The following is a 115,367-nucleotide window of genomic DNA, read 5'->3' as shown; positions in this document are numbered from 1 at the left end:
GTCATTTTCATGCACTTTGAATTTGCGTTGTATCGTATTTTGAAGGCATTAAACATTGCCATAGCGATCGGAGTGTTGCGGCCAGATTAGACGCTCCTTGTGTTTTTGATTATATTTCGAAAACGCCACAGTTTTCATGCAGCTCATACCATATTATTTTGTTGTATTATTTCCGCCACACCTTAAATGCCGGTCCCTGAAAATATTGTCTGACATAAACCGGTCCGTGGGGCAAAAAAGGTTGGGGGCCCCTGTGTTACACGAACAAAATGTAGTGTTGACAGCGCAGTGACTGAGTGTTTAGATTGACACGCCTGACTGCTCATGCTAACGTTATACAGTGTTTAAGCTTCAGCTGCACAGATGCCAAATGTGTTAAACCGTGACAACTGTTCATAGTTACAGACATTTCGTGGTATTAAATTTTTTTGTGGGGGGGGGGGGAGGAAGCGCCTATTTGAGGTTGTTTTCTAATAATTAATGGGGAACAGTGTGAATTGGAGCAAAGGCCATTTTGAAGAAACTCCAGTACTTTTTCATGAAACGTGATGTGACTGTAAAGAGACGTGACAGTGAAATGCTACCAAACTGATTAGACTCCACTAATGCTGCCCCGCTCCAACTCATTCTCATTTTCCAGATCTCTTCCCACCTGCGACAGCTCGTCTTTCATGTGCAGCCCAATCTCTTCGCGACAATTAGAAGAGTGCAGTCGGCGCAAGACGCGCAACGAATCGGCTGAAGCTTCGACGCGATCGGGAGCTCAAGGTGCGCTACGCCTCCACATCGCTTTCGATGAAAAAGCCCAACAATTATTCAATCCCCGCTGAATTTGGTGTCTCGTGACAATGGACTGTGCCAGCTTTTTTGTCGAGGCATGGCTTGGCAAGAGACAGTAAGCAGCCAAGTGACAGGGAGCACTTTGGTCCATTAACACTTAGCGCTCCCATTTCTTTCAAATAGCTCAAATTACCCACCGTTTCTGAATTACACGGTCACCACCAGCCGTAATTCACTTCTCCAATTTGGATCTGATAATCCACCACATCTTGAAGAACAACTGAGTAATTGGTCTTCTATCCTGATGCTGAACTTGGTGACTTAAATTTACTCTTAAATGTAATTTTCACAACTTGCAACTGTTTAAGTAGAGCCTAATGTAGTCACAAGAACTTTGTTGGAAATATCATTTGAACGCCTGTAGGACACATTTTCATGCGCAATATCCAGCCAATTTTCTATCCCTCTTAAGGGTTACCGGTTGCGCCGGAGCCTATCGTCGCGTCCTTTGGCCAAGAGGCAGGCTACTCCCTGGATTGGTTCCCAAAGAAAAGTTACTTGTTTGCAATGAGTATCTCCAAATGAGATGTGGAAAATGTGGCTTTTGTGTTAGGAAAAAAAATGTGGCAGCACCGTGGACTACTGGTTAGCATGTCTATCTCCCAGGTGTGAGGCTCTGGGTTTGAATCTCAGTTCAGACCTTCTAGTGTACAGTTTGCATGTTATCTTGGTGCGTGCAATTTTTTTTTCTTCCGGTACTCTGGCTTCCTCCCACTTCCCAAAAATATTTTGGTTGATTAGACTAAAGTAGGTAGGTATGAATGTGAATAGTGTCTTTTGTGCCCTGCAGTTGAGAGGTGAGCAGTCTGTGACCAGATGTACCACACTTCTCGCCAAAAATCAGTTGGGAGACAACTCACCCGCAAACCTTGAAAAGGGCAGGCGGTATATGAAAACAAATGAATGGAAAGCTTTTGGATTTGTAAAATAGACACTCACACAGTGCCACAACTCTTTAAATATACAGACGGCTAAAAACTGGGATCATGATTAAAAAAAATCTATTATTTTTTGTAGGGTTGAATTATGCATGGTTTATCTATATCTAACCTCCCTCCCCTTAAAAAAAAACAAAAAAAAAACACCTACAACCTTTTACCTGTTAAAATAAGCAGAGAAAATGACCGAAATGCATTAGTGTCTTTAAACAAAAATAAAAGTGCCTCATTACACATCTTTAATCATTTCAGCAGGACCTTTTTGCGCTTTGTTTTTTAGAATGTTGGCGCAAGCTGCCAGCCCAAACTCATCTATACACTCTCTTTGTCAAACACTTTTTGTTGCTGCTTTGCATAATTGCAGTGTGTGGTGTCACGTTTGAGGAGTGCAAACTGGAAAAGGGGGAAGTTAAATAGCAGACTAATGGAAATACAATTTGTGCTTTTGCACCACAGTCTTATAAATAATATCACCTTCACACTCTCGATTTATATTATTATTATTATTATTATTATTATTATTATTATAACCTACAATTAACAACAATGCAATTAATGCTTTAAAATAAACAATGTGATTAATCAGTGGGCATACACTATTTTTCATCACACTTAGGTGAGAAAATACCTTCTAGATATGAATACGTTCTTACCTATTGTAAGCATTAGACTTCTTTACACGGGTCGCCCTGCTGTCTGTGATAACCAATATTCTCATCTGAATCTGTTTCACTCAGCAGAGCCATCAGTTTGAATGATGAGAACGAATGTTCCTCACTTTAATCCCATAGTAATGAAGGGACAAGGCTGAAAAGCATGCAACTATTTGTCGTTAATGGAACCCCCACCCCCACCTCCCAAAAAAATCTAATTTTCTGGGGGTGATTCTACAAAAGCAGGGCGTTTTGAACAAGTGAGTGGAAAAGACATGAGCCAGCAAGAAACTGGTGTGATAATGCGTCAATTGAATTTGATACTTTACTCATTGAAGACGAGATCAGGCGCAAAGTACAGCATCCTCGCGTTGGCGTTCTTGTAAGACCGCCACCCCAAGGCAAACACCATCACAGTCATCCACGAATTCTGGATGACAGTCATTTGGTCATCCACATGTAGAGTCCTAAAACCTACGGTGATAACATCAGCAATTTTAAACTGCCTGAACATGTTTAAAAGTTAAAATTCAAAAACATTGTTTATCTTGGGGAGGCCCGGTGGTCCAGTGGTTAGCGCGTCGACCTCACAGTGCAGAGGTACCGGGTTCGATTCCAGCTCCGGCCTCCCTGTGTGGAGTTTGCATGTTCTCCCCGGGCCTGCGTGGGTTTTCTCCGGGTACTCCGGTTTCCTCCCACATTCCAAACACATGCATGGCAAGCTGATTGAACACTCTAAATTGTCCCTCGGTGTGAGTGTGTGCGTGGATGGTTGTTCGTCTGTGTGTGTGCCCTGCGATTGGCTGGCAACCGGTTCAGGGTGGTCCCAAGCCTACTGCCCGAAGACGGCTGGGATAGGCTGCACCACCCCCCGCGACCGTTGTGAGGATAAGCGGATCAAAAAATGGATGGATGGATGTTTATTTTGGATGATCTAGAAAAAAGAAATTAATTCAATGTGTCGGCATTTCCTTCAAATACCCTGTAGGATTCCCCATAGATCAATTTTAGGGTCACTACTTTTTCATTGTTTTTGTTTTGCCATGTGGTTTTGAAATTCTGTCAGAACCAATAGACAATGTTTTAATTTTTTATTTTTTTCGTGATAATTTTTAACTGTTCATGCTTTCATGCCCAAAAAATGTAAAAGCATTTCTCCATCCAAATATTATCTTGTGGACCACAGAGCATTCTTTCTTTCATTCATTTCTAACAATTGTAGTGAGATTAATGCCAACACGGACTAGCCAGAAAAAAATATGAATTATTTTCAACTCACAGGCGTCATATGCAGGTCCACAAAGTTAAAAAAAAAAAAAAAAAGCCTTGCCTCATTTGGCTTTAGCCACAGGTGCTTCCACTCAACCAGCGGCTAAACGAGCTCCTCGGGAGCACCTGTGACTCCAGCCCAACTGTGGCAGTGTTGTGACTATCTGGTCCTGGATTTGACACCATTGCTAATATCTTCAAAAACTCGATTTGAAAAGACTTGAAACCAAATTTCTTACCTGGGAGTCCTTTTGCCCATTTGACCACTTTGACCAGTTGTCTTTCTCCAAGCTCGTTGAGGCTGGTGAGCAGAGTGGCTGCTGTGTCAGGCTGGCCATAATCGTAGCCGGCATTCACCATCTCCGGCTCGATGGACTCCAAGATGTTCAGGAAGACCAATTGGGAGTTGGCATTCAGGATCGGCATAGGGGTGAGATTTTGGATAATCTCTGTTTTATTATTCACAGGACGATCCTCTGTGGCATTTTTGGGTTGTCCAATTTTTTTCAGTTTGCGTGCTATCAAAGGGGGGAAAAAAACAAATGCAGTGTCAGTTTTATGTTGGCTCAATTGTGGTTTACATACAGGATAAAGAGATAGTGCTTGAAATGATGGATTAGACAGCCTTTCAAATTTAAAAAAAAAAAGATTCATCCCAATTGGACAATAATTTTTGTTTCTATTCCATTATTCTAAAAAGCTTTGAGTGATGACTGCAGTTCTGTTAATTCAAGTCATCCCACTTTTGAAATCAATTTAAACATGCTTAATGCATCCAGTGTGTGTATTTTTTTAAACCCTATTAAAAGAAACTATTTTAGCGAACAATACCAAGACTAATCTTCTAATCTCTTAAACTTTTGAGTCATATTGAACAGATGAGTCTCATCTGGTGGAAAGGTCCGCAGTCATCTTGTATGAGGGATAGCTTTTTTTTTCCTCTCTCTCTCTCTCTCTCTGGCTTCTTTTTTTTAATTCTTTCCTACCGAGAAGGTATTGCACGGTTGGAAAGACATGTTTGAAGCACACAACTCGGTAAATCATGGCCATTTGCATTACATTTGGTATTCATCCTCCACTAAAAGGCACAGTGAAATTGAGAGATGTGGAATGGAAAAAGTGCATTGGGGAAATTGAGAAAGGGCGAGGAGGAAAAAGGTGCACTCGCCGACCTGTGACAGATGTTGTATCTGACAATCTACACTGATAGACCAAGTGACACGTGCTTTGGTGAAGTAGAATCCACTAATGTTTTTGTTGCTCTTAACTTTTAAGGTTTATGGCTGTTCAAGAAAGTCCCTTGGTCATACCAAACAAAGAGCAAAGGGTTCTCCTCAAAGAATGGTCTCTTAAAATAGTGGATTTTTTTTCCCCTTAACAACAGAGGGTACCAGTAATTTATTTGAAATAGGGCTGTAGTTTGGTTATGTTACTGTTTGATGAACAGCGATATTATTTCAGATGATTAGTATTAGAACATTTTATATTCTCCAGAAGCGCTGCCCGATGAGAATCATGCCTTGTACAAAAGAGTTCTCAAAATACCATACAAAACGTTAACTTGTCAGTGTGATGGGGCCACAAACGTATCTTCAAGAGGCTTGCGGTTCATCAGTCCAAGGTAAAATGCTGACTAGGTCTGATAGTAAAGTTAGCACTCTTAAATCCTGGAGCGGTGATGCTAACGGACCGCTTTACTGCTTCAGGGCCTGGACGTAAATCACCAAGGGTATGGCGCCAACAGAATATGCGCTTTCCGGTGTGGTCCAGTCCTGACCTTAACTCACTGGTGGCATGAACCCGCATAAATATTGATGAACTGAAACAGTCGTGTAAAATGAAATGGTCCAAAATTCCTCCTGACCAATGTGCAGTTCTGATCTGCAAGTACACAAAATGCTCGGTTGCGGTTCTTGCCACCAAAGGAAGCCTAACCAGTTATTAAATCCAAAGGTTCAAATTCTGTTTTCACCATGCACTGTTGCTGTGACATGATGTGTGTTGTGTTGAGTCCAAACATGGAAACATAATTGTGCGGCGTTTGTCTATTGTTGGGACTTAGCTGGTGATCAGACCACATTTTCTGACCGATTTATGCAAAAATCCGGGAAATTCCAAAGACTTAAACTTTTTTTTTCACGGTGGGATTGCTCATGTGTTTAATTATTTCTTTTCGCAAATGATCACAGTACAAGCTCAAACACTTTGCTGCAGTTCTTAAATTAATTCAAGATGTATCTCTCAAAAGTGAGAAGAATCGCACAAGGTATTTTTAAGATGCATCATATTCATGAGAGACTGTCGACAGACAAAAAAAATAAAAATAACCGAAGCTTTCTGGCTTTACGTGCTTATTGTGGACGTTAAAAGAATGGGAGGAAAACAGCCGCATCAAAAATGTATGTTTGCGTTTCCTTCCTTGTGGCGTTCTCGAAGCATTCCGCCAGAATGGAAGTTCCTGTTTGAGGACATTGAATAGTCGTATACGGGTCAAAATCATTTCGGTGGTGAATTTTCCTGCCTTGCTGACTGACGGTGAACGTTAATTGTCTCGCGGTTGCCTCTCGCAGCTTCTGTGGAGAGACTCTTATTAAAACTGCCACTTCGCTTTGCGGCTCACTTAGCTCAATATTGAATTGCCGATTTTAGACACACCGTAAGCTAGCCTCAAACGAGGTGGAGGTGAGAGCAAATTGCAGATTATATAGGAGTGTCATTTGCGAGGCTAAGCTATCTAAATTTTGATCCCATGACAAACATCAAATAAAAATGCTTAATTAAAAGTTACCGCTGGGGATTGTCAGGCGTGGCCTTGATCCTTTCGTTGTACATGTAAACAGGTTCTGTTGAACTAACCTTAGTGTCCCCCCCGAATCCCCCCCCCCCTTCAACTTGAAGCCAACATAAACACAAGACATCCAATGAGTGGATTCAGCAATGTTTCAAGCGCCAATAAAGCCTTCAATCGGGTTGTTTTCAAATTTTGTAGTGTACAAAAGCATTGGGCCCGTGACCAGCTCCGAGCTTTGCTCGTGATGTGAATAGCCAAATTTTTACATTTGAAAAGCTAGTGGCAGGACTCATGATGCCTCCTATGCCATGCTGATACATTGACAGATAAATTCGCTCGAACTTGGTTCGAAGCCATACAAGGAGATGAGCTGTCTTGTGTGCACCTTCATTAAATTTTTTTTTTTTCCCCCTATTCATCCGTCAGATGAAGAGCTCTAAATATCACCGCGGGACGGTCGGTGAATGACGACAGCTTGCAAGAGCTGCATCCTGCTCTTGCACTATTAAAAAAAAAAAAAAAAAGCTGCTTCGGTCTTATTTGAGGAAATAATTAACATTCCAGGAATAATAAGGAATTCATTTCATCAAAAATGGAACCTTTGAAATGATACTTGAGCAGATGCCAAACTGAACAAAATTCATAAAATTAACTGCCGTTTTCCTCCCTTTAAAGACTTTCCAGAACTGAAAGAAATAAAATTGTGTCTTAAAAATGAAACAACTACATGTACTACATGTACTATTCCACGATGAACTAGTAACAGGCACTCAAGTAGAGTGCTGACCTTCACCATGCCCGAACAATGCTAATTTGCACCAGAATGATGAAACAAGTCCAAATCTGGATCACAGTCAAAAATTAATCACTTTATCCTGTTATCCTTTCGCAGCTGCACATCAAAATTTATTCTGTTTTGTTCTCATTGAGCCGCACTGTTAAGTGCAAATTATTTGTTCAAAAGAAAATATGCATTACCGAAGAGTTGTTTCTTTTAGTGCAAAATGAAAAAATATTGCATCTCCTAATTTCCTTTTTCTTTGTTTCTGGAAAATACAACCGTTACTTTTGCATTAAAAGGAAAAAAAAAATCTGTTTTTCAGATAGAGAAACCAAATCTTCCCATCTTAATTTTTTTTTTGTTACATTTTAGATGACAAAAATAAATGTAACGACTAACACGTACATACTTTTTAGGAGGATAATAAAAATGGGAAAATGTCTTATATTTTGGCCTCTGAATCTCCACAAAATGTGTCTAAATGGTGCTGTGACATGCCGCAAGTGAATGACACATTTATGATGAGAACATGCGCAAAAAAGGAGCCTTTTTCCAGCCCCAACTAGAAAAGGTGTGCCTTTTTATGACCAATCACTGCATTAGGAGGCATTTTTGCTCCGCGGGTTAGTCACTGACTAGTGGCCAAATTACCGGCATGTCTGCTGCTTTAATTCGCATGTCTCATGTCAGCTTTGTGCCTGGCGTACCATTTTCACCGTAAACAGAATGAGGAAATGGAGGGGAGTGGAAATTGAACACAAGGCCAAAATTAGTCCACTACTTGTCAATTCTTACAGCCTAATATGACAAGCAGATGTAGCTGACGGTAAGGGGAAGTGAATGAAATAGGTCTAAATTGCACGGCGGCTCAGTCAGGGGGCTTGATTATCAATAACATCCCCTATTGTGATGATGCCGCAATTGAAGAGTTGTCGAGGATGTGCCGTGGGCAAAGACTAAAGTGCTCGGTCTTTCTTGGCAAAGCACTCGTACTTTTACAACTTCGCCTTACCCGTAATGTGTTTTGTTCAGGCAGTGCACCGAAGCTTATTACCATTCATTAAAACGGCAACTGAATTCAGAACATGCTTGTGATTACTAATAGAAGAGTTAAGAATTAATGAGCATTTTTACATTAAATAACATGATCATTTGCATTTGGGTCATTTTCCTATCATTTGATCGACAATTACGACACTCGTAAAACGGATGAATTATTGAGCATTTTTTGCTTTGATGCCACCTTGGTTTTTATGTGGGTAAATTGTCTCCTCGTGGTGAAACGGCCACACTTGAAAGTGCTAGTTTCAAAAAGTTATTGATGATTTCAAATTTTAGGCTTTGAAAGTAAGGGCAATCCTGACTGACAGAGCAAATTATGTACCCTGACACTTCAGCTCCCAGACTGACCCCCTCTGGTGTATTGCAACATCATAACGAGTCTCGCTCCAGTGGCAGTAACAGTATAGAAAGCCTCAGTGTCAAACGGAGACCATTTGTAAAAAGAAAAAAATAAAATAAAATTTCTGCAGTAGTAGCAAAATGCCATGTATACAAACATGTTTGGAAATCTAACGGTAAAGACAATTGGCATCAACAGTCTTTTATATAAATAGATAATCAATTTTCATCTTTTGGCCGATGACTGCCAATAAATCAAATACTCCAGTCAAATTAATTGATTTTCAAAAGGAAATGAAGTGGGCCATGTCTTTTTGTTATTGATAAAACGATGTAAAAATGACCCATATATTTGTTTGTGTGTTAAAAGTAGTATTCACGATAAACTGAACCAGTTTCTGCATCTTTCAAGGCCCACACACGGGGCTGTGGATCCGGCATATTGTTTATCATTGTGAAAGCCGGTCTGTCGCCCTCTTACGAAGAGAACAGTTTTACTTACGTACAGTGTAACGCTGAGGACTAGAAGGATCCAATCCACCACTATCTGGCAGTTTTCTTTGAAAGTTTTTTTTTTTTTTTTTTAAGATAGTATTTTCGTCTACCCTACCTCCAAGAGTCATCCCAGCTTCAAAGCACTTCTTCAGCCGACAAGATGGACAGTTTTTTCTCCTCAGTTTGTCAATGGTGCAGTCATTCTTGCTCGCGCACAAGTATTTCTGCTTGCCTTCGGATAAAGAGGAGAGCAGATATCACGTTTAGGTCAGCAATGAAAGCAAGGGGCAATATCGAATGTGTCATTTGAGTTAAAGTAAAAGGTGTGTGTGAATGTGTGTTCAACCCGCCGGGACTCATTTCTAACTCTTGTTTACCTTCTGCTGCTCTTTTGAAGAAAACCTTGCAGCTGCCGCAGGTGAGTGCGCCATAATGGCACCCGGATGCCTCGTCCGAACAGATCAGACAAGCTCTCTGTGGCGGGTAGAAGAACTCCATGGGGATCATATGCTCTCTGCCAGTCTCAAACCTTCGGTCCGCCACAGAAGAAAAAAAACGTATGTACACTCATTAATATCACAACACTGGGTAACCCAATATAATCAAATGGATCTAACTACTGCATATTCAGAACTCTTTCCAAGCTAACGTGTTCATTGATGACTACATTGTATCCTCTTGCCACTCTTCAATTTATTAGGATACCGCCATGTCTCTGTATGGCTTTTAACATAATTTGAGATGTTGGCTTTTATTGCTTCACTTTTTGTTTGACTATTTCTATTTGGTGTTTTTTTTTTTTTTTTTTTTTTTAAATACACAGTTAACTTTACATGCCTGGATTATGTTGATTTGTTGTTTTTACCTCAATGCTGTGTATGACGCTTGCAGTTTTTTTTTAAATATACAAACGTTAATCCCACAAAATTTATTATAATGTACATTGACTGGCCTGCATAATCATACGTATCAAAAAGTTGTAAATGCCTTTTTAAAATTATTTAGTTTCCACTTGGAGGTACAATTCATCTCACTTGGGCACCGTTTGGTATTCAGTCTTTACCAGAGCGTTTGTTGAAATTAAGGCCTCCAGTCAAAATACTGTAGCTTTCTGCTTCAAATAAATGTCTGGGACACAGTTATCTACCGTAGCTATCTTAAATTTAAGAGAAGTAAAGCTGGACTTTAAACCTGTAATACAAAGCATGTGCAAGCACTGAGGATGTTATAACCGGTTGAGTTATAGGTGTTCACGTCGTGTAATAAATCGACAGCCCCTAGCTGTGTGCTTTTGCGACTGGGGACGGTGTGGGAAATATTTGTGCAGCCACGGAGCTGACGGGATGGGTGGGGGTGGTGGAGGGGGGAAAGGCGTGGCAGGATGCGACCAGCGTCAGCCTTTGCGCAGACAGAGATGGGGAAAAATACCCAGACATGACGACGACTCGGACACAAGGTTCAAAGTAAAAGACAAGGGCAGAGTGAGCGGGGGCGGGGGGACATTTACACAAGACATCAGTTTGACTCCGGCGAATAAAATGGGGAACGAGTGAAGGTGTAAAGCCTGCAAATAGTGGAAGCGCCATTCAGGTTAAAAGTGCCAGCTAAAATCACTGTGGCAGATCGTAAGAGGGCATACATTAACAAAGGCAGCTGCACGTAATTGCAAATGATACAGGAAACCGTTCCAACCCATTTGTGATAATTGTGCTTATCTTAAAATACAATACATTAGTACAAACACCAACTTAACATCAACGTCAACAGAAATTAAAGCCATGTGGCACCAGGAAGCTGCTACTTTGTTTATTTTGGCTGGGATTGTGTTTGTAATTGTGAGTGAAGACCTGGATGGACAGTTTACCACAGATGCAGTACGAAGGCTTCAAAGTTGACAACTGACAGTGAGGTTCCTGGGTAGTTGGTGTCGCTTTAATATGATCGCAAAAAATACAGTCGCCTCACATTTGGAGTGTCGGAGTGCTTTGATAATGTCCTGTATTGGGGGTCAGGGTCATTGTCCATCAGAGTTTATTTTACTATCATTCCCCTAACCGCCCACCACATGCACTGACTTGAGGGACACTTGAGAATAGAGCCGGCCTTCTTAATCAGCCTGCCAATGTGTCTATTGCCAGGAGGTGAGAGCTTGCTTCCCCAGCAGAGCACTCTCTGAAAGATGGCTGCTGTGATGGAGTCATAAAAGTAGATCTCATGAGGTCCTCCTTTGTGCTGAGCCTCCTCCCATGAGAGTCTGCTCTGGCCATTTTTTTTTTTTTTTTTGGTACAGCGGTGTTACGGTTTTGTAGCCTAGTCTCCTTTTCGAAAACATCTACAAGTGACAGTGGGGAGAGGTGTACATCAGTTGTACAGGGTGAAAAGGAAAGGTGCCCTGAACTGTTTCCTGCAGGGCTCCCATTCACCGCCATGTCTTTAAACTCAGCTCTATGACCTCACCAATGAGGTCATCTATGCTTTCTACTGTTGTGTTGTTGGTTCATCCCTCCAGCGCGGTGTGTTACATCCCAGAACACCCCCACCACAATTGAAATCTGCGATTGCAGAAATGCACCCTAGGCTTTTACAGCACTTAAAAAAAAAGAAAAAAGAAAAACAGTTGAAGATCTTTAAATGTCATGTTTTTGTCGATTTGGTTCTGGCTGGATTTTATTTTTTTTTTCCCCATGTCTCTCTCGTTAGGTTTTTGTGTGTCCACCCGTTGTGGTCAGTCCTTATTTCTACCTATCAGCTGCCTCAGCCACTCGTGTCTTGCCCAGGTATTCCTTTAGTTCCCTTTTGGGTTTTTTCAGTCATTGACGGTTCGTTGTTTGGGTTTGCTGCTTCAGCTCCTGTTTTTGTGAGTCCTGTTTTCCCATTTCCCACAGTCATGACCTATTTCTTTTTGTAGTTAATAGATTCTGAGTTTTGGTTATTTTGAATCTCATAAGCAAACGTAGTTAATTTAGTTTTGATTGCTGAGAGTACCTTGTTTGCCTTTTTATTCTTTTGAAATTAAATTCTTTTTTGGAGAGCACTCTTGCCCTGCTCGTCCTCGCAATTTGGTCTTCAACTCTGCCAAGCTGTGCCGTTAAACACTCTTACAACCACCTTTAAACGTGTATAACATTAAAAGAAAAGGAATAAAAATCACAAATTTGTCTTGAAGTTGACAGGTGAAAATGTAATTCAACCAAAGGCACGTCAAGATCCCAATCCGCTGACCGTACATCACGTACAGCATGAAAGAAAGGCGAACAGCGCGCTATGCGTCTACGGACAGAACACATCCTCCGATCATCTGCTGACAAAACGATCGCGACGCTCCGATTGCCTGAATCAGCACGTACAAGTACTTTCTCGTGACACGTTTAGTCTCCAAATGCCGGGAAACGGTAATAGTTTTACTGGACCTGCTGTTGATGAGAAGTGCAGTTTGATTAATGTACGGACATGAAAATAGGCATTTATTTATTTACAATTCCTTCCATTTCGTTGGGCTGCAGCATGAGACAGTGACATCATTGTACACAGTATTTAGAGAAATGAGAATGTAAATCCTTGATCATTTAAAAAAAAGTATATTTGTGTCAAATCATTTTGGATTATTGTACCGAAGAAAATGAGTAAACTGGGATCAAGGAGAGCTGGTGTGGGGTTTCTCATCGTCAGAGGACATTCCTGGGAGTCATGCATGAGGTATTTTGAACAAATGAGGGCTTGGGTTAAGTTATTAATCGTAATTAATTTTAATAAATTATTAAAATTAGTCCACTTGCCGTGATGCTGCCTTTTAAAATGGAATAATTAATGTATGGTACTCAAGTTGAAACGCATGCAACACCCAATACTAAAAACATATTCCATGAAAACAGTCAACAACATTGCCCATATACTTCCAACAAATTTGAGAAAGGTGAGACAGTATACCCTCTCAGTGTTGACTGACACTTTAAGTGAGGTGTTGATTCAACAATACGTTCATGGGTGCAGTCGGGGGTTTTCGGCATGCGGGGCTGCACTGCATCAGGCTGTTTCTACTATTTTGGGTTCTCATGTAGCTACAGGGAGTGACAAAATAGAAGCAACTTGCACTGTGGCACCAAACTGCAACATAGTAACAGTTTCAAACAAAAGTGCCACTTTTTGGATACACCTGTTGTATTGTCTTTGCTAAGTGGAAGTGCTTTGATGATGTTGCCCATCTGAACAGCATTTCACTAAAACAGAACCAGTCATGTCTAATCGGTCACCAACCTGTCAAACCTCCGAGCACAAATTCTCAACAGCAGTTACACACAAAAAAAAGTGAAAAGGAAAAAAAAAAATCTTGGGGAAAAAAATTAATTTAAATCCACGTCAGGAGTCAGGCACCTGCACAGTGACAATTTTCAGTATCAACGCAAACAAAAGCTGGACAAGATGAGTGAGAGCAGACCTAATGTCATCGTGTTAAATTTCTACTCAACACAGATGAATAAAATGTGGTTGTAGCTGAACCTGTTTCCCCTCATGGGGCCTCACTTCTGATTTGGCCGCTGCAGACTTCACTGCCATGGACGCGGTTCAGTAATTTGCTCTGGGTATAATTTGGATGGTCTCAAACTACTGCGCTGCGTTAGAACAGGGCCACCACTACCAGACAGTGCTCACAGGCATGAGGGCTGACATCTACGGGATGTCGCCTCTGTCTGCTGTCCACTAAGCTCTGTTGACAGTTTGTGTTTGTTCTTCATAATTCTCGAGATTTACATTAGTCTTTTCTGGTATTCAGTTAAAAACACAGTGGACTTCAATTAAGATTAGATCCACATGCTGTAATTTCATGTGCGATACAGATTACATCATTTATCACTTGCTGTATGCTGAACAAGTTCCTGTAGTATAAACCTGAATTTTACATTTCTTATTTATGAAAGAGAAAAAAAATGCACCGTGCTGTTTAATATATTTTGAGTTATTGTTTTGTTTAGAAATGTGGCCATAAATATTAATGTACTTTTTACCCCTCGCGCTGCGAGCTCGAGCCTATCCCAGCTTGTTTTGAGTAAGCAAGCCCGGTACACAATCACAGGGCACATAGAGAGAAACAACCATTAACACTCACAATTTTACAAAGTCGTCGATCCAAATATGCACATTTTTGGAATCTGAGAGTAAAATGGAGACCCTGAAGAAAATAAAACCTGTCACGGAGAAAGATCTGAGCCAAGATGCTAACGCAGAGCCCCCCCCCCAAACCAGACATGCACGCCACATGCAGCACTTTCATGTCAAGCCAAAAAAATAACTGTCACTTAGGGCAAGTTCAAAAGCTTGACACTAACTTAAAAAGTATGCTTAGATAATGAGGAATAGGTTCTGTCATAAAGCAGTTTTGCCAAAATGCACAATTCAGTTCAATTGAGGCACCTGTTTTGGGGGAAACAGTCAAAATTAATATTTGTACACAGAGCAGAAAGTGGTTAAAAATAAGCATGTCATTCTATTTAAGTTTGAGAGACAGTTTATTGCGATTGGTTAAGTGCAAGGGGAGATCACAGCTAATACTTGAGCCCTGCCACGATCCTGGGTCAGTTCGTCACTAATCTGACAATTTAAAAAAAAAAATTGTTTTTTAGGGGGCAAAGAGCTTTTCATGTCATGCAATATTAAATTAATGCCCGTTTGCGCTGTGCTGTGGGTGTACTGTACATCAAAAAGTTGAGCAAATGTCATCCCAGGAAGAAAATCTTATTTGGCACACAACTCATTCTAGCAACATAAGTGCAAGTTATTCTCCAAGCCAGTCAATAACGGTGATTTAAATTTAATCAAATGAGTGACTTGCCCGAGGTGACATTTTTATTCAAACTTTGACCGATATTGTTTCATTAATTAAAGTCACATGGGTCACATTAGTCGTGTTTAGGCTCATTGTAGATACCACTTTTTTGTTGTTTCTTTAAAGTCTACTTTTAAGTGCAATTTCAGATGTTTACCTTGAGTCGTTGTAGGCGACGTCTACCCACTGTCCAACTTCGGGCTTGGTGTAGTTGGCGTAAGGCGGCATCAACATCCCACTCGGGGGGTACCACTGCTCGGTGCGTCCGGTGTTCCTCTCGTATGGCTCGCATATGAACGCCGCATTCACCCCACTCGGATGCGCCGTCGCCACGAACTGCCTCGTCCCCCAAAGCTGAGCGTTGTATCTGTCCCCGTGGGTGTAATTGGTGCCCCACTGCTCCTCCTCAGACGCTTCGTTGGGCTCCTCTGACTTGACACTGACGCCGTATTGCTCCAGCTGGTATCCACCGGCTTCTTGTCGGTAATCTGGAGACACCTCCATGTGCTTGTAGGCTCGGCACGATGGTTCCACGGCGCAGTCGTGGTCGTGCGGCATGGATGGCGTGAAAACGGTCGCCATGTGCTCAAGTTGTTTAGAAGTTAGGTCAGGGGGGCTTCCGAGCGTGAACTCCAAAGAGGAGGTCGGAGTGAGGTGCTGATGAGGCAGCGTCGTCTCGGGACTTTGAAACATCGCGTTCCGCTCCTCTTGCACCGAGGAGCGCCTGTACTTGGTGACGGGGACGGGGATGGTCGCTCCCGCTTGGTATAAACAGCCGGTGGCCTGGAGGTGGTCCTTGGGGGCGCACTGCGGGGCTGCGTGCTCCGCGTCACCGGCGTCGGCAGAGTCGACGGGGAGCCCCAGAGACACGGACACGGCTTTGCAGAGTTCACGGGCTGTCTCCGATATGGTGGCGCCGGCAGGAATGGAGCGGGGGTCGTCCCGACAGCTCTGTTTGCCCCTGTCATACGCTCCGTAAATGTTCTCATTGTCAGCTTCCATCAGCCGACTCGTCTCACCTCCTGTGGAGTTTTGGGCCAAAAAGCGACTTTCTTCCGGCACATCTTCGCCAGTCGCTAGTTTGTCCCCGGCTGGCCATAATGTGCTACAAGATGACTGTCTGCTACTTTGGCTCATTTCCCAAAGAGACTGTGGGGGTTTTTTTTTGGTTGCTGTTATTTTGGGCCACTCAAGAAGTCCGAAGAGCGAACTTTTTTCGGTGCTCGGCGGGACTGTGGAAGCGTCCGAAGAAGTGTGCGAGGATCCTAGAAACCTCCTAAAAAATTGTGAGTCAGAATTCTCTCACTGGACGAAAGCAGTAAAGTCTTTGCTGTTGTCTACTACTAATGGCACACACAAACACGACGACCAGTTGCGTGGAATTAACGACAGTCCTTATTCAATTCAATGTTGATGATGCGCGCAACTCACGCTAAAGCCACAAAGCAATCCTTTGGATCAAATGCGCTCCTCTGAGCGTTCTTGCGTAATTCCAAAGTGGCACGAGTGGGCAGGGCAGTTAGCGTGTTCTTGTCTCCATGGCTGCTATTAGGGGAGGGGAACTTTTATTCTGCATTTTCGGGTGTCCTGGATTTTCTACCTGTTATTGACACTTGACCAAATACCCACACAAACATGTAGTACAAGCTTTGTTTTTCTGAGCGAATTGGTTTGAACACAATAAGAAGTGGCGTTACTAGTGTTTAGTTAACTTTATATTCAGTGTGACATGAAAGTGTAACGAATCCACGATAGAATATTCATTTTTTTTTCCCACAGTTCGCCTTTGATCTGTTGTTTGCCTCTTCTGGGAATTAGTTTCGGGTTTGTACTGACAGTTGATAGATTGGCAAGTGCTTGACAGCCTGAAAATGTGTGTTGTTTAAAAATGATTTGTTTGCATGAGGTTTATTGTGAAGCAGAAATTGGAAGAATTTGTGAGCATTTATTTTGGGAAAATCCCTGAAACCATGTGACTCTAATTAGTCAGATAGTGTCACCAGTCCTTTGTAGACTTTGTTGTCTTTGACTTTGGTAATTTAACAAGCATTTCTGCAGCTGCCCATGTTTGGCACAATGAAGTATGCCATTCTCAAACTTCTTATTCAGAGTCTGCTCCCCCTGAGACCCTTTGAAAAAGTACGAGGGTAGCTTATACCTCAAGGGACAAAAAAAGGACTTGTACTATACTCCTATTTACGAAAAAAAAAAAAACTACGCATTGCAAAAATAAGTCAGTTACACCCGGTAACATGAGCCGTGGAAAAGTATATTTAGGGAGAGTTCCGTGCACAGCAGTGGAAAAACTTCTAGGGCCGATGAGCAGGCAAATGTGCATGAGCTCCATGCAAAGCCTGCATATTACTATCAGGCATTACTGTTGAGCTCCTTCATTTGCATTTTTTGAAACTGTTAGCTACCTGACTCCGTAACAATGTACTCTCTGCTCCTTCACCAGCACAATCGAATGAGGTGGGGAGAAAAAAAAAACCTCCTTAGTTATTTTTCCTTCCTTAGAACAATGACTACATTAACTATATTCTTCTTGATTTAATTTGCAATAAATTACGTGGATTCCTTCTCAACTGTATTTTTAATTGCTAACCATCCACACATCCGTCTCCTGTTCAGGGTCACGGGTAGCTGGACCTGAGCTGACTTGGTGAAGAGAAGACTACATCCCGACTGGTCGTCAGTCAATGAAAGGTAAATGACGAGAACGACCGTTCGCGTTCACACAGTCATTCACTCCGTCACTAAAAGAGAACTGAACCCAAGCTGTCAGCACCAAAGTCAGACAAGTGTACCACTACACCAACAATGACCCAGTTCCTGAGCAAATTATGCTGAGAAATTCTGTAATGTGACTTTTTTGTTGTTGTTTTTTTTACCTGAAGTTTACTTTTTCTTGTAGTCTGTGGTCTGGTCAGGATTGCAAATGAATTTGCCTTACCTGGATAAATACAAGTTAAATAAGTAAATACTAAAATGGAATTTTTGCCCCAAAGCACATCCTGTGCCCTAATCCCAATCAAGAATAACTTCAAAGCAACCTGAATTTGTATATGCTTTGAGACGATGCTATGGCATCATTTTGACATCATTGTTTTATTTAGTTTTTGTCCATGATCTCCTCTTTAATCTTTTTCTAGAAACAAAAGGTCAACTGTAAATTGACCTTGCTAATATGAACTTAACTGATGATCACTCCAATGGTTGCTCTCTCCCCCACAAAATCTGCATGATTTCCTTGTGTAAGTTATCATATGCTCAATTGTCAAAATTAGTCTAAAAAACACCATGAACACCAGAAAGGATTTCCTTGGAAGATTTGATGACTGTTCATGGAATGGAGCGAGTACCATCGTACTCTCCTTTCCTCCAACCGATTGACCCCGCTTGGAGGTGGAGAGTGTATGAACATTGCGTTCATGATGTTGTAGTTAAAAAAAGAAAAAAGTCAATTCTGTTTCAAGAAATGAGCTGACCCAATGGAGAAAAACAGTCAACGGGAGTCAGCACACGCCTGCCACTATTTTAAAGTGTCTGCTGTTCTAATGCAGGCTTCATACAAATAAAGGAAAATCTTAATTTTGGTCCTTACAGAAGGTTGTGTACAACCCCACAGCGTGATGTTGCCTGTGTGTAAAACGTCTGGCTTCATGGCTAAAAAGTTTCATCGGCCCCTAACACATTGTCCCGCGTTCGTTTAGGAGATTGCAAGTGTGTTTTTGCAAAATGTAGCCAGACTTGGATGTTTCTCTTTTAAAACAACGCTTCCATCTTGCCACCATACCCTACGGCCCAGACATAAGAACAAGATGGGAGATGGTTGTCATATGTGCTGAACAGCCAATAGTTGCCAGAACTTCCTGTATCTCCTTCACTTTTGCTGTGGGCCTCTTGGCAGCCCCCGCTCACCAACTTTCTTTTTGTCTTTTCATCAATTGCTCTTCCGGAAATGGCTTTGCAAAAAGCTTTTCCACATTTTTGTTGTTGTCTGGGACTACGAGGTGGTAATGGGGATGGTGTTTATGCTCTGATACAAAAACAAAAAAATCCCCCTCTGTCTGTGCGGCCTGGTACCCATGGTCGGGAACCACAGTTTTAAAGCATACCTGTTTAAAAATGTTAACGTTTAAACTGTGACATGATGACGAAGCAAATTTGTATTCGTCTTTTGGTACCAGGGCCACAGGGAAAGCATAAGACAAACATTATTTCATTTACATGCAGTTTAAATGCAGACTGTTTTAGTTATTCTTTCTTTCTTTTTTTTTTTTAAATGGCAACTTGGCAACTTTCCAACACTTCACACATCTCATTTTTGTTTCACGTCTCAGTTAGCCGACAAGCTCAACACGCCGCTCAGATGACCACAAACAAACATCGCGAGTGCGCTTCTTTGAAAAGAGGGAAAGTACGCGCCGTGACTTCCAACAAATAGAATGCCTCATTAAATAAGAAAATAGCAGGAGTCTTCATCACAACACCTTATTCACATGTTCAGTCTGCTCTGGATGATTTAGCGACTGGCCTCAGGTGTCAACATCGTCTCCCCTCGCCCCCAAATGTGTCTGTCATTAACCACTGTAAATGTCGTTTACAATGGCTGTTGAATTATTTTGAGTCGAAGGGAATATGAATTGCACATTAGCTCAGTCCTGTGTGGTCGGTTCCGTGCTGCGCCGTGCATTTATGTTTCTTGTCGTTCAGCTCAGTAGCACTGGCTGCCTGTTGCTCCTGGCAGCCGCACAAGTCCAACCGAGCATGAAACAAGTGAGCACTCGTGCCAAAACCACATATGGGCACTGTGACTGCTTGATGTCGCACGAACACCGAGTAAGTCTTGCTTGTGTAGAACATCAAGGCTGATTTTGTTTGGATCGCCCGATGCGATTGATCGATGGTCTGTCCATGTTTTGCGACAATATAAACGCCTTCAAAAAAATCCCTCCTGTTGAAAGCCAACCTTTAAATCATTCTTTATGTATGCATACTTGCCAAGTCTATGGACAAACAAAAATGGTGATCAGCCATTTTCACTTTTATGAGTTGGAACTAATTTCCTGTTTTTTTTTTTTTTGTTCCTTTAACTTGAGTTTTAATGATGCGTTGCATGTTCAAGCATACAGATCCTTGGATTTTGCTTGCATGGCTTTACGTTAACGGTCATTCATTGCCACGTTATGTCTGGATCTAAGAAGGGCACATCGGGTTGATGACAGAATCTGCTGCTTGCCGCGATGCGGTTAGACAAACAGACCCAAATTTGATGCGCCACAATTTGTTATATACTTGTTGACAAATACCCGTAGATCACCGTGACAGAGGTCTCCACTCTGTTGAGTGCAATTCTAGTTGGAAGAACTTGTTGGAAGAAAGATTTTTGCCTAACCAGGCGTACAGTTAGTTTTTCCTGCCCCAAACTTTTTTTATTTTTTTTTTTTGGCAACTAAACAGGAAGCAGGCATGAAACTCGGTGTGATTTTTATCTGCATATCATTACACAACCAATCCCAGAGGATTCGTGAATTGGAGAAAAAGACATTTTACTGCAGAACGGTTATGCCTACCATGCCGACTCAATCCTATACTTTATAGACCACATCATATTATTCCCGATTCTGTAGAATTAATCAAACGCGTGTCAAGATGCACGTAAGTGAACTAAGTGTTGCTCATCTGTGGAATGACAATCAGGAGCACTTGTTGGGACTTGTTGGTTATGTGCGGCACCCCTGAAAGCCCCCCCCCACACACACACACACCGCTACACACTGCATACGAAGTGCCGCCTTTGTAATTGAAAGGTTGTGGCTTGCATTCGAATCTGAGGATAGCTGGGGCCTGCTGGACCTCGCACAGACGCCACAAGTGCTCGTGGACACACTGCACTCCCTGTACTTTGCTTCACTTTTCAAGTGACCTGAGTTTCAGAAGTAGAATTTCTGCTCAGGCGTATCAAATGTTTAATTTACATCATGTACCTTTTCGTTTTTATAGCTTTGCGTAAGAGTGAGATTGCATGTTGTCGCACTGTTTTGCGTCGCACGATTCGGCGTTCTCACGAGGATCCCAAATTCTTGAAAATGCCCGACTTGATTTTTTTATGTTGCATTTTCACAGTTTGTGCTTGAAATTGAATTTCTTTCGGAAACAAAAGCGTCTCTGCGGCTGATATAATGGGAAAATAAATGATGCGCTTAAGCCTTCTGATAAAAAGTGCTTTCATTTTACTCCATCTCCTGAACTGAATTTGTTTGTTTATGCCATTCTCTATTTTCAGTTGACAATTAAATAATGTGTGTGATTAATTATCAAATGTAATAACACAAATAAGTAAAAGTTTGCTGTCAGATTATTGTTCTGGTCACACGATGCGTAGAAAGGTCTGCTTGCAGAACAATTTCCACTGACGCGACGTTAATTTAGTGTTCGTCCTTTTTGTGGTTAGAAAAGTTTTTACTTTTCGAAGACTGGGGAGATTATTCCACAACACCTTAACTGAACGTGGAAAGTGCTGTGTGTGTATCGAGTCAATCGCGCTGCCAGTTGTTGCTCCGTATAATTCTTCAGGCAATATTATTGGGGGGGGGGTGGAGACAAGGAGTTGGCACAGTCAGGCACATGGGCAAGACAGTAAATCACTCCGAAAAGATTCGCTATATCAATAATGAAAATAGTTTTCATGCATTATTGTTGCAAATGCATCAGTACTCTGTATTAACTATAAAATAAACATTGCTTAATACAATGTAAGTATTTTCAGCACAGTGCTAGATCTTCTATTTACTCTCTGCTAGATCGACTACGGTACCCCATTATGCTAACGCTTCGATTTGGCGAAATGAAATCATACGTAACTCAGAAAAAGTTCAATGTTTCAGCATTTCCCGTGCAACTTGCTGAAGCCAAACGGCAAAATTCACAACAGGCGCTTTGACCACTTCCAAGGACTGACACATCTATATCTTTCTGTGACTCTTCCTGTCACTCTTTCTTTGTTGCAACGTGCTGAAAAAAAAATCGGTGGTACTCTCAACTCAGTGTTCATTTCCCTTTGACAAAATCTTGTTGGAAGCCTCGCGATGGTGGGCCACTCTTGATAAATGCTTCGGTGTTGTCATGATGTCAAAATGTGAACAGAAAGAGGCAGAGTATTTTGTGCGAATCGCAATTCTAATTGAATCGGGAAATCATGAGCCACTTGTCAATGTTGTCATTCAGCTCCTTTTGAGAGAACAGCAAATTGGGCGGAAAGTATTGAAACGTGAACAGTTGGAAAGGTGCATTCAAAAGTTTTGCAAAGTTCAAATTAAGTTCAACTTGGAAGACTGTGGCGCATTTTACTCCAAATTCAAACAAAAGCCGACGAGTGTATGGGATAATGGTATACACATGACCTTAGATCAGTTGTAGTGTAAACCCCAAATAATTCTGCTGTATGTGCGGTCGGCCGACTGCGGAGAAGGAAATCCGGTCGGTGTAGTTGATCTCTGTGTCCAGATTTCTTGTTGCAGGTGGAAACATTCAATTAGCCAAGTAAGGAGAGTCCAGTGGGCTCGTCTAGACTGCGTGTCACATTTAGGCACCAGACAAATGGCAGTTTGAACGGTGTAAGGGGGCGTGTGCTGGTTGTCTCCAAATGCAGTCTTTTGTGACAATTCCAATGCCAGGAAAACCGAGCTCAGTAGTCGCACAATCTCATCAGAAAACATTTTCAAACTATTTTCACAAATGATACAAGAGAGAACAAAAATCAGTCAGTTGGATAAAAATGCAAATGTCTTCTGGTGCGGTGTCTTGCGTTGCTCTCTCGTGCTCATTTTGGAGCTATGCAAAGAAGCCAACACATTTAAAATTTGCTTCATGAAAATCTAAACTATTGTCTTCCCTATAACAGACTTGTGTCATGTCACTTGTCTTGGCAGCCAAGCTAAAAGCTTTTTTTATCACTGGCAGCATAATAGCCAGTCAAAGAACAAGACGTTTGATGTATATCCAGTCCCCTCCAAAAGTATTGGAACAACAATGTCAGTTCCTTTTTTTTTTTTGTTGTCGTATCCTGGAGACATTTGGGTTTCCGACCAAAAGAGCTCCAACGTTATTTCATCATAACCTCACACACACATCCAAGTCTAAACCTTGAATGGCGACCATCACGGTCATTGTAGGCAGAGGATCTTTCTCTTTGATTCAATTTCACCTTGATTGTGTCCATCCTTCCAGATAGGAGGCATCAGAGGTGAAAAATCTTGAGTTCATTTCGTCTCTGAGGGAGTCTAACAATTTTACGCTTTTTTTTTTTTTTTTTTTTAAATATATATAAACGGTTGCAGGTCAGTGTCACAAATGCCCCCCATAGCTTCAAAGGAAATCAAGGATTTAAAGCATGATTAGTCACAACAGCGCATAAAGCAGGATTGAATATTTTGTTTTTTTGTTGTTTTTTTTGGGAATAGGGGTTGTTTTAATTATTATTCACCCATTATCACTTATCCTCGTTATGGGATCACCATCCCAGCTAGCTTTCGGTAAGAGGTAATGTTCACCCTGGACTGGTTGCCATGTATAACTCTCAGCAGAAATGTTAAAAAATGATTCAAGGGGTAGTCAAGTATGTAGTAGTAGTAAAATATGTCCCCTACTAGTCTAAATCTGATATTCTTATTAATAATGTATTTTTGGAATATGAATAATGCAAAAAAATCATTAATTTTTTCTTTTTTTTTTTTTTAAATTAATGGAGCTGAGGAAGCTGCCATTTTGCTTTGGATTGCCACTTGATGTCGACTGAAAATGATATCACAGGATAGGGGTCCTCAAGGACCGGAGTTAGTGATCCCTGCTCCAACCAATTATTACAACATTTAACAGTGATTAAAATAGTTGTCGATTCATTTGATAATTGATTAGTTGTCAATCAATTGATTTCATTTGACACCTCCAGTGAGTTCAAATATGTTGACAATGTGTCTAAAAAGTTGGTGTGTTTCGGGAACCTCTTGAGATCACAAATTTGTAGTTATGGCAAGGGAGCCTGAAATCATAGCACCTTCAATTTTATTTTATTCTGTGACTTTAACAATAAACATTTCCTTTTTTGTTGTTGTGTGTGTGGAAAAGTGAGAATGTTCAATGGAAAGGAGCTGTATTAAATCGGTTATTTTTGGCTTTGATGTCTTGATCAAGGTCAGTGATGGCTTCAGGTTAAATGTCAAATCATTCCTCCAATGTTTTGGTGAGCGTGACTCAAAAGCAATGGCAATAATGTATTAGTTATTATATTTGACCCATCTGTGTATAATACATGATTAAAGAGGGTGATCTATGGTCGCCTTGGCAATAGCAGAGAAACGTTTCTCCTTTTCACCTGCCAACTTAGCAAATGATTTAGGGGCCATTATTTTTTTTTCATATAAACTGATAACATATTGTTGCTTGAACTTTCTGCTAAGGAACTCGCCCCCCCTGCCCCCCACCCCAGTTAGAGCCGCTTTCCCAAACTTACACTTGAGTTTGCGTAACCTTGAAGCTTCATGTTCACAGATTCCCCACTTTTTTCAGGGGAAGGTCTGATGTCTCAGCCTTGGCATTTTGCCGCTCCGAAATCCTTGCTTTTTTGTCTCGGCTCTCCCACACATTCCCCTCCGTTATCTCCACCCCTCTTTCAGCTCCGCAGTGGAGTGGAATATCAGGCTTCATATAGTACGCGCCGGCAATAAAAAGTCAAGAGTGAGGACATGGTGATTGGGAATTCCTGCCAAGTTGTAATGCTCCAAACTGCAATTAGCGCTTGGTATTTACTCGCTATGAGGTCAAAGCCAGGTGTCGCTCGAAGTTACCATCATGACGATCAAAACTTTTATCATCAAACCTTAAATGCTTGACATCAGCCATGAATTCACATAACAATGAAGCCATCAATTCGATGAAGTTGCGGGTTGCCGTATTTAAAGCAACTGCAGCGCTGCGTGCTTATTTAAACGACTATTACGAAACCATTCCAGCAAGGCTACTTTAAGGCCCTTCCAAAAGAGCAAAATGCAGGTGTTAAGTGTTGCAGCTAGTGTTCTTATCTGGGACATTTTAGTCTGGCAGTCATTCACGGCCTTCATAGTGCCCCCTCCTGCTGCAAAATAATGAAGTCCTTCAAAAGGACGGACACAAAAAAAAAAAACCAGGATGACCTAAAAAGAAGTAGGGGACCTTGTAACATCCGAATTGCAAAATGATATTATACAGTATCTGTTTAGTGATGCGCTACATTACATCAATGTACTCCTCAAACTCTCCCACGCCTCTACTTTTGTTACGCATTTAGTTTTGTCCAAAGCGGCCCGCCACGTGATGTAGTCGGTCTGTAATGCTTTCATCGCAGACAGCTCCGCAATATCTCAAATCAATTTATGATGGGGAAAGGAATGTACAAACTGTCTTTTGATTTGTTGAATGAGAAATCTGACGGCGCTGGCAACTAACTGACATGTGGTTGTGTTCCAAACTAGCTGTAATTCATGTTTATTTTATTTTATTTTTTTTCTCCATCATGGTGAGCATCCAACATTTTCCCTCTAAAGCAAACATGGTCATTTCCAAGACCTGCTTCGGAAGCAACACTCTCTGTTTGTCATGAGAGCAACATTAGACTGACACACAACATCAGAGTGAATGTAACGTGGCAAGTGCCCGTCGTTAATCGTACTACTTGTTCCTCCGCCCAACCTCACAGTGAAACACCCGTGAGACAGTCAAAACACCGGAAATAAGTACTACGACAGGTTTATGTGTCAAAGTTCCAATATCCATATCACTGTTGTCGTTCCATAAGCTTATTTGAAAGAGAGAGGAAAAAAAAAGCAGACTCTGCAGGGTGCTTATCTTCACTCAACATTATTCAGATTTAGTCACAATTCGATGCGGGTGATGATAGTCAATAACGTGCTGTTATGTCTCCATTGAGTTTTTGCACAAGGAGCAAAAGAAAGTCGTTGCCAGTTCGTTCAAAGCGCGCCTTGGGTGTACTTCTGAATAGATTTCAACAGATCCATCAGAATAATGTAGCAGAATGTTGCACACACTTGGAAAAAAGATGATTTGTTTTACCTTAGCTTGACTCTTTTCCTAAACTGGGCTGTTTCTTCATGTTTTAACACTCTATGACTTCGAAATGTTTTTTTTTTCTTCCCCCAATGCATAATGGCGCTTCAAATGTCACCGAATGATTGTTTCTCCACTATTGACATTTTCCACAACGCAACCTCACGTGGTCTGCCATTAGAACCTGGAAGAGTCTCTTTGCATATCCCAAAGAGGCTGGCGGTAAAAAGGGATCGATAGGCATGATTATGTTAGGATTGCTCATGCCGATGATGGCTCTCCTGGTGAATTGCTGTGCCGTTTCTTGAAATCTGGGTTTGGATGCGTGTATGTGAGACTGATGGATAAAAACCGCAGGGAAAGTTTCCAGGGGAACTGCAAAAATTTAAATCCCTGGTGGAGAGCTTTTGTTTTTCCTAAAAACAGAACAAATATTTTTGGCATGGCAAGAGAAGCTCAGATGTTAAAAAGCCGGGCATATTCCTTTTCTGGTCTTTTATTTATATCGCCAATCATGTCGTTCCACTTTGGCTTGCTTGACTTGCTTTCACTTTTCAATACCGTGAACACGAGTAAGAATACCTCCGCATGAGCGCCACCGTTTTCAACAACCCCGAGCCGCCTTGCGGCGCAGGCCGCTCCGACGTTAGGCAGCATTGGGGGCATACGCTTGGTTTTTGCTGTAGCCTCACAAAAACAAAACAACAAAAAAAAGTCACAAGGTGTGAAGTCAGGGGAGCGGGGAACCCATTCGAGCACATGAGTCGAGTTTTTGTGGCTACCGAGTTCCAATTCAGCCCTCGGGATTGGCCTCCCCTGGTTTTAGACTAACACCTGCCCTCGGAATTTGGTGTTTTCATCAGTGGTGGTAAGAGCAGGCCTTCCGCTGCATAGTTTGACAAGGAGAGATCCAGAGACATCGCACTACGGGTTGGAGCAGACTGACGTAAAAAAAAAAAATCTGCTTAATCTTGTGCTGAACTGCAGATGGGGGACAGAAAAAAAACTCCTCCAATACCGAAGTGACTGAATGCTGATGGCCTCACATCTGTCTAAATGATACCTAAATGAAATACAAAAAAAGTAAGATTAGAACTGTAGTGACTTTTGGGACGCCCTATATTGCAGTTGGAAGTCTGCCATTAAGTGACAGTCTGAATGTGTGAATGGTTTTCTGGCATCGGTTTTTGGACAGCTAGCTCGATGCCCTCTACCATGCGACAGTTGTGGTGTACTCATCTGTCTCCGGGTACCTCAGGCCTTCTGTGTTCCATAGACATCACTTCATCCTACCAGTCGTGTCGAGGGCTCCGAGTGGGGGGAAAAAATGCAAAAACTAGTCTGGAATTAGAAAGGATGAGGAAAAGGTCTTCCTGCAAAATCATTCTTTAATTTGGAATTGTTATTGCTTCTCAACTGGTTGAGATGATTGACTTCTAGTTCCGCTGATGATGATGTCTTCGCCTTTTCTTTTAGCAGTACAGTACTTGTATGTCCCCAGTAAGACTTCGGGGAAGGACCTCTATGATTTTGAGTGCTCACTGCAACAAATGAAAGATGATGTCTTAAGTCCTCCATTTGGTCACGGTAGTTGAAAAGCATCCAGGCGGGAGATCGTGGGTGGATAAACCAAATGCAGGGCACTTTTTTAAATCCATGTTGTGCAATTGTTTAACTGTAAAAGAAGTCACGGTACCCGAAACCATCGTTTCATCAACCCTCATGCCCAGGCTCCAGATTTTCCCTCTGTTGTTGCATTATTTGCCCAATGTTTACCTCTTTGAGTATGAATCATGAAGCATTTGCGGAATTCATTTGAGAGTGTGAAAATGATTTGGCATTGTCTCTCTGCATTTGGAAGCTCTTGATGATGACAGGTTACGCAATTTCTGTTGTATTAAAAATTGACATAAAAAAAAAGGTAGCCACCTGTTGTGTGATGTACAATAACATTTGTCAGCTTAGTTCATGCGGTTGTTTTTTTTGTTTGTTTGTTTCTTTGTGGGGGCATGCCCCTACACTTGGAGATTTTTATTCAATGAGAAACAAAAGAAAGTCGTCATGTTTTCTTTCTTGGTGCAACCCGCACAGAAAGTGAGACTGTAATTAATTGTAGTCATGCGAAATAATTCTGACCAAAGAGAAATCCTACGTCGAGGCTGCAAAAAAAAATTTGTGTGTAGCATACTTGCAACTCCAGTTACCCCGAGCAACCAATTTGTCTGTTGTCTGTTATTTCAGACCTGCAAGTTTGCGCCCCCCCCACCACACCCTCCGAAACCTCTTCATACAATCAAACAAAAATCTCTTCCTCAATTAAATAGCATTGCATGAGCTATGACTGCACATAATAAAGATGCGCAGTCAATCAATGCGAAAGTAATTATGTGAGCTTGCCGATGTTTCTATTTGAGTGACTTTTTTAGTAGCGGGCTGGGAACATGTAATCCTCCTTCAAGTAAGTTTCTGCCTCAATTAACCATGTCTTCCAAAAGGATGCTTGGCTCCTCTCAGCACAAGTCAGAGTGACATTGAGAATGCAACATCCACAATAAACGGGGTCACGCTGCACCTTAGAGCGGGAAAAGCACCGCTCGGCCCATTCTCATCCCTGCATCGTGCACTTATAAGGCGACACATTTGAATTTCGTGCGGCCTCACTTGAATGAAGAGGAAAACGGTCGTTCTGTGACGGAGTGACGAGCGGGAGTCGGTCTTTGGTCACAAGCGCGACCTCGCGCTTTAAATTTGGCCTTCAGGTTTTCCAAGCAAGAAAAGATTTACAATACCGTCATGATGTAGCCGGTGAAGCGTTGCTTCCCCTCGTTGCATACACCCTAGTTATCTTGTCAACAAGCTCCAGGAAAGTAGCAATTACCTTATCTGATAATGTCCTCGCAGCCACATCTTAATAGCTTATTTCTCGGCTCTATTACACTCATTGTTGTCCAGAAATGTGTAAGTGAGGCACCAAAGTAGTCCATTGCAATGATGTGTTCCGGAGTTCATCATGATAATGAGCACTTCGGTTTGTTTTGAGTGAAGCCGAGAACTCCTATTTAATCTACTGTGCCACTTTGCGTATTCCATTCAATTCATCAATACTCGTGTCTGTGGAACGTATGCTAATATAAACGCTTGTAGGGCTAATCATTGACTCTCGTGATAGCTGTTTTTAGCTTTTCCTAGGCCACGTTAGGAAGATACAAAAGTTTGTGGAGGGTAACAACCCAAACACTAACGAGCCATTTTAACTCGTTACATTTTTTTTTTTTTTTAAACATTACTTTTTTTTAAAACTTTTTTTTTGTTTGGTTTTTTTTTTTTTGAGCGGCCTCTAGGCAGTATCCACGTGGCCAGTTGGCCCCCTAGTCCACTCCAGGGTGGTCACAGGCAAACAAGCAGCCACAGTTACATAACTCCTATGACGGGGGGGAAATGCCAAATGCTGGAGGAATTGACTCCAAGGAGCAGCATATGCTTTATGTTTACATCCCTTTCTGCCGTAGGAAGGCACTGGAGCACTAGATTTCTGGAAAATGCTTCCCCACATGTCTTACCTAGTTTCTTGGCACCATGATGGCACCAAGGGACTACTTTTCTTTTAAACGGGGCTTTGGTACCATCTTGTGGCGTCTTAGGGCGGTTTAAGAAGAGTTTTTCAGCAAATAATGGAGGATACATTTCTTTCATGCGTGAGTAGTGAATCACAATTATGTTGCGATGTTGGATAGGCTACAACTGGCAGCGTCCCTGAACTGGATAACAGTAGAAAAGGGATGGATGGTTTCATTGTTTTCCAGATGCACAAGTCTCAAAGACTGAACAACTAAAGGTTTGGTTGAGTCTTGTAAAGGTGAGAGGGCCACATGCGGCTGAGCATACAGGAGACAGAGCACAGCTTGATTGGCTCATGCCGTCTTCAGAGACATCAACACACCAATGCGCGATGAGCCTGAGGATCAATGACAACGTGGATTCTTCCTGATCTCTTTTTGCCAGGCTTCATTGGGCCCGTACGTTTTCTTTTCTACTGCAATACATGTGAGACTGTTTTTCGCGCTATCCAGAAGGGAAACGAATCATTAGTGTCACATTTAAATTTCAAACAGCGTCCAGAATGCCATACCGTGGTACAGTCAAGTATTTAATTGTATTCTTCTTCCTTTCTATTAAGATTCAAAGAAAAAGTAAAGAACAATTATGACCTGAGTGTTTCTGATGTGATTTAATTGTCAAACAGGACTGAAGGCAAGATCTTAGATCCCTTTCCTGATACGTCAATTTAAATCGGTGTGTTGTTTTAGTTAATACACGGAAAAAACATTTTTTTAAAAGCCACATCAAAATTAAAGAAATACATACAATTAATGACAACGATGTGCCGTCGAGGAGATTTTGAATGCCATATTGTTTTAACACTCACTGCTTGTTTGTACCCCTTTTCTGTGTGTGTGTGTGGGGGGGGGGGGGACAATGCTCACATCTTGTTCAGTTGGTGACATGAAATATATTAGACCAATATCACCACTTAGTGGACAAACTACTACATAGCAGCAATGAAAGGTGGACTGTATCAGCAAAGTTCCAGGACTGGCATTTCAAGCTGCGAGTTTTCCCTCTTCAAAATAATAAAGCTTGAGTCTTATGCACCTTCCCTGCCAATTCCTTCATGCGCTTTTGGAAGGATTCTGACAGGATCCTCCGCCGCAGCTCCATCATCAGACAGCATCTTGATGACTCACTGAAACTTTGGAAAGATAGTCGTGGGGGGTGGGGGCGGTGATCACACTGGTGAGTCAGGCGGTTGCTCCAACACAGTGATGTTCTTCTTGTCCAGGAACAGTTGGATGCTCAGGACACTGTGAGCGAGTGCGTTGCCATGGCGAAGCAGCCACGAGTTGTCCTGTCATAACTTTCTCGCCTCTTCTTGCACACTGAATGAAGCATTGCAGGATCTCTTTGTGGACTTGCCGGTTGATTGTCTGGTGCCAGGGGAAGAACTCAAAGCAAACGCTACCTCTCACGCAGAAGATTACAGTTTCGACTTTGAACTTACATTCTCTCACTTTCTTTGCCCATGGCAACATCAAACCCTTTATTTGGAGTTGGATATATTATTAGGTTAATTGAAGACTCTAACTACATTGTCTATAGGTGTGAATGGTTGTTTTTCCATACTGTATGTTCTTTGTGATTGACTGGCGACCAGTCCAGGGTGTATCCCACGTCTCATCCCACAACAGTTGTGATAGGCTCCAGCTCACCACCTCATTGGCTAAATTGCACCGATGTACCTAATGAAGATGCTAAGTGTTTGTTCGTTTATCTGTGGCAGCCTTGCTGAATTGGCCCATACCGTCGACCAAAAGGTGTCAGTTTATGTATGTTTTATTAACTTTCCAACTAATGTTGCAGTTTGGCAATGTGATAAACCGAAGTGGGATTATCCATCCTTGCAAAGTGTCATTATTTAGAAAAAAAAAACCTAAAACTATCAGTCAAATGTTTATAAAACGAGCTTGAATGATTGCACAAATGCCCTTTATTTTCTTCTTTGTCAATTCATATCATACATGAGCTTTCGGGGTTCATTATAAATCTATTTTATTTCACCATTGCTGTACATTTGTAAAGGAGGAAGCCAAACAGTATGAGAATTATAGATTGTTTTATTACACAATGCTGAGTGACGTTGTTTTCAAGTTTTTACTCTCTATATAAAAAAACCTAAAACTAATAATAAAACTAACAAAAAACGTAAAAGAAGGATTTTTGAATCATAAAAACTTAATTAAAAAAATAAAACTAACTGAAGATAAAACACTGAAGTCAAATGAAATAAAAAGTAATCATAATTTAAAAAAAATTAAAAATCCAAAACAATTATAACCCGGCTTGTCCACAAGAACAGGAAGCGCGCAAAAGGCTGATAAGCGTTTTGTGTCTTTGAGAAGTGTGTCATGATGAACCTGAGCGCAACCCCCTTTGACCTCAGCAGAAAACCTATATTCGTGTATTTTTATTTGCATGGTACCAAAGTGGTTCAGATAGGATTTCATAATGGTGAAAAGAAATCAATAACAGCGGTAATGATTTCACAGTATTTGTTTCCAGTAACACACACACACACGCACGCGCACACACACAAAGTTCAGCAATAATAATTGAGCAGAATTTCTTCCATTGTGTATTATTCACATATTTTGACATTCAGTCGTACCACACGACATATTCTTTCATAAACCACCTCAAATAATTTGTTCACATGGACACAAGCTTTTGGCCGATTTCCTTCGTGATTCATCAATAAGATACAAATGGAACAGATCGGTAGAGAAGAGGTTCCCTCCTGGCTCGTTGACTTGGCTTCTCGGTTGAGGTCGGCGTCGTCTGGTAGGCCAGTGACGCCTCACTTCGGGTATTTGACAAACTGACACTCACAGAATCAGAGTGTCCGACTCAGCTTGTCAAATACACTAAGTGGGGGGCCGGATCTCCCCGAATCAGACTTGACTCCTTCGAAGAAATGAACATTCACCGCATGCCCACCCCTCGAAAGCAATCGTTTCTCGGTTATTCAACAACGAGCTGAATGAGTTACCTGCGGCGTGTGGGTGTTGCTGCTGAGGGCCGAGGACTCTCGCCGCTCCCGTCCTTTGACTGCGACGAGCTGACACTGACAATCGGTCGGAGCATTTCGGCTGCATTGCCGCAAAGGGGAAGTCAAAACGAGGAAGATAAGTTGAGCGGCTCGCTCGCAGGAAATGTGTGGAAATAAAGTGTCAACATGTCACGGTTGTGAAATGCTCTTGAAGGCTTTCTCGGACAGACGTTGTCCACGCCTTTCGTTTTGCGGCATTTCAGAGTTCTTATCGATGCATTCAGAAGGCACTTGCGGCACTGATGATTGAGAGTCTGTCAGTTTATGAGTTCATTCAAGCTCACAAACACCCCCTGAAAAGACGGACCACTTTATTTGAACCCAAGAATAACTTCCTCCATCGTTCACCAGCTACACATACTGTAATTGTTTCATGATCCTGGTCACATTCACTTTTTCACGGCCAGTCTTTGAACTAACTGAAGTACTGATGTCTTTCTTCTGAGACACCGGAGTTCAAATTCCTGCCCGCGGGTCATTTCCTGGTTGACAGCCAGTCGCTAGGCACATCGAAAACGATTTACACACATCCATACCAATGGAGTCTTCTCTAAAACTAGCATGCAAACGTGTTTTTGCAATCTGGGAAGAAACCCGGAATGAAATCCCACTCAAGCACGGGGAGAACACCAAAAACTGCACGCAGAAAGGTCACAACCGAGACTCGAACACACCACCTTTGGCTGACGTGCCACCCAGAAGCTGTCCAACTGCGTTGTGCACTGGAACAGAAAAGCTCAAAATTGGAAAAGATAAATGTGAGGAAACAAGCACACTCTGGGATTAATTTATTGCTTTGTTCCAAGATTTTCTGTCTGCTACTACAACAGCGCCGATACAGTACATGACAATGTAGAAGAGAGGTTCTTGATTAAGATGTCAAATTCGAGTACTTGCATTTCTTGGCATAAATAAAATGGCTAGTTTTAGTGGTTTCATGTTATGCTTGATGAAATTCTGACTTAACAGAGAAACCCAGTTAACCAGTTTAAATTTGGTTGCAGTACTAATAGGCAGTGTCAGGATAGAAATCACTTTTTTTTATTGTTGTTTTGTTTGAAATTCCTCATTCCTGCTAACTGAAAAATGAAAGCGGCTGCATTTGAAGCATTACACGACGCAAGATGGTTTCTGAGACATATTGGTGCTGGTGGTCTTCACAAACGTTAAGCGCTACAACGGTCATTCATGACTGCATTGAGGCCGCAAGTCACATAAGCGGTTGAACCAACTTCTGCGAGCAGCAGCAGGCCAAGATAGAGGAAGTAGGAGGTGAAGAGATGCCTCCCAAGTGTGCTCTTGAGAAAGAGTAGAGTGAACTTTCATCAAGTTGTTCCCCAACAATTAACTGAAGAAACAGGCCGCAGTTCAGTGGCAGCCACATTTCTAAATTCAAGAACTCACACAGTAGTAAAATTGTTGGCGGGATTTCTGGTGACAGGAGCTTGCGGCAATGTGATGCGTCCTATTTTATCTATTTATTTATTTTTTCCACCAGACTGAAGCTGAACTGCGAGCTTCTTATTCGCTCACCTGTCACCCACCTGCTCTATTATTTGTATTTAGTCTCAAAACGGTGAGTGAGATTTGAGTGAGGAGTGAGATTTCTTTTTTTGAGTGAGGAATTTGTGTATCACTAAACGCAAGACGTTGTGCTCCTACTAACTGTTAAACTGAGTTGAAAACATGTATAGCAAATAGCACAGTACAAATGGATTAATAATAATACAGTGTGATGCACAATGAAGAAACGTTTTTCGAATGTATTTGTTATACAGCAATAAACGTTATCATATCTTATCTTATCTTATTTTGGACGAACACTCCCAGAAAATTCTCTTCTTGCCAAATCGCCGACACTCGTGAGCTAAAGACGCCATCATGTGGCTCATCGCAAAATTACAAGCACGGTGGTTGCAAAAAACTGCCGGAGGCGATTGTGCGGTGGTTGCTCGTTCTTCGGCCCCTACAGAGATTAAAGGTTAAGTACGAACGCTGTGCGGCTTTCGTACTTTTTTTAAAAATGTACAGTTATCATACCGTTTTATAAGAGTATTTACCGGCGCGTTCCGATTTAGCGTACACGTTTGAACGTCGTCGTAACTCGAGGACTCTTTCAAGAGGCGAGTTGCAAACAGAAAAGACAAGACCAAGCACGTTTTTTTCTGGCTTTTATTCACTAGTGAAAGGAAGACGAAGCAAAAATTGGGCAAGGCACTGTCTGTCAGATGGAAAAAGATCATTATGATTCAATCCTTCATATTTCCTCTTTTAAAGAACTCCTGGAGGCAAACATGAGTGAGGTCACCTCATCACACGATGATTTGCCTAAACTTAAAAGGATTGTTTTTCAGGTAAAACATACAGTACAGCTTCGTTTCAGTTGTCAAAGGCATCTAAAGGTATTCAAAATAGCAAATGCATTCTTTTGTTTGACGGCAATTGTTTAAAGAAAAATACTGTATTGCAATTGCATCTAAGTAAAAAAATCATTTAGACACATTAAAATAGAAAGCAACACCTACTGCTATAATACTTTTATTTTGACCTTTGAAAATAATGTCAATACATCTTTCAGAGACGAATCTATGAAACAAGCAAAACCCTTCTTGTGCCTTGATGCCAAAATGAGGCTAAAAACGATGGCAATTACATGTTTAATTGAAAAAGAATGTTGCTGTCAAGAACTGGAATGTGGATTTTTCTTTCATCGGTGCAATGACACGGTGTGCACGGGGGGTGTTGCTTGTTCCTTCAACTTACTAGAAGAGCCACCAGCCACTTCATTAGTTTACAACTAATAGCGTGCTGCGGATGCTGGAAGTTGTATCATACAAAAATATCCTCGGTGTTTTCTTTTTCTCTCTATTTTAACACCGTACATGATTTGATCACATCAGAATAATCCAAATCCCAAAATACAAAAGTCATTAATTAAATACATACAGCATATTAAAATGTAAGAACTAGAGATACTACTCATTGTTGTTTTGGTTAATATTGAATACTGTGATGTTCCAGTGCATGTTAAGGGAATTATGCAAAAAAAAAAAAAAAAAAAGGTCTTTCAGATGTGATTTAAAAAAAAAAAGATTAAATTACAACATACCAACTTTAGAAAGACATACTGGAGGATGTTGAATTGAACAAAATAAATGGTCATGCCTTGACAACAGAACTATTTGATTAAAAGCTTATATATTAAGCCTAAACCCAAGAGTCAAAAATATAAGTCTGATGTACGTTGTGTACGTGCAAGAGCTACAATCTGACCAAAATCATCCAATCAGATATGAACGCTTCAGGGTCACTTTTTTTTTCCTTCCATTTTGAAAGCTTCCCCTTTACAGACAAACATGATGAGCATCATCATAGCTCATCACGCAGATTCAAATTTAACACTACAAACTAAAAGTGTTTCTTATGGCACAAGTTTATTCAGTCTGGATCCCAAAAGAAAAGTAATTCATTGTCTAATTCTGCACTTTAGATGCAACACCACCACCGAAATCAATTCATACGACTGTTTACATTGTACAGTATTTAAATGCTGTGCATCATGAGATCATTAATACGAACAGAAAACTCAGTTTGAATGTGTACAGCAGAAACATTAAATTTATAGCTAACAGCCACAGAGTTAGACTGGCCATCAGGTTTTTAATATTGGATACAAGGAAGTGACAGAAATATGAGATGAAATTATAATTGGTTTGCTTGATGTGTCAGGAAATGTGGTCCATTAACGAAATGCTACAAACCCCCCCTAAGTGAGGAATGCACTGTAAAAAAATACATGTCCCTTATTAAGCAGTGACTTGCCTAAATTCAGTTAGGAATGGTAGCAATTGCAATTTTACAGATCCATATTTGTACATTGTGCTGTGTTTGTGCAGCCATGTCATGATTTGCAGCTGATCATTTTATTTGGGGGGGGGGAGAAAGAGCTTGAGCGACGCAGGACAGCAGTCCAGCAGTCCAGTCAAGTGGGCTTGGCGACTTCCGCATCACATACATTCAAACTCATCGATGCGCTGCTTGGTGTTTCCTGACCGGATCTGCCGGAGGGTCTTGTACTTGTCTCGTCCTGCCCGCATGTTCTCTGCGTGGATCATGTCGTTGACCGTCTTCTTGGTCTCGTCTCGGGCGTTGGCCAACTCTGAACTTAAAGCCTGGAACGACAGTTGGCGCACATTTCTCAGTGAGGCGTCTTAAAACAACTTCCCTCTTCCTTTCATTCTGGTGAAAACTAGGCCTCGAGGGTCACAAAGGACAGCCAAGCTTTTCCAGTCTCTTGTTATTTGCTGAAAAATGTGTACTTAGGCCAAAGCACTGTGAAATATTGCTTTGGTCCCAAGGAAAAATGTTCAGATGAGTTGAGGAGCTTCATGTAGGGCTTCGCCATCGTCTTGAAGCATCAAGTTCTGTTTTCATGGTGTAGCCAAAAAATACTCAACTGTCATAGCCCAACCAAACGACTTTTTTTCCTGGCATTTTGGGAGTCACGGGAGTGTTTAGGGAGATGCGTTGACATACCGCTGTCTGAGGGTTGGTCGACATATAATTATTACTTACAATGGAAGATGAGAGTGGAATGGGAAAATATTTTGGCTCATTGAGTTTCGAAGGAGGACGGGGATAGCAGGTCTGCCTCAGATTTGTGATACTCGGCTGCGACCTTCCTTTGTGGATGCTCATGAGTGCTATAGAGGATGGATGGTCGGATGAGTGATAGGAGGGGACAAGAATGTGCTTCTTATTTTAAGATGGTCTCAGCACACTGCAGTATGCGGTGACCTTTGCTAAATCCATCGGTGATTTAGTACTCTTGCTCGAATGTTCTGCCTACACGCTCCACGGTGGACGCCGAGGCCAGCTGAAGGGTCAGTACGCGGCGTTCTGAACTGTGCCACTTGAATACGTTTAGAGCGCAGTGCAGACAGTCGGTTCTTACCGTCGACTGCGCTAATATATTCGGGTCCGCTAAAAACAACATTTAGATTCCACGTGCATAACATAGCCCAAACATTCAACCCTTTGCTGACTCCAGCATACAAGATGATAAAACAGCTGGGTGTAAAACTGTGTGAAAATGTTACCAGAACAGCCCGCCCCACTGCATCGGAGCTGAAATATCGCCCCCGCCCGACGCTTCAGAGAGAGGCAGAACAATTAAATGTTGTACCATTACATGGCAGAAGGTACAATTAACCTTTTGCCACTCATACAACAGAAACAACAGCCTTGTTTTCAACTAAACAGGCCCAGCTTTCACCTTGACTAAGTCAATTTGTGAAACAGGATCATCACAATTTCAGTCTACTCTGTACTTTTAGTGATTTTTTTTTTTTTTTTTTGGGCGGGGATTTTCCTCATGTAAAATGTGTGCCTTGGCTCAATGAGGTCGTGAGACTTACGAGTAAGTGTTTCTGCAAACGTTCGTTCTTCTCCGCCTCGGTCATGCGCTCCTCCTCGCTGCGGTCCTTGTACGTGGCGGCAGATGTAAACTCGGCGCTGGCTTCGGCGCTGCTTTCGTCATTCTCGTCGTGCTCGTTCTCGGTGTTGAGGGGCTCCTGAACATGGGCCACCATCACTTTGTTTTTGAGCTCTTCTTTGGTCTTCTCCAGGTCCTCCTGCACCATGGTGGCCTGAAGTCAGAGAGTGCTCGTTAAGGGTGGATGGAATTACATTGCAACGTATTGTGAAAGTGACTTGTTTTTCAACCGCTGTAATAAGAACAAAGATTTATCGACACTCTGCATGTAGCAAGATAAATCCACGGGTTGCACACCTTCTCTTGCCACAGCATTGCCTCCTCTTCTTTCTTCTTCTTGGAATCCTCCAGGAGGGAAATCTTTGAGGTCAGCTCAGCCAACTCGGTGGCCTAAAACAACATCGTCATCCTTGTCTGAGTCGCTGATCATCAAAAGCGCCAAACCAATGTAATCTGTACGTCGTGTAACGGACCAGGTGCTCTTGGTTCTTCATCTGGTTTTCTGACTGTTGCAAGAGAGCCATCTTGGCATCCTCTGCGCCTTTCAGGTCCGACTCAAGGCGCTCAGCCTCCTCCTGGGCTCGTTTCCTCTCCATCTCCAACTCAAGGGCCCTCAGTGTTTGCTCCTCCAGCTCTGCGCAAAATCACGTCGCATGAAGATCACTCCGGAACAATAATCTTAGCCGACATACTGGCCGGTCACCCACCTTGCTGGGCTTTTTTAGTCTGCTCCTCGATCTGCTTTAATCGCTCCATTAAGTCCTCTTTTTCCTTTTCTATCTTCTCCTTTTCCTTTTCCACGGCTTCCCTTTTCCTCTTTTCGTTATCCAGCATAGCTCTAATAAAGCATTGAGAAAATATTTAACAGTGTACTGTGAATGATGCAGCGAACTTTGTTGAGCTGAAGACAATACAGTACTTCTAACAGTGACTGTTAGAGCTTAGTGAGATTTATTAAGTGATGAAGCAGATGATTAACGCAGTGTTGATGCACATAATGTTCGGAGATTTGGATTCTGTTCCTTCGTAGCCAATCCATTTTAATTTTTTTAAATTTAATATATGTTCCGTGAAAAAAGTGACTGTTACCGTTCCATCTTCTTGAGATTCTTATCCTCCCGAGCTTGCGCCTTCATCTGCTGTACTTCGATGGTGTCGGGCTTGCGGCGGCGCATGTACAGCTCGTGGTTTCCCATGCAGAGAGACAAAATGCGCTTGTTGATGCGCAGCCTTGGAGCATAAAATACAAAGTCCTAAAAAAAAAAGGATGGAAAGATAAGTGCCGGGTATCGCTAAATGAATGGGTGAAGAAGCAAAAGTTTAACCTACTGGTGCTTTCTTATCAATTGGTTTGATGACGAATTTCTTGTCATTGAAGGAAATGTTCCTGATTTCACTCCAAGGAAAACCAATTTTGGGTGTCATTCTGTGAAATAAACACACAGACTTCAGTATTGATGACGAGCCCCAAAAACTACAAAACGGGTGGCAGTATGACACACCAAAGTCGCGTAGACGCTTACTTGTCATTCTGCTCATATATGTTCAGTCCCAAAGCGTCCACTCCCAGCCATAACTCCGTTCCTTTCTTATTTTTGATGCTGAAGTAGTTGACTCCATACATCTCCAGGTCTTGGGCGATCTTCAAATACTCCATCATGGATTCCTCTCTGCGCACACAAGCGATAGCTTTGAAATACCGGATTGGTCATGCGTTTGACTTTTAAACTAGACTGGGAAATAAAAATCTCTCATCACTTTGCCCAACTTAAAACTTTCGGATCCCAGCAAACCGCAGACACTTCCGGAGTTCCTCAAGGCAGTTTTAAGACTTTTGTACAGTAGTTCTCGAATAGGATCTCACGGAAGACCATCATCCCAAAGATAGCGGACTTTAGGTGTCAAAAATGCCTCAGGCAAGAATCGAATGGCCTAACTCCATAAATGTTGGCCGCTGTCATAAATAGCCGTCTGTCTGTGCCATTTGTTGTTTGAAATAGCTTGTGATTTATTTCTGATTTCAGATCTATGCTAGGTTATGACAACTCAAAGAAAACACTAGCCATGAAAAGTGTTATCGTGACCTCTGGGTCCTGGCCAGTGTTATTATTTGAAAAGTCACGCCAAGCCACTGGAAGAAGCATACAAAGGAGAAAAGGCAGAGTCAGATAAAGTTTGGCCGAACAGTACAAACAGAACTAGTAACCCGTATAATGAGCTGGGAACTTCTTATCTAATGAGACCGAGAAGGAGGAGGATCGGGGATTACCTCATCATTCCCTTGTGTTCTTCATGCCAAACTTGAATCCTCTCCTCCCACTGGTCCTTGCTGAGTTTGTGCTGGTCCAGAACTCTGCCGACATAAGTGGGTCAGAGGTCACGCGGAGGTCTAAAGAGGCTGATCCGAACCTCAGATGACCATGGCTCGTCTCGTCGATCAACGAATTCGTGCGGTCGGAATTACCTCTGAGGGAGCAGATGCTCGTTGGATAGATAGCCTGGTGTGTGGACTTCCTTGTTGTAGTCAGCGTACTTGGCCTGCACAGCATAGGAAGCCAGCAGGACGGCTGTCTCCGGGGGGCAGTAGATATCGTCATTTAGAATTCCCTCCTTCACCTGCAGGAAAAAAAGCCGCTGGGTGGCATCCTGGATTAACTCCTCTGAGACGTCCTCGGGAAAGAACTTGGCACGGAACTTAAATAGTAGCGGGCTCTCCTTCCTCACATCTTGGGCGGTCACCTGAAACGATAAAAGTCGAATGTAATGTTGGTGCAATATTTCACTCCGTCGTTCGATAGCGACAAAGACAGGAAAATCAATCAAGCGCTCACCTTCTTATTGAGCTTGAGCCACGTAGATAAACCCTTGGTATCCTGGTACTGGAGTCCAAAGTACCAAACCTCCCGCAGCCCAATTGTTTTAACAACCTGAAAAAAATATACATACAGTATATTTTAAAAAAATAAATAAATAACCCCTAGACTGTTAGCACATTCTCTAACAGGTATTTTAAAAGTCGACAGTAGGCATGTATTGTTTTGGGAGACAGTCTATGATGCTGTTCTCTGCCATGCATGTCAACTACAACCACAAATTTGTATATGTAAGGTATAAATCTAATATCATTCAGTAGAGGTGAAACATGTGACATTTGTATCGTTATTGCCAATGTTATGAATTATGACCGGAGGCAAAACTAAATGACTATTTTAATGTGTGTCCTACCTGGTCAAAGAGTTGCTTTCCTGTTGTTGTGGGCTGAATGGCAAACTCCAGTTCCGCATCCATTGTGGTGACTCTTACACTGATCTAGGGTCAAGAACAAATGAGATGAATGAACAATGGAAAGTGACAATAACATAACATGGACATGAACATTCATTTAGAAACCACTGCATCAATGTTGTGTGTGTGAACAATGCATTTAAAAAATAAAAGTAAAAAAAAAAAATGCAGTCACGGACAGGTACAATCAGGCTTCAATAATAAGAGCATACTTTTGTTAATTTCATATTCACGTTGGTCAGGTCAAATGAAACAATTGAATGTCTTTGGAATTGGAATCAATAGAAAATCATCAACAGTGATGAGACAGACACAACATTTACTTAATCCTTCACTGAACACTCAACGTGGACAAGCCCCCCCCCCCAAAAAAATCTGACTGTGTAATGAATAATTCAATTTTTCCTGCGACTTGACTCCATGAAAGCCCATGCGCCCGTCTAGCGGGTCTCAATATGGAACTTATCTCCAGGAAGTAACCACATCCTCTGGTGGTGAGACCTTATGAGGCCTTTGGCCGCTGCACCCTCATGAGAGCGGCCGACTTCCTGTCATGTACCAAGCAGTCGAGCAGTCAGCTCGCTGCTCTGTGGTCTGCCAAGAACATACTCGTACACCTATTTGCAGAGAGTTTGTCACCACTGGGGAACTTCCTGTTCAAGTCAAGAATCCACTGAACTCACAAAAGATATTGAAACAGGAATGCGGAATGTATCGTAAGAACCGCCCTAATCAAGTCAGACCTTTTTTTCCCGTGCTTTTGCAGCAGTGATGTGACGTTGAACTTGTAATAGTTAGGGAGCGAGGAAAAAAAAAAAATCAATAACGTGCGTCTCCTGCATTAATTCCAACTTGCCGAGGTCATACAAATATTATATTTAGCCTGGAATCAGCAAACCGATTGTCTGGCAGTTTCTCATTTCTCTGCCCACTTGGAGATGATGAAAAAGGCAGCACACACGCCTGTTGGGAAATAACTGTGCAGGCTGAGGCCCACGCCTGCCTTCAACAACAATGGTGCGCATTATTTCCCACTAGTAGGGGCTGACGAGAGTGTTGCGTTCTTTCCCATTCATGTCAGCAGAACCCCATTTACAGCTCAGGACACTTGCCCCTCTGTCACTTCCTGTCATCGCCAGCAGTTAAGTTTGTCGGTCAATCTGGGTCGACGCCAAGGAGCGACAGAAGCGTCTCGAATCAGATCGGGGAGTACCGCCAGTGGTGCGCAGGATTCCTCGAGTGGGAGACAAAATCATCACGGAATGAAATGCTCAAACTGTGCATAATGTTCGAGCGCGTTAAAACTTTTTCTTTTTTTTCAAACTAGGACCGTACTTTTGTTAAGTACAGTACATTTGCATTGAATCTTTTAGTACCGTTTGTCTTCAAACGTTGACTGAGGTACAATTTAACATTTATGTGCAAAGCTCGTTCATTGATTAATTTAAGTTTTAGTTTTTTTTTAATTCAAGCACAGCATTATGTTAGGGGCTTACAATGAATGAATTATACTTGACAGGAAATAAAACGGCCTACTACGCTTACTGTATTTTTAATGTTGGTCTTTTTTTCAAGTTGTACTTGCCGTTACAAGTTTGAGAACAATTCCAAGTCTAAAGAACCAAGACGTCGGGAAGAAAACCATTTTAAAAACCTCATTTGATCTCGCGATGACTCGGCTGGACTTTCAGCCACTTCATTTCCTGAGCCCGAATGACTAACGTTGCATGAAAAAAAGGAAGCACACGGCTACATTCTCTGCTTCTGTTAGGGTGTGCCGCCTACACTATTCTTAGCGCACGCTCACCCGCGCCCTCTCGACTCACGTGCCATGTTTCCATGCGTTCGACCTCATCATTTTCCCACCATGGCAACTGCACAACATACACTGCCAAAATAACACTTTTCACCATCACCATCATACGACAGTGTCCGATGATACTGAAACGTTTGTGATGTTGGCATTTTTAATGGCGGCGTTTGCTTTACTCTGACTTAACATGTCTAAGAGAGCCACGCAGCTCAAATCTCATTTTCCTATTGATGTGTCATCCCAAAAACAGTGATCGCTCCATAAGTCACCATAAACATGATGTAGACGGCCACAATATCCCAAAGTACAAATGATATTTTGAGAAAACGTTGTAGCCGCCTTCTAATTACCCATATTAAACCTATGCTACATATCTTCACAATGATGTCAACTCTAACACAGTGAACATCCAAAAAGTAATTGATACATAGAACTGGTTTATGGGTTGTCTGCGAGGTAGAGTGCCAAAAAAAAAAAACAAAAAAAAAAACACACAATTTGAATGCAGTTCATACTGTCTGTTTCCATGCCTTGATCTAGATTCTCATCGATATACTATGAGTTTTTTTTTCTTGGTCAATCAGCTGTCCCTCAACAAACTTCCGTGGCGTAAGCCTGCTGACTAACAAACCAGCCAACAATGTATTTACAAGACATTTAACTACACGGTGGAGATACTGTAATATTTTTTTTGCTCAGGCTCATGGCACTTGTAAATGATCTCAGAGTTGGGAAGATGAGTTAAAAAAAAAAAAAAAAGTTTGTGACATACTATGTAAGCTGTCGGAACGGTTGTACAGAAAAAGGCTGTTAAACCTCCCACCTCGGTTCAAACGCCCTGTGGCTGTGTGTACTGTTGTGTGTCTGCAGTCCAGATGTGTTTACAGCTGAGGGGCTGGATGCAGCCGAGCATTACGTTTCGAGAAACCCTCGAGTGTAAACTGGCAGACAGGAAGAGGGAGGGATGAAGGAGAGAGGATGAGCTTTCTTTACAAAAGTGAGGAGGGGTCTTTCCCATGACCATTGTTCCTAAAATATACATACTTGTGCACATTCATCTGCTCATACATCTCTTAGCGCCAGAGCCAAGTCCCTTTTGTTGGCGAGGTAGTTAACATCGGTAATCCTTCTCTACCCTCCGTCCAAACTGGTACTTTGCTCAATCAACTCATGAAGGCCTGTTCACTCTACCTTCATACCGTTCACTAATACTTGTGCGTGAAACGTGTCATTGAGTCCGGGGCAGAACTTAAAATACAAACGTTTGGCAAAACCTCAAGCTTGTTCTTATCTTTCGACAACCTTGATTTGATGTGAGCTATAAACAACGGGAAAAAAAAAATGGACAACGGGTAGAGCGAATTAGCACACAAGTATTAGAAATATGAACATAAAACGACTTACTTTCCGAAATGTAATTGCCACACCAGATCCGAGGTGAAAATATCCCACTATTTGTGTAAAAAAATTAAAACATTCACTTTTTCTACCACCTCTACTCCTACAAACTGCTAATCTCCTCCGCTATGCGCACTACGGCCTCCTTAAATCCCCTGCTAGCATACCTCCACGTCTTTCCATTGACCAAATCACCATAGCCACACACACTCAATGTTTGTCCCTTTCGCAAGAAAACCACCAATGTTGTTCACCTACGACTCAAATGGTAAGTCATACCCTCGCTTTTTTTCCATCATGGATATTTGAGTGACAAAGTACCGGTATGTTGAAAATGTTGACGATACCGAATGACCGTTTAATACTAATGTCCAATGAAAATGTGTCACGATGACTTTATTTGGGAGTGTTTTAAACCCGACACAGTAAAGGAATCACAGCAACTCGTGATAAAATGGCACTTGGCTGATAGAGTGCTCCGGTGCAATCTTGAGTGGTGCACGGCATGTGAGGAGCAGGCTAGGGGAAGCTGGGAGGAGAGAGTAGCTGGACCGTGATGTGAAAGTCCATATAAGGCTGCAGGCGAGGAAATTACCAGAAAGGAACTGATGTAAGAGCAGAACATTTGAGTCACACCGTGACTCTCTTGAGAAACTTAAGAACTTGAGTGAAGATGGCAGAGAGGCGCAACTTTTGGAATCATTGCGATTCATCAAGACTGAGACAATTGACTAAAACGTGTTTTTTTTTTTTTTTTTTTTACTGCCGCTACAGTTCTCCAAATACAACTTTCACTTGGCAAAAACTGAACTTTGTTGCCAAGTCAGATTATCTCGCTTCCGTCTTTTCTGTATTTTGCCTCCCCTGGTTTCCAAATAACCTTACCGAGGCACAAGTTAACAGCAATCTCTGATCATGGGACGTACTAAACTTTTCATCGCGAAAGCAGAAAGCATTGTTCCTCAGTTATTCCTGCCATCATTTATGGCCAGTGACCTTCCTCTCGATCAGATATTTGTCCCCTTTCAGTTTCCGTTTTTTTTTCCTAACACTAAAGCAGAACATCGAAACAATAAAGCAGCATTGAACCACGTATTGTCTTATTGCTTGTAAACACATTGTAAAAGCGTCTTTTGAGCTTCTCCTGGCCTGTGAAGCCTGTGCAAACAGGGGACCACGCCACCGTTGTTGAGGCTAACCGTATTCGAGCTGCACTACTCAGACAATTGGCACATAGACGGTCACCTAAGTAACAGACTAAATATATTTCTAAAAAGCAGTTAACACATTCTGGGCTTTGAACAAGCCTCATATTTAAATTCAATGTACATACCTATATATTGGGCATTCTAAAATAATAATTATTAAGTTCTGGTTGTTCCTCTCACAAACCCAACAGAGTTTATTTCAATTCACGTCGTTATTTCTTCAGACTTTGCCATATTAAATCGCTCAATGTGACAGTGGTGTTGATGTCGCGATACATTTTGTTTCCTTGTTTGTGGTGTTGATGTCGCGATACATTTTGTTTCCTTGTAATGTAATGACTTGAAATCTCATATCTTTCCAAATTTTTTCTCCTGATATTGTAACTTTATCTTAGTAATAATATTAAATTGTATTTGTCATAATATTTCAAGTTGTTTTGTAGTTTTATGGCCCTACTTATTCATACCGGTGCATCTTATGTCCCGCTGCTTTTAATAGCTGAAATCCTCACTTATAGAAGTGATGATAACCGTTAAGCGCAAACGCCAATTGAAACAAATTAACTTAAAAAGGCAGAGCCCATCAAAAGTGTACTCTATTTATATTGGGTGCAAGATAAAATATATTGAGTGCAGCTGACACCATTCCGTGTGGATGACAAAGCACCAGTTCCAGTTTTATGTCTTTGAAAACGACTCGTGTGAATGCATTTTACTTTTTGCCTTCATTAATGCTGTTGATATCAAAGAGGGCGGGGCTGCTTAATCACTTTGCAGTTATTTTTTTTCCAAGGAACCTGCTTAAAACTCCAATTAAACCTTGCATCTACAAAACCATTATTTTTCTGAAAATTAAGGTCATATTTTTGAGTTATTCAAAACTGTATTGTTGAAGTTCTTTCGTGAACTTCAACTTCCAAAAAATGACAGAGCCAAGTGGGGAGTGACACTGACAAAATTTGTGATTTGTGAAAAAAAAAAGTTACATTTTCCAATAGGGGGCTTCCGCCCGACAGTTACAAAGCGCACCGCTAACTGCCATAAAACTTTTTTTTAATGTTTCTGCCTAAATATTTATGGCCTGTTTAATAGAAAGGTCCTTCACCAAATGAAAAGTAATTAGATTTAAATATTTATCCATCGCCTCAAGCTAGGAATGCTACATGCATGCAGGCATGTCAGATTTATCTGATGAGACAGTATGTCACAATCATCAGAGCTTTTAATTGGCCCAAAGGGAGGAGTAATTGCTTTATGTTGTTGCTTTATTGGCACTCAGGGCCCTACGTGTACATCTGACATATCCGTTTACTGCAGATTTTATGGACCCCTGTTTAAAGTGAATTGTCTGTTTCAACTTAAAGTTGGTAACCAAAACGCCATTGATAAACAAAGATGAGCATTTAAACATTTATAATGTAGAATCAGCAACACAAGTCATGGGTAACAATTTTACTGTCCCACCAGTGTGCAAGATTTTTATTTCATGTTTTAGCTCATATACATCAAAACGTGCCAACAGCTCAGAAACATGAGCTTTATGCGGTTTGAATTAAACAAAGAGTGTGTGTGCTACCCCCCCATTCCCCCAACAATGAGAGGAGGGGTCCTCTTCATTGTTCCCAGGTATGCCAAGCTAAAACGGTTGTTAAAGTTAATAAAATATGACGTCACCCCAAAAACTTATAAAAACATCTATTCATGCAGTAAGAGCCCGGGGCTGAAGGACACACAGCTGGGCCGGCTTGACAGCTCCAATCTCGGTTTCTTAACCCGCTAGCTAGCTCTGGCTGGATGTGGAGGCCTCCGGAAACACGAACTCTATGGCGACCGGGGAGGGGTTGGGGGAACTGGAGGGCACTCTCCCAGGACAAAGCCACACTGGGACGGGATCCTCAAACGTGCCTCTCGTTGGGAGACGTAGGAAGCGGGGTTGTGATATAAAGTAGCTTCAAGGCCGCCATGAAAGATGTGATTTAAGGCGCACATTTGAAGAGGCACTGGGGCGGGAGCGCGCACGCGCACTCTCCTAACGGAAAGTATTGTGTCGTCGCGTTAATATAAAAAGACTACAATTAACCAGCCGAAGCACTTAATAAGTAATACACACAACAAAACAGCAATCACATACCGGCGTTGGTCATATATCTTCGTAGGATTCTGTTAAATGTGAGCAATAACGAGATGTTTGCGAGATAAAGATAGTTACGTTCATTCAAGCTTACCGTCTTCGGCATCTTGTCTTTTGTTGGTCCGGTTCGGGTTAGAAGAAAGCAAACACGCAGAAAAAAACAAACAAGGACTAAAAGAACAGACGAGCGGTTGTCGAAACCACCAGAAAACTTTTTCCCATCAGAACAACGGCGCCAGTGAAACGCCTTCCTGTCCAAAACGAGTCCAACCGATTACTTGTTAGCTCGATTTAAACACACAAAAAATAACAAGTATCTCTTGAACTTTGGAGGGGAATATTATTCTTTGTGTCGCCCTCGTCAAAAGAAACGGATTCGAAAGCTCGATTTCCTGCTAACGGTACCCGGACTCTCTAACCACACCCAGGCCGATGACAGGACAGAAGCCAGACAGAAAGAAGGAGAAGCTCGGTTTGGTTTGGGTTGATTTAGTTGGAGCCCGCAGACTCCGCCTGCTGCCTCTGCATCATCATGGCCGCACACATTCACTCTCTCGGATTTTTTTTTTTTTTTGTCAGGCAGGCTACTGTCTGTACTTTTATTCCTTCTACCTCTGCGTTTTACTCGTTTTTTAGGGGGTCAAAAGCCTATTTTGACAAAAATAAAGCTAGAGTGATGAATACCACCTGGGGGTCCCAAGTAAGAACTTTTAAGCACATCCTGTCCTAAAGCACCCCCACCCCCGAAAAAACCTGCGTGATGGATCACCAAATATATCTTGTATTAAGTGTTGTCTCACAAATAAAATTAATTACAGTAATCTCGTCCATCGTGGGCTTTATGTTCCAGCCCAGCCCATCTATAAATGACATCCATGATATAGAAATACACAATTTAAATACTCTCTTGGCATGTTTTTTACACTACCCTACAGTGTTTATACTAAAAAGACGTACAGAACATTATGAAATAAAACTTAAAGGGGGAATTTGCAGTATTAAAACTGCTAGCAAAGGTTTTGATGTATAGTTTCATTTTACACATTCACAGATCGTAGTTGTTTCTGTATTTCTGCACATACCATCTACACTATAAATTTTTCGTCTGGACAAAATGGTAGGCTGAGCCCAGTAGCGACAGAGATAAAACATCAGCTAAAAGAGAAATAACAATTACCTTCAGTAAGAAGTACTTTTTTTCTAATGTTTTATACAGGCAGTGGAAAAAGAGGGGAGTCATTTGCCTTCCCCACATTACCAACAGTACTGGAATAACGGAAAACACGCCAGCAGACGCCACAGTCGAAATGTTCATGTGGGCCCACAATGTGGTGAGCGGGAGCATGCAGCAGTGGAAGGAGGTAAAATCATTAAACTTGTGCTTTTCTGGCTTCACTTGACTTATCATATTTTTGGGGTAACCTGGAAAAGGCAAGCCTGATCCATCCAGATTGCTTCCAAGTCAGATATCCTATAGAAAGGGCTAAACAGTCAGAAGATGTTTCACCGATTTCAAAAATATGCTTCATCATAGAAGACAATGGCCTCTGGCTTTTTGACTTGTTCTCTTTGAGGATACAGAGGGATGATTCATGACACGATTTCCTCAGAGCTCGAGAAGCTAAATGATGTCTTTGTACTGATTTCTTAACATGCAGCTCACATTGGGCTATCACACTTCCTCACCACATCGAAAATATTGGATTTTGCAAGAACATAAGCGTTTCACAACTCCTTTTGCATTTAATCGGACGAAACATTTCTGGAATGAACAAATAGAAAGTGATGGGCAGGGCGTGTAATCTAAAAATGTGTGTCGTATAGTCATCCAAACTATCCAATGCCAACACTGCAATTAATCTCCCATACTCAACTCAGCTTCATTTATAGAGCAGAGGTTTACATATGCAGTACTGTACATACATTTTCAATGAATGATTGATTTAAAATTTGTTTAACTCATTTATACTACATCCATTTGGGAAAAAAAAACTAATCTAGGAATGACCTGGCCCATTTGTACGTTTTAAAAAGCACACGTAGCCCTTGAGCACCCCCCACCTCCTTTTCAGATACTATACAGTACAAGAAGTCTTGTTCACTTCCCATTGTCTGCCTTGTGATTGACAGGCCGTCCAGGGTTGCTCAACGGCAGCTGGGATGGGCTCCACATCTCCGTAACGTCCACAATCCATTTGCTGCTGATAAGGGATGAAAGGTGAATAACACAATGCCCGAGGTGAAATTCTGCCAGCATAAAAATGTTCCTTCCTTTAAAAAGTAACCAACTCAAATAGCTTCGTGTTGACTTCGCTAAGTTACATTGCCACGAGTTACACTTCTAGGGTATGATGACTTCATGTGGAGTGTTCGCACAAAATGAGAAACTTACTCAAGTTCACATTCTTTAGCATCCAACAGTAAGCCAAAGAAAGCAGGGAATGCTCAGTGTGATTGCGCCAGTCTACTGCCCATCTATCCCCCATATTCCATGCACAAATTTTGCCAGCAGAGGGTGCTCGAACTCAAATATTGACCTAGCTGGAAGTTTAGCGTCTCGAAATGAGGGTCCGTTTTTACTTGTTTTTATGGTATACTGCATAAATGACACGAAGCGCGTTTCGATGTGACAAGGGTTGGCTTTGTTTAAGTGTCTTGAGCTTAGACACACTACATACGTGCCCATTATTTGCACAACCAGAGCCTGAAGGCAAGTATGCAACAAAGAGCACAGGCTTCTTTCTCCCCATCTTACCTTGTAGATCAACGTTTTTCTAGGCTACTAGTTTTCTCTCTACCATTAGTGGTACACAAAAGAATGACGGCCTATCTACAGTTCGGTTGTGTACGACTTTTAAGGGGGAAGTTTGACGTTTCATGAAAAAAAAAAAATCACTGCCATATTTGTTAAATCAGTCAGTACAACCTGATAGTAGTACATTCGTAAAATAATCTTGAAAAAAATAATAAATCAGCCTTTCTGCCGCTATCTTGCACCTCAAATGAGATTTTCGAGAAACCAGTACACCAAGAAAAAAAACAACCAATCAGATGCAGGAGATGGGACGTACACTTTCTCCTTTCCTGTGGCTCATCATTTAAATAACCCTCATCACATTTGGCTTACTTGCACACTTGCAGATTTTCCCACACACGTTTTTCGGACTGGTCCCCCCAAAGTGTTCTGATTATTAAAAGAGGAGCTAGCACAGTATGAACATAATATAGCTTTATTAATGGTGAGAAACACGTCATTAAGACTTACATTTTGTTTGAGCCCACAGACTCAAATAGTCTAGTTTGGTCTACAAAAAAAAAAAAAAAAGCAATGCTTTCCAGTCAGTGTGGATTACAATACCGCAGATAAGCACAACACAAAAAGCTTGCTTCAATGTTTCCCTTGTTACATTGCAAACACTACAGTCCACGCACACCACTTTAGAAAAGTCACCGGTACAACTTACTGTTTTTGAACCTTGTGATTTTGAATGTTAGCCGGGTTAAACCTGAGTATTACACTGTAAATATGTACAGTCATGTTAATGGGCACACCTCTCGTCCTGACATTCTGCATAACAAGTCTGTCCGTCTGGGAGGATGCTGGCATCAAGTGTCATCGGTACACAAGAAGTGTGAAGGTATGTTTGGACCACTAATCATAATGTGTACAGTTTAAAAAAAACAAAACAAAACCCCAACAACTTTGGTTTTCATCTCACCCATTAACATGCTATTATTCAACACACAACTTCAAAATAGCGCAAGTCCAATTTTCATAGGGCACCAGCTGAAAGTACGTACAAACCGGCCACCGACAGTAAAAGTATTCATTTACACTACTTCAATATCATATTGCAGTGGTCAAAGTAACAACAAATAGCACACATCTGCTTGTCAACATTGTTTAGTCATTCAAACCCCTGCCAAACATTCCACTAAATTTCAGTTTGAAGAGAAAAAAAAAAATAACATTAACATGAAACATCAAAACACAAATGATTCAAAACTGGCACTGTGCTCTCATTTCATAGTTTTTAGTCAAAGTAGCCTTTAAAGTAGATTAGTTTGGTGCTGAACAATCTCAGTGTTAAATCATTGTTAATTTTTTTAAACACCCAAATATGCAAAGTTTATACAAGGCAAAATGAACAAATCAAGAGAAAATAAGCACAGGTTACAACATTCATGTGAACTGAAGTAATGTTTTACATTTACACATTAAATCCTATCCACAGGAACACGCAGGTATGTACAGTGAGGGCGTGATGCTTAGTGCGGCACAGTTTTGTCTTGCTGTGCACTTGACCTAGCACATCAAAGTCCCAGGAAATTAACTACTGTACCCAATAAAAGATAGTACATACCTATGGGCTACTCCCAGTGACACACAGTGTCACAAAACATTAGGCATTTTTCTTTCCCCTTTATTTCAATAAAACTCTTTTCATAATATACATTTGATATTTAGTTTACATTCAAGGTAGAGATACAATTTGTATCAACAAGTAAAAGTCAATTCTGGACATTTGTGGCTTGTTTGCGGCACTTACAAAAGAAGGGGTGCGGGGGCATTGAACTACGACGAGAAAAGTTTTTTCGCAAAGCTGGATTGTTGGATAGGGTTTTCTCTTAAGACTTTTTTGGGGCTCTTAAGTGCAGCCTAGAACAACTTAGAAAGCAATGTAATTGAATATGGACAAACTTGTGGATCCCATTTCCGACAAGTCATTCAAAATTACCGAAGTGCATCGTGACAAAAATCAGCATGTCAGAATATGTCACTTCTTTTGAGATAATGAGTCTAAAATGTTTTTTTTTTTAATGTGTGTAGTTCAAATTCCCAAAATGACCAATCAGGGTTTGTGTACATTCATGTACTGATTTGATGTCTATTTATGTATAGAACATTTCCTCAAATAGTGGCCTCTGGTGGAAAACGCTGTGCCCAAATTAATCACGTGGAACATTTTAAAAATTACATTTGACATCACACCTCTTATAGATGTGTCATTCTATTTTTTTTTTCAAGTGTGTGTTTGGGGGTGGGGGGGATTCTTGACGATGTATTTTGTAGTAATTTATTAAGTACATTATTTGTTGAAAATGATAAAACACATCTGACCATGGCACCCTCTGTAATTGAGTACAAAATGCATCCCAGGCTACTATATGAGGAAATATGCTAATTTAGTTAAAACTGCAATCAGACCTTGCAGGATAGAACACAATAATTCCACTTTCACTTGAGTGATGTTGTGGCTTGGGATGAACTGTGTCGTCTTAAAATTATCAGTGCAATTAACTCAGTGTTCTTTCAGTCACCGAAACAGTAATGATAGCGGTTGTTTTGTTTTTTTCTTCCCTTCGCACCAAGAACATTTTTGGGGAACCCATGACAATATAACTAGCTGGGAATGGGGCGGGGTGGCACGCAAACGTTGAGCCAAATGCCAGAAACAACGGTGACGGCAGCCTTGCAATCTGACTGTTTCATATGAAGAAACATTTAGGCAGTTTGTTTTCACCTTCTCATGAACAGACAGCTGGCCTCAAGTGGCCTTGTGTGTTTTCATGAAAAATAAAACAAAGTCAGCAAAGCCCAAAAAAATCTTTTGGGCTATACACATTCACTTTTTTTTTCTTCTCTTTTTGGATGTTTATACACATTCGTTTTATCGACCATTAGAGAGAAATCTATCTATTTGTTGAAGAATCACCATTGAGAAAAATAATCTAGCTCACATCAATTCCCAATTAAGGAGTAATACCACTTAATGTCGAAAATCTGTGTGGCCCTTTGTCATCGTGTACTTTTGTTAGAGATGTCACTTGCATCCCCCTTTTTTTTTTTTTTTAAGAACGGTTCGATGCTCACTCAGGTGATCATAGAGATTCAGTGAAGTGGCATTTCCCTTTCGATGCATTCCGAGCAACACCTTGCATTTGGGCTGGCTTTATACGATACCTGTGATGTTTTTCAGCAGTGGCACCTCAAAGTTCAAAATTCCCTAATTGTCGTCCATTTTCACAAGATGGAAAAGAATTTTCCTGAAAAATATACAAACTACAGTACATTTACACCACATCAGTGAGATCAGCATTACGAGGCCCACACTTGTGGCTTCACGATTGCGATAAACACATCCGCATCATGTAAAGCCACCCAAATGACCCAGTCTTAAACAACTCAAGGTGCATACTTCAGAGATATCTGTACAAAGTTTTACAAGGCAGTTTTTCCACACTGCAACTTTCTATACATGTACAAGTTTTCACAAAATAGATCGCTATTAGAAGAGAAGAGACACTTGCCAGCAGTAAGCACTGTTTTTTTTTTTTTGGCCAGTGAAGGTGAAAAAGTGAAAGCATCCTGAGAGCAATGTGCTGCAAGGCACAGCCAAACTGTATTTGAGCCATCCACTCTCACGATAAAAGTCAAACATCATACTAAACATGCTTTCTTGCATTCATGTCAGTTGTTTTCCCCCCCCCAAAAATACAACAATAAACCCCTCCGTTATAACAACCTTGCAGGCCTAATACTCGTGGATAGATTTTTAATCTATCCAGCTAAATATCAGAAGAAAACTGTGCAAACTCTTGACGGTAAACATTTTTTTTTTTTGCAGTAATGTTTTTACTGTAGATGCATCTTGATCGTCCCAATTCAAACAATTTTATTGTCATCTCAGTGTCATAACGTTCGCTGCATCTAATTTACCGTGGATGCATGAGCAACTTTGCAGCTTTTGCTAAAAAAATGTATTTGCACTGACTGACTCTTAAAAGTAAATTGTAAGCGGGCTTGGAAATACCTCAAAAAATGTTCTTCAAGCCAAAGCCCACTAGAAATAAAAGCCGTCTCACCTTCTTATGTGTCTCAGTCCATTTAAGTGCATGGAAAAGTAGTCTTTGATACAAATGAGCAACAAACAGCTCTACTGACAACCTGAAGTAGTTCAGAGGAGCGTTCTTTTTTTTTTTGTTTTTTTTTTTTGGTTAAGAAAATCATATACTATATGTAGCCTGGGAATAAATTAAATCGAGAAAAACAACAAGTGATATTGTGAAAACATTGTATTTGTGATGGGTCACTGGTAGGTATGAAACACCCAAATTTAAGAGTACTTCTTAATTTATACTAGAGAAATAGAGGTAACTAAAAAAAAAAATCAGAACGCTGTCTAAAAGCCTAAGATATATCGTAAGCGCTACATATATATTATAAACTATTTTCACAACAAATCTGACAAAAATATACAAGGCAGTTGGAAATGAGAAATAATTCCAATTACGTGAAGCAAAATGTAATGTGAAGTCAGAATAATGATCATTTTTCTCTTTTTTTTGGCATTATTTAGCAGCTTATAAATGACTGAAATAATGGCTTTTGTTTGATTTTCTTTTTTTTAAATGTACATAGATATAGACACGTGCACCTGTATACAAGACAAATCTCTTTTTGGCTTGCTTTGTGCACTGTCAAATTCTACCAAAATAGTAGCTTTGTGAGATTGAGAAAATAGATCTCTTTCCATACTGAGATAGTGCTTTAGGTTTGAAAGTAGGAGGCTTCAATGCCAAAGACGTTCATTGAAGGAGAGACTAAAGCGTGAGGTCACTCAGATATAAGGCCATTAAATATCACTTCATGCTTGGAGGTATGAGTGTACCTCCCTCTTACTCGTTTTTGAAAGAAATGCACAAAAAAGGAAAAAAAATCACCATTTTTTTTTACAGTAGAGGCAAAGCTCAAGAAAGTTATTGATAGTTGCACTGCACCACAAACATTTGTGATGCCTTTCACAGCACATCCACATGACCTGAACAAGAACGTCTTAAAAGCTATGTGGCTAAAACCAAGTATATTTTTGATTAAATGAACCCAAATGCTGAAAAGCAGCAACTCGCGGTGATGTTTCTGGTTTATATTGAAAGCAAGTGGGACAAAGTTTGGCATTGGTTAACCTCATTTCTTGAAATTGGATGGTTAACCAATTGGTCTGACAAATTTTTGATAAAAGCTAATCAAGATACATTGTAAGTGAAAAAAGAAATCCTTATTTGATATTTTTGAAAGGAAATTCCGCTCCTGGTCAGGTATGATAAATGCGTTATGAAACACATACAGTAAAGTTTCCTTTTACAATTGCACCACACTTCTTATAAATGTATAGCCTTCTGTGTGCGAAACATCTTTAAGTTGCACTAAAAAAAAAATGTCAGACAAACTTTATCTATGTTGTTGACTTAATGCCATCTTGCTGATGAAAATCCAGAGAGCTGGGTTTTGTACCAGAGACATTAAAAAAAAAAAAAAAAAAACTCCTGAGGGCAAATGTTGCACATTTGGCAACATTTAGCAAGTGCCTGTGTTTGCAACCAAAACACTCAAATCTATTTTCAAAATTTCCACCTTATTTTTTTTTTTTACCTTTTTGCCCTCAGTGACAAGACCTCAAATTTGTAACAATGACAGCCGCCAGTTGTTGGGGGTCTGTCAAATGAGGGTTCTTCTCCATCACCGAATGGACTACATAAGCAGGAAAAATGTTGCAAAGGTTCCGATATGTTTGATACTGGTGCTCTGGGATGACATACCGTTCAGGGTGTTCCGTTGCGGGTGGGGCCTCCCACGGCGAGTTCCAAATTTGCTCCATTTTGTCAGGCATGCTGCGGACCATGACTCGCTCGCAACACGGCATCAGGCTGTTGCTCAGCGGATACGAGTGATAGCCGTAAGACTCGTTCCCGCAGGGCAGAGGGTCCCAGCTCGCATGCTGCTCGCGGCACAGCGGCGGTCGCCTCTGTCTCATTGGGTTGCTGTCGTACAGCCTGGAATCGGATATGCTGTCCATGCGAGTCATGCCGAGGGACCGCGTCGGCTGCGATGACAGCGGCGGGAGGACGTTTTGAGCCACGGGGTAGTCTCCGGGGCAGCTCGACCTGGCCCCCACTGCGACGTGCTGGATGTGCGGGGCTAGATGAGGTGCGGGCTGCTTACATGGACCCTGCTTGGGCTCCTCCGGCCCGTAACTCTGCACCCGGGTGAGCGCTTCGTGTCGAAAGCCGTGGGGGAAAGTCTGCATTCTCCCTGTTGCCGGGGACTGCTGCTGGCCCTTCATGCTCTCCTCCAGGCTCCCGTCCACAGAGCTCGGGTACATGTCGCCGTAGGAGGAGAACGAATCGCTGTTGGAGTGGCTGAGGCAGGACTCGGGGCAGTGGCTGCGAGTTCTCAGGCACACCGCGTGCTCGTGCTCCATGCTACAGAAACTGTCGACGTTGTGCATACTGCTCATGCTCATGTTTGAAAAGTCACTGTGCAGTGAATAATAGCCGTGGTCGCTGACCGAGTCATACTTTGGGAACTGGTCGCCATATGTAACAGAAGCGCCGTGACTGTTGGTGACCAAAATGGGAGGGTACTGTACACTAGACATGTGCTCGAGCGAACTATGTGAGAACTGCAAAGAACCTGGCACCGGGCTGCTAGCGGATCGCGTGTTCAAGGCCCCGGCTGCGTGGCTCTTGGCGGGCTGCATGGTGGGCACGCTGAGAGCAGTCACAAGGGAAGGCACTGAATTTGTCTCAGACTTCCTCACAACGGACAGGCTTTCGGGGGACTCGCATGCCACCGAGCGTATACTCGGGTCGGACTGGCGTTTGGGCGCCACGCGTTTGACTTCAGAGTTGCTGTCCCTGTTCACAAGTGCCGGGCCGGTGCCGCATTTCGCTAAGGCCCCTTCGCTCATTGTCTTCACTGCAGACAGTTTTGCAAAGGCCCGCAATTCATCGGCCACCGACCGCAGCGGTTGGTTGACACGCTCCGGATGATAGTATTTGCACTTGTGTCCATATGTGCATTTTTTGCCTTTTCAAGGAAAGAACAAATCAATTTAGCAATATTGAAGAACTTCAACAACAACAACAACAAAAGTAACTGACTCACTCACCATAGGGGCAAGGTTGTTTTTTATGCTCTGGGACAACAGGACGCTTGCGAAGGAAATTTTCCAAGCTAGGACCATGTCTTCCCAGTGGGTCATCGGGTGGCATAAACCTGAAGACATGAAAATGTTTCAAGAATTAATGTGATCACTAGGATGTCAGTAGTACATTTGCCAATATCAACAAAAATAGTCAAGGCTGTGATCTTCAGATTTATTTTAAGAGCACCATTTGAGGCCGTAATTTCTGGTGTAGCATCACTGTGCGAGTATATACTAACTTCTCCAATTATATGATTTAGACGAAAGCGTGTTCATGGTGCCTTACTTGTCATTGACGAATGAATACATTAGGAGACGTTCCTCGATGAACTTCTTCCACTCTGGTTTTTCATTTTGCAAGTCTCTGTAGTTGTCATTTGACACAATAATTCCATCAGAATCATAAGCCAGCTTCACTATGAAGCGATCATCATAGCACACCACCCGTCTGCCTTGGACTCTCCGAGATGGGGTGAAAACCAGGATCTTCTCTTTTTCGAGCTTGCGTAATATTTCTTGATCTGTGAGGGGAAACACGGTTTTAGCTGGCTACGGATGCACCGAAACACTGCCTGGGCACACATATAAAATAGCAGGATACCTTTAGCACTTTGTACTTTTCCTAGCGGTTTTGAAGACTGCTGACAACTGACGTGCATGACATATCAGGCAACTTTTAGCAGCTAATCTTAAACGTCCACATTTATTGTTACAATGGCCATGAATGCGGTATTACGTGCACCGACAATACATGTTGCAACGGTCGAAAAATGTCTTTGCTACCTGTAATGAGAGCATCGGGCCTTGACTGTTCCTTTCTCCAGGCTGGGACAAACACAGTAATGTCTTTGTGCCCCTTTTCGAGGAACCATTCGACAGCCAGTTGGATACCACGGCAAGAGAAAACCTCTTTGTTTCCATGGCTGAAAAACAAAGATGCGGTCGGTCAACTGCCATGAGATAGAAACCATATGAAAACTAGTTTTTCAATAGTTTTAGCCCCCTCGTGCTACTTTGAACACATTTAAAGTTAGTCAAAGTTGTTTGCATCTTACCTCATTGCCACATTGGACCCATCAATGACAATAGGCCTGAGGTTGTCGTATGGGTCCACAGATTCCTCTTCCACCGACACCTCAGGACTAACGGTCTCTTTAGCGCACGGTGGAAGTGAGAGCGACGCGGCTGCAGTGCTGCAAGGTTGACTTTCAGGCTCCACTTTGTTTCCCAGCCTTACGAGCTCAGCAAGAATGTCATTAATGAGAGCGGCGGCCCCCAGTTTATTGAGCACCATCTCCACCTGCTCTCCAGAGTAGCCCAGCTTCAACGCAAAGTCCATTTTTGTCTGGTACTCCCTTTCACTGGCCGCTTTGATCGCTGGCCCCGCGCTGGTCTCATCCTCACGGGAATCTTGCACCGTGCTACTCTGGGAAAAACTGGGCTGGTCGAGGCACGGGGAACGACACAGCTGCCGATGGGGCTTCGCCACCGCCAAGGGCTCCCACTTCTGACAGCCGCTGTTGTTCACCTGAGCCTTCTGGCGCTGCTGCTCCTCAGCGTCACTTTCTGAGCTGCTGCCGTCCCCTGGCTGATCGGTGGCATGCTGGTCCCTGCTCGAGTCAATGTTCTCCTCCCTGCATGGGTGCTTTTCCATTTTGAGCCTCTCCGACGCAGAACATACTGTCACGTTTGCCTCAACACTTCGGATTTACGCCCCATGCTTCTTCCTCACCTCAGCTGCAAGCGGGGAATCTCATTCATCGCTGGACTGTTCACACTCCTTTTGTTGGACTGAAGGATTACACTCTTCCCTGTGTGAACTCTTTAAATCTGTAGGAGAGCACAAAAAAAAAGAATATTTGTTATGCAGTGGGACTTAGATTTTTCAAGATCACTAGTCCCCCTCTCTTCGTGGGTGATAGCATAAAACGTCCAGCTTCTGACACTCCCCAGTTTGTTTATAATTGCCTATAGATGCGATGGCCTGTTTTATCGAAGCTCATCCTCTCACTTCAACATCATCCGTTTGCACAAAGAGTGTACCAAAGCAATACTTTTCTACGAGACAAGACTTTTTCAGTAAAGAGTTTTAAAGCAAATAACAGAATATTATTTTTTTAAATTGTAATTAAAAAAAAAAAAAAATCACATACTCATAATGCTCTTGTCATGAAAATGGTTTTGTTCCCATAAAATAATAGAATTTATACAACACAAGGTAACTTTAGACTTGCACGGCTCCTAAGAATGATGAAAGTTTAACATAAGAAATTTCCCTGTTCATTCAAAAGGTTTTACGATACCTTGGAACTTCATCTTCATATTTCAATCATTTCATATGGGAAAAATGACTGAATAATCAAAACAGAATGGATAGTCTTGGCCCTTTGAGGTTCTACTGTACAGTAAAAAGGGTCATGCCATTGAAATCTTTGGAACTTGACCCCAAAAATCGAATTACTGTAACACAACCAAGATGCTTGTTCACGCCGTGGATTCAATATGCACCAATGTTGCATTAATGAACATGTTTCCCTTGTCGTTGGTATGCAGCGAGAATATTACCAATGGACCAAATGACGAAAGCATGAATATTCAGAAAGCGACGACGCCACCATTCTGCATCTGATCTGTTTGGAAGCCACACAAAGCTGTTATCATTCCATTTCTTTTTTCAATTTAAGTAATGTTTTGTGAACATTACATCATACACTCCAACAATAAGTACAAAATCAGCCAACCAGTATCACGATTCGCCCCGAAAGAAAGAGAATAATGAAACCGACTCCAAATATCTAAGTGACTTCCCTCTTCCTTCAGTCTATTGCTTTTTAAATAATACAAAAAGAGCAGGCCCGGTCTGCTAATGTGCTGCAGAACAGCCCTCGCCTCGACGCACAAAAGCAACATTGAAGGCAGACACGCATGAGTGCATAGAACCTGAGACAGTGTGGGCTGATCAGCGCATCGGTGTGCTGCCAGCCCTCTGAGAGTGAACATTGCTTGGCAACTAATCTGTGATGGGCAACGAGAGCACATCTTACAGAATCAAATATGTTTTGTTACAGAATGAAAATCCAAATATCTTCGTAACGAGCCCGTTAAGGTGGAGAGCAGATACAAGACTGCCAGATTCAAGAGGCGCAGCCCATGATGTGTGTTGCCTAGCAACGCAGCCGTGTCATCAGCTAACTCCTTTTTACAAGTCACGACTAAAGCAAACACAGCTCATCGTCTCTCTTCAGGCGGCCAGTAAATGCACAACACTTACAGATACACTCCTCTTTGCACTGCGACTCTTGAGGCAGCATATTCCCCAATTAAAAATGGACTTTACTCCACAGTCCTTTGTCTCAACCAACCATTGCAGTAGACCATAATCTAAATTAAATAAGATGTTCAGCAGCAGTAAATCGAAACCTATTCCAGATCATGCAGAAGGCAGTTAAGTTTATACGATTTCCATTTCTTTCAAGATGGCATCATTCCAGTTTTTCCGGTCAACTTAAATGTAAATTGTAAATACACATCTATTAAGTGCATGGCATTCTCATAAAAGACAAGAAGGGTCCCTGTAAAGTTTTGTAATGAGGGTAAAATCATCCAATAATGATTTTTCTTTAGCAACATGGGGTTTCATTTGGTGGTTTGTTTGCCATTGACTGGGATCAGAAATTTACATAAAGGTGTTGACCTGTGTCTGGGTACAAAATACAAAGTCAAGTCAATCTGATGCAGCCAATGCATACATTGATAGTCTGTTAGAGTCGCTGATGAATTTAAGCACATTTCTGAGACACCATAACCTCTCTACTACTAAGTAGTGCAACTGGAGTGTCAACTTTGTGACAACACACAAGCTGACACAGTCCACTGATGGTCTTCTCCGGTGAGATGATTATATGATTCTAAGTTTAATGGAGCACAGTAATCTAATCATTTACCTTTCTGATTCACAAGTTTATATTTTACAAGGCAAGAGATACATCTGTTTATGCACGTGTAGTTCTGTTACATGGCAACAAGTGAAGAGGACCTTGAAGAGGTCCTTGAGGCCATCCTGTATCTTGTCTATATTTGCAATCACTCCCTATCCACTATAGAGTGAATTTGATATTTTGTCGTACAGTTTGAATAAATAGTGAATACAGGTTATCCGCTATACTGTATACTGTAGTGGCCTCAATGTATCCTAAAATGCATCTTGAAAAGTTGTGAACTGATGGTCACTCGAAAAGCAAAGCAGTGGAAACTATCATCCAAATGTTCCCAAAGTCATTTGTTTGTATTGTTTTGTAGAAAGTACATGGCACTCAAAACGTACAATAATTCAATATTTGTTAAATATTTCATCCAGAAGGTCCATCAGGTGACGCTGATGTACATCACAATTATGTGGAAGCAATGGCACAATTAACTTGTTGCCCAAGTAGTGTTCAAAAACAATTTTTCATTTGACTGATGAGAGAACTTTATAGTCCACTATATAAAAATCCCTACACAATGATTAGAGTGTAGGGAATGACGGAATGATTCTGAACAGGGCCATTATGTATTATCAATTTTGGTGATTTATTGCCGCACTAGTTTGACATCTTGAAATTAAGAGCCTTTCAAACTATTTTGCAATAAGTTCAACATTTGGCAGCAATTCAAGAATAAGTTAACCAGCTCTGTATCAAAAACTAACTTGGTGCACAACTGGAAATTATAGCCACAATGTGTGTACTCTTAAATTAATATTTCTGACAGTCGATCACAACTTACCAAGTCATCATCCAATCACATTATGTTCTCTTCAACTTTGCAATAACGCTGACTAAATTACTGCGTGACTAATTTGTGCGAAAATGTGTGTAGATTCACATTCACATTTCCAGCCATAATGACGGACATTTGTTGATTTGGCAAAGCAATACAAGCATGATATAAAGTTCTAGGTTGCACTTAATGACACACTTACCCGATATAAATAAACTAGTAATATAAAGAATTTCAATGAGTCACGGCTTGTACTTTAAATAGAAACTTCGGTTACTTTGATTGAACTCATTTTCAAACGTGTTACGATTAAATGCACGTCAATATCAACGTTGTATCATGTCATCCCTAACAAGAACATCGCGCCTCTAAATGAATGGTGACCAACACAACACCGCAGGAGAGCAAATATTTAAAACTGAACAGATTGTTTTCAGCGCTATTCCATGGGATGTCAAATTTGCGACGTTTGCCCACAAGTAATTAATTGTTCAAACATCATTTAGGCCCCGGGTTAGCACAGGCTTACCAAGGTGCTCTGTGGTTACTTAGCCAGCTGGAGTCAACATGTTAGCCACATCCACTAACCAGGTTAGCTTCTTAGCTACGTCTGGTTTGGTTAATGGCTAAAAAGTAGCACGGTGGGGATCCAACGAGGATTTTATGGTTTAACTGTAAACCGTAACAGGCAATCGGTATCTATAACTGCAGATTAAAGAAAGAAAACATACCAGCCAATGAATAGCTCCAGATGCTAACTTTGACATACGCTTGCGAGCGTGTGTTAGCTTTTAGCTGACGCGCGCGTGCTAACATTTTCTTATAACTTGAGATAAAGTGAAATTAAAAATCTTACACTGCGGCGAAGTTGCGGCGACACGACGGGCTCGTGCGTGTGCTGAGAGCGCACGGAAATCGGGGCGAGCGTTGCCATGCAGCGAGAGCAGTCTCACCATGTTGCTGTCATCCTCCTCGCCCGCTCCGCGGATGTTTGGCTGCCATTGGCGCTGCTGTGCTGTCGCAGTTTGCTCAAGGTTGCTCGATCACGAGAGGATGCTCGCTGATGACACCTCAGCGCACTCCTTCCACGTTTAAGCATCGCCAAAACGCACTGTGCTTGTAGAGGAGCACGATGAAGTTTTGCAACTTAAATTGTGATGCACAAAGCATTTGTTTTTACAGTGCAGTACTATTACCGCTGCACTACATTTGTGGGCAGTGTTACATGCAATGTACATTCCGTACTAATCGGCCGCCAAATTAGGTATACTGGAACATCCATTTAATTCAGTGTTTGCCGACCTCCTCTGAGCCAAGGCACACGTTTTAACATTAGAAGAGTCTCACGGCACACCGCCGGACAAGATTCACAAAAAGGACACAGTGAACCCGCTGCATATTCTGTTTGGCATTTGATAAATTGTCTGTTTTGCTCATGGTGAAGCCATAAAAATGTTTTGGCACCATTTGTTTTGCTCATGGCAAAGCAATAAAATTGTTTTGGCACCATCTTAGTGCTGAGGCGAGTTGAGGATCTTCATTTAGACAAAAGGAGTTCTTTGCCGCTCTGTTTTGGCATCTGTAGACAACTAGAGTACAGTATAAAACTTTTTAGAGAGGTCATTGATTACTCACTCAGGTTTGCACTATTCGTGTCAGGACTTGGCCCCTATCACCGATAAATTCACAAACATTTGTAAAAAAAGGTATGGAATGATAAGTCACAAGCATCGATAACCAAAAGCCTGTCTCTGTGTCAGGATTGCACATACTTCTTTGACTGCAATTACTGCACTATTTGCCTATTTTAGGGTGTCATACTTTTCAGACAATCTAAGTGAAATTGGATAATTTTTTTCCAGCGCACCAAATGATCTTTCACGGCAAACTAATGAGTGTTAACTAAGGCTCAGGATCCAGGATGCTGGTTATACTTAATGGAGCAGACAATTTATTGTCACAGAGCTTTTCTATGTTGTATTTGGTGCTGTAATTTTGCACCTTTTGGAGCAGTTTCTCATATAGTTGTCCGTCTTTCTGTCAAGTTCATATGTAAACATAATTACCTAAAGTAAAAAGCTACATTTGGGGATAAATACCCAGGCTTTATCCATATGAATTTCATTGTCTATAGGTGGTTATGTAAAACTTGAATCACTCTTCTAGTCAAGAGTGCACTTAAAAGAAAAAAAAAATGAGTGGGCCAGCAGACAGGAATATACCTGAACAGGAAAATGACAAATGTAAATTCAGGCAAGTCTTTTTTTTTTGTTTGTTTACTTTAAGGCAGTGCTCAAATTGACAAAACAGATTTTCCAAAATAACAGATAAAACTGAAGCCATATTGACAAGTTTTAACAGCATTTTCAGTACAGTCCTACAAGGTACAAATGGCTGAAATATAAATACAAAACATTCCATGACATTTGTTTATGACACGAGTAAAAACAAGTCACCCAATCAACGAAACGTGGAATTCACATGATATGAACATGAGGCAGGGATTTCTATTCAAACCACATTCCTTCTAATGCAAAAAAATGTGCATAAATTGTGCCAGTATTCTGCTTTTGCACTGCACAGGCAGTGAAGCAGCATTCCACTCATGTGCTACACAAATAAACCAGCTTTATCCTGCCATACTATCTACACTAATGGTAGTTGAATGTGCAAGGACTATGACTCCACCTTTACAATTTCAATACCACAATCGAAACTAACAACACTTTCTGTACTGCAAACCAAACGACTACATTCTTGTGACAATAGTCACAAAAGTGTTGCAAACCAAACGACTACATTCTTGTGACGATAGTCACAAAGTGTTCTCTTTAAAAATCCCTTGACCTTGAAATGAGGTGAACCAAAACAGAAAAAAAACAACTATGAATTTAAGAAAGCTGCACTGTAGTACAGAAGCAAATGTGATCAAGTAAGAGATTTAAGAGGCAACTGGTGTTTGATGCAAACCAGGCTGATGAGGAGCCTTCAGATAAAGCCCAGCAACAGATGAAACCTGGATATAAGGGAAACATGAGATTGTTTTGTAAAACATGCTTGGTGGTGCCACGATGTCGGCTGTCTTAATTCAACATAACTGAGTTTCGACTCCAATTTCAGTTTTTGTGAAGTAAATTTCAAATGAATTGTTCAAGTAAGCCATAATTAATCACAAAGAGTAACAATGGTTTTTCAATCTTTTTCATTGTCCTGCCAACCGTATTATTGGGAGCCTTTCAATTTCAAGGTCATTTTGGGAAGTTTGTTGCTGGCTGCGGGGTTTGTCGCATCGATGTGCGGGTCTTCCGTCGGCACACCCGCCCTCCGAGGACTTCCGAAATGAGACATTCTATCCATATTCACTGTTTGTCCGCTTTGACCAAACTGCATATACGACTGCCAATCGGCAGCGGTTTTGCGAAACGTATCCTCATCTGAACCGTATGATGTGTCTATTCCTGAATAAACAAAGGTGCTATGAGGTAAACAAGAATCTGACGGCAAGGGGAGGTGGCACGGCCGACTGTAAAGCTCTGCGTCTGGTGACATAACATCACAAGACATTGGCACATCAGAGTGAAGGTGGGCTTCACCGTCAGGTAAGCCCGCGCTGAATGAATCAGAAAATATGTTTCTCAACAGTTCCAGTGATGTCCTCATCAGTCAAAGGAAAGCTTAAAGCCATTTCTGACCGACTTTGCCACGGTACGGCCATAGCGCTGCCACCATATGTCACCTCTGATGAGGACATCAGTACATTCTTTTGACAATACAGTCAAATTCCTCTACAACAAAATCATGTTTGCAGCAAGAAATTTTTCACAATAGGGGAGTTTTCACTGTAGCAAATTTGATCTCAGATGTCAACACACACACACACACACACACACACACACACACACACACACACACACACAAACGTAAGTGTACACGCACACACAAATGTATGTGTACTCTATTTTTATTCCAATGGTGCATAAGTATGAGCACACACTTATTTGACACTTCATGTAGTCAGTGTAGAAAGAAAAAAAAGGAAAGAAATTGCAAAATTTACGATCAGCTTTCACTTTCACCAATTTCTTGGATAATGTCTTATTTTGCTTCCTCCGTCTTTCATTTTGATCACTTTTACCCTCTCTTCCAGCGTCAGAGCGCTTCTTGTCTTAGCTGCTTGACATCCAAAGGTCCGTTTTGTAGCCATTTTAGCAATGCAACGTTCATGCTTGCGTCTGAATTTAACAATAACAAATACTTCCTGGACCTGGTGGCTTTTCTTTCCACTATCTCACTGTCTCTAACTCGACCTCCCCTCGATCGCCACCCAAGACAGTGTTGCTCAGCTGATGTCAGGCAATGAACTTTTAAAGCCAGCCATGGGACGCTTCCAAGTCCTCGATGGCCATAGTTAGCGCGGTGGAACTCGCCTTCTCTCTAATTAGCGCTCCAGTTAGCGTAAGGTTTTTAGCATGATAACAAGTAAAGCATTCCAGGAAACGTTCGTTTATTTGACTGTCCGTCGAGCCACAAGCAATTTACTCGGAGCAGCTAATCGGATGCATTCCACTCTATTTTCCACGGATCTAGCTACAGTATCTACACACATAGATCGTGAGGTCCCTCTTGGCCAATCGGAGGCCACGATGATGCTCGGTAAGCCAATGGCAGAGCAGCTATGAGTATGTTGCGTTCAGGAAACTCGGAGCTGTGAACGAAATAAAAATCGTTCACTGTTCCAGTAAAACTCATGTTATTAGACTCACATGTCGCCGTTTTGTATCCAATTAGAGTAAATAGCGGCGCGGACAGCGTTATTCCGTAGTATCGAGCGGGACTTGCTTGCGTTTGCGCCACTGCGTGCTTCTGTATGGCTTCCGGGTAGTGGAAATTCTGGTGTTATGAATTGATCGTTAATGTAACATCGTAGTCGAAATTTTAATGCATAGGTTTTTAGTCCGCGTGAAGGAATTTCCTTTTGAAAGAACTCCGTAGATGGGAATATTTACTGTAAACCAGTGTGGTGGTTGCTGTTGCCGTTTCTGAACGAAGCAGTAGAGGTCGCTGTTGGATTAGACTTCGTTGTAGTTAATCTCTTCGCGAGGCAAGAGCAGAGAAAAAGATTTCGTATCACGCAACAGGGGTTTTTTTCATTGTATGGGGGGCAGGAGAGTGGGAATGGTGTTAATGCATGAAGATTTTTTCACACTAGGGGTATTTTCGCCCATGTAGGTTTCGTTGTAGAGGAGTTTCACTGTATGCTGAAGGATGACTCTCAGGGTCTCCTTCAGCTTTAGGACAGCAAAGGGTAGCAGCTCTGCTCTCTCTGCATGCACTCTGCAACTGAAGGCTTTCCGTGTCCAGAGACCGACTCCTCCTGTCTAGGGACAAGGGATTGGACATGGACTGGCTTAGTCTTGTAAGGCCAAGGTGCCGTGGAAGACTGGCGATGGCCCACGTGTTACTGATCAGACTCTGCTCATACAGATCTAACATTTGATAGTCGCATTCAGCAAATGCATCTTTTTGGAGGTAGCTGTCTTCAAATTCCTGATAGGGTGACGAAATGTCCTCCTCCAGCTCCATGTGAATCTGCTCCTCGTATTCCCCCTCGTTATGCGTGTCCACTACATCGAACGTGACGATGGTGGGTAAGGCCTCCATATTTGGAGTGAAGGTGGTGCTCGTCTCCAAGACGTCCACGCTCGCGTTGTGCAAGTTGCACAGCAGCTGAGAGTTTTTCTCATAGTTTACAAGCGCCTGGGAGAAACAAACGGTGTGGCTTTCATCCAAACAACTGTTACAATCCGGAGAATGGGAACCGACATTTCCGAACGGCAGTGCTACAGGTTTGTTTTCCTCTGGATGTAGCTCTTTGGGATCACATAACGTTTTAAAATCTGGGTCAGATGGATTTGCAAATGACAAGTTGCTGTGCCTCGTCTTACAGTCAACATTTATAGTAGTTGGGGAAGCGAGCTCAGTTCCCTTTTCATTCAATTCACCTGCCTCCAAATTCTTGCTAAGCGCTGCCTGTGATTTTGAATTGAAATTACAGTTCTTCTTCCAGTCAATTTCTTGCGGAGATACTGTATTTCGTGTCAACTTGAAGGGCTTGCATGCGCTTTGCACCTCAATAAAATCCTGCACTTTATACTGGTCGGCACTTGGTAGTCGTTTCATCTCAGAGAAAACAGAATCGGGGACATCCATTTGCTCAGTCTGTTTGGTACTTGGCAGTCTGGGTTTGCTTTCATGATGTGGACTGACAAGACTCTCATCAGTCGCAAACAGTTCATAGAGGGCATCCCCGCTGTAACTGTCTCTGGGTAATCTGTTTGTCTGTCTTAGCCGGTCTGTTCTGTCCTGTCCTTCATCTGGACCCGGGGTAGTAGAATCATAGTAGCCCTCATCACTATTGGGAACCGATTCTTGATGCTCACTTTGGGGTGTCAACACATCAGCTGAAGTGTTCGAGGTGCTGGCTTGCTGTTCGCTGTCCATATTGTGCGATGGAATTATGCTGCCAGTCACATCCATGTAGTCCTGGTTGCAAGGACAGTGAAGTTCCTCAGATGCATTATTTTCCCAGAAATCGTGGAGACACGGTTCGTCGAAATCTTCAGGGGAGGCCATTTCTTCACCGCCGCCCTGGAATGTGAGAAAGCAGGAGGCCCGCTTTCCTCCATTTCTACTTCTTTCTCCAGAAACTGGCGTCTCTGTGATGCTGTCAACCTCTTGATCCGCAATTATGTCCCCGCAACCAGTGAGTGAATCGAAGCTCTTAAGTGAAGCGACCTCACCGTAAATCATGTTCAGTTGATCAGATGAGCCAGCCGGTGTTTCGGACTTCAGTGTAGGATCAGGCATCATGTCAAGTAGCAGACAAGGCTCACTCTGTCCTCTCCCGCTCTCCTTGTATTCGCTGGAAACCACAGCCATCAAATTTATTTCATCTATTTGATCAAGACATGCTTGAGTATCACACTCAATCGGAGTGTTTTCTTGGTCACAACTCTTCTCTAAGGTTACGACTTCAGTGATGTTACATTCAGGTGCCAGTGAACTATCACACATAGCATTTGCAAAATCAGGCACATCCGGTTCAGATTCCAGGCACTGTGTGACATATTGGTCAGGGTTGCTCTGGACAGGAGGCATTGCTTTAGGGCAGTGAGGAGAGGACATTGCAATCATTTCCGTTTTATCTGAGCCATTCCTATGGTTTTTGTGATGTTTAAAACTACTAAAAAAACTTTTCAAACCCCGTTTCTGTCTAGTGAGGGACTGAGATTTCTGTTCATTGGGGAAACTACATTCATTACAATGCAGGTTTTCAGTGCAGTCACTCTGGTTGAGGCACTCGAAGTCCCCAGTGGAGGTGGATGCACCCCTCGGGCTGTCATCGTGACTTATTTGGCTTAGTCCATCATGAGTTTTGCTTTTGTAGATTCCCTTCTTAGAAGTCCACTTGCTCTGGTTTTTACTTCTTCCTCCGAAAAAGCTCGGTAAGAGACACATGCTTTTGCGAACTCCAAAGAATGTAAGCGCAGTCCTAAATTTTCCAGATTTTGGAGCTTTCTCGATTGAAGTTGCTTTGTCTGGAAGATGCTCTTCTGCAACGTCAGGACGGCCACATTTAGGAAGGGATCCCGAAATTGTCTCCAAGTCCCCGGTGTCACTTGGGAGCTTTTCAACGTCACGAGAAGCCATTGCCAGCTTGTTTACAAAATCATGACTTTCTGAGGTTGTTTTAGCTGAATGTCGACACCCAGCAGTGTGGTTCACGTGTGTCGCTTCTTCATCCATACATCAGGAGCCCTACAGTGAAAGATATGGAACCATTAATGTGGTGTTTTCATATCAAAATTACTGAAGTGAAATTTGGATAACTATGGCCTTGAGCAAGTTTTTATTATTTGAACTCTTTTCATCAACTACACTAAAAAAAAAATAAAATAAAATAATAACCTTGGCTTGCCAGGTATGATCATCATCGCCGACAATTAAGTGTATTAGTTTCAGTGTTCATCAAGAGCAAGACAGTGGTGTTATTCCTATTTTTTTTTTTATGATTTAATATTATTGTGAGGCACTGTAAGATGTGGTTTGAACATCATTAGCACTGGGCTTGAATATGCATTCATCCATTTTCCTTACAGCTTTTCCTCATTATGGTAGCAGATAGCTGGAGCCTATCCACGAAAACTAATAACTCAATTAAAATGTATTGCATATTTAGTAATTAGAAGAAGAAATACAGTATGTGCTAAGTAGGCCTCTAATTCAATTGGAAATAAGACTAAAATAAATCAGCAGTTTCCTGGGAAAACCTGATTTGTCGTGCTTTAAAACGCATGTCACTCACAATCCCCTCTAAACGTATTGGACAGCAAGGTCAATTTCTTTTTGTTGTAAACTAAGGACATTTGTGTTTCAGATCAATAAATGAATATGAAAAAAAGTTGAGGAATCCAGTTTTTATTTAAACAAAGAAATCAGCAACCTCGTAAAGTGAATGGGTTGAAGGCTTGATGCAGTTATTGCAATTAAGGCCAATGCCACCAAATATAAAAAATATTCACTTAAAATTTTAAATGTAAATACCATGAAATAAAAGCTGGACTTGTCTTCACTTTTCAAAAACAACAAACGAATTTACCTTGCCATTCCAATACTTTAGGAGGGGGCTGTATATCTGTATTATTTTGACAGACAATATTAATCAATGGATTGTAGCAGGGATGAACAAAATAGAACTACGGTAATGTACCTGCACGGAAGAATGACAAATGTCGCCCATAAAGTAGAACACTGTTAGAATGAATAGAGAAAATAAAAGCACATTAAATAATGCAACAGGCTGCTAAAGTCACATTGCACAGAGAAGCATGGCTAAATATGTTATTGCAAAGATGTGCTGACACGGTCAATTCTATCCTAGCGTTTAGGGAATGACAAACTGCTTTACATTAAACATGTATTGTGAGATAATTGGGAAAGTCTGTAAACAAACTTACCTGCTGCAGCCAAAATCTCCCATCACGTACCCCAACGCAAGGTCTCCGGCATCACGAACTTTATTTTAATTTCTCGCTTCAAGCGTTCTCATCATAGATTAGACGTTAAAGCCCAAAACGCATTGACTTGCTTTGCGCTAACGCAACCTTTCGCTAGCACCTGCAGCCTGCTAACAGGCTAAAATCCGTCACCGGCGTGTAAATTCCACGGTTCGTGACGACAATCCCGCCGATTGGGGAAAAGATTGTGCAAAAAAGCAGGGGTGTTGTGACTGTGATCAAGCGGCCTATTGCGTGCCGATTTAACTTGAGACGTTCAGCAAAGACGCCAACGTTAAAGGCTACAACAACAAGTCCTCTGAGTCCAGTCGGCGCATGTTAGTGACGCAACACGTGTGAACAACTGTTCTTCAGCCTGGGCAGTGAGTGCATAGAAATGGAGCAGTGGTTCTCAGGAATTCCCTACTGTCGCAAAGTCGCGAACCACTTGTTTGGATGTTAAGAACAATAAATAACATGTTTTTTCAAAATACTTCACTGTATATAATTTTTAAAAATGACGATGCATACATGGTCAAAGTGCGTTTCCCAACACATAATAAAGTGAGCATGTTAAATTCGTTATTGCTTTGGCTCAATCTGAAGACCCCAGGCGAGCCAGTTTAAATGCAGAGGTGGCAAAAGCATTCTGCAAATACAGTCCCTTCCCAAAGTATTGGAAGGTCAAAATCACTTCCTTTGTTTTGTTTTCTGTTTCAGATCAAAATATGAATATGAGACGAAATTTGAGTAGTCCAGATTTTATTTTATGGTATTTACATCTAGATGCGTACTGTAACACAAATGAGGACACAGCACCTTGTTTGAAGCCAAAAACTGCATCAAGCCTGTGACTCATTGAGTTCACCAGATCGTTTCATCCTTCATTTGAAATTCTTTTCCAGGCCTTTACTGCAGTCTATTTAAGTTCTTGTTTGTTTCTGGGGGTTTCTCCCTTCAGTCTCCTCTTGAGGTCAAAGGCATGCTATGTAGGGTTAGTCTGGTGATTGATTTGACCAATGTAAGACATTTCAATTATAAGTGGATGCACACTTGTGCACCAACATCTCAGTTGTTTAACTACCTCCCCAAAAGATTAAATCAAATCCAATTGAGGTGTTGCAATATGTTTTTTTTTAATTATTTGTTTTATAACACAAAACATGGCATTTGAACAGGGGTGTGCAGACTTTTTTTTTGGAATGTTGTGTTGTCATCTACAGAGGTGGAATAAGCAGTATAGTCAATGGATTGATGGAATTCAATATTTATAAGCAGAGTGGCGGTGGAGGGGTTAGCGCATCTGTCTCACAGTGAGAGGTCTCAGCTCAGATCTTCTTGGGTTTGCATGTTCTCCTCATGTTTTCTCCATGCACTCCAGCTCGGGGCAAATCTGGCATACTTTTTGAACACTCTAAAATTGTCAATGCAGTAAACATGAGTGGAATTTATTTTGGGGGGAGGGTGGCCGGGGTGTCTATACAGGATATGCCCTGTGATTGTCTAGCAACCACTTCAGGATGTACACTGCTGATTGCCCAAAGTCAGCTTGGATTGGCTTGCGCCCACCGGTGACTCGAATTAGTTTCGAGTTATATTAGTTCATAGAAAATAGATTGATGAATAGAATAGTCATGAAAGTAAATGCTAGGCAGCAAATCCTGGTGTGATTCAGGTCATTCTGAAATTCTTCACAAATACATACAAAAACATTATGCTACATTTCAGACCATTGAGAACTCATGAAACAGATTTACTGTAATTTTTCCAGTGCAAGTTCAAGCTGCTGAAGCTTTTGCTTCAATATTGTTTCTGTGAATATCAGACCAACCAAAATAATGTTTGATATTTACTTTGGGTCTTTGCCACTTATGTTTTAGACTGTCGCACATCTATCCATTCCATCTTGGTGTTTTGTAATGCCTGAGTCTTCTTCTCATCCACCAGCACGTAATCCACCCGGTGTTCATCAGACAGAAGAGGCTTCTGTGGAGACACATGAGCAGAATCAGGTGAGGTAAATGTCAAAGGTCAAGTTGAATATCCCCACTGTGGTTGTGTCATCCATTGCACCTTCTGGACAGGAGAAGGAGAAGCTGAATTGAAATCCAGTGACAAGTAGTCAAGGTTTGATCGTCTTGCCCAAGGTTGAATGACTCCTTCGACATTGAGGGAGAAGTGTTTTCTTGACTCCTGCCATTAGAGAAATAGCTGAAGTCATCAACGTTCCAAGTTTATGGTATGTAAAAAAAAAAAAACAAACACATTTCTATTGCAATGGTTGAGCTGCTGAAGAGCTAAAACAAAAACAAAAAACAAAAAATAAAAATAAAAAAACGGCCAAACACGAAGAAGAGGGACATTAGTGCATTGATGACTCTGATTATTATTTTTTAAATGCAAAGCTACAAAATACAGACCTACATTATGGGAAATTATGAGAATTACAATTATGTCATTCTGTAACCTGTATTTTAGTCAAGGCTTTAAATGTGTGCAACCCACACATAAATGTGATGAGAATATGTTGTTCCTTCAAAAGATATTTTACCATTGTGGCACAGTTTGGGTCTTCTTCATCTGTGGCCCCATTCTCGAGACTTCCTTCATAAGTTGCAGAAAAGTTGAAACTACAGCAGAGAAAAAAAAATAGAATGAAGAATCTTCTTAGCTATGTTTTGGTCATTTATTTAAATAGCCTCTTAAGTGTTGAAATAATGGAAGTCAAATGTTGTTCTACCCCAATTTGTAAATTTAATAAAAACTTGAGATTTTTTTTTCTTTCAATAGCAACTCTTTAAAAATCCAATAGCTATGTTTACATTACAAAAGTTTTTTTTTAATGATATAACATGCATGAATAAACCTCAAGATGCAAGTTCCAATCAGTCTCACCATGAATCAGTCATTGTTCTGCTCAAAGGATGATGAGCGGGACATTCAGTGATTGTCGAGAGGCCTCTCAAATCAAGAGGTGGGGGTCGAGCTGTGAATCCAGAGAGGACAGCAAGGTCTTTAATATGGTCTGAAATGCAAACAGAGGTCTGACATTTGCATTAACAACTGCCTATTTTTAGCAAAGCCCCAAAAGATTACTCCAATTGGGTGCAGTACCTTATGCACACATTTCAAAACATTCAGACCGCTGTCACGTTTACCTCTCCTCAAGCAAGGTTTAAGATGTCGGTGTATCGGAGGAGGTGGAAATTCTCCCGGTTGGCACATGAGGGAGCTGAGGGTCTTTGAGGCCTTGACTTTGCTGTTTGTATCGGCAATGCTGATGGGGCTCATGGGAATGTAAGCATCACCTTCAACGGTGCTAACACATGAAGAGATGGAAACCATGGGGATGTAGGACTCGTCTTGCTGGCTTTGAACCTGTGTGGGATTTAAAGAGGACTTCTGAAAGATAGAGATCACAAGGGAATCCGGATGTCACTCATCTAAGTGGGGAAGATGTGTGGCCACACAGTTGTGTTCAGTCTATTGTCTCATCTAGTGGCCCGGGGCACTTACTCAACTGCAGAGGCGTCTATGAGGAGTGAGACCATATGTCTATGTCTGTAGTGCAGGTAGTTTGTGCTGGCCATGATGTCGGTTAAAATGGCAAACATTTTTTGAGTTTGTATATGTATGAAAATTTTGAGAAAAAAATACACTGTGGTCAGTTGTACAGTCTCTTGTTGTGGAGCAGAATTTTAGGATAGCCTTAATTTGTGTTTCAGCAGTATCGAGATTATGAAACACCTTTAGATGAACGTCAAGTATACCCTACGCTGCATTAATATGAGGTAAGCATTTTATTTGTTGTTATCGTAATACTGACTGACTAGAATGCCACTCTGTAGACTTTGTTTAAAAAGATGCATTTTAGGACTCTACATTATCCATAGGCGTGAATGTGAGTGTGGATGGTAGTCCGTCCTCATGTGCGCTGCGATTGGCTATGACTAGTCCAGTGTGGACTCTCGCCCAAAGTCAGCCGAGATTGGCTCCAGCCGAATGGTGACCCTTGTGGGAAGAGGAGCCGTGTAGAAAATGCATGGGGAACTGTTAAAGCGTAAAAGCTTTCTTTGTCTATGATCCTTTGTGAACGTGCACTACCAGTCAAGACTTTGGCACTGTGCTGTTATTTTGCGTGTTATCTGACATTTTTCTTCTTATGCTTTTATCACTGAAAAAAAAATGCTGTGTTCAATTTAATCAATTTAATTTTGTCAAGTGGTTGTCGCCAATACAATCATCTGGATCTATATACATTGTTAAAGTACATGTGTACTCTATTTATGTCAAACTGGCCTCTCTCCATCATTCAATAGACCGAGCTTGTGCTGCCCATGGCATGATTGTCTTACCAAATTAAGAGTCTGCCTTCTATTCCCTGTTGATCTGCTGTCAGCATCTCCTGAAAAAAAAAGAAACTGCTGAATACAAATTATTTCCCCATCTGGCCACGTCAGTTTGCATGCTGCCCCAGAATACCGCAAAGAGGACTTTCAATCTGATTTTCCTCTCAAAGCATACCAATCGTGAAATGGTCCAGGCTTGACAATGATGTCCTCCGGGAAAGCAGTGCAGCATGTTTTGGGAAATGCCGTGCACTCATTGCCCTCGGCCTGCGAATGCCTTCATCGGACAGATGGTTCGGTTTAGGTGGCAGCGGAGGAGGTGTTTGCCTGTCATTCGCGGACTCAAATGACGCACAGGAGTACGGTTTGTCAAATCGGAAGACGCTCATGGCACAGAGGTGCAGTGGAGATGAGGAAGGTGGTGCGAGGGAACTACATGGAGCGCTGAGAGGAGGGTTGCTCAGCATCCCATGTGCAAAAGGAGATGGACTGAGGCGAAACTGAGAAATGCAGTGAAATGATGAGGAATCACTGCAGGGAGGGGAGGGCACGATGTCCTTGAAAACATCTTCTGTCGACTTCTGCTCCAAAGAGGTCTCTGAGATTGAAAAACTGCTCTGTCTGCAGATACAAGGGTGTCAAAATCAATGAAAAATATGAACTTTTTTTCATCTCGTGATTTTGTGCAAGAGGTTTTTACATGCCTACAAGTGCTTCCACTCCCCGTCCCGCATTGTGAAAGGACAAGATAATCTGGTGGGTGACTGGAGTCCTGATGACTTGACCGAGACACCCGGTCAGAGCTGTCACTTGACGGCTGAAGTGAGGTCGAAGTGTGAGGAAAGCCTTCTTCTGAACTTCCTGTTGAGAAAAAAAAAACAACAACGGACAAGTGGCACTGAGAACGTGTTGTTTCTGAATTTGTACTAGCACAAAGGTGACAAGAGTGACACCAAAAGGCAAAATAGTGCAACTCTAGCAAAAAAAAAAAAAAAAAAAAAAGCAAAACTATCTTAATCCAAACTAGAAACATAAAGTTGGATTTTTATTTTTATTTTTATGAAGTATATAAAGGTGATCGCTCTCTTTATTCTCTCTTTATTGTCTCTTTTATTTGAATAATTTCTACTTGGGTCGTCAAGTTGGACTGTCTTCAGAAATTCAAGGCCTTCTCGTCAAAAGGTACAGCACACACACACACACACACACACACACACACACACACACACACACACACGTACACGTACACACACGAAAACATCTTTGCATATTCTCATAAAAAATTTCAGCAACAATCGATGCAACCTTTTACAATATATTTTTCACTCGTTATTAAGGGCACTGAAGTTGAACTCTTGACAATGATCAACCAAAAGACAAAAGGTCAAACGCCAACAGCAAACAAGAACAATCCCGTTGACTCGATTCAACCTTTGACTTTCTAGACGATGGCTTTAAATTACACAAACCTTGTTCAAGGCATGTTGACGGTACTGACAATTTCATTCAAATGCATGCATGTCATTGCATCATACCCTCTTGAACTGAGCCGTACCATATCAAGTCGAATCGTAAGCCCACTGGGGGGAACCGAATTGAATCACTCTACTTTCAAATGAAAGAGAGAGACAGAGAGAGAGAGAGAGAGAGAGAGAGAGAGAGAGAGAGAGAGAGAGAGAAAGAGAGAGAAAGAGAAAGAGAAAGAGAGAGCGCTTTGCATGATATCTGTACCGTACCTGCTTCCTCATGGTTGCCAAACTGGCAAATGTGGCTGATGCTGCTGATCCAGCTGTTCATCTCCTCTTCAGTCTTGGCCACCAGGTAGAACATACGAGCAGAGGTCTTCACCACAAACAGATGCTTTTCTGTCAAGTCACGCTTTATCCCAAGTTGCCCATTCAGCATTTCCACCTCGCACTCTTTCAGGTCAATGGTGCGGATTGGCTTTTTGGAACTTTTACTTTGGTAGTATTCCAACACATCGGGGTTACCGCTCATGCGCCCTCTTCGCAAGACAAACCAACGTTTTCTCCAAGCCTGCAGGAGAGAAGGTGAATTTGCCCTTTGGCCCGTTTTTCAAATACAATTCTGGGTATCATACATTGAGACAGTCTACTGGTACAGTAATGAAACACCCATCAGCACCTTTTTAGTCATGAGCATGCAGTCATGGGAACTAGATCACAGCTTACATGGCAACTTTAAATTCAATTTTTTTTTTTTTTTTGGTACGGTCACTAAGCGGAACATTTTGCTCAAATTCCCCACATAGAAGAGGAAGTTGACTGTATTTAGCAGAAAATGTTTGACACAACAAAAGAAAGACGTATGTACTACTTCAAAATTGATGACTGCTCTCTAATTAGGAAACAAGACTGAAAAGAGTTTTAACACATATTTCGTAGCAGAACTACATGTTGGATGTGACTCCTGCTGCATTTCATCGTCAGACATGAGATTTTTCTAAATGGCACGTTCTAAATTTACAGGAACTTTAACGCTGAGCGCTTGATTGTATTCGGTATTTTCACACTTGGTTTTGTGGCTTCGTTTTCATCAACTTTTTTTCTTTGTGTGAGACTTATCTGCTCCTGCACGTCAGTTGGTACCAGGAAGTGGTGAGACTAACCACAATTCCTATCAATACCGCCCAATTTATGGGAAAGTAAGACCAATGTTGGTGATCATCTGACCTTTTGAGAGATTGGCATACTTCAAATAATAATTTCCTTTCGCTATGTTGTGGCTTTCAAAGAAGCATGCTAATCTTTGAGCAAATGATGCACTATAACATCTAGAAGAGGATTATGGAGGGGCGGGGTGGACCCGATTGAATTCAAGTTAATTTTCCAAATGAATTAAAAGTAACTACAGGTGCAAATACAATTACATTGAACCACCAGTAGCTTATTACAGCCAGAAAACAGGCAGATAAATTGTATGATCAGATAGTTACTTTGTTTTTTTCATGCTTTTACATCATCACTCCAGCATCAGTAGAGCCACCCGGAATATAATAATGCCACCAATGTCCCATCTGTTCATCATCCTGCATGAACCAAAATGTGGCCTATTAACTAACAAACAAAACAAATATGCTCCCTTCAAAAAATGTTGATACAAACTTTTGTGACCACTTTAACCTTTAGTGGCATTCGAATGAGATAAAGTCATGAGAGCATTGCAAGCAACACGTTGATGATGGGTGTCTCTCTAGTATGATGAACGTGTAACTGAAAAGTCAGCCACATACAATTTGACACGCTATGCAGGAAAATTTATGTTTATATAAAATTAGGCCGAAATCATTGTGTTTATACATAGTGGGTTGGACCTGAGACAAACAAAGTCTTAAGTCTTTTCACGCAGAGACTGCAACAGAACAACAATTTGGGAAGCTTTTGATGTCAAGGATGAAGAATGGCCCGCGGTCAGACACGGCCTGTGGGGACATTTGAGCTACACCACAATTCCAATTCTTAAAACAAATGAAAGATCAGAGGAACTAAGAGTCCATCATCATTTGGCAACTTTTTTTTCAACATTTGTTCAACCATTGCATTATATGTTTTCATAAATGAAGTCTCGCCCATCGACGACTTTGTAGAAACTGAACTGGCGCCTGACAGGAACAAAGTTCCCTACCCTTGCTTTATGTCATCTGATCCCATTCCATCATATAAACCGAGATAACAGATATTTTCATACTGCTGAGGGTATTTGAATAATAAGACACGCTGCGCTCATCAACATGCCTGGAATCTGTCATCTGGCACCAGAAGAACTGCTCTGGTGTCCTTCAATAAGTTTCATTTTCTCGCCTTCAACCAACACAGACCTTCCACCGCACTTGTTTTGACAAATTTCCCTCCTCCTCCTTTTCGCACAGAGGAAGTGCAAGCAGCCCATCAAAAAGCAGGACTATTTCTGCTAGCTGCTCATGACTGATGTCTGGCTGGGCTGACATGACTTCCCATGTTTCACAATGCATGTCCTCCTTGCACCCAAAAGATGCAGTCAGTGGCTAAGCCCAAGATCACATGACCCCAACAACTGCATGCCGATCAAGGCGACGTGCTGTTTACGATTTTATTTGTTGCACAAGTTGTTTTCCATGATTTGTGATTTATTGCTCCTGTCATAATTACATGTGGTCATAATAACGGCAAGCATGAGGAGAAAAGAATAGAAAGGAGCCTGAATGGCAGCTCTGAGAATATATGGATATATTTCAAATCATTAATATATACATACTGTATAGAGAATGCACACGGACAGACAGACAGACACACACACACACACACTGTCGCACAAGGCTCAATAGCACAGGGTGGCATTTCTGCTGTCAGTCTGCTGCAGTGGTACGAAACAAAAACAAGTGTCCGGTGTGTGCTTCTACTCACAAATCGCTTGAGTTTTTTCTCCGGGGGAGATTTAATGAGCCAGCCAGAGCAGACCACATCCCCAGCACTCATCTTGACTGCAGAGCGTGTCGTCCTCTATGCTGCTGCTGCTGCTGCTGCTGCTGCTGCAACTGCTGCTGTTGCTGTTGCTGTGAAACTGAGAGCAAGCATATCCTGTGTTCTAGCATTCAGCCCAGCCACTCCAAAAGGAGGAAGTCAAAAAATTGATTACACTAACAGAGAAAAGAGGAGTGAAAGAATCATCTGTTTACGTTACCAAGAAAGTGTGAAGCTTTTCAAATAAAAACTGAAAACTAAGCAGGGGACGGTGAAGTTGTACTGATAAGGGACAAACTCGATATCCTGCTGTTGAAAGACTTCATCCTGAATGCAGTGTTTACTTTTTCTAGTATATGACATTTCTGAATATTTTTGTGCAAGTGTGATATACAATAATGGGTTCTTTTCCACTGCTCAATCATTGCTGACATATGAAGATCAGTAAATAATATGATAGGACTCCATTTAATTCAAGTCATGAAAAAAAGTTTTTAAATGTAAATGTCTCAGTCGTAAGTTGTGTTTGTTTACTTATACCTTTTATTGTCCAGGCTCTCCACACACTGTAAATATGCACAAGCATCTGATTCGTCACGTTTTGTGTTTATATGAGGTTCCATTCAGGGTAACGACATCATAAAAATGCCTCTCGGACAGGGGTGTCAATCTATTTTTTGTCGTGGGCCACATCGTAGTTATGGTGTCCTTCGGAGGGCCGTTAAGACTGTGAACCCAAATACAGTATACATATGCACAGCAAATTGATTAATAACTAGTTTTGAAATAAGAGGTCAGTAAATATGGTCCGTTCGAATATTATTACATATATAAAAGTGGTCTTGGTTAGAAAAATTCTTGCGATACATCAAAGTTTTTAAAAGTGAAGACAATTTGCCATTTTGGTATCCAAGCAAGAAACTTGAAGTCGATGCACATGATTTCCTTTTGCAGGCCACATAAAATGACATAGCGGGCCAGATCTGGCCCTCGGGCATTGAGTTTGACACCTGTACCCTAGTGGTTCCTGCAAGTGTAACATCTGTTTTTAAAGTAAAACGGGAGAATTCCAAATGACTGACTAATGTTGAGTTTATATGAAAATGTATAAGTAATATGAATGTTAATGCCTGTATGGATGTATGTTAATGACCTTTTTTATGTATTTTTTCGTAGCAAACGTAAGACCAGCATTGCCAGAGTTTTTATTTTTCGACCACTAGGTTACCCCAGTGAGTAAGTCATTACCGCACAACCACTTGCGATGTCGACGTGTACCGTTCAAATATGGCTGCCGTGAGACGCATGCCAAGAGCCCTCAAGAGGCTGGCTGCGGTGTGTTTCGCCATGGACAGGCTTGATATGGAAACTAGTCCCTCATTGGCTTACAGTGGACACGGGGCTGATTTCCACCAATCAAAACTGTTGTAAATATCAATGACGTTGGGCCAGAGATCTTCAAAGAAGAGAAACCATTTATGTCTGACTCAAGTTCACTCAGCGTCGAACTGACATTACATTTACATATATTGACTGTGATTTGTATTTTCAATAATGGAAAATAAAGCGGTGGATAAATGACAGCATGGTTATTTCCGACTGTAAGGGCATCGACTTAACCCAGCAAGTTTCGGCGCCACCTTTAGTTATGACCCTTCCGAGCTGTGTCCCTCTTGGGCAGTTTAAGCTCTTTACAAATTACCCATGATTCCTCTGAAACGTGTGACCTGTCTCTGGCCTTGTGCAGCGCCGCAGGTAGCAGGACCGTATGCAGGCGGTGGTAGGATTAGATAACTAAGTAGCAATAGTGCACAAACCTGACAGGTCTGCAAGTGAAGAAGGAATTGATAAAGAGCGGAGTTGCCACAATGCTTAAATGTAGAACCGTGTGGAGAAAGCTTGCTCCTCTTGCCAGAGCCTCGTCAACACTTTGTCGGCAAAATGTAAAGAGAACAGGTATGCCAAAACCACAAAAGCTTGCAGAAATTCTTATTGGCTCGTTGAAGCACTTTTTAAAATCAGCTAATTAACGATACTAGTTATTGCCCTGTGTGTTCTCGTTTTCCTCTCCGGGCTACCAATTTGACGACTTTTAGGTAGAAGTGTGACCTTCAATTCCCCGATAAAGAGCTAAAGTAGCCAGCCAGTGAACGGTGATATTACTTTCAGCCCCTGTGTTATTTCTCTGCTTGACTAAAAGTGTCAGGGGTTTGTTTTTGGCTAACGCGGAGCCAATTGTGGTTTGACATTTAGGACTGTAATCGATCTAACTAGATGTTTATTGTTATGGTCGTATTGTGCAGTGGTGTGACAGCTGTTTCGAATCTTGTGATTTCGTGTACAGTATTAGGCGCAAAATCATCTTTGCAAAGGCAAAGTGATGATGCAGGTCTTCAGTGCAGGCATGTCTAATGTTGTGGTCTTTGAATATGTCGATAACGTTTCTATAGAATTATTATTATTATTTAAAAATGCCATATTTCTACACCTCAAAATGGGCACCATAAGTGTATTGTGTATCGCCATAAATTTCGTGGGCTGTGCAGAAAAGGATGGACTGTAGTTTTACTGAATCCACACACTATCTGCTTGTGCCTTTTCTTAAGGAGGAGCCATTTTTAGAGGTTCAATTTACAGAACATATCTAATGCACAAATGAAATATAATTAAAATCATCATTATAACATTACGCATATAATGTAGAACAAATCTAAATAGTGTTTTTTTAAATGCATGATAGAGACTTTGTGCAAATGCTGTAATGTCAGAAGGATGTATTAAGTAGTAGCCCAAATACTGTATGCCATTTTCTCACCATTCACCAACATCCCAAAAGACTTGATAGCAACTGTGAAAACCGATCAAGATGGTGCATTGCACATTTGTTTTCAGGTTTGCACAATGCCAGACTACCTGCACATGTACCTACGGCTCATATGGCGACAGGGCCTGCAAGGGGCGGTGGGGAAAACCAGCTGTATGTCCTTTTAGTTGGGGCAACCTGCCTTGGTGGAGCAATATACGTGAGTGAGCTCATCTTTACGGTGCATGTAACAAGTACACACACCTCTGTTCAAATACCATTTTTTTGTGTGTAAAAATTGAGACCAAGGCAATTTCCATAACTTTTTCCACCATCAATTGGAATGCGCTCTAGATTCTAATCCTACCTGTTTGTATCCTTCTGTAGTCAGTACAGTTGATGGTGTGGATTGTTTAACTGTATAGCGCAATAATTCTGCTGTCTTCCCAGACATACAGAACTGTTAAAGGAGACCAGCATCGATATGAGGAGCGAATTGCAGAAATTGAATCTCGACCACATCGAAGCACCAAAGAAGCAACCACTACCGTCCAGATGGAAGCTCCTGGTTAGAAAATTTGATTTTTATTGCTGTTGATTGTTGTTGCAACCCACCTTTATCTGTGACTAAGTATTTATACTGTCAGTTTTTTGAAGCCACAGAGACCATTGAAACAGAAGGTAGATGTAATAAAACGTGTTTCATATCGATTATAAGGAACACAGAGAATATAGATTTGGTTTCATGTAAAGAGAATTATTATTATGATTCTTTCCTTTTTTTTTTTTACATTTTTGGGGAAAACGAGTAGACTCGCCCCAGTCAGCAGGACTCGTTCCAGTTTCCTCTGTTGAAAGTATTGAAACACATACCAACCATCATCCGTCCATTTTGGAAAATGCTTCTCCTCAATAGGGTTGTGGGAGCTTGAGCCTATCCCAGCTACCTTTGGGTGAGAGGTGGTTTACTTACTGGTCACGAGCCAGTCGCATGACACATATAGACAAGCAATTATTCACTCTCACATTCCCACATGTGGACAATTTAGAGTCTTCAAATAACGCAGAACACATGATAGTGGAATATGGGAGGAAGCCAGAGTGCACTCACTCAGCCTGAACAGTACAACGCCGATTTTTTTTTCCAAGTCTCTGGGCCTCTTTCATTGCGGATAGAAATCCGAAATGTATCCGATGCGTTTGTAGTATGATTCTTCATTCGCATAAATATTACCTATACATCATCAAAAAAAAATATGTCCTCCGCGTCGGGAGGGAAGAGTGCTTGGGAAACTATTGACAATCACTGTTGTAATTTTATTTGACTTGAATGTAATCTCACCTGGAACATGAAGCGTAAAGTGGACATTGGAGCTGATAGTCGAGGTTTATTGATGCAGACGGTTCGTTACGCTCGGCAACGACTTGACGTCATCTCTAGTAGATGTTTCCATGAAATGAGGGGATCGAAGAGTGTGGTCTCATGTCTCCGAAATATTTCTACCTCCTCCCACCTCGCTACTGGCGATATGAGATAAGATAAATGTGTGCATCTATGACAGCGTCAGTTGGAACTGAACGCTGTCTTTGTAAACAGCCCAGAAAGCGAGTTGTATTGAGTCGTAAAGACTGTGGTACTCGTTTGTCACTCAGACGTTCCTGAATCAGAAGCTCAAGCCACACCTTCGCCAGAAGAGTCGAGCCCTCCTGCGCCTGATGCTGAGACAGCAGCCCCAAGTGAGACGACTGAACCTCCACAAGGTTATTTGCTGACTTTTCTATTTCATGTCTGTATGAAATGTGGCCTCGTGCCTAAAAGTTTAGATTAATTTAAAATGTACATTAGTCATGGTTTTGAGTCAAAAAAAATTTTTTTCTGTGCAGAAACTCATATTGCAGTTTAGAAATATATTGTGACACCAACTGGTCAATTTGGGTAATGCAGTTTGATGGAGCTCCCTAAATTTGGAATTCAGCCAAAATTATATTAGTAGTAGTACTTTGATGATTATGAAAAATGTAAAGCATCCCTTAACGCTTTAGAAGCTTGAGTCTTTTCAATAAAATATTCCATTTTGATATCACTCTTTCAAAAGTTTGGGGCTTGAAAATGGTTGGAAGTTAAAGGTGTACTATAAATGTCGTTTGAGGCTTCAAGGGTTAAAGTGTTTATTTACGTCCAAGCATGGTGACAGTTTGACTTGCAGATTGTTTCAATTTCTATTATTTGCTGGGACTGCTGCTGCATTTGGATTAAAAGGGAACTTTTACAACATAACGTTCAACTCTGTGAAAATGTGTTATGACATGCAGGAAGTGGTTGACTTGAACTGGGCAGCATCCAGCTATAATTCACTAGACGATCGCATGGTCTGTATTCATATTGCCTCGGCTAGCAAGCGCATGAGTCTTCATGCTCCTCCCCGTTTAATAGTAATCTAAAGTTCTAAATCTAAACTCAACAGCAGATGAACCTGTATTAGAAGCGGCTCCAAAAGTGCTGCAGAAGCGCCTGCTGAGCCGCTAGTTGAGGAGGGTAAGATGTAAAGAAAGGATATGACGTCCTTTATGCCATATGTGAGGGCATGCCAGCAATTTAGTTGCCTGTATTGACCGAGACAGTAAAATACCTCCAGTCACAGTCACAGGCTAACAACTAATATTACCACTCTATTACCAGAGCCCTCCCCGCTGTCCGAGCCAGGCCCAGGCGAACAAACCGACCCGTCCCCGGCGACTGGTAAGCATGGAACCGGTGATGTACACCTGTAACATCTTTGACGCTTTATTTTGTCTTCACTGCTTATGCCGCTCCGGTCACACCAACAGAACCCGCAGCAGCTGGAAGCCCTGCAGCAGAGCCGTCTGAGCCGCAGGCTGATGTGACAGAAAGTGGTAAGACGTGATTCCGCAATATCTGAAACAAAAAAAAAACGACATTAGACAGCGATATTTTTGATCATGTTAATTTCTCTGCCTTTTGGTTTTTTTAACATTTCTTTTCTCACAGTTTCCTCAAACTTTTTTTTTTAGTCTGCTGGCTAATTTCTCTTTGCTCCTAACAGGTTTATGGGTGCAGGTTAGCCACCATTCACTGACTCTTTCTCTCTCTCCCTGACATGCAAGCTGCAGGACTCGACACTGCACAGCCCTCACTGACTCTGCCGTCACACGCCCCCTACCTCCTCATTGGCGGAGGCACTGCCTCCTTTGCTGCTGCCCGCTCTATTCGAGCCAGAGACCCCGGCGCCCGCGTGAGTTTGCGTTCGGCTTCAAAGTAGCTTCATATCCCTTTGTCTGTAAGCTGAGATTTTTGTCTCTCACCTTAACTATGACCTCGACAAACAGGTTCTGATTGTGACGGACGAGCCGGACCTCCCGTACATGAGACCGCCTCTGTCCAAAGAGCTGTGGTTCTCCGATGACCCCGCTGTGACAGATACACTACGTTTCAAGCAGTGGAATGGAAAAGAACGAAGGCATGTCACCTTATCTGTCCAGTTCGTGCTATTTACCATGAAAACAAAATTCTAACCTCTTATCAGAAAAAGCGAACCGCATTTTGTCAACTAATCAGACGGCATGCTACAGTGGGGAGCAATTAAAAGTTGACGTTGACTACTTCTTTTTATCTTCCAGTATCTACTTCCAACCACCATCGTTTTACATTACTCCGGAGGAACTGAGTAATGCAGAAAACGGAGGCGTGGCTGTTCTCACAGGCAAAAAGGTTGGTTGGGCATTGTTTCTGTTTTGCATGAAAGTCATTTATTTAAGGCTTTGTCCAAAGGCATTTGATTAGAGTGGGGCGGGTTGACTTTCAAAAGCTTTTTGGCTACATGTAGATATCGCCGAATTATTGACATATTAGTAAACAACCTTGGTGGAGGTAAATTGTGCTGATCTGATTTTTGACAAGCAAAAAATATTTCATTGCAGGTTGTTCACATGGATGTGAGGGGAAACAAAGTAAAACTAGACGACGACACAGAAATTTCATACGACAAATGCTTGATTGCTACAGGTATGTCGCATCAGCATACTCATGTCCTCTGAGCAACTGTTTGCACTTTGTAGAAGCTAATTTCAAGTTCTGTAAGGTGGTGTTCCAAGAAATTTGCAAGTCATCGACCGAGCAGGAGAGGACGTGAAGCAGAGGACAACTTTGTTCCGTAAGGTCAGTGTCATCATCAAAAAAGCAGTGCTGGAGATTTATCCTGATAACACGCGTTGTAGTCTTTCATTTTACAATTCAAATAAAATCATAATAAGGTGAGAGGCGGCCGAATGTGACAACAACCACAACAACATCATTCTGCATTTTCTCCACTCCAGATTGATGACTTCCGATCCTTAGATAAAATCTCCAGGACCATCAAGTCCATCACAATCATCGGAGGCGGCTTCTTAGGCAGCGAGCTGGCCTGTGCCCTTGGCAGGAGATGTAAGATAAAGATCATGAAGAGGAGAAAACACTTGACGCAGCAAGTTACTCATGACTTCTCCCATTTCAGCTCACGATTCCGGTCTGGAGGTCATACAGATGTTCCCCGAGAAGGGCAACATGGGCAAAGTTCTGCCCGAGTATCTCAGCAACTGGACGACCGAAAAAGTCAAAACAGGTCTGCCTCTGTTTTGCATTGCAGCTCATCTAAATGTCCTTTCGTTTCCATTGGGCAACATTCTCAATTTGATCTCCTAGAGGGTGTAAAAATCATCTCAGAAGCTCTCGTCAAGTCCGTGACATGTAATGAGGATCAGTTAGAAATAAAACTAAAGGATGGTCGATTGGTAAGTCCAGTGTAATTCAGAGACTTTTTAAAAAATGTTTATGTCTTACTCAACCATCCATGCTTCATGTCTTAGGTAAAAACTGACCACGTCGTTGCAGCTGTTGGGCTGGAGCCCAATGTTGACCTTGCCAAGTCTGCAGGTCTGGAGGTGGACTCAGACTTTGGCGGTTATCGTGTCAATGCAGAGCTGCAAGCTCGGTCCAACATTTGGGTGGTAGGTTCAACGTTTAAAAACTACTGCTTCAGTAAACCACTTGTTTATCATTATTTAGAAGAGGATAAATGTCAGTTGTAAACAAATATTTATTTTTGCATGAGTAAACTCAAAATGATGGCTTAGATTATAAATGGCGAATGATTACGCAGAAAAGAATTGGCCATCAGTTGCGGGACGTTAGCGCCCTCTTGTGATGAACTGAAGTCATGGCACCAAAAAGAAAGGTCTACCAATTGAGATGCAACACTAGATTTTTTTTGTTTGTTTTCCATTTGATTTCATTTTTAAGAGTAAAACCTCTGTGTGCTGTAATGTAAAAACGCTTTCAGTCTAATCCAAGCCGATAATGCTGTCGGGTGTCCTCGTTCATTCAGGCGGGAGACGCCGCCTGCTTCTACGACATAAGGCTGGGCCGCAGACGGGTGGAGCACCACGACCATGCTGTTGTCAGTGGCCGACTGGCCGGGGAGAACATGACGGGAGCCAACAAGCCTTACTGGCATCAGTCTATGTTCTGGTGCGTATTAGCAAGTGAACAATGTTTTTATTTATAGACATTTGGTAGCAATTGGCTTTCTGAAAAGCGTAAATATATTTCATAAATCTGTTTAATCTGATGCACTTTTCTTCTTCTTATCTTTGACTTGAACAACTCAATTATATTCTAATTTATTTGAATGCAACCTGCATAGCTATGTCTTACGTTGGAAGTTTGTATTTATCTATCGTTCGATTGATTGATCGTGGTATCCACATTAGGCAGATGCTTGGCTACTGTAAAGTCTTTGTGTCCCAATATTGCGTAACAGGAGTGACCTGGGTCCTGACGTCGGATACGAGGCCATCGGGATTGTGGACAGCAGTTTGCCCACTGTGGGGGTCTTTGCCAAAGCCACAGCCAAGGATACACCAAAAGCTGCCACCGAGAAGTCAGGTATGAGCAGTAATAAAATATCTAATGGTATTCCTCACTCTTCTTTCATACCCCGACCACGTTTCCAAATGTTTTGACGATTGCGTTGCAGGAACTGGCATCCGCTCAGAGAGTGAAACGGAGGCCGTGGCATCGAGTGCCGTGGCCTCCCCTACACCTGCTCCCGCCGTGATGCACAAAGACGACTACGGCAAAGGAGTCATCTTCTACCTGCGAGACAAAGTGGTGGTGGGCATCATCCTGTGGAACGTTTTCAATCGGATGCCCATCGCGAGAAAGGTCAGTTATCTTATATAAGTAGCACAAAAGGTAATTTCAAGATCAGAGGGTTTTTTTTTTTTAGACATCTTTTTTTCCATATGTAGATTATCAAGGATGGAGAGGAACATGCAGACCTAAATGAAGTTGCCAAGCTGTTTAACATCCACGAGGATTAGGACTTTGGAGACCATTGGCAATGGAGTGAAACATTTTGTGAACTTTGTCCTTTACAATAGCTGAACGTTTCTGGAAATTGTATCATTTCACCAAATTATTTTCATACTACAGTTGAAATTTCAAAGTATTGACCAGAATTCCTTACTCCCGTGCAATTTGTCCCCGCCCTAAAAAAAAAGAAAGCACTGTTTCGCCTTGGTACAAACATTTCTCTCTCAAACTCCTGGTCACAGTGTCATGGTCACACAACATGGCGTCGCAGCAGCTTGTTGAGAGAAAGCCTGAAATAAAATCTATTTTTAAATCCGAGTTATCCCCTTATTCTCGCATTGGCACTAATGTGAGATGCGTTGACCTCAAGGGATTGTTGTACTCTGTGTGCTCAAGTTCAAGATGGAGCAAAACGGATGTAGGCAGCCACCCTTGGACTCATGTCTGTTCATAAACAATTAAATAAGCATGTCGTTTAAGTAAGAATCAAACCGATCCGCTGTGCTGCGGCCGTAGACCGAAGCGCCATGGCCTACTTATGTTGTCTGGAGGTAAAAAAACAAAAAAAAACGCTCAAGCATGCAGAAACGGTTTTCTTATTCTCTTTTGAGTTCCCCCGTTATTAGTAATACATCCCTGTTTACTCATCCCACGCATTTCTTATTCTATTTGACACTGAAGGCTCCAGAGCCAATTGAGGCAGACTTGCAGCAATAATGGGCCGTCTCTTCGTTTCCTATTCGTTTTACATGATCAAGTGGATGGAGCAATGAACACGAGCTTCCACATTTATATTTACATTTTTTTTTCTCCCCCTCGCTCATTCAAAGATGCACCCAGCAAGCCGGAAACATCGGACATCTCTGCTTGAGGTGGAAAAATCTAATATCCACTGCTACCAATAGAAATGTGAGCTTGTGCAGCAAACATTGTGCAAAATTCCTTGTAACTGCTTAAAATGTAATACTTGATTTTGCGCAAAACAACATCAGCTCCCAAAACTGGACCAAAGGGGTCCGGGAGAACCTTTAAGTTGAAGTATCATTTAAAATGTGTCAAAATAGGGCATGTGGATGTTCAGTACAAGTGCTCTAAATTTTATGCTTTGAAGATTTTTGCAGAAAGATGTTAAAATTTAGTTTTGCTCAAAACTTTTTATGGGAAGTATCATGTTTGAAAATGGGTTAATATAGTTGTGGCGACTCGTTCTGTTCCTCAATTTAAATAAATGCATTTACTGTCTCTTTAAATATTCTTGCAGTGGTTCCTTGAACATGCCTATGACCATTAAAAAAAAAAAAAGGAGGGAGAGAGAGGGAAAGCTTGAAGTCATTCCCACAAACACAAGCAGTGTGGGGGGTAGGGGGGAAGTTCCCAGGCTTTCTGAATTATACAGCAGCAGCGTCCTGTAGTTTACACCTGCTGGGGGAGAGGGAAGGAGGAGCTGCTGAGTTCAGACGACGGCTTTAGCTGGAGGAGCAACAACAAGTTCCCAGCATCTGCATTTTTTTTTCTCTTTTCAGTTTTATTTTCCCTCCAGAGTTGGGCCTGTTTTTTTTTTTGTTTCGAGGATGCAACTGCACGCCTTGTGTTTGCTGTGGGCTCCTTGTGTGTTTTTTCTGCAAGGCAGGTACTGTAACATTATTTTATTACATCACATCCTGAAGTCAGCTTGTTGATGGCAGTTTTAGAGAGAGATGAGTTTCCGTACACCCTTACAAAAATTAAGTCAATTATATGTGACTCGCTGAATACAGTGATAGTTCCTTCTTGATAAGAGAGTCAGACAGAGTACGAGTGTGCACTCAATATAGATTTAAGTCTAAATTCTGTATTTGCATGACAACAATTAAGCAACTGAATATTAGCTGAAATATGAAATGCATCATACTGTATTTGAATATCATGGCATGATGAGAATCATCGCGACCCAAAAATGTTGCCATCTTGAAAGTCAAACATGCACGTGGTGCCAAATGTGTCAATGCGGTCGTCGCCCTGCAGGTCAGTCCTGTGTAAGGACATGAAGTTACCCGGCGGTGCATCCAGACCGCCCTCGCCATCTGACTTTCTGGACAAGCTGATGGGTCGCACATCTGGCTACGACGCTCGCATCCGACCCAACTTCAAAGGTAACGCCGGATGCGCTGGGAGTTACCTCCCTGTCGTGACAGGTGTGAGGAAGCTTTGCCGCTCAATTTGTCCGACAATGTGGGCGTTGACGCGGTACAAATCCCTGACAGATGGGTCAAGGGGGACCAGAGATGCTGCAGGCTGGGATGCTTCCCACACGAGCCCGATGTGTGTTTTTTTTTTTTTTTTGTCACTATTACTGTTGACCCACACCCTTGGGTTGTGATATTTTTACACATCCTTCAGATCCTTTTAATTTGAAAAGCACAGCAGTGCCTGTGTTGTTACCCCACAGGCCCATTTAAGTCCAATCCTGATCTCAAGCTCTAAATGAAGCCAGAAGATTCTCTCTGACACACTTTACCCCACACAAGTCTCCAGGGTTGATTTTCATATATATTTCATATCATATTTGATACCTCTCTCCACTCTGTCGTCAGTGCATGCTGAGCAAAATCCCAACTGATTATCTATAAATACACTAATGTTACGAAAGTAGAATCAATAAATTATCACCTCTGGGGAAGTGAGGCACTTAAATATTTCATGTTTAGTGGTCAACATATGGGCTACGCGAATGGGAGTGTACTAGAATTCCTGGAGGGATCTGTTTATTAAATGCGTTGTCATATTAGAGAAATAAGGCAGTGTTTGTGACCACGTTGTGTAACATTACGCACCCTTTTAGGACCTCCTGTGAACGTCACCTGCAACATCTTCATCAACAGCTTCGGCTCCATCACTGAAACCACCATGGTGAGTTTCCAACACGATCTTCCCGAGCATAAGAGCATCTGCATCATCTGATGCAAGTGCTGTATCGCTATTTCTACCTTAAAAAAAAAGTTCCGTTTTGATTGACACTATGGAGCAGTCTTTGTTTTACAATGTTTATTGTAGTTGTAGTTTGCTGTTATGTATCATTTCCCTGCACTAGTTTGACTTTCTAATTTCCAAATTATGCATTTGTGAATTTGCCTATTCAGTAGTCGCCGTAAATAGTATTGCTTTTGCTTTTTTTTTTTTTTTTTTTTTTAAACCTGGTGTGTCATTTTCACTATTTTGGTCAATTTCATAACGTTAGGGTGTCAATTTCACTTTGCTCCTGTGACGCACATATAGCTTGGGTTCACTGGAATTTTCTTTTCCCTATTTAACTACAGTATAAGAATGTGACTTAATATCTGATTACAGTTTAAAATACATACATAAATATTAACATCGTAATTAAAACATGATTGTGTAATAGTCATCTGACTGCACCAATCTGGAAAAAAGAGCTAATGTAATGTTTTTTTTTTTTTTGGTTTTGTTTTTAGAACAACAGTATTTCAATACATAATAAACTTTCAGATATCAATTCATGAATATTCTTTGACTGGAAACACCATCAATAAAATGTAAAATCTCAAATGGAGTTTCCATATCAAGGTTTTTAAAATGGCTCCCAAAAAAGAACCCTCCCTTATTTATGAGGCCTGAACACTTTCTGAGGCGTTTTATTTATTCACATTTAGAGATAGTGAGACTCATGTATTTTCTAAAATACTTAAAAGGCGGCCTTGTTAAATATTAATTGCCATAATTGAAAGTGGAGTTTGCTGCTGTTTTAGATGATGAGCACACAAGCTTGTAAGTGTCTGGATTTTTTACAGCCTTTTCATTTTGGCCTTACCTACTCACCTGTTTACAGACGGCAGAATGACTTGTTTCTAAATGCATACTTTTTTTAAAATCACAGTCTGGAGTGTTGTGAGTCACGCCTGGATGACTGATAGGCGGGCACATATGTGTTTTTTATTTGTAAATAATGTGGGCCATCTTCAGGCCGCTTAAAAATTAAAAAAAAAATTTGATTAGAATTGTTATTCAAACCTCTAACTAGTCCACGTATCAAAATGATTGCAGGACTACCGGCTAAACGTATTTCTGCGCCAGCAGTGGAACGACCCTCGACTGGCATACAGAGAGTACCCGGATGACTCGCTGGACCTGGACCCGTCCATGTTGGACTCCATTTGGAAGCCCGACTTGTTCTTTGCTAATGAAAAGGGAGCGAACTTCCATGATGTCACCACTGACAATACACTGCTCCGAATATTCCAGAATGGAAATGTCCTCTACAGCATCAGGTAATCCACATCACATTTTGCATCTGACTAACAAATGACATTTCCTAAAGTACTTTGTAAGTTAACTGTGTTTTATATCTAATACATAAATGATTTTTGGATGGAATGAAGTTAAATTGGAGACCTGATAGTCTCTCATGGAATTTTATGTGCTGGTTTGGAATCCCTGAGATAAGCAGTATCGAAAATAGACGAATGAATGGATGGATAATGCCTCTTGGACAGCGTCAATCAAAACTGGACTTTTTTTTTTTTCAGCTCTCGTACTGGAGCTTATTAGATTCCATTTCTCAAGAATGGGGGAAAATTCATAAATCTGTATCCATGAATATATGCACTTCTACAACAGCTGGTTTTAATATCTGGCCTCATATTTTTTTTCCACTCCAGTTCAGCTGAGTTGTAATTGGTGTCCGGCTAATCCTGTGAACATGTTCATGGTAAACAATAGCTGCAGGCTACATGCATTCCCGCCGCTAGAGTGACACCAAAGCAGCGTGGCGTAATAATCAGGAAACACAGTATAAGTAGATGGTCAGAAATATGAAGCCTTGATTACATTTCGACAAACATATATACAGTAATATAGCAAATGCAGCTGAAAATCTGGTGACAAAAAAATAAATAAATATAGGGACTACTGTACAATTCACCTGGCTAAAAGTTGTAAAACCAAATAAGGCTGCAGTTTGCCAGTTGGTACTACTTTACAATAATGGTAACCTTAAAAAACACTATCATGGGCCACTGCCCCTAATGCTGAATTAATTGCCACTGGTAAAGCCATTGCTCAGACCTAAAAAAAAAAAATGGAATGATTAAAATGCAGTGTGCCATCTATGTCCTCCAGGCTGACATTAACCCTCTCGTGCCCCATGGATCTAAAGAACTTCCCCATGGACAGCCAGACGTGTATCATGCAGCTGGAGAGCTGTGAGTGACTCTCATTTAAAAGCTGGCTGACGGCATCGCATTGAATTCCGCAAAACAAGCTTCTTTCTCTCGTCTAGTTGGCTACACTATGAATGATCTCATCTTTGAATGGCTGGACGTGGGCGCTGTGCAGGTGGCCGACGACCTGGTGCTCCCTCAGTTTGTGCTAAAAGAGGAGCAAGGCCTCGGCTATTGTACCAAGCATTACAACACAGGTAAAACAACATATAGGACGACTCCCATCCAGCACCTTCGATGGCCTGTGTCACTCTACTTCTAATGAGCCCGTTAGTTGGTACCTGTATCTCCTCCTGTGGTTAGGTAAATTCACCTGCATTGAGGTCAAATTCTACCTGGAGCGCCAGATGGGCTACTACTTGATCCAGATGTACATCCCCAGCTTGCTCACTGTCATCCTTTCCTGGGTGTCCTTCTGGATTAACATGGATGCAGCTCCAGCCAGGGTAGGCCTGGGCATCACCACGGTGCTCACGATGACGACGCAGAGCTCCGGCTCCAGAGCGTCCCTGCCAAAGGTTGGACTCCCTTGCTTTGTGACCCGTAGTCCCAAGGAACCATATTTGATTTGAAGTGCCTAGCAGTTTCATACCAAAATGATCTGGTAAAAACGTGGCTGTGGACTAACTAATAAGTGAGGAGCTATGACCGTATTGGCCCGAATATAAGACGGCCCTGATTATAAGACGACCCCCTCTTTTTCAAGACTCAAATTTGAAAATAGACTTTTTGAACACCAAATTAATTTTTATACGGAAAATAATTACAGTACATCTGAAACAAATGATTATAACAATATTTTTGAGAGAAAAAGCATGTTATTTTGCCTCATTCAAATCTTAATATCTGAACATTTAAATATGTAAACTAAAGTGCAATCACATTCGTAAATGAATGGCTTCGGGTTTTTGAAATGTAAATTACATCATAACTTCTCCTCAGCTGCTGGTTAACCTGGCCGATCTTCGACCCACTTTTCTCCAAATTGTCGCTACGTTTCTCCATTTTCTGTTATCTCTTCTATTATTTTCTTCTCTTTTCTTTCTTACCGCTATTTTTTATTTTTCTTCTTTGTGCTATTGATATTTTTATTTTTATTCTTCATGACAGGGGTTCACTTTGGCCTGGGGAGTCAAGTTCAGCATTCGCTTCAATGATATCTGGCGCCATCTAGCGTCGTGAATGAGTATAATGTCTAGACCCCGAATATAAGACGACCCCCACTTTTTCAGTCTTATTTCAATGCAAAAAACATCGTCTTATATTCGGGCCAATACGGTACTTGTAGTGTGAAAATTGTAAAGACAGTTACCTTCCCTAAAGTGAACGTACCGCAGTCAAGATATAATATATGCTGTGGCAATGCATACGGAGAGAAAAGGATGCGATGAGGAAGGTCGTTTGTGGCTTTTGAGGTTTGCAGCTTGTGGTTGCATTTTGTGGAGGCGACATGTCAGAACGTGGTGTTCAAGTATAAATCAACAATGTGGCAAGAGGAAAATGACTGCTTCTTCTCCACCCATTAGCCCAGTGTCATATAGACTCTTTGGATTAATGTGTCATGTCACTATGTCACTAAAGCATGCGCTATATCGTCTTTTCCTCAGGCGAGATGATACAACATGTGTGTTTACTTAGGAAAGCTCCGCCCTAAGTGAAATGCCTGCGAGGTGCCAGTGGTAGCCATGATGCGAGTTGCTTGGATTTCTCTTAAGCTTGAGGAAACATGGGGCCCTATCCCATAATTCCACGCGCCCTTTGATTCAATTACAGTATTTATTTCACACTCAGCTAAATAGTGTAAAATACTCCCATAGTAACAATACAGCAACTTATAAATGTGGATGTAAAATAACACGACGCAAAAATAAAATAAAAATAAATAAAATAAAATAAAATAAAATCAAATAAAATAAATAAATAAATAAATTTTGGTCCCATATTGAGAAATTTCTGTTTTTGCAGGTGTCCTACGTGAAAGCCATTGACATCTGGATGGCGGTGTGCCTCCTCTTTGTGTTCGCCGCACTCTTGGAGTACGCAGCCGTTAATTTTGTTTCCCGGCAGCACAAGGAGTTCTTCAGACTTAGGAAGAAGCTCAGAGAGCAAGAGCGGCAACGGACTGTGAGTGCAAGCCACCCACTCAGGCGCAGCCCCTAGGGCAGCTGTCACCTGCAATTCCCTCTGCCCGGCGATGCACGGGCTCCACATCTCAGCTGCATGTTGCGCGGCCAACAGCGTTGACCTGTAATTAATTCAAGCCGTCACCCTTTTCCACTCTCGGCTGCGCACACCTTAACATCTTGCTAGCTCACCTTGACTCTCATGAGGAAAAAAAAAAGGGGTGACAGAATGTGCTTTGGTCCTCTTGAATGAAAAGCATTCCTCGAGAGAAGCGGCACTGTGAGACCAAAAACACGATTCATGACAGTGTTCAATATTTATATCGCAATCCTCAAAGCATTTGCATGAGTCATTTGCATTTATTTATCATGATGACAACGCAACGCTTCCGATTACTTTTCCTTCACGACTCTGCTAATGGACACAAATATACAGTTGGATGATTCCATGAACACTGTGTTGTGCTCTCTCTCTCTCTCCCTCTCTCTCTTCCATTAGCAGGGAAGTGGAGAGAGTAAGACGAAAGGCAACATGTCAGGCAATGACGCGGCTCACGGGAGCGCAGGGCAACAGTGCAGTGCCTGCGCTCGGGTATGTGCCGCCGCCTGCTTCGCTTGAAAACAACAAGCTGCAAAGAAAACACAACACACAATTCTCCAAGTCAGTCTTTTCTCCCTTTCAGGAGGAGGAGCTAGCACGCCAGGGTTTACTCTTCCACACTTTTGGTCTTGGACTTGCCAGTGCTCCAGAAATGGATGCAACTCCGGTCTTTGCCGATCTACCTCCTGGCTTGGGCTACTATGACATAAGGCGGCGCTTTGTGGACCGAGCCAAGAAGATTGACACCATCTCTCGCGCCGTATTCCCCATGAGCTTCCTTATGTTTAATGTCCTCTACTGGCTCACGTACAAGGTCCTACGGCATGAAGACGTCCAATTAAAACTCTGAGCTCACAAGAAGGATCATAGGGACACTGGACAGTGTCACTCAAGCATTAACAGGCCTCAGCTGACCCGTGCAATGTGTAGTGACTGCATGTCAGCTGCTGTTAACATACTACACCACTAAGGTTCTTTTAATTAATTATTATTATTATTTATACTTTGAATCCTCTACTTCAAAATAAATGCACTTCTTGTTTGCACGCATGAGCCATCCTGTATAGCACACACTGGTTAGCGCCTCGAGTACAGTCAAGTCATTTTTGAGGATTACTTGTCTTAACTTCACCAGCATTTGGACAACTGCATGCTTGTGATTCCTAATTCTCAGGCTGTGGGGTCATTTTCACATTCCACCGACCACTTTGCAGTGCAGCAGCACAATCTAATGAATCACAAATTCTGCTCTTATCACACGTTTGTTAAGTTTTCTTTCAAATTCCAAAGATTTATTGTATAATTTTTTTTGTATTTTATTTTCAAATAAAACTCTCTCGGCCATACACCTCAAAGCATCTCACTATAATTTGTACTGTATAAGTGTATATGTGATAAATTAAGAGTGATTTAATTTCAATTTTACAGTAATTTATTTTTGCGATTGTAGTTCACACATCTTAACACTGCACTGCATTAAACAAAGAGTTGTTTCTACTATTTGAAGTACTGTATTATTATTGTTATAAATTTATTGGATTAGAAACAGCCCTCAGGAAGATTAGGTACAGCAAACAGTATAAACTACCAGCATAATTGAAAAGTAATACTTCTTTGACAGATGTTGATAATAACACAGCAGGCTTTTCAACTCTGCTGAAAACAACAGAGGATATGTTTTATTTAGTCATACAGTTCGCTCATCTCACAATATGTGTCTTCGCTTTTTTCCCCTATTCCTTGCAATGGGAGCGGCTCATATTGTTTTGTAATGTATTTCAATAAATGCCATTCTGTCGAGACCTAATGACGTATTTATTATTTGTCCGTCTAGTGTTTATATGCGTGCGTATCAAATTTTATAAAGATAGATGATAAATCTTTTTTTTCCTTGTTTTTTTTGGAGTTTATATGTTGGAGCCTCCTTGCCTGTATGACCAGAAGATGGCACTGTTGTTCCTCGTATTATTTATTGTGCACGTTCAAAACGCATTTAACCGTTAGAACTTCAGCGAACCAGTGAAAATTTTCTAGATTGGCTGGTTCGTGGCACACTCTAAATTGTCCCCAGGTCTAATTGTGAGCGCGTATGGTTGTTCGTCTTTGTGTACCCCGCGATTAGCTGGCAACAAGTTCAGAGTGTACCCCGACTCCTGCCCAAAAACATCTGAGATTGGCACACCCACGACCGTCGTGAGGATAAACAGAAAATGGATGGATGGGTCACGGGTGTGCTGGAACCGATCCCAGCTGTTTTCGGGCAGTAGGCGGGGTAAACCCTGAACTGGTTGCCAGCCAATCGCAGTTTTCAACTCTTACCATTAGTTAATCTAATCTAATGATTTTTTTTTCTTCTCGATGCAAGTTAATAAAAGAAGGGAAACTATTTTTCCAAGTTATCAAAATATTGGATATAACTGACAGTTCAAATTTTTACTTGTGCACTCGAGTACGTTTGAGAGTCTGTAGTATTTTCCTGTAAGACGAATTCTACTTTTATCGTTTTTTTGTTTTGTTTTGTCACACAATTCTATGTAGGTGTATTATGGAAAGTGTGAGTACTTTTGCCACCGCTGTTAATAAAATATGGCCAAGTATAGACTGTAGTTTCATTCTGTGAAAAAAAAAGTGGGGCTGTTGTAATCTGCGGGACCCTCCACGAAACGTGTTGGAGACGTGGCAGCGCCTCCGGTCTAATGATTTGAGTTCAAACTGCAACTCCACCCGACATAAATAATATCACCGATGGATTCTCTTCAAATTCCTAACGTGTCTTCAAACCTGTGATAATGTCTGCTGCATAATTAACTCGACGTGGACTCTTGTAAGGGCGACAAACCATTTTTAGACGTTTACTGCTGACGTTTACAGTCTTCAAATAGCTTCCGTTTCGCTCTGGCAGTGATTGGACTGGTCTGCACTTTTTTTGTCTCGCTTTCCACCGGCTAACTGGCGTAAAGCGCCCGTTGAACAAGTTGCACATTCTCCACTTCAATGGAGGCGCAGCCCAAAGATCGGGCACGGGACAGTCGAAATCAGAACCGCGGAGACGACGCCAGCCCTCCTCGGTGGACCTCTTGCCGAAAACATGATCAGAGCCACTTCCACCAGCGACAGCATCAGGAAACGAACGCGAAGAAAACAGGTTTGGACATCCGTAAAAGTTAGCTAGCACTCGCTAGCTTTAGCCAGCTAATGTCAACTAGCCACTACCGGGCGCGTCCTAAACAGCCTTCTAGCAAACGTGATTTAAAAGTTAACCGACGCTTCTTGTTTTACGGTACAGTATTTCGCGTCGTATGTGAAGGGTGGTTTATTGATTAAAACCACACACACAAAAAAAAAGCCGCTATCTCTGAAGACGCGGTTGGATGTCTAGCTCACTGGCTAGCTGACATTGCGTGACAGTTGTGGCTGGCGGTGGTTTGACATATCGGGAATTGACCTTGTGCGCCGTTCCCCTCACCCACTTTTCCCCCTACAGTACACGGAGAGCCTTCGAGGTCGTCTCAAGCTATTAACTTTTATGTACACGCTAAGAAGAGCGGTCGCCGTGGTCGTGTAAGGGAGTTAATTTCAGCACGCTTGTGCTGTCGTCCCGTTTAAGGAAAGGAGCCGGCTCCACTGGAATGTTCGGAACTGCCATTTCCTGTCGGCCATGTTAGGGCACAAATGACAGGCTAATGCTCGAATTAGCCGCGTAGTAAAGTTAATTTTTTTAATACTGCAACGTCATGCTCCCACCGTGACATATTTGAGTATCTGTTTTCCTTTATGGGTTTGTTTAGTTTACGGGGCCAGGCAATGACTCGTTTAGGCCTGGTATAAGCCGACCTGCTAGCTAGTTGACGTTAGCTCGTGGTAAGCAGATTTGACAGGCCTGTTGCAGTCACCGAAAAACTCCCTTAGCAGTTAGATCAAAGTACACGTTTAAAAGTGTCATACGAGTTACACGTCACTACATATTTGTATGTCAACTCTGCTTTGAACGTGAAGTCCTTAGTTGGTCTTGAGCAGCTTATATAGTACTACTAGGCTAGGCTAGATATGGGTTTTAATTGTTTTGAATCGCATCTTTTACACCGGTCAAACACACATTTTTAAAAAATGATATATTCAGGCCACTTTGAAGAATCCGTTTGACAGATGTGTTCTGCTGCATATCAGATTGCTGTAATGCAACACACTGAGCTCATCCTCAGATGTGTCAGTCATGTATTTTTGGGTGAAGGTTCATGTTTAAGCCAGCAGTGGCATGAGTTGGCCTTCTGTTGAGTTGAAGCCATGATGAGCAGTGTTTGTGAACTTTGACCTCTGCTGCAGGCAATAACAGAAAGGTTGGCTTTTGAAGGAGCAGATCACCAAAGTGCTCTTTGAGGGCTTTGTTGTTCTGTGCAGTTAGAATGGATTTCATATTGACACCTTGTGTTTTTGCATGTTGTTCTAGGTCAAAGGTAAGAAAAATGAGGAACTATGACAAATTTAGATGAGTGGGCAAGTTCAAAGTGATTAACATGAAATCGTGGGTGCGGCATTTCACTTCACTGTACTATAAAATACCTGAAAAAGCATTTGACATAAACCTCTAGATTCATTTTATGAACAAGTTTATTTCTGTCTCACTTCCAGGCAACAAAAAAGTAATCAGTGGCGAAGAAGAGGTGGAGAAGGGTACGCGTTTGTTTGCTGCTGTTGGTATGACACATCCTCCCAACAGCAATGGAAACAGACACACAAGTAACATAAATGTGAAGCAGAAGTCAATGCAACGCCTGCACTCAACAGCTCCAAAAGCGAACATGAAAGGACCAGACTACAAAAAGATTGTGGACCTTAAAAATGATAAGGTTGTTGACTCGAGTTATCACGAGGATAAGAAAGACTGTGCGATGCTACAAAATGGTGTCACACACTGCGGCGTGATTATAAATGGCTACTCGAGCAAGGACAATGATGGCAGCGGATCCGAGGGTGGATATACCACGCCAAAGAAACGCAAGGCCAGATGTAACAACCTGAAGAACACTGACAATGCAATGAGAGAAAATGACATGCAGCAGGGAAACACTACACAGGAGCCTGCAGCCTTTAATATTGAGGCGACCGAGAAGGGAGAGACTTGTCGACTTGACTGCTTGAAAGCCACACATAAAGGGGAGACTCAGTCAGCGCCAAGACGGACTGCGGTCTCTGAGGCCTCAGTGGGGGAACTTCAGAGGAAGAACTCTGATGGGAAAGCTGTTGGTAAAAAGACTGAGGAGCGGCACAAAGCCAAGGTTCGCTCACCTTCAAAAGAGGACTCGTGGACTTTGTTCAAGCCCCCTCCGGTGTTTCCTGTGGACAATAGCAGTGCTAAAATAGTTCCCAAGATCAGTTATGCAAGTAAAGTCAAAGAGAACCTCAACAAAGTAGCTCAAGGTGGAGCAGAAGCTCTGCCTCCAACTGTAAGACTCTCACAGGTCCCAATGTCTGCTATGAAAACCATCACGTCAGCTAGCTTTACTAACGGCTCTGTTTCTGCTAGTGGAAACGGCTGCCCATCAGTGGGTACTTTCTTTGCTCCTGCTGCTCCAGGAAGTGGCGACAATGTAGCATCTCCGTTTGAAAGTAATCGTAGCTCTACAAATAGCCCCATTGAAGAAGAGGTGTATGAACTGCGAAAGTGTTCCCTCTTAATTTACCCTTTAAATATGCAACCCGCGCTCCCCAGTGCCCGTCACCTCACCCCGCCGGCTGCTCAGACAAATCAGAAAGCCTTGGGAGAAATCTTCCACAATAAATGGGGGCTTTCGTTCATTAATGAGCCCAACTTGGGGCCAGAAGGGGGTAGTGGGCCGGCGCTGGCAGAGGACAACCCATCTGTGGGCCAGTGTCAGGCCAAAGCTGGCCAGCCGTGCTTTGAGGATGGCCCTTTCTTCTTGGAGCCTGGCACTTTGGCTCAAGATGCAGTGAAAAGGACTGTAATTATTTCGCCAGCTTCTTCTCATCTTTGTGTCCCGGCCAAGGAGGAGAACGGAGAAAAGACGGGCGTAGATTCTCCCTGTAAGGACAATGGTGCTAAGCCTGTACTGGGTCACTCAACCACGGTGTTGTTTGGCAAGTCTAAAGAACAAGCCTTGTCTAAAGATGTCTGCAGGAGGCGGAGCTGGGGGTCCTTCGACGTCAAAGCTGCTGTCACTTATCACAGTAAAGGTATAAGACTCAAATGATTTGTGTAATCGTAAAATGCTAGTTTGCAGTGAAATTGTCTGTGTCTAAGCTTAGCAAACACCTGTCAGCTTTCAAGAGCTTTTTCTGCTTAATCGAACTGATAAACTTGATATTAAGTATGCCTCATGCCTGTTGACATTCACTGATGTTTTTTTTTTTCTTCCTCCACAGAAATGGAATACGTTTTCAGCTTGCAAAAACAATGTAAGTGACATTTTTGAGTGTTTGTCAGTTTGGTTTTGACAGGGAAAGAAATCTGAAGCGTCCAAAAAAAAACAACAAAATTCCATAGCCACAGAGACTAAAACAATTTCCTGAAAATAGTTAACATTTTATATCTAGGGCCAAGAGTAAGGGTGAACAATGTTGACTAAAGTATTGAGCTGTGCCCTTCTTATAGATTGGATTCATACTGCATTGGTCAAGTGAGACAGTTCAGAATCTTTTGCTCTCTGATTCATGGCAACGTAAATAGAAAAAAAAGACTGCATGAAATGGGATATCGTCAGATTGGAATCGGGGCTCTTCCAAACGTGAATATAAATCCAATGCATATTGGATAAGTGCCAGCGCGAGCGAAAGCTGAACACAGTGTCTGATATCTTGTTAGTGTGACCTTGATGTCAATGAAATAACACTGATTGCACAAACAAACAAAACAATCTGCTGTCAGTATAAATTGAATTTAAGCATAGACAATAAATGATGGTCTACATATGATACATCAGAGGTGTGTTAATCATCAAATAAGGAATCTTGTTTCACTGGAGAAATTTGGCTATCACTTTGATTTTAGCCAAAGGCGGCAAGTGTTGGAAGCCTAACTAATGATAAATACACATAGCTTGGTACTGATGAATCCAATGAGGATGAATGTGTTTGTTAATTAAAAAAAAATATATATACACATAAGTTTGCATGAGGGGCTGTACCATAAAATGTAGAAAGAGGCGAAGCGCCGTGAATGCTTTGCGAATACGTTGGAGACCAGTGACGTGCTCAGCACTCCTGTAAGTAGTCTAATGCAGCGGTCACCACATCCAGTCCTCGAAGGGCCCCTGTCCTGCATCTGTCAGGTGTTTCCCTCACATGATCAGCTGATCAGCAAGCTCCGCGGAATCCTGATAACGATCCTGATCATTTGAATCATGTGCATCGGAGAAGGGAGACATCTGAAACAGGCATGATAGGGGCTCTCGAGGACTGGAGTTGGTGTCCCCTGGAAGTGTGCCATCACGACTCGGATTGTCGACCTCATTGAGATGGACATATTCTCAGGCATGTTTTTCCTGCCACATTCCTTCTTCAGATCCAAGTCGAGTATTGATTTATGCCGAGACGAAGGATGGACCCCACCAGTGAGGTAGACAGACGTCCGCAGTGCTTGGATCTCTTCTGGGTGCTGTGGTTCCCCTCCTTGGAAACCCTCACCGGTGTAGGAGTGGAAGAAAGTGGACAACTGTGAAAACACTTGCTCATTTTAACGCGGCAACAACTTCTTTGAGGGCGTCGGACGAATACGATACGATAAAGGAGACGGATCGGTGCCTCTACAATACAACGAGCGGACTGTGACCAATGTGGCCGATGACGCCCACAAAACGGTGGGGTCCTTAGTGAGCTGCATCTCTTAAAAGCCTTTATCGCGGTAGGCCCGTGGCGGCCATCCGTCAAACTGCCGAAACGCCATTGAGGCTTTCACACAAGTTGTACATAAACGAAACACAGCGAGCGACTGGAGAACACTTTTTGAAACGAATGCCTTCAAGTGGCTCAGCTAAGTCAAACTGTACACGTTAGTAAATGGAAGGGCCGGAATCTTTGTCTTAAAAATCTACAGGGCAACTCGCAACCCGCATTGTAGTGGTTCACCAAACGTGAGCGTCATCTAATTCTTGACTGTGACCCCGGCTCTCTTCACCCTGTCGTCGGCGTGCTACAGGTGGCAACGCCTTCTCAACCAAAATGCCAAGTTTCCATGTCAGGTTCAGTTCAAATGTTTAGGATTGTTGCTTCCATGACTCAGTATTTTATTGATTTTATTTTGTGTCGATGGCGGGGTGAGCTGAAGTAACGCGTGTCACATTCTCGAACTTTACCCCACCCTCCCTTTTAAATGTTTTTTTTTTTTTTTTTTTCTGCGTCTGTCCTGCATGTTTACTGGTGGAATTCATCTACAAGGGTTGCAACGACACCTTCTATTAAGCTGTTCTTGAAATGTGACAAGGGGTTGTCGGTCATGTTTTGATGCCATTAGAGAATAAGTGTGCAAGTTGCAAGATGGCCGACCTGGTGTGGTCTCAGTCAAGCTTCGCCTTGTTGATGTGTTGAAAGCTCCGATTAAGTCTAGGAAGCCCAAATTTGCCCTCCTTGATGTCACATTCATCACCTTCTCCAAATCAGTATTGAACACAACAAAATTCGTTTAACATGTGGATTGTTAGCACTTTATGTAAACTAATTACTTTGTTGTTAGCTACTAGAGGTCTATTGACACAACTCCTCCCTAAAAGAATGGCTTTGGGCTGTTACTTCTCGGAACAAACAGAATTATTAAATGTAACTCAGGTAGTGTTGATAAAGCCATGACTATGTTAACCCCCCTTTTTTTTTTTTTTTTTTGGCCAAAAGACAGCCTGTTGTGATGCCCTCTTAATTTGGAAATGTAGAATGGGAATCTATTTTGTAAATGATTGATGACATTACGGAAGAGCATTTCACTAGCCACTGAATACTAGTTTTTAGTGAAAGCCCTTCTGGTGTCTGGAGTCATGCTGGATTACATTTGGAAAACTGTTTTTAAAGCACGGTTTTTAAATGTGCTGCTCCCCCGCCCTCTTTTTTTCTTAAACGTATGCTAGCCTGCAACGTCTAAGCGTTCATTAGCTCCTTGATGATTCTTGATCTCTCAAGCGAGCGAGCATCCACCGGCTCACCGCAATCTGGCTGCCCGTTCTCGAGTACTCTTCTTGTTGCTGTGGCCTGATTAGGCCTCACTGCAGAGGCGGACACAATTTCAACCCCCGCAATTGCAAGTCAACTTGACATTTAACTTTTCAATGTTGTTCAAAAATGCTTTTGTTTTGGCTTCTCCTGAGTGTTGAAATGCTTCCGTGTGTGTGTGTGTGTGTGTGTGTGTGTGTGTGACAAATAGTATGCCACAAAAAGAAATATATATGTAAGGAAATGCCGGGTTTTCTATCAAATCTTTTGGGGTGGGTGGATGTTATACTCATTAATGGTGAGCATTAGGTGTCACTATCAGGTTATCGTTGGGCATATTTAGGCTTCTGCGCGTCGAAACAGGGTGATCAAGAATGAATTAACGTGCTGTTAGTATAGTTTTGCAATGATTCCCTTTTATTTTGTGTCAAAATGTTTTTTTAGAAAAGGATGGGAAATAGATTTACTCAGTGTCCTTTGTCCAAGCACTTAAATGAGCAAAAAACAAACAAACAAAACCCCCCACAGGCTTCTTACGTGAAATATCTATTGAGAGATTGCCGCCTGCAAACCAAAAACAGCTTCTTGAAGCAGCGTGTGTGTGCGTGTCCGTGTGCGTCCGTGTGCGTGTGTGTGTGTGTACACGCGTCCGTGTGTGTACGCGCATGTGCAGAGTCAGGCCTGATCATGTGGAGTTGAACCCTCCACTTCTCAGGATGTGCAATCACCTCAAGGATGCTGATGCAGGCTTCTACATGACCACAGACAACTTAAGCCTCTCAATTGTTAGCGCCTAGTCAATTGTTCATGTTCTTATATGCAAGTTCCTCATTTCTTGTAACTGCACGCCCTGTTAAATGTTCAGGTGCCTGAGTGGAAGATCTTTTACAGCAATTTTGATTGTTTCAAATCTGCTTCCAAGCTTCTCTTGTGCCATTTGTTCCCACCCCTTCCCCCCCACCTAATTTTTGCTATGCTGAATTTCTTCTAAGCGACACGGACGCAAGTGAACGCAAATGAGTGTTTGACGTGTTTTGTAGGTGAAAATGAAAACATTATGACCGGCTTGTTTGGGTTGTGTGTGAGGGAAAGTTAAACTCAGTCAATGGACTTTGTGCGTTCCATTTTGTCAAGTTCGTGTCTGAAGTAGCACATGGTTAATTTTAACAAATGTTATAAAGCGTTTAAACAAAGTTATTTTCAAGTTCTGAACTAACTTGTCAATAGATGCACAAATAGATTGAGATTTAAAAGGAATTTATAACAATGAAAAGCAAGTTGTTTTTTTTTTAATGCATTTCACATTGTTTAGTTATTTAAGTCTGATGTGAACAGTTTTTTGTTTGTAGCAACAATGTTATTTGAAGTCACTCACAAAATAGATTGGGTTTCTTTAAGTATTTGGGAAAGATGGAAGTACACTGCGTCATGTGAAAATGTTTTTTCTAATTGGAGCTCACTTTACAGTGCTTTTTCTGAGGAGTGACATAATTGTAATTGAATTGTCCATCTTCATCCTCAATTTTTGTCCTTTTTTTTTTTCTTGTTGCTCTTATCGTCAAACCCTCCTGAAACACAAGGCAGGAGAATTTTCTCTCAAATGTCTTACACGTTGACATTGAAGTCTTCAACCGAGTCGTCATGTTTTGTTTTGCATTGAACAGAATGCTTGCCATTTGTTTGCAGCATGAAAATTCCAAACAATGTTATAGAATTGAAAGAAGAACTATAAATCTTATGATGTCACAATTTTAGTTTTCATTAAAATATTAAATTAAAATGTAATGTGTCTTGGTTTTTGTGTGTGTGTGGTGGTTGTTACCTTACTCTGTCAGTCCAGAAACTACAAAAAGCATTTCAAACCATTTTGGTTGAACGACGCCCCCCTGTGGAGTGTAGTTTATACTACGCATAGAAACCAAATATGCAGTTCTGTGACGTCCTCCAGACCTGTGCTCTGTCTGTCCGTTCCTCCGTCTTTCTGTCTCTTTCCGTCCGCCTGTCTGTCGGGTTGTCTGTCTGTTCATCCGTTTTTGTCCAGCTGTCTGACTGTCTGTCCATCTGTCCGTACGTCTCTGTTGGTCGATCTGTCCGTGTATCCATTTGCCAATCCGTCTTTGTCTTTCCAGCCGTCTTCCTGTCCGTCCGTCTGTCTCTGTCCATCCAACTGTCTGTCCGTAAGTCCATGTGTCTGTCCATCCGTTCGTCCTGTATGTTCGTCCATCTGTCCATACATCCATCTCTGTCGGTCTGTCCGTGTCTGTCCGTCCCTTCATTCAGAATGTAGAACTGTCTGTCCGTCTATTGCTCCTGTCTGTTCGTCCCCTCGCCCACCACCCCGTTCAAACAGTAAAACTGATTTGCCTCATCTCATTTATGATAAGCATTTAAACTTGTTTCTTGCTCACATTATAACGGAGTGAGCAACACGTTTGTGCAACCAGGACAACCGCATGTAGATGAGTGATGTTCGTAGAAATGGATTTTTTTCTTTTTGTGGTGTGATATTGTCCTGATGTACATTGTTGGCATTGTTGGTGGAATTCAGCTTTGGACCAGTGGACTTACGTGGGGGTGAAGTGAGTGGGCGGGTAGTGTGTGCGCGTGTCTGTCTGTGTGTGTACACGTGGGGTCATTTTGTGTGATGTGGGCCATTGACTGCTTTTCCATAGCTAAAGAACAATAATGAGTTTTTTTTTTCTTCTTGCCGAATATCTGCCTCCATTCAGTGCACTGATTGTGTTTATGAAATTGTGCATACATCTGTGATTGTGGAGCAAGGGAGCGCACGGCCATTGGACAAACATGAGCAAATTGTTTTGTGTTGTGGTGTGGTGGAAGGCGTGATAAGGCTATTTGTGTGCTGTATGAAACTCACACATAAACACACTGAAAATAAAACATGAAACATACGATATCAGCAGCGGTACAGGAAAGAAACGATTGCATGACGTAGTGTCAATTATTATGTTATTTTGCAGTTTAATTAGAGCTCATGATTGATACCACAGTTGCCCTTGAGTGTCCTTGCGTGAGAAATGCGGCCGGTTCTTGACTGTGTATGATACACCAGCAGATACTGTGACAAATGACTTGATATCTCACACAAATGACCTTTTATTTGATATGAAGCGACGCAGGCTTTAACCAATGGTCACATTTTACCTCTGCGCATGAACGAAGGTCAAATGACTCGTTCTTCTGAGCTGTTTCTTTGAGCAACTTGTTTCATGAAAAACAGTAGCATACTATTGTAATTTATTGTAATGCATGATAATGACTTACGTTCTCATTACTGAATGCCATTTCTCCTCATTTAAAGACATGTTAATTAGTTAATGCTGGAACAGATTCATGGCATTTGCTTTTATTTCAATGGGAAAAGGAGATTTGAAATACAAGTGGTTTGAGTCATGCAACAAATGAAACTGGTAAAAACAAACATGGCAACAATGTACTATCCTATGTCATTCTAGTATAGTATATTATAAAACAATATCCGGAAAGTTTATAACTAAGTGAATCATGTTTTTTTTTTCCTGTTTTGCCTCTCCATACCTTTACACTTCTATAAGATGCAGCATGTGTGTGACTACAGTATTTGCATTGGCACAAGGTCATGTTGTTAATGCACATTTGAGTTGTCATGGACTCTTAAGTGGTTTTTAATCAGCAATTATTAGCGAATGGAGTGGCTGTGCGGGCAATGGTGAAAGAGTGCCCATCAACGTCATGTCAATTTGCATGGCGGCCTCCACATTAGAGGTGCATTCTGGGAGGCAGCCGCCACCTGAGTACCTCATCTCCACACACACACACACACACACACACACACACACATGACCTCTTCCCCTGTTCCAATTTCTACCTTTGAACTGAGAAGTGATGTGAATCGAAGATTCTTCAGTTGAGCACATCTGAAGTTCAACTGCTCCAGTCGGGTGCAGTGTCTTTCCAAAAGGGTGTGATCATTGTGGCTTCAAGTTTAGCAACTAACAGAACAAAATTAATTTCTTCTCAAAATTGGATGAGCTGTGGCCGTCCTGTCTTAAAAGGGGACGTGTTACAGAAAAAGTGACTTTTGAATTACTTGTTTAGAAAAAGTTATGTCCCTGGAGTACATGCCTAGCCATCTAGAAGGAAATTACAAAACTAAACTCAAAATGTGTCTTTGCGCAGGCTGTTCCTGACAGATAGATTTCACCGGACAAGTCATGGTAGCTCAGTGTAGTGGGGTTCTACATTTTCAAACAATAGCAGAAGTTGGGCCGCCGGATTACACAGAAGAACTAAAAAGCAAACGGTGAGCACACTTGCAGGATTTGCACAGAACAGCATTAGCAAACAGAATTATCAGCGTTAACTTCTAATAACAGGTACATGCTATACTTGTCTGTTTGGGGAGATTGTCGATGTTGGGCTTGTGTTTGACAAGTAGAATTTTCTGGCTTGGAAAAGTCAAAAAGATGCTAGTACTGTCATTCATTTTTATAGGGATACGTTTCTCTTCAGACGCTGCCACAACTCAACAATTTGTCATGTTAACGCATGCCAAAATCAGAACTGGCCCCACGATATGCGGTGAACAGTTATTTGCAGAGGGCAGGGCTGCCCCCTCAAAACAGGCACATTTAGATAAACAGGGTCAAGTGTGCTGTTTTTCTTGATCCTTGGTGTAGTTTGATGAAAGCACCACACTGACATAAAATCCCATGACAATTTTTTGCAGGGCGTTGGGCTAATCCAGAACATTTCCATTCATTTCAATGGGGAAGATAATTTGAGATGCTCGTGTTGTGAGTTGCGAACATGGTCAAGGAACCAATTAAACTCATAACTTGAGGCACCGCTGTCTGTCAAATAAATTTTCCCTATTGAAATATATTGTTTCGCTAATCATCTCTTTTTTTTGTTTCATGTTTCTAATTAAGAAAAATAGCCCTTAAAATACAAATATAAAAACATAAGAAAGCTCCCACAAAGATAATGGTTTTATAAAGTGCAGTTAGGCTGAAAATCTCATCTCCACACACACACACACACACACACACACACACACACACACACACACACACACACACACACACAGAGGCAAGGAGCCATAGACTCCATTACGCAGCCCTGTCAAAAAAATGTTCCGCTGCCAGTGAGGAACAACCATTACAGGGCTGTGTGGGGAGATAATTTAGTGATGCACATAAAATCAAGTGCATTAAATGTTGCTCATTATATTGAAATTCCGACAATGGCGGGCTGGTGTGGACGCTTCCCAGCCATTTTCAAGGTATAAATGAAGCGTGATTATTTAGGGTGATGTACTGTATAAATAGCTGTCATTTTCACCTATACCTGAAATTGCCAATTAACCATGCTGGTTTCTCTGAGTAGCTTTTAATTATCTTTAATAAATGCTGAGGCATGCGTGTCCTGCAATCACGAATATACATTGCCATGGCATCCTCTGCGTCTGTTTGACACACTCGGGAGGGGTGGAAGTGGACCGTTTCTCCGTGCCACCTCCACGGATTGCGTCACCATGGTGCCAGGATGCAACCCAGCAGCAATTGCACTGTTTGCCGTGAGCGGTGGGTCACGTTCACATGCTACTTTGTAGCCCAGCCCAAGGCATAAGCAAATGAAAAGCTCAGGGCCCTCGTGACCACTCTGGGTCCTGTAAGAGCATCAACAGGGTACCAGTGAGCTGAATCATATCGCAGTTGATTTCGGGTGAGTCAAAGGGGAGATCCTGAACTGGTTGACAGCCAATGGCAGGGCACAAATCGACAAACAACCATCCACATTCAAATTCAAATGTGGGCACTACCCTCTGCTGTGACCGCAAAGTAGCTTTATGGATCTTACCACAGCCGAGCTGTTGAGTCATGTCAAAAGTCAGTGGACAAATGGTTAAAATTGCCAGTTGCCATCATGGAGACCATGTATAGTAAGGCGTTTTTTGCCGGAAAAAATGAGCATGTATAGTGAGGCGTTTTTAGCCCAAAAAAATCGACCATGTATAGAATAAGGCATTTTTTGTTGAAAAAAAAACGAACATGTTTGGTCAGGCCATTATGACCGAAAAAACGACCATGTAAGCTGTTGAGTCATGTCAAAAGTCAGTGGACAAATGGTTAAAATTGCCAGTTGCCATCATGGAGACCATGTATAGTAAGGCGTTTTTTGCCGGAAAAAATGAGCATGTATAGTGAGGCGTTTTTAGCCCAAAAAAATCGACCATGTATAGAATAAGGCATTTTTTGTTGAAAAAAAAACGAACATGTTTGGTCAGGCCATTATGACCGAAAAAACGACCATGTATAGTATTGTTTGTTTGTTTGTTTGTTTGTTTGTTTGTTTATTGAACATAAAACATATACAGTAATAATTTGACAGAAAATAAGGAAAATAAAATAGTAAAGAGGAAAGAGAAATTAGTCATCATTCAACACAGTTATTATGTTCAAGGGAGTAGGAAGAAGTAAAGAACTTATCTAGTCCTACCCCGTGTTGTATGTTTATATCTATTGAATCATTTTTATATCAATCAGAAAAGAAACAAAGTAAGAAGAAAGAAGTCTCCATTAAGGCTCATGCTTTACCCTTAACCGTGATATTTTTATACTTTTGGTTTGTATCGGGAATTTATACATACACACCCTGGCACTCTTGTGTTAATTTTCTCTTGTATTCATAATGGATATTTCAATACCTTTCTCTATTTATCAACCTAGTTCTGATTCATTATATTTAATGTTTAGAATTTATCATTTTAACTCTGATTGTTGTAGGTAGTTTGTACTATTTTTTTGAATTTGTTTTTGAACTCAGCAAGCGATTTACTCATTTTCAGGTCCGTTTCGAAATTATTCCACAGATTAACACCTTTGTTAGATATACTTCTTTGCTTGATGTTTGTTCTTGTTTTGAGTTTTTTGAATAAGTTGGTACCTCTTAATTCATAGCTGCTTTCTCGAATTTCGAAAAACTTCAGAATGTTTTGGCAGAGCAGGTTATTGTGTACTTTGTACATTAATTGGGCGATTTTAAAGTCAACCAGGTCATGAAATTTCATCGTATTTAATTTGATAAATAATGGATTTGTGGGTTCCGTATATTTCGATTTATTAATAATTCGAATTGCTTTTTTTTGTAGTTTTAAAATAGGGAGTGTGTTTGTTTTGCAGGCATTTCCCCATATTTCCACACAGTAGGTCATATATGGTAATAATAATGAAGAGTATAATGTGTACAAAGATCCCTTATTTAGCACTTCCTTGGTTTTGTAGAGGATCCCTATGGTTTTGGCAATTTTTCTTTTTACGTTATCGATATGTGGCTTCCAACATAGTTTTGAGTCTATTACTAATCCGAGAAACTTGGTTTCATACGCTCTTTCTATCTCAATTGAGTTTACCATAATTTTAGCTTGGTGTTTGATTGGTCTGGTGCCAAAAACAATTAAGTTCGATTTTTTCAGGTTAAGTGACAATTTATTTCTGTCGAACCAGTTTTTTAATTTGTTTAATTCGTTTTCTACGGTTGTCAGGAGCTGTTTCAGATTTATTCCAGAACAGTAGAAAGTTGTATCATCAGCAAATAGGACACATTGAAATTGTTTTGAGACCTCGCAGATATCATTTATATGTAAGATGAAAAGTTCTTCGTCGCATTGCGCCAATAGAGCACAACACTGCCACATGCTGGCTGCTTGGCATGTGTACATGTACAGTACAGTATATCATATACCTTATTAAGCAATGACATTTTTCTGTTTGTTTGTTTGTTTGTTTGTTTTTTGGCGGGGGTGGGGGGCAAACAAATTTAAAAAACAAAACAATTCCAAAAACGGGGAAAAATGAAAAACGGAAAAAACCCTGAAAAATCTAGGGGAAACAAACAAATAAACAATTGACAGTTGGGGATTTTTTTGTATTAATTTGTACAACCTTTCAGAGAAGATCAAAATGACAGCATTACAAAATGTTTCCTTTTTTTTCTTTTTTTTTTTACGTTTACTTGAGAGAGGGAGTTCAATTCGACTGAATTCGCAATGGCGTTGACGTTCTCCCTCAGTCTCTTATTTGAACGTAGGATGTTGGCAGAGACCTTGGCATGTCTGGACAGCGGCCACATTGACAGGGAGTGGCCTGTTCAACTTCCAAGACGGTGAGTGGGGGTCGTAGATAAGACGAAACTAATAATCTCGTTTTGCGTGACATTTTATTTGGTCCTCTAAATGTGGCGCCCGAAAAAAACGACCATGTATAGTAAGGCGTTTTTAGCCGAAAAAAACGACCATGTATAGTAAGGCGTTTTTAGCCGAAAAAAACGACCATGTATAGTAAGGCGTTTTTAGCCGAAAAAAACGACCATGTATAGTAAGGCGTTTTTCGCTGAAAAAAACGACCATGGATATATAGTAAGGCGTTTTTAGCCAAAAAAACAACCATGTATAGGAAGGCGTTTTTAGCCGAAAAAAAACGACCATGTAGAGTAAGGTGATTTTTTTAATCGAAAAAAAACGACCATGTATCGTAAGGCGTTTTTAGACCAAAAAAACGACCATGAAAAGTAAGGCGTTTTAAGCCGAAAAAAACGACCATGTATTGTAAGGCGTTTTTCGCCGAAAAAAAACAACAACCATGTATAGAAAGGCATTTTCAGCCGAAAAAAAACGACCGTGTATAGTCAGGCGTTTTGAGCCGAAAAAAACGACCATGTATAGGAAGGCGTTTTTAGCCGAAAATTTTAGCCGAAAAAAAATGACCATGTATAGTAAGGCGTTTTTAGCCGAAAAACACGACCATGTATAATAAGGTGTTTTTAGCCGAAAAAAATGACCATGTATAGTAAGGCGTTTTTGGCTGAAAAAAACGACCATGTATAGTAAGGCGTTTTT

General features: G+C 41.6%; 8 protein-coding genes and 3 long non-coding RNA genes across 21 annotated transcripts in view; 5 read left to right on the top strand and 6 right to left on the bottom strand.

Annotated features, from left to right (window-relative positions):
• LOC109512503 (androgen receptor-like) overlaps positions 1 to 16,567 on the bottom strand; it is a 25,466-nt gene extending 8,899 nt beyond the window's left edge. For both annotated transcript variants that reach the window (XR_002167548.1, XM_019864306.1), the window contains exons 1-5: positions 15,147 to 16,567; positions 9,546 to 9,697; positions 9,284 to 9,400; positions 3,940 to 4,218; positions 2,761 to 2,905 (exon numbers count right to left, since the gene is read on the bottom strand). Coding sequence is in view for 1 of the 2 variants with exons in the window: in XM_019864306.1 (XP_019719865.1) it covers positions 2,761 to 2,905; positions 3,940 to 4,218; positions 9,284 to 9,400; positions 9,546 to 9,697; positions 15,147 to 16,126 (1,673 nt within the window). In the remaining variant the exon portion in view is untranslated. The remainder of the gene's footprint in view (positions 1 to 2,760; positions 2,906 to 3,939; positions 4,219 to 9,283; positions 9,401 to 9,545; positions 9,698 to 15,146) is intronic.
• Positions 16,568 to 31,746: 15,179 nt separating this feature from the next.
• Positions 31,747 to 32,893, bottom strand: LOC109512372 (uncharacterized). The gene is made up of 2 exons (XR_002167512.1): positions 32,697 to 32,893; positions 31,747 to 32,611 (listed from the first exon to the last, which is right to left on the bottom strand). It is a non-coding gene; the product is annotated as an uncharacterized LOC109512372 (long non-coding RNA).
• Positions 32,894 to 34,914: 2,021 nt separating this feature from the next.
• On the bottom strand, positions 34,915 to 48,554 carry LOC109512371 (moesin-like). Of its 2 annotated transcripts, XM_019864030.1 has the most exons (13): positions 48,180 to 48,554; positions 41,476 to 41,559; positions 41,082 to 41,177; positions 40,715 to 40,989; positions 40,520 to 40,603; positions 39,774 to 39,920; positions 39,580 to 39,676; positions 39,340 to 39,503; positions 38,958 to 39,088; positions 38,724 to 38,884; positions 38,548 to 38,640; positions 38,174 to 38,404; positions 34,915 to 36,928 (listed from the first exon to the last, which is right to left on the bottom strand). In XM_019864030.1, the coding sequence occupies exons 1-13, from the start codon at positions 48,189 to 48,191 to the stop codon at positions 36,764 to 36,766; spliced, it is 1,740 nt and encodes a 579-aa protein (XP_019719589.1). In that variant the 5' UTR covers positions 48,192 to 48,554; the 3' UTR covers positions 34,915 to 36,763. The 2 variants fall into 2 exon arrangements, with proteins under 2 accessions (XP_019719589.1, XP_019719590.1); XM_019864031.1 differs by lacking the exons at positions 40,715 to 40,989; positions 41,082 to 41,177; positions 48,180 to 48,554 and having other exon boundaries at positions 41,476 to 41,534.
• Positions 48,555 to 49,154: 600 nt separating this feature from the next.
• Positions 49,155 to 64,100, bottom strand: zc3h12b (zinc finger CCCH-type containing 12B). Of its 5 annotated transcripts, none has more exons than XM_019864026.1 (7): positions 63,692 to 64,100; positions 59,130 to 59,904; positions 58,858 to 58,997; positions 58,361 to 58,595; positions 58,039 to 58,145; positions 56,687 to 57,956; positions 49,155 to 50,286 (listed from the first exon to the last, which is right to left on the bottom strand). In XM_019864026.1, the coding sequence occupies exons 2-7, from the start codon at positions 59,726 to 59,728 to the stop codon at positions 50,184 to 50,186; spliced, it is 2,454 nt and encodes an 817-aa protein (XP_019719585.1). In that variant the 5' UTR covers positions 59,729 to 59,904; positions 63,692 to 64,100; the 3' UTR covers positions 49,155 to 50,183. The 5 variants fall into 5 exon arrangements, with proteins under 5 accessions (XP_019719585.1, XP_019719586.1, XP_019719581.1 ...); XM_019864027.1 differs by having other exon boundaries at positions 49,155 to 50,283; XM_019864022.1 differs by lacking the exon at positions 49,155 to 50,286 and having other exon boundaries at positions 51,300 to 57,956; positions 63,692 to 64,096.
• On the top strand, positions 49,360 to 66,382 carry LOC109512373 (uncharacterized). Its single transcript, XR_002167513.1, has 3 exons — positions 49,360 to 49,446; positions 50,216 to 50,303; positions 66,308 to 66,382. It is a non-coding gene; the product is annotated as an uncharacterized LOC109512373 (long non-coding RNA).
• Positions 65,084 to 72,353, bottom strand: LOC109512368 (APC membrane recruitment protein 1-like). Its single transcript, XM_019864021.1, has 3 exons — positions 71,853 to 72,353; positions 68,092 to 70,653; positions 65,084 to 66,607 (listed from the first exon to the last, which is right to left on the bottom strand). Exons 2-3 carry the CDS (start codon positions 70,639 to 70,641, stop codon positions 66,455 to 66,457), a joined length of 2,703 nt encoding a protein of 900 aa, XP_019719580.1. The 5' UTR covers positions 70,642 to 70,653; positions 71,853 to 72,353; the 3' UTR covers positions 65,084 to 66,454.
• A 1,111-nt stretch (positions 72,354 to 73,464) lies between these two features.
• Positions 73,465 to 81,230, bottom strand: gab3 (GRB2 associated binding protein 3). 2 transcript variants are annotated; one of them, XM_019864029.1, is made up of 10 exons: positions 80,644 to 81,230; positions 77,977 to 78,277; positions 76,941 to 77,101; positions 76,416 to 76,857; positions 76,247 to 76,296; positions 75,050 to 75,293; positions 74,787 to 74,916; positions 74,443 to 74,521; positions 73,965 to 74,084; positions 73,465 to 73,877 (listed from the first exon to the last, which is right to left on the bottom strand). In XM_019864029.1, exons 1-10 carry the CDS (start codon positions 80,713 to 80,715, stop codon positions 73,761 to 73,763), a joined length of 1,716 nt encoding a protein of 571 aa, XP_019719588.1. In that variant the 5' UTR covers positions 80,716 to 81,230; the 3' UTR covers positions 73,465 to 73,760. The 2 variants fall into 2 exon arrangements, with proteins under 2 accessions (XP_019719588.1, XP_019719587.1); XM_019864028.1 differs by having other exon boundaries at positions 74,787 to 74,877; positions 80,644 to 80,751.
• Positions 74,066 to 80,479, top strand: LOC109512374 (uncharacterized). The gene is made up of 3 exons (XR_002167514.1): positions 74,066 to 74,130; positions 77,383 to 77,422; positions 80,130 to 80,479. It is a non-coding gene; the product is annotated as an uncharacterized LOC109512374 (long non-coding RNA).
• A 1,182-nt stretch (positions 81,231 to 82,412) lies between the features above and the next one.
• aifm1 (apoptosis inducing factor mitochondrion associated 1) lies at positions 82,413 to 90,189 on the top strand. Of its 3 annotated transcripts, none has more exons than XM_019864368.1 (19): positions 82,413 to 82,656; positions 83,593 to 83,723; positions 83,954 to 84,071; positions 85,157 to 85,264; positions 86,184 to 86,243; positions 86,342 to 86,398; positions 86,630 to 86,757; positions 86,852 to 86,982; positions 87,143 to 87,233; positions 87,443 to 87,527; positions 87,604 to 87,680; positions 87,839 to 87,947; positions 88,018 to 88,125; positions 88,206 to 88,294; positions 88,370 to 88,510; positions 88,888 to 89,030; positions 89,323 to 89,447; positions 89,539 to 89,726; positions 89,813 to 90,189. In XM_019864368.1, the coding sequence occupies exons 1-19, from the start codon at positions 82,569 to 82,571 to the stop codon at positions 89,882 to 89,884; spliced, it is 2,049 nt and encodes a 682-aa protein (XP_019719927.1). In that variant the 5' UTR covers positions 82,413 to 82,568; the 3' UTR covers positions 89,885 to 90,189. The 3 variants fall into 3 exon arrangements, with proteins under 3 accessions (XP_019719927.1, XP_019719926.1, XP_019719928.1); XM_019864367.1 differs by having other exon boundaries at positions 86,333 to 86,398; XM_019864369.1 differs by lacking the exon at positions 86,342 to 86,398.
• Positions 90,190 to 91,034: 845 nt separating this feature from the next.
• LOC109512543 (glycine receptor subunit alpha-2-like) lies at positions 91,035 to 99,112 on the top strand. Of its 2 annotated transcripts, none has more exons than XM_019864372.1 (10): positions 91,035 to 91,506; positions 91,881 to 92,008; positions 92,698 to 92,765; positions 93,918 to 94,141; positions 94,992 to 95,074; positions 95,152 to 95,289; positions 95,396 to 95,610; positions 97,058 to 97,216; positions 97,718 to 97,807; positions 97,899 to 99,112. In XM_019864372.1, the coding sequence occupies exons 1-10, from the start codon at positions 91,448 to 91,450 to the stop codon at positions 98,163 to 98,165; spliced, it is 1,431 nt and encodes a 476-aa protein (XP_019719931.1). In that variant the 5' UTR covers positions 91,035 to 91,447; the 3' UTR covers positions 98,166 to 99,112. The 2 variants fall into 2 exon arrangements, with proteins under 2 accessions (XP_019719931.1, XP_019719930.1); XM_019864371.1 differs by having other exon boundaries at positions 97,715 to 97,807.
• Positions 99,113 to 100,007: 895 nt separating this feature from the next.
• On the top strand, positions 100,008 to 108,249 carry nufip2 (nuclear FMR1 interacting protein 2). Its single transcript, XM_019864361.1, has 4 exons — positions 100,008 to 100,460; positions 101,945 to 103,507; positions 103,697 to 103,729; positions 104,835 to 108,249. Exons 1-4 carry the CDS (start codon positions 100,310 to 100,312, stop codon positions 104,885 to 104,887), a joined length of 1,800 nt encoding a protein of 599 aa, XP_019719920.1. The 5' UTR covers positions 100,008 to 100,309; the 3' UTR covers positions 104,888 to 108,249.
• The last annotated feature ends 7,118 nt before the right edge of the window (positions 108,250 to 115,367 follow it).

The sequence above is a fragment of the Hippocampus comes genome, unplaced genomic scaffold (assembly GCF_001891065.2).
Source record: "Hippocampus comes isolate QL1 unplaced genomic scaffold, H_comes_QL1_v1.1 scaffold57, whole genome shotgun sequence".
NCBI classification, from domain to species: Eukaryota; Metazoa; Chordata; class Actinopteri; order Syngnathiformes; family Syngnathidae; genus Hippocampus; species Hippocampus comes.
Note: the sequence above shows the minus strand (reverse complement) of the source record. Positions and strands in the feature narration are given on the sequence as shown.

Coding starts and splice junctions, on each gene's coding strand:
- LOC109512368 (XM_019864021.1), bottom strand. CDS start 70,641: ATGGATGAAGAAGCGACACACGTGAACCACACTGCTGGGTGTCGACAT. Junction 66,608..68,091: donor CTGAGAGTCATCCTTCAGCA/TACAGTGAAACT, acceptor GGAATTTGACTG/TATTGTCAAAAGAATGTACT.
- gab3 (XM_019864029.1), bottom strand. CDS start 80,715: ATGAGTGCTGGGGATGTGGTCTGCTCTGGCTGGCTCATTAAATCTCCC. Junction 74,522..74,786: donor AGAACAATGACTGATTCATG/GTGAGACTGATT, acceptor TCTCTGCTGTAG/TTTCAACTTTTCTGCAACTT. Junction 74,085..74,442: donor ACCCAAACTGTGCCACAATG/GTAAAATATCTT, acceptor CTCTAATGGCAG/GAGTCAAGAAAACACTTCTC.
- nufip2 (XM_019864361.1), top strand. CDS start 100,310: ATGGAGGCGCAGCCCAAAGATCGGGCACGGGACAGTCGAAATCAGAAC. Junction 100,461..101,944: donor AACGAACGCGAAGAAAACAG/GTTTGGACATCC, acceptor TCTCACTTCCAG/GCAACAAAAAAGTAATCAGT. Junction 103,508..103,696: donor TGTCACTTATCACAGTAAAG/GTATAAGACTCA, acceptor CTTCCTCCACAG/AAATGGAATACGTTTTCAGC.
- LOC109512371 (XM_019864030.1), bottom strand. Junction 40,604..40,714: donor GAGCATCTGCTCCCTCAGAG/GTAATTCCGACC, acceptor TTATGTCGGCAG/AGTTCTGGACCAGCACAAAC. Junction 39,921..40,519: donor GAACACAAGGGAATGATGAG/GTAATCCCCGAT, acceptor TTGTGTGCGCAG/AGAGGAATCCATGATGGAGT.
- aifm1 (XM_019864367.1), top strand. CDS start 82,569: ATGCTTAAATGTAGAACCGTGTGGAGAAAGCTTGCTCCTCTTGCCAGA. Junction 87,234..87,442: donor CTGTTCTCACAGGCAAAAAG/GTTGGTTGGGCA, acceptor ATTTCATTGCAG/GTTGTTCACATGGATGTGAG. Junction 87,948..88,017: donor CTGTGCCCTTGGCAGGAGAT/GTAAGATAAAGA, acceptor CTCCCATTTCAG/CTCACGATTCCGGTCTGGAG.
- zc3h12b (XM_019864022.1), bottom strand. CDS start 59,728: ATGGAAAAGCACCCATGCAGGGAGGAGAACATTGACTCGAGCAGGGAC. Junction 58,146..58,360: donor TATTCATTCGTCAATGACAA/GTAAGGCACCAT, acceptor TCATGTCTTCAG/GTTTATGCCACCCGATGACC. Junction 57,957..58,038: donor AAAACAACCTTGCCCCTATG/GTGAGTGAGTCA, acceptor TTCCTTGAAAAG/GCAAAAAATGCACATATGGA.
- LOC109512543 (XM_019864371.1), top strand. CDS start 91,448: ATGCAACTGCACGCCTTGTGTTTGCTGTGGGCTCCTTGTGTGTTTTTT. Junction 95,290..95,395: donor TACCAAGCATTACAACACAG/GTAAAACAACAT, acceptor TCCTGTGGTTAG/GTAAATTCACCTGCATTGAG. Junction 97,808..97,898: donor AGTGCAGTGCCTGCGCTCGG/GTATGTGCCGCC, acceptor TCTCCCTTTCAG/GAGGAGGAGCTAGCACGCCA.